Source organism: Girardinichthys multiradiatus, chromosome 22 (genome assembly GCF_021462225.1).
Source record: "Girardinichthys multiradiatus isolate DD_20200921_A chromosome 22, DD_fGirMul_XY1, whole genome shotgun sequence".
Lineage (NCBI taxonomy): Eukaryota > Metazoa > Chordata > Actinopteri > Cyprinodontiformes > Goodeidae > Girardinichthys > Girardinichthys multiradiatus.
Genome location: NC_061814.1, coordinates 9,986,588 through 10,130,766, shown reverse-complemented (window position 1 = coordinate 10,130,766; position 144,179 = coordinate 9,986,588). Strand labels below are relative to the sequence as shown.

General features: G+C 39.0%; 3 protein-coding genes across 7 annotated transcripts; 1 reads left to right on the top strand and 2 right to left on the bottom strand.

Annotated features, from left to right (window-relative positions):
* Positions 1-30,738: 30,738 nt before the first annotated feature.
* Positions 30,739-70,861, bottom strand: LOC124858993 (dual specificity protein phosphatase 19-like). 3 transcript variants are annotated; one of them, XM_047351372.1, is made up of 6 exons: positions 70,609-70,861; positions 66,074-66,311; positions 56,568-56,678; positions 53,622-53,668; positions 41,715-41,867; positions 30,739-31,126 (listed from the first exon to the last, which is right to left on the bottom strand). In XM_047351372.1, the coding sequence occupies exons 2-6, from the start codon at positions 66,300-66,302 to the stop codon at positions 30,944-30,946; spliced, it is 723 nt and encodes a 240-aa protein (XP_047207328.1). In that variant the 5' UTR covers positions 66,303-66,311; positions 70,609-70,861; the 3' UTR covers positions 30,739-30,943. The 3 variants fall into 3 exon arrangements, with proteins under 3 accessions (XP_047207328.1, XP_047207327.1, XP_047207329.1); XM_047351371.1 differs by having other exon boundaries at positions 66,074-66,307; positions 70,609-70,860; XM_047351373.1 differs by lacking the exon at positions 56,568-56,678 and having other exon boundaries at positions 66,074-66,307; positions 70,609-70,853.
* Positions 69,841-112,600, top strand: nckap1 (NCK-associated protein 1). Of its 2 annotated transcripts, XM_047351375.1 has the most exons (32): positions 69,841-70,162; positions 79,758-79,775; positions 86,664-86,774; positions 93,307-93,399; positions 93,650-93,706; positions 93,949-94,091; positions 94,374-94,464; positions 94,701-94,838; positions 95,000-95,048; positions 98,126-98,282; positions 98,455-98,511; positions 98,980-99,076; positions 100,684-100,790; positions 100,934-101,066; positions 101,152-101,233; positions 102,136-102,194; positions 102,315-102,460; positions 102,548-102,680; positions 103,124-103,243; positions 104,071-104,210; positions 104,481-104,612; positions 105,713-105,931; positions 106,152-106,282; positions 106,369-106,466; positions 107,493-107,586; positions 107,877-107,959; positions 108,063-108,143; positions 108,230-108,323; positions 108,399-108,515; positions 109,823-109,932; positions 110,568-110,657; positions 111,259-112,600. In XM_047351375.1, exons 1-32 carry the CDS (start codon positions 70,055-70,057, stop codon positions 111,373-111,375), a joined length of 3,405 nt encoding a protein of 1,134 aa, XP_047207331.1. In that variant the 5' UTR covers positions 69,841-70,054; the 3' UTR covers positions 111,376-112,600. The 2 variants fall into 2 exon arrangements, with proteins under 2 accessions (XP_047207331.1, XP_047207332.1); XM_047351376.1 differs by lacking the exon at positions 79,758-79,775.
* A 4,719-nt stretch (positions 112,601-117,319) lies between these two features.
* On the bottom strand, positions 117,320-136,569 carry LOC124858670 (protein phosphatase 1 regulatory subunit 1C-like). Of its 2 annotated transcripts, XM_047350798.1 has the most exons (6): positions 136,413-136,569; positions 134,131-134,188; positions 130,658-130,695; positions 129,162-129,216; positions 123,486-123,689; positions 120,642-120,896 (listed from the first exon to the last, which is right to left on the bottom strand). In XM_047350798.1, exons 1-6 carry the CDS (start codon positions 136,491-136,493, stop codon positions 120,841-120,843), a joined length of 492 nt encoding a protein of 163 aa, XP_047206754.1. In that variant the 5' UTR covers positions 136,494-136,569; the 3' UTR covers positions 120,642-120,840. The 2 variants fall into 2 exon arrangements, with proteins under 2 accessions (XP_047206755.1, XP_047206754.1); XM_047350799.1 differs by lacking the exons at positions 120,642-120,896; positions 123,486-123,689 and adding an exon at positions 117,320-119,273 and having other exon boundaries at positions 136,413-136,565.
* Between the last annotated feature and the right edge of the window lie 7,610 nt (positions 136,570-144,179).

Below are 144,179 nucleotides of genomic sequence, written 5' to 3'. Positions count from 1 at the left end.
ATATTCAGAGGATTCAGTGGACAGATTAGAAATTGCAGTAACTTTTACTGAAAAAAAATTTATTTTGTATTTTCTCTGCAACCCCCTAAGAATCTCTGAAAATATTCCCATTATTAGGGCTTCCATATTGCACTTTAGTGGAGATGGAATTTATGCACTGGGAGCCGGGGGTTGGGCCAGAGTAGCGGAGTCAGTCAAAGCCCCACCCACCAAATTACAACTAATCATGACTTGCTGGGAAAAGAGCTCAATTCATCACATGTTAATGCCTGAACTGTTCAAGACTGTTCTTTTTAGAAAATACCAAAGTGGAAATTACAAACTGGCAAACATTTGATACAACCATATATATATATATATATATATATATATATATATACAGGTCCTTCTCAAAATATTAGCATATTGTAATAAAGTTCATTATTTTCTATAATGTAATGATGAAAATTTAACATTCATATATTTTAGATTCATTGCACACTAACTGAAATATTTCAGGTCTTTTATTGTCTTAATATGGATGATTTTGGCATACAGCTCATGAAAACCCAAAATTCCTATCTCACAAAATTAGCATATTTCATCCGACCAATAAAAGAAGTGTTTTTAATACAAAAAACGTATAATATAAACGTATAATCATGTACAGTTATGCACTCAATACTTGGTCGGGAATCCTTTTGCAGAAATGACTGCTTCAATGCGGCGTGGCATGGAGGCAATCAGCCTGTGGCACTGCTGAGGTCTTATGGAGGCCCAGGATGCTTCGATAGCGGCCTTTAGCTCATCCAGAGTGTTGGGTCTTGAGTCTCTCAACGTTCTCTTCACAATATCCCACAAATTCTCTATGGGGTTCAGGTCAGGAGAGTTGGCAGGCCAATTGAGCACAGTGATACCATGGTCAGTAAACCATTTACCAGTGGTTTTGGCACTGTGAGCAGGTGCCAGATCGTGCTGAAAAATGAAATCTTCATCTCCATAAAGCTTTTCAGCAGATGGAAGCATGAAGTGCTCCAAAATCTCCTGATAGCTAGCTGCATTGACTCTGCCCTTGATAACACACAGTGGACCAACACCAGCAGCTGACACGGCACCCCAGACCATCACTGACTGTGGGTACTTGACACTGGACTTCTGGCATTTTGGCATTTCCTTCTCCCCAGTCTTCCTCCAGACTCTGGCACCTTGATTTCCGAATGACATGCAGAATTTGCTTTCATCCGAAAAAAGTACTTTGGACCACTGAGCAACAGTCCAGTGCTGCTTCTCTGTAGCCCAGGTCAGGCGCTTCTGCCGCTGTTTCTGGTTCAAAAGTGGCTTGACCTGGGGAATGCGGCACCTGTAGCCCATTTCCTGGACACACCTGTGCACGGTGGCTCTGGATGTTTCTACTCCAGACTCAGTCCACTGCTTCCGCAGGTCCCCCAAGGTCTGGAATCGGCCCTTCTCCACAATCTTCCTCAGGGTCCGGTCACCTCTTCCCGTTGTGCAGCATTTTCTGCTACACTTTTTCCTTCCCACAGACTTCCCACTGAGGTGCCTTGATACAGCACTCTGGGAACAGCCTATTCGTTCAGAAATTTCTTTCTGTGTCTTACCCTCTTGCTTGAGGGTGTCAATAGTGGCCTTCTGGACAGCAGTCAGGTCGGCAGTCTTACCCATGATTGGGGTTTTGAGTGATGAACCAGGCTGGGAGTTTTAAAGGCCTCAGGAATCTTTTGCAGGTGTTTAGAGTTAACTCGTTGATTCAGATGATTAGGTTCATAGCTCGTTTAGAGACCCTTTTAATGATATGCTAATTTTGTGAGATAGGAATTTTGGGTGGACAGCTCAGCCCCTCTCTTCACCCGAGTGTCCAAAACATGCGGCCGAAGGTCTGATGATACGACAACAAAGTCGATCATCGACCTCCTGCCTAGGGTGTCCTGGTGCCAAGTGCACTGATGGACACCCTTATGTTTGAACATGGTGTTTGTTATGGACAATCCGTGACTAGCGCAGAAGTCCAATAACAAAACACCACTCGGATTCAGATCGGGGAGGCCATTCCTCCCGATCACGCCTCTCCAGGTGTCACTGTCGTTCCCCACGTGGGCGTTGAAGTCCCCCAGCAGAATAATGGAGTCCCCGGGAGGGGCACTATCCAGCACCCCCGACAGGGACGCCAAGAAGGCAGGGTACTCTGCACTACCACTCGGCCCGTAGGCTGAAATGATAGTCAGAGACCTCTCCCCAACCCGAAGGCGCAGGGATACAACCCTCTCATCCACTGGGGTAAACCCCAACACGAGACGGCTGAGCTGGGGGGCAACAAGCAAACCCACACCAGCCCGCCGCCTCTCCCCGTGGGCCACTCCAGAGTAGAAGAGAGTCCAACCCCTCTCAAGGAGATGGGTTCCAGAGCCCACGCTGTGCGTGGAGGCGAGCCCGACTATTTCTAGTCGATATCTCTCGACCTCCCGCACAAGCTCAGACTCCTTCCCCCCCAGCGAGGTGACATTCCACGTCCCTAGAGCCAGCCTAAGCATCCGGGGATCGGGCCGTTGAGGTCTCCACCTTCGTCCGCCACCCAATCCTCTTTGCACCGGTCCCTCACGGTTCCCCCTGCAGGTGGTGGGCCCACTGGAGGATGGCCTCGCGTCCACTGATCATCACCTGGTGGTGAGTTGGATCCGCTGGAGGAGGAGAAAGCCGGACAGACTCGGCAGGCCCAAGCGCATAGTGAGGGTCTGCTGGGAACGCCTGGCGGAGCCCTCGGCCAGGGATGTATTCAACTCCCACCTCCGGGAGAGCTTCGACCAGATCCCGGGGGATGTTGGAGACATAGACTCAGAGTGGACCATGTTCTCTGCATCTATTGTCGATGCTGCTGCCCATAGCTGCGGCCGTAAGGTCTGCGGTGCCTGTCGTGGCGGCAATCCCAGAACCCGGTGGTGGACACTGGCAGTAAGGGATGCTGTTAAGCTGAAGAAGGAGTCCTATTGGCTGTGGTTGGCTTGTGGGACTCCTGAGGCGGCTGACGGGTACCGTGAGGCCAAGCGTGCTGCGGCCCGGGCTGTGGCAGAGGCAAAAACTCGGGCCTGGGAAGAGTTCGGTGAGGCCATGGAGAAGGACTACCGGTTGGCCTCGAAGCGATTCTGGCAAACCGTCCGACGCCTCAGGAGGGGGAAGCAGTGCTCTGCCAACACTGTTTATAGTGGGGGCGGGAGACTGCTGACCTCGACTGAGGACATTATCGGGCGGTGGAAGGAGTACTTCGAGGATCTCCTCAATCCTGCCATCACGCATTCCGTGGTGGAAACAGAGGCTGGGGACTCGGGGTTGGACTCTTTCATCACCCAGGCTGAAGTCACCGAGGTGGTTAAAAAGCTCCGCGGTGGCAAGGCTTCGGGGGTGGATGAGATCCGCCCTGAGTACCTCAAGTCTCTGGATGTTGTAGGGCTGTCATGGTTGACACGCCTCTTCAACATTGCGTGGCGGTCGGGGACAGTGCCTCTGGACTGGCAGACTGGGGTGGTGGTCCCCCTTTATAAGAAGGGGGACCGGAGGGTGTGTTCCAACTACAGGGGGATCACACTCCTCAGCCTCCCTGGTAAGGCCTACGCCAGGGTATTGGAGAGGAGAGTCCGACCGATAATCGAACCTCGGCTTCAGGAGGAACAGTGTGGTTTTCGTCCCAGCTGTGGAACACTGGACCAGCTCTATACCCTCTACAGGGTGCTCGAGGGTTCATGGGAGTTTGCCCAACCGGTTCACATGTGTTTTGTGGACCTGGAGAAGGCATTCGACTGCCCCCGCGACCCGGTCCTGGATAAGCGGAAGACGACGAACGAACGAACGAACGAATTTTGGGTTTTCATGAGCTGTATGCCAAAATCATCCATATTAAGACAATAAAAGACCTGAAATATTTCAGTTAGTGTGCAATGAATCTAAAATATATGAATGTTAAATTTTCATCATGACATTATGGAAAATAATGAACTTTATCACAATATGCTAATATTTTGAGAAGGACCTGTATATATATATATATCAAGAAGAGCAAATGTGTAAATCAGTCACTATATTCTGAATAATTTGTGTTTTATTATTTAAAAGTAATTTAGACACTATACTTTATTCTCTGATAAAATTCCTCCTTGCCTTGTTTATAGCAAAAATATTCCAGTTCTAATATTTATGAGGCTTTAAGACTTAGTTGAAAGAAACCACTGAACATTGTACTCTACAAGGCCTTTGTGATGGAGCCGTGAACGTCTATGTTCTAAAAAGGCTTCTTTTATTCATCTCTGACAGAAACAGCTCAAAATATCAGACAAATGTTTCCCTAAAAGAGAAAAAAAAGGATGTTTGTCTCATTCTTGGGCTTCCAATATTCAGTGCCTTTTAAACTACAAGAAACTTACTGATACCTAATACTTTTATTTAATCATCAATTTTTAAGTTATTTCTCTTTCATAATTCTCTGACTTCACATTCTGAAGCTCAAATTTTCTCTACAGAAAATTATTATTCTTATACCTTTCTGTGACTCAGAAGAACCACCTTTTCTCCACTCATCAATAAATTAAGGTTTCATCTATTGTATACTTTTGATAATGAGTGTATCTTAATGTGTTCTTGAGAAGAAAGGAATTTTAAAATGGTCCATTTATTTTCTCACCGCCTGTGAGAAAACTAATCAGGGAAAGCAGCAAAGAAAAATGCAGATTTGATGCAGATGCAGAGAAACATGCGAACTCATATCTTTATATTTGACCTTTGTTGGGTAAATAATGAAAGCATTGACGATTGTCACTAAAAGTTAGAATGAGTTATCTAAAAATTTTTTATCTACAATCTACAGGTACCTCCTCTGTAGGTTGAAATAGACTGAATGTGAGTAGGAAACATATGGTCCAGTAAAAGGGACAAAACTGAGACCACAGAGAAGCCACAGAGGCTTCGCCAGACTCGGCTGCTGAGCTGGCCAGTGTCAAGCTGTCACAGGTGCTGACAGATCCAGTCCCAACAGGACCTATGCTGACCAACCATTGGCCTGAAAAACTAACAGGGTTTCAAAATACATTATACACTCAGTTAAATTTTTTTTTTAAATATAATAATGATTAATAAAAATCATGATACAGTTGATATACTTAAGGAAATACAAAAGTTTTCATATGCCTACTTTTAGTTCTACTTTTGTCTTGTTATAACATCTTTTATTGGGTTTTCTTTTAATTGTATTTGACAGAGCAATGCAAAAGAATAGGCAATTCTGAAGTGGAAGGAGACCTTAAGTCAATACTTTAAGTTCACTTCTTTTCACTTTACATCATGCAATCCCCAAACCCGGTGGTGGACACCTGCAGTAACAGATGCCCTCAAACTGAAAAAGTAGTCCAATCAGGCCTGGCAGGCTTGAAGGACTTTTGGGGCAGTTGACAGGTACCACGAGGCCAACCAACGTCTGGGCAGTAGCAGAAGCAAAAACTTGAGCCTGGCATGCATCCCTCGGTAGGGGTTCCAGGCACATCCCACAGGGAGGAGGCCCAGGGGACAACCCAAGACACACTGGAGGGACATCTCTTGGCTGGTCTGCGAATGCCAAGAGCTGGAGGAGGTGTCTAGAGAAAGGGAAGTCTAAACATCTCTGCTGAGACTGCTGCCCCCGTGACCCAGTCCCGGATAAGCGGAAGACGATGGGTATGAGTACAACAGAATATATGAATTAATAAACAACATAATTAAACTTCCAGTAAAAATACTTACGTCATCTACCTCTTAAACTAAACTTGTAACATTCAACTAAACTATTAAGTAAAATGAAATGAATAAGGAAAACTAATAAGCAGTGGTTAGCACAGCTAAGCAAAAGGTTAGCTCCACTAACCCTTATTCCGCTAACCATACTATGAGCTTCGATAATGCTAAACAGATAAAACAATTAACTGCTAACCGCTAAGATGACTGTAAATTAGTCTGCATCAAACGTCTTCGTCTCCTTTCACTTAAAGACTGGCGGGACCTCCGAAAACCTGTTAATGTGAGTTTGATTCTAATGTTTTTGTTTAAGGGTGAGAAGGGTCACTTGTGGCATTCGGCCAATCTAAACTAGAGTTATAGCCCTGCGTAACAGGTGGATGCTACAGGCACATGTTCAGCACTGCATGTTTGAGGGGATAGTTGTTTTTTATTTCAAGGTATGGTATTAAAGTTTTACACAGCACAGGAAGCATTTGAGTTAATTTACAGTGCTGTGAAAAAGTGTTTGTCCTCTTCCTGATTCTTATTTTTTGCATGTTTGTCACATAGAAGTGTTTCAGATCATTGAACAAATTTAAATATTAGTTAAAGAAAACACAAGCAAACACAAAATGCCGTTTTTAGATGAAGGTTTTTATTAATAAGGGAGGGAAAAAAATCCAAACCTGCACGGCCCTGTGTGAAAAAGTGAATGGCCGCACTGTTAAAAGATAACATAATTGTGGTTTATCACACCTGATTTTACTTTCTCTAGCCACACCTGGGCCTAATTACTGCCACACCTGATCACTTAAATAGGATCTGCGATGTTCGTTGTTCGTTTAGACAACACATGCATTTTATTTTGAAGTGACACTAAGAGACCGGACGTGAGAAGACATTGTTGCGTCTGTATGACTCTACATAGTACAGTGCCGCTGTCCGTCAGACAAAAAAAGACACTAACTCAAGAACGAAGTTTGTCATTATATGCATGCAGGACCACACACAAACATAACAGGATCTGCCTGACAAAGTAAAGTTGACCAAAAGATCGTCAAAAACTAGACATCATGCCAAGATCCAATGAAATTCAGAAACAATTGAGAAAGAAAGAAATTGAAATCTGTCAGTCCGGAAAAGGTTATAAAGCTTTTATGAATAAAACTGAAACCAATAACCAATAAAACAATGCAGTGATATCACAGTTCTGTGTGAATTTGTATGTTTAAGATGCAGTCTTTTACTTGGCTAGTGAGATCAAGATGTTCCCGCAGGTGTTCTCCCCAATGCATCCTGTGGATGCTGTGGGCAAAAAGTAAGAAATGCTGCAAGCAGAGTTTAGTAGCTCTATGGCATCACGGAGATTCCAGCTGCGAAACTCCTTTTTCCTGGGAGCAGTCATGAAAATGAGTCAATGCAGTGCATTCTGGGATTTAGAGCTTATCCCAGTTTCTTTTGTTCTCTGTGTGCAGTTATGTCCTTGTTTTCTCCCATCGCTGGGTTTAGCAATTGTATTAAGCTTGATTGTCTCATTAACTCTGACCAATTTCCCTGTCTATGCTGATTACCATGAATATTACAAAATCCAGGATATGCTTTAACCATGTAATTTTAGGTGTCTTTATTTCCTAGGTGCACATATATGTTGTGGCCTTTTAATGGCACAGTAAACTGTGACTATTGTAACAGGCTATCCTTTCTAAGGTCACACCTTTTCTCCTACTGTCAAACTGTTTTCCCTCACTGCTCACTGTCACTGTAATGGGGAACAAACTCAGTAAGGCCCCTCTGTTCTGCAGTCTCCAATTCCACAGTGAAACAGTTAGTTGGAGGAGACTGTGGGTGGCTCATGGAATTTGACTGATTTTAAAATTATTCTACGATCCCTAAGGGTTTTAGTAAAAAAAGGAATGTTTTTAATACTGATGTTAGAAAAGGTGTCTGGCTTCTGAAAACAAACTGGCCTGATACCTTAAAGTTCTGTATCTTATTTTATTTTTAAATAAAACATTTATGTAAACTAGTTGTCTGAGAATATAGTATACTATTAGGAACTTATTGATCTATTTGCAGAAGTAGATTTTAGCTCTGAGCTAATTTATACTACTATTTTATAAATGAATGAGTCAGTCTCATATGTTTGTCAATCAGACATGGATTATATTCTTGATATTCTCCGTGTTATACTCAAACACCAAATGAGAGATCAAGTAAACACTGGCTCTTGACCTGGCTTATAAGAAGATGGCCATGAGCTACTAATGCAGTCAAAGTTTAAATCTATTATCAGAGTCAAACAGAAATGGAGTGCAAAAAAATAAAGTTCCCATCTAATAATTCTTTGCAGGCAGATAAGCAGGCAGGTGTTCACAAAACAATGGTTTTCCCAAAACAGTCTTGCTAGGCCAAGATGATCAATCTGTTCCTGTGGATACAGCTTGGTTAGAAGTAAAGCTAACTGTCTCTTTTTCTGACTTTCTGCCCTGATGTCTGAAACAGTTGGCCAGCCTCAAAAAGTGTTGATGCCATGTCATAGATGTCAAACAATCAGTTGCTGACACAAGGAGTAGATCATGTGTGCACATGACTCGAATTAACCTTTAGATGACAACCCTGTCCTTTAGCAAATGTAGAGCTTTTCCCATTTGGCCTCAGAAAAAAATAGCACTTTAAATGCACATTGACACATGGAAACTATAATAATAATAAAGAAATCAAAATAATTTAGGGGCCAGCTTCACAGCATTGAATAAAAGACCCAAAATAATTTAACAGCGTGACACAGTTATTATGAATAATTAAAACTACTGCTGATCTTAAAATAATTCCACTTTCTTGGTTTTCAGTTACAAAAGGCTATTTTCAAGACAAACAGATTCTCTAGCTGCAACCTTATCAGAATACCCAGGGTCAGCAGGTTTAGACTTTATCTTCAATCTGAAATACTGAAGATAATATTATGTGCTTTACCTAACGAGAAAATGACAGGTTATGATGTCACATCTTGAGGAGTCATATACACTACATCTATAGGGTGTTTATAACAGGGTGGAGCCTGGTCTTTAGAAGCTTTATAAGAGAGTAAATACGTGAAACTTTATTGCTTGAGCAATTGTTTTTACATTTGATGTGAAGTGATTGTTTATGCCCAATACAAGATTAAAAAAAACTGATACAGGGAGACAAAATATGCTAACAGAACAAAAGGAATATGAAACTATGATTAGTCAAACAGAAACACTTGGAGAAGAGGTAAGTCTTCAGGTGGGATTTTAAAACAGTCAATAGCTATCCTCCTCTTCAGAGATAGACTGTCCACAGCTCTGGACTCAGCACAGAGATCGTCCAATTCTCATGTTTTTAGTCTGCATCATTCATAAGACCTTGACCAGAAGACTGTAAGGGTCTAGAATAGAACATTTGAAGTTACTGGGTCACTGATATAAATGGGAGTCAAGTTATTTATCTCATTACAGACCAGAAGAAGCATTATATACTGAACCCTAAATTTGACTGGCAGCCAGTGGAGGTACTTGATATGAGCACGGCAAGGATCTTGTTGACAGGTTTTGGACATCAGGAATAGAGAGAGCTGCTCTGGTCCAGGCAATATGACTGTTTTCTAGATTCTGGTAAGATAAGGATGGGTGTAATTTTATATATTCAAAATGTGCTGAAAATAGCAAGACTGAAAGACAGGTTTAATTTTTCTAATTGCATTTCTTTTATCAAATATGATGGCAAAATGTTTAGCAGACTGTTTTGTATATGTACCCAAGACTACAAGGGACTGCACAATATAATTATGAATGCCCTTTAAGGGATTGTGATTTAACAGTAGATATTTAGAGCCATCCAATCACTAATCTCTGCTAAGAATTGGTTGTAGTAACATCATCAGGCTACAGAGATATGTAGAAACATGCATCATCTTTATAGCATTTATAAGGCACCCAGATGAATTTTTGTATAAAGTAGCTCAAGTTAAGCATATACTGAGAGAATAGGACATCTCTAAGTATTGACCCCTGTTGCACACCGCAGGTCAAAGCTAATAGGTAGGTCTCAGTGACACCATTTGTATAACAAATTGAGATTTGATGTGTAAGACATGAAGTAATGAACAATAAGTGAGGAGAATTTATAATTCTTCCTCATATCCTTCTTGTTAGGTTTGAAATGAACATGTTAAGAGCTCAAGTTGGAAAGAGTATCAGAAAATTTAGTAAAGCTTGGCTGGAACACAACGACATCAACTATTAAAGTCGATATCAGCCAAAAAAACATAAAAGTCTCAAATGTATGAAGCAAAGAATAAATTGCAATCAACCTTTCTATTGTTTTTCAAAGAGGATAAGTACTTTTAAACCCCACTTTTCTAAAACAAAAGAGCCTTTTGTAAAAACAGGAATTTAAAGATGATAGCATACTGCTTTAGCACTGACTAGAAGTATCTTATTGTAATTACAGAACTGATTATTTTGTTTACAAACGATATTTTTAACAGGAAATTTTGCAGCAAAGATGATGTCCAATGTGAGGGAGCCCCGTGGAAGTAAACAGGTAAAAAGGACATATTTCTCCTCAAGTACAAAAAAGACTGTTTGAAACACTTTTGCTCCAGAACTATGAAATAACTGGAACCACAGGTTTAAGGGATAGAAAAAGCCTAGTGTGAGGTAAGAGGATACAACATGCATGGTTACTTATGTTAGCTTGTGCAGGAAGTAAACAACCAGAACACTGAGGTGAACACAGCTGCTGTCGGTGAGCATAAAGTTTCAGATGCTTTCTTTTACTATTGATGTGCTCACTTTCAGTACAAGATGCTGGCTGATGCCTGAAGAACTCAATAAATCAATAACCACTCAAACAATCCTATTTAATATTTAATTTATTATTTAGTATTTAATTTCCCTTTGGGATTAATAAAGTTTTTTTTTTTTTTTTTTATCTTTACTTACAATAGTTATCTTTAGTTGTGAAGTTTTCTTGTCTGGGCCAAATTAAGCAGTGTGTGAATGCAGCTGCCTGCTGCATATCAGCATTTTAACTTGCCTTCAGTCCACCACATTCAGCATTAGCTTAAAGTGACTTTTCGAGGGGCAAACAACATGTTGTGTTGGGATGGATGAGTGGCATGACAAATCACAGAAAACGTCAGAGAAAGCACTTTTAAATTCTTCCATAGGGTAGAGGTTTGTTAGGTCTCATAGGTACTGTCAGACAACATTTCTCCTGACTTAGTCTATACTCTGTACTGGACAAATCTCCATATAATTCTTCACATTTTAAACCCAAACCCAAAAACACTTCGGTATCACTATCTTTCTATTTAGTAGACATTGAGTTATCTATTAATAAGGGTTGCACCAGTACTGATCTTAACATTGGATATCTATCCAATCCCACAGTATCTGATACCAGTTTTACAGGAACTTAATTTTCCCTGCAACAGCAGGAAAGCCGCTGGTATTAGTTTTGGCAGGCACACTCCAGCCCAGTAAGTGGCAGTAATATACCATAAAATGACAGTAAGTTGCATAAAAAGGAGAAATATGCAGATGACTTCTCAGTGATCTAGAGCAAGGGTATGAGATTCCTTACCACCGCCACATCCCTGAGATGGTGCTGGCAAAACTACCGACTACGAAACAGTTTCGGGGTTCGCACAATAGCCCAAGTCATTACAGATGTGTTTGGTGAGAGGCTTCAGACCTTGGGTTGGTCACAAAAATTTCTAATTATGCTGTGCTTAAAGGACAATGCTTAAAACATTATAAAAGCCATGAGTGATGCTAGATTCCCGAGCACACACCCTGCAGCTGGTAAAATATTGTACAATAAGAGGATCGTTCTATATAGCTAAAATACACTAAAAGTGTACTTAATTTGAAAAAATTTGGTATAGGTGAATCCCTGGTATTAATGCCCGTGTTTGGTGTTCCAAACATAAAATCATCACTATTTGGCAACTCTATACTGCGTTCCCAGTTGCTTATTTTTCTTTCAAGCTTTTTACTCACAAGTTTCTCAATTTCTGTCAAGCAAATCAATATAACTGTCATGAGCTACAAGCCTTAACCCGAGCTGAACCAAAGTTCTGAAAATGATGACATATGATCTTTAAAGTCTGTGATCTGATGGCAGGGAACTGTGAGTCGATAAATAATGTGGTCTAAATTGTGAAAACGGCTTACAGCAGCTGGATTTTCATGTAATTAAGTGAAAAAAACTGAGGCTGTTTAGAGACAAACGATGTGGTGTCAAAGACCTCTGTGATACTCTGGGTGAAAGGGATCAATAACATTTTAGCACCATTTTAAAACAAAATGTTATCTTGGGGTTCTTTATACAGAATAGGAAACAGTTCTGTATGAGTGATCACCTGGTGAAGAGTGAGACAAACAAAAATTACCTGCTTAAGTTTAAACAAATACAGGTTATTATTATAAAATCTTTCAGGTTTTTGGTTAGTTGAAATTGCCAAAAAAAATTATATTTGTTAATGCCAGAATAATAAGACAAAACTTTCATTAATTTGTCCATATTCGGAGGTTTACATACACTATGTTAACTATGCCTTCAAACAACCCAAAAGATGATGTCATGACTTTAATTCATTAATCAGCAGCATTTGGTTTAGATAGAGCAACACCTGTTAATGTATTTTTGGGCAGCAACTAAACACGCTACGTCCTTGTGTGACATCATAGAAAAACCTAAGAAACTAGCCCAATATCAGAAAGAGAATTGTGGACCTCTTCAAGTCTGGTTTAACCTTGGGTAAAAATTTCCAGCTGCCTGAAGGTGCCACGTTCATCTGTTCAAACAGCTATAAATGGTTTAAAAAGGTACAGGTTATGTGTCCAAGACATGAACGTATTTTATTGGTAAAAGAATGCAATTATGGACAGTAAAACAAGTCCAGAACTGACAGTGAAGTGGAACTAATCTCCACATCAACTTTTTTTGCAGATATACTATATAAATTGGGCCTTAAGTGCACAATATTTATGTTACTGAGCTATTTTAAAAATTTCATGTAAACTTGTTTAATTATGCAATATTTGTCCTAGAACAGTCTTAGTGTTCTAGGACACTAGCTTGGTCTACGTCACAGCCCCCATGTTCGGGTATAAAACAGTCTCACTCCAACACGCTCCCGTAGGAAGTCAGGAGTTGGAATTGCTCATTCATTGCCTCAGCAGCGCCATCTTTGGGCCTGGAGCCAGCAGCTCCAACTGGTAAGGCCCAGCCCCGGTGAGCTCCATAAGCAGAGATGAGGAGGGGAAAAATCCTCCACCTCAAAAGATCTATTTATGGCGAAACTACCAGCATCTCTCTGGTCACTCTCCATGTTTCATTATGTCAAATTATGCTAGCTTCCACTTTCCCTCGTCCTCCAGAACACACCCCTGCTTAACCCCCTTTGCTCATCCACACATTTGGCCGTGTCTCTCAGTGTCTATTGGCACGGCTCACTTTGGTGGCATTTTCTAAAAACTTTTCTGGGGACGGGGTTGTTCTTTTACATGGGGTTTAGTTCCACTTCAAAGGGCGCCCTCAGTAAGGAAGAAGCCATGGTTCAAAAGCAACAGAGTTGCTCGGGTTGGCAGAATCATGTTGTGGTAATGCTTTTGCTGCCAAAGAGACTGGTGCACCACACAAAATAGATGGCATCATCAGGAAAAAACATTATGTGGAAAATATTAAAGCATCATTTTTAAGACATCACACAGGAAGGTAAAGCTTGGGTGTAAATTGGTTTTCTGAATGAACAGTGACCCTAAGCATACTGCTTAGTTAGTGACAATCACCAATCACAAAGCCTTCATCACAGTCCATCACAAATCTGTGGGCAAAGCTGAAAAGGTGTGTATGGGCAAGGCAGGCTACCGTAGTTCTGTCGGGAGGTAAAATTCCTGCAAACTATTGATTTTGTAAAAGGCTTGTGGAAGGATAACAAAATGTTTCACCCAAATAATTCAGTTTAATGCGATTTTAAATACAAAGAAAATCTATATAAATATAAATGTAAAATATTGTCTCAATATTTTGACCTTTAGCAAATAGAAGTATTTTCGGTAATTCTAGAAACTTCTAAAACTTAGCTGAAACAGAAGAACTTTAATGCCAGAGAATATGATAAAACAGATTATTTGCCTTTTTATACAACATATGTAATTATCTGTTTTGAGCTCTAGACGTTTTGTAGTTGGTATTTCCAGAAACATATAAATTCTAGACCTTTAATCTATTTCAAAGTCTAAAACAGAACCTAAATACTGCATTTGGTATTACTTGTACTGAAAAGAAAAAAACTAATTATATAAGATGAAGCTCCACTCCAAGTTATAATGATTTGGTTTAAATGTGGGTAAAATAATCTAGCCGAGTGTTTGTTTTGTGCAAATTGGTCATGTGAAAGGGCCCCTTGGTGATGACATGCCAACGCTGCAACCCCATTAAGTAAAAACTACTCCCAGTGGTCTTCTGCTGAACAACCAGCAGCACTTCACTGCACAAACTCCCCTGCCGCAGTAAGGAAATCTGAACATTCCGTTCAAGCATTCCAGTATTTTCCTGGGAAGATGTCTGATTGTGGCTTTAACTAAACATATTACTTTGGTCCAACCACTATATCCTCATGAGAAACACGTCTTGCATGGGGAACAAAAACCCAGCTTTCTTGGAGTCCTGCTTAATTTTACTTCAACTAGAAACAAAAAACCAATCATTATTTGCATTGCTCACAAAATTACTACATTTGCATTGTCTTTTGTCCACAACTGGAAATTGACACAACCTCGGTGGCTCGCTGTCTGGTTAAGGGAGTGAAAACTGTCAAGCTTTGAGGAAATAGAAAGCACAATAAGAGGCTTATCTGATGAATTTTCCTTCTTCTTTTGCTCCCAAATTTTAAAACTGCAATAAACTATAAACCTTCTCATCTGCATGTTAGAATCATTTTGCACAAATCTAAAAGTTTGCCTCCTTTTTTAGCTTTTCCTTTCACTCTCTCTGCCAGTTTATTGTGTATTTGCATCAGTTGACATTTAAATTTTCTCTGTGTAGCACCATGTTTTAAGGTTTAATTATATCTCCATGTTTTTTCATTTCAGAAGCAAAATAATGGACAGTTTTCTGGATTTAGTTCTGCATTAGGAACAATAAAAAACATAATAATGCCTTGTTTGTTTTATCATATTCAGTACATCCCGACAGAGGAATAAAGAAAGCTATGCTTATGTAGAGCTATTAGTTTCTGCAAATGCACATTTAGATGCAGGAAGTAAAATAGCCGGACAGGAAGAAAATGTTCTTTGCAGAACAGATGTGTTTGGCCTGTAGGCATCTTTAGTCATGTCTTAGTGGTGTGAAATTAAAGCAAAAAGCATGTTTATGCTGTGCACCAAGAATGCTTGCATATAAGAGCAGGCTGGGTGCAGGCACACCCTAGATGTTCTCCCACATTCAAACTAATATTTCAGCGAATGGATCAATCTGAGATTAACAGAGTCAAATAAAGAGTCACTATGTGCTGGTTTGGGATGCAGCAGTTCCCGTATTAAGGAGGCTATTTGAGGTAGAGGGCATCACATAAGCAACACACGAGCTGTTAAATTAGAAGCATCTTGGCAACAATTGCTCCAAAGATAAAGCTTTTGCTGGCGCAGCTGTTGCCTTGCAGCAAGAAGGTCTTGGGTTCAACTCCCGGCCGGGGATTTTTCTGCATGGAGTTTGCATGTACCCTCCATGCTAGCATGGGTTCTGTCCGGGTACTCCGGCATCCTCTCACAGTCCAAAAACATGACCGTTAATTGGTCTCTCTATATAACCTTTGGGTGTGATTTAGTGTTTGAATGGTTGTTTTTCCTTTGTGTCTCTGTGGTGGACTGGCGACCTGTCCAGGGTGTATCCCACCTCTCACCCATAGACTGCTGAAGATAGGCACCAGTTCTCGCGCAAGCCTAAAATCGAAGGAGCAGGTATGGAAAATGGATGGATGGATGGATGGATGGATGGATGGATGGATGGATGGATGGATGGATGGATGGATGGATGGATGGCATTTGTCATACAAGAACTATCTTTGCTGTTTAGTTGGTTAGCTAAATCCCTTACTCTCAGCCCTGTTGGGAACTGTGTGGTGGCTGGTTGTAAGGCCTTCTACTGGTGTCATTTCGTCTTCCCTACCCCAACACTATTTCTAATGTTTACGACCAGGGCGAAAGGGCGTGGGTGTTTAGACATTAAAAATTAAGGTTTTTCATGGCCATTCTTGGTACCAAGCTTCAGTTACAAATGCATTGTCAGATATAGGGTGTACCCCTTGCTGTCCAGTGCAGGATTACACAACCTATTTCAGTGTCCTCAAGTATCCAACCCCTTATCAAACTCCTGGCAAATGGGAAATATCTGGTTGTTCTAGAGAGATGACAAACATTTTCCTTTAAAACCTATTTTCTCAGCATCCTCTGCTGACTTCTGATTGGCTGTTTTAGTCACCAGCTGTTCCTTATCCATGTAAAAGGAACAAATAAAATGGGAAGACTCAAACATTTCAAATTGAAAGGATATGAATAAAACCAGATACAATAATAAAACATGTAATGAAGTACACTAGAGATAGGCAGCAGCCCCCCTGCAACTCTGCATGGACATGCAGGTATTGACATGGTGCATTGTTTTGGACTGGTTTGCTTTAAGTATGCAAGTTAAGGCTTAATCTGACTGGTTCATGTGCAACATGGGCCCACGAGTAATCTTGAGAGCCAGAATTCTGGTAGTGTTGTACAGATTCAAATCCTTGTTTGTCTAATTTTGATTTTTACTGAGTCCTTCATTTCTAATCCTTGTCTCACCATTAAAATAAAACTATCCTTAAATTTAGAGACGGTACTTTTGTTTGTAATTGAGCAAACCTAGAACTAGTCCAGTTGCTGTACGGCCCACAGATATTCTGAAGTGTATCTTCATGCGGGGTCACATTTACAGCTACTTATCCTTAACTGACAATGTAAAACCCTATAACAACTAAACTATTCTGAACATAAACTCTTTTATCTCATTTAAATTTAAATTAGAATAATATAATGTCTCGTAACCACAGTTATATTTCTGTCAAAATGTTTAATAGTAAATTTTCAGTTAATAGTAAGTTTGTCAGTGGTGTCCAAACCTTTGGCCATGTAGGCCAAATTTTCCAGGTTTAAAGTATTTGCGGGGGCCTCTGTTTGCTTTTTATGAAGAAAAAAATGTTTATTTTTGATTTTCAGGTTTCCTTTATTTTTACCTGTTTAGCAGTAAAGCAGATTTTTTAGGAAAAAGGGCTCATGATAGATCTGACACAGAAAAAGGTTGTCAGGGGTTGATTTTTTTCTCAAAGAAAAGAATGCAGTTTTCCTCTTTTTTTTTTTTCTTTTTTATCAACTGTAATTATTTTGAGTAATTATTTCTTCAAAAAAATTGTATTTTGCTAACATTACATTTTAAGAATATTTAAAAATTTAGTAAAATTTTTAACTAGAAAAAAAGAAATTGTGTCCATCTGTATTAAATGCCAGTGCTGGAGGGCCACATTTGTGCCATTCTTGAGGTCAGAGGCCACACAAAATCATTCCAAGGGCAAATGGCCTCAGAGTCACACTTTGGACACCATGACGTAGGCTGTGATGTGTAAAACGCTTACATTTGTCACCACCTAAGAAAACCAGCCGTGTAAGAATGGAACCAGGCTGTGAGACCAGGAGACGACTGCTTGGTGCCTTGGAAAACAATCAATATATTTACTTGTGCAGAGGGATCACATTAAAATGTTTCTTCATATTCAGTTTCTATAAACAAACCATAGCCAATGTGTTTTCCATTTTACGTGTTTCTCACTGAGGCTGTGTTTGGTAGGTAATCGTGCAGAAATCCGATATGTTGGTCCTGAAATGATGCAGATGTGCAGTTGGAGGACTTTTTTGCACAATTTATTTTATAGATGATTGATTTTTGAACCAAACTGAGTGGAGAATCGCCCACAGGGACACGCTCAGTCTAAACTGTGACCAGACTGGAACTGTGTGTAAATTACAAAAATAGGAACATTTTAGCAAAAGACTTTTGAGTAAAATGATGAAAAGAAGAATTAAGTATAAATCCTAAGTGTTAAAGTTACCAGTCACTTTCCTCATTTATAACCTCACCTTCTTTTTATACCCTAATTATTTTAGATTTATTAAAAATGGAAATGACCAAAATCATTAAAGTTAATATAATCCCAGATGGGTACACTCAGATACAACAAAAGAAAATGACAACCACAAAAAAGACACAGAATGGTACAGTTATGTTTGAGCAATGACTTTAGAAATTTAGAAATTTAGATCCTGACAAACATTTGTAAACATTTCATGACTTTCAAATGTTTTTCATTTGTATATGAAGAGTAAATCTTTATGTTTTGTAAATCTTTCTGAGATGCTACATAAACTCTTAAACAGGTCCTGACTGATGATGATCTATTCTTATCTTCTTAGTGCCTGAAGTTGATCACAGAGTGTTGGTTCCTTTTTAGTATACCTGTTTTTTAGAACTGACCCAAGGTTCTTAATAAGATTAGGATCTTTGTGTATTTCCTGTCAACTCATTCCCACTTGCTGCAGATGCAGAGCAAGCTCGGCACTGGTGGCAACTAGAGTCTGTAGTATATTCCTCAGGAGGAGACATACATTGTGTTTCATTGACGCTCTGCCTCATTTTAAACGTTTCTTTGTTACAACCTAAAATCTCACCTTGATGTTTTTAATGATATGCCCATGCCATTGACAAGGATGGGCAAACCACCACGGTATGGAATAATCTACAAAACCACCTTAAACTAAAAACACTCATGTGCATAAATTATTACAAATTATATAATAAAAACTCCAATGAAGGAGCAATGCTATTTTTGTCTTGCGAGGTCACTGTGGTTGAATAACTGTCGCTTTTATTGTGTATTTTATACATGGTTTATAAAGTTTTTATTTGTATGCTTGGTGCCTTGGCATGGTCTCCCTTGTGGAAAGATCTTCTGATCTCAGTGAAACTAATAATAAAACTAAATAAAATAAAATTATGATGCTAGGTGGTGGCTCTCACTTTTCATTGGAGTAAACCATTGTTAACACACAAAGACAATGATTTCAACCCATCCGTCCTTCTCATATAGCAATCAGACTACTGATTATATGGCAACCGATAGAGAGATTCCATCTGGCCACCACTGAATGTGAGGCAGAGGAGTTACTTAAATAGTTTCTTGCCAACCATATTGGCCATAAAACACACTAAACGTCTGACATCCGTTTCTTGAACAAGTACATAGAGAAGGACAGGCTGATCCTGGAAAACAAAGATGAAACTCCCACACAGTTACATTTTCAGCATATATTAAGCAACATTACAAAGATGGGAATCTATCTTAAGTTCAAAGGGCTTCAAGTCTGATAATCTGACCTATTACACCCAGTCTTTCTGCACCAAGCCCGAAGGATTTACACTTTTGCCCATGACTGTCCATTTAGGAAAATTAATATTCTGTGTTTTAATAATAACAATTGTGCCCAACTTCTACTGCGTCTACTGTTTAGTTTATTTATTTAAAATTTCACTTCAAGATATTGAAAAAATGCCTAAATTATTAGCCATAAATACCTAATTAAATGTTATTAACACTGATGTTTCTGCAGTTGAAACTATAAACTGTTAAAAGACAATTTCTTTCTCATTGTCTAACATTAAACCATGCTAAAATGTTCCTGTTTGAGGTCAGGTAGGATTACCAATATTATTTGTATTTGCTAAACACCAAAATAACGAGAGAACTTTTAAATCTGGTGTTCGGTAGATTTGCTTTTTGGATCAAGCACTTTGTGCATCCTTCTAGGAGTTTCTCACACTAGTTCGCTGGAATTTTGGCCCATTCCTTCTGACAGAACTGGTGGAATTTAGTCAGGTTTGTAGACCACATTCCTGACACACACACCTTTCTTGCTCAGCTCACTAATTTCATATGGGATCGAAGTCAGGGCTTTGTGACAGCCACTCCAAAACATTGACTTTGTTGGGCCATCTATTTAGAAGGCCCATTTGTGTCCAAGTAACTTTTGGGTGAATGTTTTGAGATGTTGCTTCATTTTTTCCACATAATGTATTCTCATGACACCATCTATTTTTTGTAGTGCACACATTCCTCCTGCAACAATACACCCACACAACATGATGCTGCCACCCCTGTACTTCACAGTTGGTAAGGTGTCCTCAACATTGCAAACTTCAGCATTTTTTATCCAAAAGAAATGAGTATAATCATGGACAAGCACTTCAATTTTGGTTTCATCAGACCACAGAGCATGTCTCCAGTGTTGGGACCACAGCCACGGTTACAACGTGAAAGGCCAGTACAGACTTTCCTGCAACTTTCAAAATAAATTGCATTAACCTACGTCCGGCACAGCCACGAAACGGGGTAACTGCGGACTTTCTGTGACGTCACTGTCCTAATAAAAGTACAGCTCTTGCTACATCCTGCCCTTTTCCATCCGGACTCCGCTGCGAGGCTGGCCGGAGAGACAGCGCGCTAATGTCTCTTTGCTGGCAAACAGACATAACTCTTCAACTGGATCCAAGGGTGTCATGCGATCATCGATCATATGCATAAAGTTAAGTACGGATGAATTGCTGTATGTGTATCCGGTATTCATTCAAGAATGGGAATAATTAAGGTACAAGCATTGCCTGATTTTCTCTTTGAGGCCTGCAGAAGCAAACTGTGTTCCAGAGAATTCCTTGCAGAGACGCTGTCTCTACGAAGCCGAGTGGAGCGGTTTTCCCAGTCTGAAGGAAAGACACCGGCACCGCATCACCGTGGTTACAGTAACTGTGCAGTTGGTTGGCGGACAGAGCGAGCCGTCTTTCACCCACAGCTACGGAGGTTACCTGAAGCTAACCCTCTGTTCACAGAGCTTTCTTCAAACTTCGTCGTCGCCTGGACAACTTCTCCTCAATACGGTTCAAACGAGGTTAGGGTTTGGGCAGAGTGATAGAGAGATATTTAGGATGAAATGATCTAAATGTTTTTCATTTTATGAAGTTTGGTTTTGTTTGTGTTGAACTCAGCTTGGTGCTAGCAAGTTATCTGCTCAGCACATGCTCAGCTTTGTGTTGTGTGTTTCGAAAGTTAAGACTTTATTTAAAGGCTCATTTTAAACAGAAGATTGATCATAACGCGCCGTCCGTGCTTATGCATTTTAACCCTTTTGTTAATGGTACCGTATTTTCCGCACTATAAGGCGCACCGGATTATAAGGCACATAGAATAGAAGCTACTGCAGTCAAACGTTTGACTGGGGTTGCGTTATGCATCCACTAGATGGAGCTGTGCTAAAGAGAATGTCAACAAAACAGTCAGATAAGTCAGTCAGTCAAACTTTATTAATACACTACAAACCAGCGTTCTGCTAACTCCATTCACTCTCATGGTAAGGTCTCCTCTACATAGAATTCTATTGAATAGAGCCAACCGCACGTTAGGAATGCATTGGAGTCTAAGTTGAAGTTGAAATCAAACGTTAGTTAAAACGTGAAAGGGAACTTTTCCCTGATTCAGTAAACACGTAAAAGAAACAGTTTGATGCACTAAATCAAACGTTAGTACTGTTAACCTTTCCTTTTTCTGTCCCCTGACCGTAGTCTGATGACACAGTGGAGACGCTTTCTCCAGGGCCGAAGTTACTAGTTTCCTCGGGGTTAACTCCCTCACTCATACGTTGCTGAGTTGAGCATGAAGAAACAGCATCAAAACACTGAGTTGTTGACGAGATTCGGGGTTCTTTTTAATGACTTTGCAGCACGTAAAAACACAGGGCTTACAGACTCATACACCGCTGCTCCGGTCGCCGTCTCTACCCACCCCACACACACAATAATACCGACGTCACTCCTTCACTCTTGATTCTCAGCTACGGCAGCACACAGCGCCACCTCTGTCCGGAGGAGTAATGTCAACATCTTCCATACACACACACGAAACATACACCCCACACACTGAGCTTCTAATCACATATAGTTCAGGCAATTCCTGCAACAGTACATTCAAACGTTATACACACACAAGTGGTGTTGGACTAGGAGTAAGCACAGTACAGGTGTTTACCGCTATTACTTCGGCGACGCCCCTGACTACGGTAGCCGTAATGCTGCAAGCGGTGCGGCTTTGTAGTTTACCAGTCGTACTGAAACATTTTGACAGAGCGCCGTGTACAACCAGTATGGATCAACCAATTAACCAATTGATCCATATATAAGGCGCTCCGGATTACAAGGCGCACTGTCATTTTTTGAAAAAATTAAAGGTCTTTAAGTGCGCCTTATAGTACGGAAAATACGGTATTTTAAAGGTGTGTGTTTGATTCTGGTGCTAAGCTATCAGCTTCTTTTGTTAGCTTTAACTGCTAACAGCTAAGAACACGTGCTTGCTGCTAAAGAATATTTACCCAGAAAGGTTGTTAGTTTTCAATCCAGCAAATAATATTTTCCTACACATTATTTTGCTAGACTTGATAACTAAGTAACACAATTAAGCCCCATTTCTCCAGAAAGATTTGGCTCTTTTCCAAAATATTTCCTTAAATATTTTACCATTTCCTTAATATTTCTTTAAATATTATTTTAATAAATAAAGGCAGCTAATGAGACACCGTTAATGTTAGTCATCCAGAAGGTTGGTTTTATTCAGCAGATCATTCTTTAAAACATTATTTTATTAAAATAATATTTTATCTGATCTTGCATTGTGAATGGTTGTCTAAACGTTGCTGATTATTGCCTAAGTTGGTTCCAAGACTAACTTAACTTCACTTCCAGATTCTTCAAGATAATCCTTGGTTCTCAAACATAAATAACATTGCATGGTAATGTTGCATCACTCTTTTGGTCATGGTTTTCAACCATCTTTAATCGACTTGTTTATATTGTATATAGCCCATTAGTCTTCCTTATTCTTTAATTATGCTTGATAGTTTAGTTGATTGTCTGAGCATGCTATAGAGTTTGTTGATTGAAATATGTTTGACTGTGAGTTGACTTATTTTTGTTAATCAATTCTTGTATTTTAAGAAATTGTGTGAATTCATTCTCTGCAAAAAGTCTGCACATGTGTGCGCAGAGTTTTGCTGTTCAATAATGTCAGAGCTTGGCTCACTCTTTTCGATCTTGTCCTGATACCACCGCCTTACTGGGCTGGTATTCACAGGACGACCCTTAACAGACCAAAATATTATTTGATAAAATATTAAAGTATTAATATTAAATATTAAATAATACATTCAGATTCACAGTCACAACACCAGATATTAAGGTCGTTGTCCCTGTTTACATTTACATACTGTTATCTGGCTTTTTATGTCGCTCTCAGTAATGGCTTCTTCTTCTCTGAGTGGCTTCTCAGGCCATATCAGTACAGGACTTGCCTCACTGTGGATAATTACACTTTCCTACCAGCTTCAGCCAGCATCTTCACAAAGTATTTTACTTTGTTGTGGGGTTGATTTGGACATTTCATACCAAAATATGCACATCACTGGGACAGAACATGTTTTCTTCTTGATAGTGGCTGGACATTTGGATGTTGCTTATATTGCAAATAATTAGATGAACATATGAACGTGGCACCTTCAGTAATGTGAACATTCTACCCGAGGATGAAAAAGACTTATGGAGGTCTGCAATCCTCTTCCTGAAAATGTGCCTGATTTCTTTAGAATTATCTCTCATTATTCTGTTATTTAGTAAATGGAAATAACTTTGGTAATCCTAACTGAACTAAAACATGAAAGGTTTAGTCTGATTCCATCTCAAACTGTGTGAAATAATGCTATGTGTTTTTTACAAAGTGTATGCTAACGTCTGCTGTCTGCTGCATTTGTCTAAATGCACAAAGCTCAGATGCAATAGCAGCTATTCTATGTTCTATGTGATCTATTTTCTTAATTGTTTAATCATTTCTGACTTAAAAAAGCCACAATGCAACAACCCAGGGCTCACTGCTCCTCTCCTCTCCTGTCCATCAGTAAAAGCCAGCAGATAAGCATGTACCACTTCAGCAGAAATCATTCCACATCCTGCATGTAAACTACCTTTCTCTGTATTCCCAAACGGAAGCCTGCACAGACCGAGATGGCGGTTGGACCCCATGGGACCCTACAAATGGGACAGCTTTTGCCATACCGAGGGCCGTCACATCCAGACGGTAAAATGTCACAAAAATGTCAGGGGACCCTGAGTTGGCTTCAGAGCTGATAGTCCTCAGTGATACACCATTGAACAACAGCAAAGAAAAGGCCAAACTGCCCTACACTCAAATGCTGTCACGGGCAGAATGTTGGCTCTGCTGCCATTAGTTAGATACTGGTTCAATACTTGATTTGCCTGCTTTTATCTGAAGACTAATAAAAGCAGAGTTGTGTATTTATTGGAAATTTATTGGGAACAACATCACACGAGGCTCCTTAATATTCACTTCTTTACTGTGATGGGAGCTTAATCTTTGTAATCAGTCCACAGCTTTAAAGGGTTGCTAAAAAATCTATGACCTTTATAGGACCAGGCGGAATAACAACCAATTTGGTGGAACTTATCTCATCATGCAAGTGTCTGGCACATAACCAAATACCACCTCTTCTTCTGCTAAACAACAGTGCTCTGCAACTGACTCAAACTACAAAGCTGGCATGTGGAAATGAGGATGAATGCACTACTTGGTGAAACCTAGCACATTGACTGTTGTAATGAGGAAAGAACAGAATCTAAAACAGTGGAACAATAAGTCGAACCATGTTTAGCAGAAAAACTAGACTACAAGGTGTCCTAAATCCATATAACACCCAAATCCCAAACAGTACGGACTAATGAGAAATTAATTATAATTGTGTGATATTTTCTGGACAAAAATGAACAAAACAAATTTGCCATTCCCGGAAACAAAACCAATAAAACAAAACTCCCACACAATAAATTTTAGAAGTTTAGTATTGTAAAATGTAAAACCTCGTCACCATGGTGTGTATCTGCCTTGAGTGCCATGGTGTATGAAGATATGCAGCTTTAAGCAAAGAATGCTCCAGCATCAGCTTCAAATGCATTTGTCTTTGTATCATTTGACTGCAGTTTGACCTCTAGTTAAGTTAGTCTGCAACACAATTTTTGGACAGAAATTACATTTCAAAAGCTCTGAAGCATTTCACATATATCTCACGTTTGCAACTCTGCTGCTAAACGTCGGTAAGTGAAATGCAAATGTTGCAGCAAGACCCAACAAAAACAGAACTAAATCCCATGCTACACCATGCAGTCACTCTGTCTGCACCAGTGAAGATTCATCCACTTCCAGCTGATGGAAGCCAGAACTTTAATAAAAGACAAAGATATTCTAAGTTAATCCAAAAATGTAGCTCACAGTTGATTTTTTTTTTTTTTTTGTTAAGGGAAAAAGCTGTCAAACCCAACCTAGCCCAAAGTAAACATACAGGTCCTTCTCAAAATATTAGCATATTGTGATAAAGTTCATTATTTTACATAATGTCATGATGAAAATTTAACATTCATATATTTTAGATTCATTGCACACTAACTGAAATATTTCAGGTCTTTTATTGTCTTAATATGGATGATTTTGGCATACAGCTCATGAAAACCCAAAATTCCTATCTCACAAAATTAGCATATCATTAAAAGGGTCTCTAAACGAGCTATGAACCTAATCATCTGAATCAACGAGTTAACTCTAAACACCTGCAAAAGATTCCTGAGGCCTTTAAAACTCCCAGCCTGGTTCATCACTCAAAACCCCAATCATGGGTAAGACTGCCGACCTGACTGCTGTCCAGAAGGCCACTATTGACACCCTCAAGCAAGAGGGTAAGACACAGAAAGAAATTTCTGAACGAATAGGCTGTTCCCAAAGTGAGGTATCAAGGCACCTCACTGGGAAGTATGTGGGAAGGAAAAAGTGTGGCAGAAAACGCTGCACAACGAGAAGAGGTGACCGGACCCTGAGGAAGATTGTGGAGAAGGGCCGATTCCAGACCTTGGGGGACCTGCGGAAGCAGTGGACTGAGTCTGGAGTAGAAACATCCTGAGCCACCGTGCACAGGCGTGTGCAGGAAATGGGCTGCAGGTGCCGCATTCCCCCGGTCAAGCCACTTTTGAACCAAAAACAGAAGCGCCTAACCTGAGCTACAGAGAAGCAGCACTGGACTGTTGCTCAGTGGTCCAAAGTACTTTTTTCGGATGAAAGCAAATTCTGCATGTCATTCGGAAATCAAGGTGCCAGAGTCTGGAGGAAGACTGGGGAGAAGGAAATGCCAAAATGCCAGAAGTCCAGTGTCAAGTACCCACAGTCAGTGATGGTCTGGGGTGCCGTGTCAGCTGCTGGTGTTGGTCCACTGTGTTTTATCAAGGGCATGGTCAATGCAGCTAGCTATCAGGAGATTTTGGAGCACTTCATGCTTCCATCTGCTGAAAAGCTTTATGGAGATGAAGATTTCATTTTTCAGCACGACCTGGCACCTGCTCACAGTGCGGAAAACCACTGGTAAATGGTTTGCTGACCATGGTATCACTGTGCTCAATTGGCCTGCCAACTCTCCTGACCTGAACCCCATAGAGAATCTGTGGGATATTGTGAAGAGAACGTTGAGAGACTCAAGACCCAACACTCTGGATGAGCTAAAGGCCGCTATCGAAGCATCCTGGGCCTCCATAAGACCTCAGCAGTGCCACAGTCTGATTGCCTTCACGCCACGCCGCATTGAAGCAGTCATTTCTGCAAAAGGATTCCCGACCAAGTATTGAGTGTATAACTGTACATGATTATTTGAAGGTTGACGTTTTTTATATTAAAAACACTTTTCTTTTATTGGTCGGATGAAATATGCTAATTTTGTGAGATAGTAATTTTGGGTTTTCATGAGCTGTATGCCAAAATCATCCGTATTAAGACAATAAAAGACCTGAAATATTTCAGTTAGTGTGCAATGAATCTAAAATATATGAATGTTAAATTTTCATCATGACATTATGTAAAATAATGAACTTTATCACAATATGCTAATATTTTGAGAAGGACCTGTATAATTACTCCTCTCAGTAAATAGTGAATTAAATGCAATTCATTAGTCCTAGTTCAGATTTTCTAGCCACCCAAGGCCTGATTAGTGCTTAACTGTAGAATCAGGAATTTTGTTAAATAAAACATGTCTGCCAACATCAAGTAGACTAAAAGTAGACAAAAAGCAGCACATTATGCTCAGAACTGAAGACATTCAAGAACAGACTGGAGTCATTATTATCTGCAGTCTGGAAAGGGGTTACAGAGGCTTATCTAAGGAACCAATGGATTGAGTCCCATTATCTACAGATGGCGAAAACATGTAACAATGGTGAACTTTCCCAGGAGCAGTTGCTATACCAGAATTACATCTGAAGTAAAAGTAACACAGTATCACAGAAAATAAACATCATATCACAGTCAAAGGTAGCGGTGGTAGTGTGATATCTGGGGCTGCTTTATCGCTTCCAGATGTTGATGACTTCCATTGTTAATGGAAGCATGAATAATGGTCTCTAAAAGAAAATTAATAAAGGTGAATGTCTGTTCATCAGTTACTGACCTTAAGTTCAAGGTCTCATAGTTTATGCAGCAGGGCAATGATCAAAAAGTACACCGCCAAGGCTTTGGAAGGGCCTAATCAAATGCTGGGTTGAAATCCAATTGAGATGCGGTCCCTTGGCCTTAAAGAGGCCATTCATGCTGGAAAACATTCCAATGTGCCAAAATTAAAACAATTCCGCAAAGAGAAGTGAGACAGAAGTTCTCCACAGCAATGTAAAAAACTCATTGTCACTTATAGCGAATGACTGATGACAGTGGTTGTTGTCAAAGGTGGCACAGACAGTTATTAGGTTAGGGAGTATTTACCTTTTCACACCGGGCCAGGTTTGCTTGGATAGCTTTTTTACCTTAAAATGAAATAATTCTTTGGGAAACGTATATTGTATTTACTCAGGTTATCTTATTCTGATATAGTTTAATTTGTTATGTGAAACATTTAAATGTAACAAGAAAGCAAAAATCTTTGACGGGGCAAATACTTTTTTTATGGCACTGTTATTTCTAGTTAAATCAGTAAATTATTTGACAATCTGAGCGTCACTTACTGATCTCAATTAAAAAAAAAGATTGTAATGTCATGGCAAAACTAGCAAACCGCTTTCTCAAAAAACAAACATATTCTTCACCCTTTTTCGCAATCCACACAAAATAAAAAATAAACATCATAAGAAACACGAACTTGTGTGTGGAAACATAAAATGTTTCAGAAAACACAGATTCCTCGCATTTAGAAGCATCTGGGTTTGTTTAATGTAAACAAACACAGAAAGCTCAAAATCAAGACTATGCATTGAACTGTGGGTCTATGAAAACCAGGGTTTCTATTGAAATCAAAGTTTAGACACATAACCTTATCTGATATAAATTGGGCACTGTAGAATCATTTTTAATAGTGTCCAACCCATCCGCTTGATAGCCTGCAGCCACAGCCACCTTTGGTGGCACTGAAATGGAGTTTTGACGAAAATTCAGACTGAAAGACTCACGTTCACCACCTGCTCCATCGGATGACTCCTCCAAGCGTCTCCGCTCCATCCAATCATCGTCAAGTTCGCATGTCTCTTCAGCCAATCACCCTGTGACACTTCGCTTTTAAGGACCGCCAGGCATGGATCCCTCCTGCTCTTCAGCCGAGTTTGACCCTCCTCCACCCCACCTCCACCATCTTCCTTCCAATCTCCTCCCGGTCTCCTCACCTCCTCTGGCCTTCACCCCACCACCAGTCGGATCCCAGGGGGGAAGACATCTCTAATCCTAAACCTAAAATGTCCATTCAAGCTCATGATATTCTCAGCGTTCATGTCTTCCTCCGGGGTCCGAGCACCAAAGAAATAAAAATTTTCCAATAAACTTTTCTAATCACCATCTTTGTGTTTCTTATTGTGAGTCATTCAGGTTGAAATGGATCATGGCCCTTTGGATTGCAGTAGAACATAAGTCAGTCTTGAGAATATTGGTTCAAAAAACCATAAACGCAACAACCTGACATTTTGATACCGGTGAGGATTATAGTTTAGCATGAGATTAGGTCCTACTTTTCGAATGTTTGAAAAATAGCGGTGGTAAACTATCCAAGGAAGTACTTCGGTTGCGATTACGTGGCTGCAAATTACGTGGCTGCAAATTGTCCAATTAGTCAGGCCTCTACTAACGTGTTTTGCTGGTGTTGGTCTTCCTTGGCATTGTGTTAACTCATATCTTTATGCTCCAGAGCTGAAGACCTGCATCTATTGAGGTGGTCACATGTATAATGTTCATCCAGTGCATTTAATTAGCAGAACCTGTTTGTCACTTCTCTCTTACTTCCTGATGAAACTTAACAAGTGTAAATGCATCTAAGGGTACCTAAAGGCTGAGTGTATTAGTTTAACAAACACCAGATATAACAACATAACCAAACTGAATTACCACAGCCGCAAAAAAAGCTCAAAAAGACAAAAAATACAAACATTCAAAAGCCAAAGATTAAGACCGAACCCAACATTATGAAACACAAGTGGCAAAAGTCAGAATTGAACTCGTGACATCCCACTCCCACACCACATCGGGTCTTCCATTTGGGATACTGATGCATTACCAAGATTATCAAGAGACATCATCTCTCCAGGATGTATTTGGTCTGCTTCAAAACCTCTCTGGACTTCAACATGTCTAAACAAACTCTTTCTTTGCAGGCAGGCAGAAGTCTTTCTCCAGAAGGATTCTGGGATTTGGTCCCAAATAATGGTTATAAGCCTTCTCCAAGCCACAAACATAACGTAGAGCTGTTTGGGAAAACTCAACTTTTAGTCATTAAAACCCACAGCCTCAAAGCAGTCTTTGATTTGAGGTTCTATGAAATTATATAAGTAATAGTTTTCTTACCTGTAATAAAAAGATGTCACAATACCCTGAGCTTGTTGAAAACTAAATGGAGAGGTAGAAGTTAAAAGCTAGTCAGACTAAGATTGTCTATCTCAGTTAACTCTAGTAACTTAATACGATGCTATGTCAGCAGATATTAACAGTCTACAATTTTACAAGAGACCGTTGTTACTGTTGGTGTTGTGTTGTCCAGCCGAGCAACATCTGCGTTGCTGTGTGGTGTCTTCTGTATCATTCCGCCAGTTCAACTGTGACTTCTCAGTTCGCTATAATCACCAAGAAAACCTTTAGATTTTGCTCTTGACTTTTGCTGCGCAGCAGCATCAAAGAGGGTATGTTTCTGTGCTTTCCGGGTCTCATTATTGTTTGAAAGTTATCTTGGTGGACTAACGATAAGCTGATCTGTCAAAACAGCTGATGAGGATCAATACAGCATATGTCTGACTAGCGTGTTAGCTTCCACCACTCCAAGGAAGAATTTACTTTTTCATCAATTGACAGTGATGTAGCATCTTTCCACAACAGGTAAGGGAACTATTAATGATAACACCATGCACTAGTTAAACCCATAAATGTGGGTTTGATTAATACCTCAAAAACCTTGGAAAACACAATTTTTGGTTTGTCAATGGTGTGTCAATTTCTAAAGTCAGAGCTATGTTTTACAATATTTATCAAAAGTCACTTCTTCTTAGATCCCGTTTCAGCTCAGCTGTATTTTAGCATCTGACTTGTAGAATACTAAACCCTACTGTTGCATCTGTCCTTTGTCATACCTATTTAAGTCACGGTATGTTCTTATGAATTGTTGTGTTGTTCCTTTATTCTGTTTGAGATTTCCCTCAGATTTCCAGAAGTAAATAGTTCGATCTTACTGAAGCAGCAGAAGCAAGTTACTAGGTTTAATTCACAGAAAAAAATTATGTACAAGAAAGTTAGATTCACAAGACATAGTTTTTATTGTCCATATGTGGAAAAGTTCAAGGGGTATGAATACTTTTACAAGCCACTGTAGTTTATGGAGTAAAGAATTGCATTACCACAGTGTTTCTAGTGTCAACATACCATTAAATCCTTCTATTCAGAAGCATGACTATAATTTTTTAAAGGCTAGAACAGATGGAGCTGTTTTGTTGTCTTTTAAGTCTTGAAGTTCTGTAACTGCTGATAGAAGCCAGGGTTTGGTCGAATTGATGGCCTAGCCAGCTTCGTCTGCTTGTATGCATCATCAAATGAAAGGCCCTCCCTTAACATCAGGTAACCAATCACAATGGAGGAGGAGCGTGACACACCAGCATTACAGTGGACCATCACCACACCGTCCTGCAGGGAAAAAACAAAAACCAGACAAAAACTAATATTATAGCTAAAGGTGTTAGAAAAAGTATAAGAACAAATCAACTCTAATCAGAATTTGTCGAGGGAGGATCTTGGGTCGGACCAAAATGCAGACAAGAGCTCGGTAGCCGCATCATAATTTATTCCTCAAGGCAAAAAACGTAACAAAAACACTGTAGGTACTAATGGCAAGGCATAGCATAGTCAAAACATAGTATACAAAGCGAAGCATAAACAAAACATAGACGTGGTAGGGAACGGGGTAATAACAGAAGGAACCAGCACTCAACAAAGACACAAAACCAACTAATATACTGTGAGAATAACAAAGGCAGATAATCAATGGAACTGAGAACAGGTGCGACAAGGAGGCAGGGAAGCAGCAGGAACAGGTTAAACAAATACAAAGGCTGAGGATGAGTGAAAGGACTAAATAAACAACAGAAAACACAAACTAAGTAAGAGAATAAATCATAGGAGGAAATAAAGAACTAGAATAACTATGAACTAAAGTAAACAAAGAAACTAGAGGAGAACATAGAAACAACAACCTAAGAAATAAACAAAGAGCCATAAGGAGAATCTAAATTACAGAATAAACCCTCACAAGAACCCACAAAGTCCAAAATGTCACTCCATGACAGAATTGTTTTAGGTGTTTTATTTAGGTTGTTTTTAAGGGTTTGTCGTAGTTTGGGGTGGTGATGTACCAAAGTGGCATCAGGACATCGGCAGGCGCTTGGTGGAATAGATATTTAATAGGAACTTAGAAACAACTGAGATGAAAATAACTACATGAAAACAAGTGGGTGCAACTAAAAACACAAACAGGTACGGACTGAGTTCAGATATTTGATCACAAAATGGAGACCGCATTGGAGACGTAATTGCTCATACTATTATCTCACTGAAATAAAATGCAGGTACTAATGCTTGTCAATGATTACAGTGAAACATATTGAGGTTCATCGTTAATTATTTCTTCATTAAATTTTAGCTCTGCTGAATTGTCAACAGTTCAGTCCTGAAGTCCTTTATTTGCTAAGAGTTTTGGATACTACACTCAAACCATAAAGGGATAGTTTGGAATCGTTTTTGTTTTTAACTTACCTACTGTGCACAGACGTTTTGTTCAGCTGAGTTTGGCTAACGTCTACTCAAACCGAGGCCGCACATAGAAGTGCTTTTCCATGAGGGGAACTTTCCCAGGAAACAGAGTCGATTTCTGGGGCCAGTATTAATACCCTGCATTTCCACAAAATGATCTCACAAAAATTCCCTTATAGGAAAGAAGTACTTTACCGAGAAGTTTCGGATGGACTTTTGAGGAGGGAAAGTGCTTAATATTTTGAATTGGTGATGTTTTTTTTAATTTCTCGCTTCTTGTGGAGTATGTCAAGGCTTTAAGCTTATACTTTCAAGATGAACTGAATATAACGGCGTTTAAATCACTAACATCTTTTTACAAAGATGAAAGAGGGCGTAACTCCTTCAAGAAATATTTTAGGGTTATAAATAGTTTTTATGTTCTGAGGCACAAATAAAGGAAAATACAACCCCCAAGATCATTAACAGATTTTTAAAAAACAAGGTTCTGCTGCTGCTCTGCATGTATGCGAGTTTGTGTTCCTTTAGGGGAAATTTCTCAGGCATTATTTACTATACATTCGTAAACGTTATAAACTTCCTCTGACTTTGAGGTGATTATCATACAGTTTCACAGTTTAAACAATTAAATTATCACAAGGTTATGGTAAGCAATCTAGGATTTTTTCTTGATCAAAACCTTCTCTGCTCTTTTTCTGTCCTCAGAAAAGGGAGAAGACAGAACTCCGTGTTAGAAAAAAATCCCTTTGTTTAAGTTAATGTTTCCATGGAGCTTGTAGCGACTCTGCATATGTAACAAGGTGCAGTTGCTGTGAAAGAATCATTATAGCATCTCATTCTCACTCACAGCTGCTGCAATAGGAGGAGTTACCACTTAGCATCAATGGCCCTGTTTTCCACTCCACAGCGGAAACACTCACAAAACTCCAACCAGGGTAAATGAAACGTCCGGAAAAAAATGTTCCGGGTCTCAAAGTCAAAGCTTGTTTTTTGCCTTATAAAACAAATGATACAATCAACGGGTCCATCCATCTGTTGTTCCCCAAGTCATGGATAAAAACATGGATAAAATTGTGATCGCATTGTGACTGATTATTTGAAGACTTACCAATTATTGTTCTTGATTGGTTGTAAAACCTGGGTTCTGAAGCATAATTATCCAAATTGAACAGTCATATCATTGCATACATTTTATTGGTTCTTTGTTCTTTTGTTGTACATAAATCATTAATTTTCTTTATTCCTTCATTTTTCTTTGTAGTTTTAGTTGAATTTTTCTAGTCTATTAAAGAGTTTCTTAATTGAAATATGTTTAACTTGGAGTTGAATTGTTTCTGTTAATAAATTCTTATTTTTTGGAGAGAAGTTGTGAATTTATTCGAAATATGTGCAGAGTTTGTTATTCAATAATTCCAGTGCTCGGATAACTCTTTCATTTATTGTCCTAATACCACTGCCATATTGGGCTGGTATTCCAAGGACAATACTTGTCAGACCGAATGGTAATTTAATAAAATATTAAATAATATAAGCATCCTAACTGCACAACACATCCATGACACCCTTGTCTAAACCGTAGGGGATTGCTGATGCCTATCTCCAGCAGTTGTTGGGCAGGTTACAGATTCGACAGGTCACAGTCAACAGGTATACCACAAATAATTTTGCCTATGACGTCTTCTCTGAGTTTTCTACAACTACAATTCACTTTATCAGTAGTCCCAGTCTGACTGCTGTTAGCTTTTCTGGAGTATGAGATATTCACTGTTTTTCTGCAAACTTACTGATATAACACAGAGGGCAGGATCTCAAGGTCTAGTTATTGGACATTACAGCGTCTGGTCTGAGAACCTCAGGGCCTAATTTACTAAAACTCTGCATGTATGAAACACATCCAAACTTGACAGGGAGCACAAAGCTGATCTACTCACCAAGGCAAACAAGGATCACGTCTGTCAAATGAGCAAAATAGCAGGTGCAATCTATATTGCATGTTTGCCTTCATTAATATGCAGAACATATGCTGATCATCAGAATGTGAGTTTTCAAACCTGGATTCCGGGTGCAGTTTCTGCGTCTTTATTTAGTATGTTTGAAAGTCAGCTGCAAACTGGCACGCAAAAGTGTCTGCGGTTATTGTGGAGAGAAGGAAGCATAGATACAATGACAGACGAAAGACAGAGAGAACCTACTGTGCACATCTCAACACATTTTGACTGTCAGAAGTAGAAAATAGTAGAGATATCATCAATCCAGCGATGCCATTTTGGAGCTGCAGTGTCATAATTCCAGAGCACCATCTCTTCATGGGACGACACCATTAAGTCTGGATGCACTGGAGGAGGGCTTCTATATACCCCCAGAAAAGGTGGCCCAGATTAAAGTTGTCCTTTGCATTTTTGCAGCGAGACAGCAAACAATGTCTATGCAATTAACCCAAAATGAAAAACACCATGACTGAACCTAAATATTGTGGCATGTTTCTAAACAAACAAATCCCTTAAGTCCCTTAAATTTAAGTCCTTCGGGAAAAGTTGGAATGCTCGTGACATGGTTGGGGGTGTGTCTCTACCTAAAGATGATTGGTTCCAGAGACAGAGAGAAGAGCACTTTCGCCTGTAAGACGTTTGGTGCTAGTTGTTTGGGTCTACATTTTACATACATATATACATGGGATGAATGGTGGCACAGTTGGTAGCACTGTTGCCTCGCAGTAAGAAGGTCCTGGGTTCGATTCCTTTCTGCATGGAGTTTGCATGTTCTCCCCGTGCATGTGTGTGTGTGTTCTCTCCGGGTACTCTGGCTTCCTCCCACAGTCCATAAACATGACTGTTAGGTTGATTGATCTCTCTAAAATTGCCCTTATGTGTGAATGAGTGTGTGCGTGGTTGTTTGTCCTGTGTGTGTGTGTCTGTGTTGCCCTGGGATGGACTGGCGACCTGTCCAGGGTGTACCCTGCCTCCCGCCCATAGACGGCTGGAGATAGGCACCAGCTTCCCCACGACCCACTATGGAAGAAGCGGTATAGAACGTAAATGACTGACTGATGATATACATATATTAAACTAGTTTTCAAGTGTTTTTGCTGTAAATATAACACCGGTAATAAAGCTTTAAGACCCAGTCATTTAAAGGGTTTCTTGTCCTTCAACCTTCCATCATTTTTCAGCTACCAATGCTTTTTTTAACATTTTAAGTTTGGAACAGTTGTAATTAGTAAACATTCAGTTGTTTTTCTAATAAAAAGATAGTTACAGTGTGTACCAGAAACAAATTCAGCCTGAGACACAGACATATTTACCTGTCATGATTTATGAAAAACAACCTTCCATTAACTGAGTCTGTGGCAGAAAACCAGGGCCTGCTATCTCACCTGGCCAGATACAACAAATGTAAAGTGAGTAAATACATTTGTGTGTCATTTAAAAACAATTATCTCTTTTTAATAAATGCTTCTCGTGTTTCCCATGGCGACAAATTTGGAGAAATCACAGCTGGAAGCATCATTTTCCTTCTCATTGTTCCTCTGGAAACCTGTTATTTCTGCTTTTCCTAAAAAAATCTCTGAAAACAGAGCACAACATTAGACAGAGCACATCAAGCAAGTAGAGACAAAATAAAGCTGTGTGATAGTCAACATTTGCTAAATGATTAATATTAATATTGGTGTAATTATTTTTCTGCCTAGAGTAACTATAAAGGAATAGATTTTTAGAAAATCGAGCCCCATCGTTAGGAAATGTGGCAATGACCTGAGCTCTGCAGCTCAGCATATTGACACTATTGTCTCCCAACTATTCAGCCTCCCATTACAGGATGAAGTCGCCTTTTCAAATGGAAATGGAGCGGAACTGAAACTCTAAGCACGTTTTGATTTTCTGTGTCAATCAATACCCATTGAGGGACGGGAGATTTAAACTGCAACACTGGAATTGATGTGCTATAACTGCTGCCTGTGTTTTGCTTTTAAAAAAATAAACCAATCAATTATCTCCTCTGGCTAAAATAACATTAAATCTATTGAAGCATTCCAAAAACAAAAAGACAAGTTTTTTTTCTAAGTTTTACCCGTCGAGAAGTCTCCTCTGTTTTCTCATGATGTCTGTAAAGGCGTCTAGAGTCAATCCAGTTACATATCAGGCCTTGTTTTGCTTCTTTAGAAATAAATAAAGTTTCTACAGATGGAAAATTGCCTCAGCAACATAATCCATCACAGCAAACACAGAGACTTAATTTGGTTTAGTCAGAGTTTCTTGTTTTCCTGTTATTTCATTGCTCGCGTTGAGTGTTTTCATATAAGAGCTCACATCACATTATGTTGTGCTTACGGTCAATCTTCGGACACACATACACACACACACACACACACACACACACAAAATCGCATTACAAGTCTGTTTCAGGAAATACAAACATTAATATGAAACAACTAAAATACAAAAAACCTCTAAGTCTTTTAATAAGTAATCAGACTAGCAAGTTCATCTTTGTGCTGAGCTGCAGGTAAGTGTGTGTTGTAGATGTGTGTAAATGAATCGCAGATAGGCAGCAGAATAGCTGTGTGTGCATGCTGACATGTTAAATAAAGCCAACAGATATGAAAAAAGGCATTTTCAGGTTGCACCAACATCAGAGAAGGTGGATGCAGATATGTTTAAGTCGATTTCATGCACCTTTTATTTTTTCTCCCAGGAGAATACATAAAACACTGATGAGTGTGTTTGTGTGTATTACTGCTGTGGTCAGGAGCAGAGATTTATTAAGATACTTAAAGCTCCTGCTACTTTTTACATCTTGAGTGGAAATATTTCCATTTATGACTGTTAAATAAAAGTAGAAAGAAATTTTACAAATAAAAAACAACAACCCTGTGGAGCATTAACAGATGCCACTCCATTTGTAAGGTTTATGCTCTTTTGGGATGCACCTCTCAGACTTTATTTGTTAAACATCCTTGAATGTTTCAAACCTTTTCTGACTTTAAGTGAATATATTACAGTTTCACAATGTAATTGCTGTGAAATGATGCTGTCGGGGTGAAACGACGCGTGTGGCGTCACCTTGCGCTTAAATTCAGGCGCACATACCGAACATTTTGTCACACGGTATTGTTGGTACATACTTTTAATCACAATTATCAGATCAAGTGGAAAAGTAGCTTGAAACAAGGGTCTGTCTTTTGAAAATGGAAATAATTTATGTAAGGAACTGCAGCACTCATAAATATAAATGCACTCATTTTCTACAGAGAGGAGTAGATAGGTATTTCTCTGTCTTTATCAGAGGTAAAGTGTGTCGCTCTCTTATCGCCGCTGTTCACACATCTGTGGTGATGAAAACAAAGAAACTACAGCACCTACTTTTCACCTGTCATGATTGTTATTCAAGTCATTTATTAGGAATGATGATTATTAGTAAAACCAAGTGCTTTATAAATGCTGCAATTTCTGACCACGAAAAAGCAAAAACAAGTGAATAATGTGAACAGGTTTGGCAGTTTGGCACAGCAGTACCAAAGTTAACTTGAGGCGTAACCCAGGTCACCTCAACCATCTCCCTTACACAGGAGATGGTGAGTAAAGAAAACAATTCAAGTAACGTAGTTACCAACAAACTTTTCTTTGAGGGTATAACAACAAGGAAATGGACACAAAGAACGTTGGCTCATTTCATTAACAGATTTCTTATACAGATCATCGGATCGTCAGAAAGCACTGAGTCACTGACGTCACCCCAGCATACAAGGCTCAGACAGACTGTTGATGTGGAGCAACAGGCAGTGAGAGGTGAGTATCCAATTCAGATTACTCAGTTTTAAAACTGAAGGTTTGTTAGGCTTGTGAACACAAAAACAGCATTTTAATTAGATTAATTACTCTTCCTCTCAGACTTTTCTAGAGTAAGCCTTCCTTCGCTCACTCGCAAAACAGAGGCTGCGGAGTACGTTGTTGAGGTCCATGCTATCAGTCAGGTGTTTGTGAATGTGTAGCAAGAGGAGGTGATTAAACCACAGCGAACAATCCAGATGCTAGAAGTTACTCTGCCATGTTTGTGGCTCCAACTAATCTTAGCAAGAGGTCCTGACTATTTTTTTCTTCTGTAATTTTACAGATGTTCACACAACCAGAGGTCATATTTCTTCTTCTCAACTCCTCTGTCTGCATCTTCTCCATATAGCGATCATTCCTGCCATCTGTGCCCAATGCTGTTTGTGCCATCTTGAGAGGCACAAAATATTGATAGAGCCCAATTATTTGCAGCTTTAGTGAAATTACACTACATGTGTTAAATACACTTTTTTTCATCCTCTCCTCCCACAATTTGATTACTTTTCACTGAAACTTCCAGTACTGCATATTCATTGAGGCAAACATGTTAACTGGAAAGTGGGTGTTATTTTGCTCTTCTGACCTAATTGCGCATACTGGTAAATCACAAGAGAGCCGGAAGCTTCCTTGCGAAGGGAGAAAATGGCGCAGAATGCTGCATTGAATCAACCATTCCTTGGAGTTCAGGGAGTGCCGATTCCCCTCTCGAGAGAGTTTTGTTTTAATATAAGAGACATAAATTATTGCGATTATTCTTATTTATTTATTTTAGCATTTCACCTGTCATAAAGTCCTTGTAATATGTACAAAACAAATGAAGAGATATTTTAAAAGACACAAGTTCATTGTCAAAATTATAATGAGACACAATACTGACACACGTTTGGGTTCACAGCTGGGAAGTCAACAAGAATACTTTAATATCTGCAGCAGCACAAAATGCCTCCACAAAGTTGTAATGCTGACTCCAAAAAGATGCTCAGATACTCCTGTACTCTGAGCTGGTAGCTAGCTTCCACAATGCAACAGCCCCTCTCTACCTTATGGGCACATATTCATGGAGAGTTATATCTGTTCACCTTAGAGCCGGATGCAGTTCATTGCACAGGAAGTTAAACAATTGTTTAGACATCTCTGTGCATTCATGAACCCGAGAACAATAACAGCCCATCATTGGGAGGCTCAGTTAATGCCCAGACCTACACTGATAAATTTGCAAAAGGACAGCCATTTGAAATACACAGCATACATATTACAATAACAAATATATCAAACTATGAAATCATTATATGCTGGGCTTATTGTGTATATGACCACTATAGCAAGGTAGCATTAGCTAACCCAATAAATACAGGTCCTTCTCAAAAAATTAGCATATTGTGATAAAGTTCATTATTTTCTATAATGTAATGATGAAAATTTAACATTCATATATTTTAGATTCATTGCACACTAACTGAAATATTTCAGGTCTTTTAGTGTCTTAATACAGATGATTTTGGCATACAGCTCATGAAAACCCAAAATTCCTATCTCACAAAATTAGCATATTTCATCCGACCAATAAAAGAAAAGTGTTTTTAATACAAAAAATGTCAACCTTCAAATAATCATGTACAGTTATGCACTCAATACTTGGTCGGGAATCCTTTTGCAGAAATGACTGCTTCAATGCGGCGTGGCATGGAGGCAATCAGCCTGTGGCACTGCTGAGGTCTTATGGAGACCCAGGATGCTTCGATAGCGGCCTTTAGCTCATCCAGAGTGTTGGGTCTTGAGTCTCTCAACGTTCTCTTCACAATATCCCACAGATTCTCTATGGGGTTCAAGTCAGGAGAGTTGGCAGGCCAATTGAGCACAGTGATACCATGGTCAGTAAACCATTTACCAGTGGTTTTGGCACTGTGAGCAGGTGCCAGGTCGTGCTGAAAAATGAAATCTTCATCTCCATAAAGCTTTTCAGCAGATGGAAGCATGAAGTGCTCCAAAATTTCCTGATAGCTAGCTGCATTGACCCTGCCCTTGATAAAACACAGTGGACCAACACCAGCAGCTGACACGGCACCCCAGACCATCACTGACTGTGGGTACTTGACACTGGACTTCTGGCATTTTGGCATTTCCTTCTCCCCAGTCTTCCTCCAGACTCTGGCACCTTGATTTCCGAATGACATGCAGAATTTGCTTTCATCCGAAAAAAGTACTTTGGACCACTGAGCAACAGTCCAGTGCTGCTTCTCTGTAGCCCAGGACTGGGGAATGCGGCACCTGTAGCCCATTTCCTGCACACGCCTGTGCACGGTGGCTCTGGATGTTTCTACTCCAGACTCAGTCCACTGCTTCCGCAGGTTCCCCAAGGTCTGGAATCGGCCCTTCTCCACAATCTTCCTCAGGGTCCGGTCACCTCTTCTCGTTGTGCAGCGTTTTCTGCCACACTTTTTCCTTCCCACAGACTTCCCACTGAGGTGCCTTGATACAGCACTCTGGGAACAGCCTATTCGTTCAGAAATTTCTTTCTGTGTCTTACCCTCTTGCTTGAGGGTGTCAATAGTGGCCTTCTGGACAGCAGTCAGGTCGGCAGTCTTATCCATGATTGGGGTTTTGAGTGATGAACCAGGCTGGGAGTTTTAAAGGCCTCAGGAATCTTTTGCAGGTGTTTAGAGTTAACTCGTTGATTCAGATGATTAGGTTCATAGCTCGTTTAGAGACCCTTTTAATGATATGCTAATTTTGTGAGATAGGAATTTTGGGTTTTCATGAGCTGTATGCCAAAATCATCCGTATTAAGACAATAAAAGACCTGAAATATTTCAGTTAGTGTGCAATGAATCTAAAATATATGAATGTTAAATTTTCATCATGACATTATGGAAAATAATGAACTTTATCACAATATGCTAATTTTTTGAGAAGGACCTGTACATGGATGAACGAGTTATGTGTGGAAGAACTTGACTGACACTTGCATTAGCTAGCATGTAAAAGGCTAATGTGATCTTAAGTGCACAAACTGTTCTCCAGCATGAACTTACATGAACACTATCACTTCATGTACAGCATAATTATGCCATTTTACCATTTCATATTTTATCCAGTTTGTTTTCTACCAAACAAACTGGGTCAGACTTTTTACCATAATTGATGAAAACTACCCAACATCTGTCCCAACAGCATTTGAGTTCAAAAAACCTACCCCGAAAATTTTTGTATGTAAATAAAACCTGGACAGAAGGTAACTGGTAAATGTTTGCATGACCTCAACTAACTGAACTCTTCTCTTGCATCAAGAAGGTTTTAGATTCAAAATTCCAACTATGAGCCTTTCTGCATGTTCTAGGTACTCCAGCTTTCTCCCACAGTCCAAAAACATGCATGTTATGGTAACTGGTCTCTCTAAATGATGAGTGTGTGTGTGTGTGTGTGTGTGTGTGTGTGTTAAGGTAGCATGATGTCTACTGTTTTAGAGAAGCATTTTTTAATATACTGTCTGAAGAACAAAGTTTTACTAAGACTTTCTTACTGATTTAATATTACAACAGGAAGGAACATCTTTACTGGGAGGCACTGCTGTTTTTTAATCAACATCTGTCAGCTATGTGTAACATTGGAGTGTGATGTTGTGTATGTTAAAAGTGTACCTGCTCTCTAGCCTGATCTATGAAGGAGCTGCATTCCTCCAGATGTGCCGTGATGTCGGTTTCTGGCAGGTCCAGGATCTGAAACGTCTTGTAGACCATCTGATCTGGGAACAAGTTGGTGACTCCATAGGCCACATTTAGCACATGGGACACCTGGAAAAGGGACAGGAAGAGAGAGAGGAGGTGTGGGTATGTGGAGCGGTAGGGGGTAAAGATACATGAAAATCCTTGAACAAATTACCCCTGAGTACTGACTTGCTTTAAAGGCTCTTTTCTCTCTAGTCGGAGACAAAGAGGCATGCTCTCTGAGCCTTATTGATGACATGAAATAGGCTGAATGTGACAGAGAGAGGCCTGGAAAGAAAGAAGAGAGTAGACAGGGAGGGGGGAAGAAAGATGAAAAGAAAAAAGTTGTGGGTTGGCAGGAAAGGAGACAGATGGCTCCAATTCATTTTGCAGTATCTGTCTACTCTCACTTAAATTTAGCTCACCTCAGAGGGCAAAGTCTTCTCCTGTGTTACATCTTGGCATCACACTAATGTGCTTTTAGACTTCTCGTATCGTCTAACATCCTTTTCCGCATGTTATGGGATATGTTGAGCACCCCACGATGCTTACATTACTGACAGCAAATCCCATTAAAGGCCAAACTAACAATGAACTCTTCCTGCTGACAAGTAATGTGACCGAGGCACATAAATGCTTTGTTATTATCAAACCCAAACACAGTTGGTATTTTCACCACGTCACACGGTAACACCTGCACAAACATTCCACCAGATGAACAGTTATTCTGAACCTGTAAATAGTCCAATCAAATACTCTGTTTATTTAAGTTCACATCATGCAGTACCTTTTCACACTTTTGTCACATCAAAAGCACAAAATACTAAGCATTTTAAGATGATTTTGTCATGATTTGTGGGTGTTTTCGGGTTCTTCTTATTATTATTATTATTATTATTATTGATAGGTTTTGAATCATCCTTCTGTTTATTATTTTCCTGGTCATGCATCCAGGTTTTTGGATCTGGTTATGCTTTAGTTTAATGTTTTTCTAGTTATGTTTCTATTAGTTGGTATTCAAGAGTCTCTGTTCTGCTCTAGCCACATTTTGTTCTCTCCTGTCTGTTTTCAATCATCCTCATCCGGTTCACCTGCACCTAGCATTCAGTCTCCAAGTTTCACCTGGTTCTTGCTCCATATATACACATCTGTTCTGTTCATTCCTCGTGGAAACATTACAGGTCATCTGTTTATGCCAAGCCTGTTCTGTCAAGCCAGTTTTGCCAAAGTTTGTCCATGCCTGCATCTGCAACTACCTGTCTGCCTGCAAGTTTCTTTTTGGTTATAAAATCTTTTTTCAACTCACCACGCCACGTTGCTTCCTGCTTGTCTGCATTCTGAGGTCTTCCGCCATACAAGCCATGACAGATTTTATGACATGACAACACAAGTAGTGCATGGATTTGAGGTGAAAGAAAAAGATATCTGAATTTTGTATTTTTATTTTTATTTTTTCAAAAATTGAAAACCAGCAAATTTACATTTTTGATGACTAAAATGTTTTCTCATTCCTTGCAAAATAGCTGAAACTCACTCAGATTGGATGGAGAACACCAGTGAACAGTAGTTTTTAAGTCTTGCCACAGATTCTTCTTTGGATTTAGGTGTAGACTTTGTCTGGACCATTCTAACACATAGATACCCTTTGTTCTAAACTGTTCCATTGTACCTCTGGCTGCATGAACCTCTCCCACGCTCTCAAGTCTTGCAGCCTTTACCCTGTTTTCTTCCAGGATTTCTATCCATCTTCCTATCAACTCTAACTAGGTTCCCTGTCTCTGATGATAAAAAGCATTCTCAGCATTATGCTGCCACCACAATGTTTCACCGTAGGGATGACAAATAGTGTTACTTTTTCTTCTACACAGTGTTTTGCATATAGGCCAAAATGTTCAACCTCAGCCTTATCCGATTACAACACCTTCTTCAACATGTTTGCTGTGTCCTCTATGGCTTGGGACAAGTATGGCTTTTTTACAACAATGACCTTTTTATGGAGTGCACAACAACCAGCTGCCCTGTTGACAAATTTCTCCTACTTGGAGCTGCAGCTCTTCTAGAGATACCATGGGCCTTGGTCCAGGTACAGGGGTTGGACAATGAAACTGAAACACCTGGTTTTAGACCACAATAATTTATTAGTATGGTGTAGGACCTCCTTGTGCGGCCAATACAGTGTCAATTCATCTTGGGAATGACATATACAAGTCCTGCACAGTGGTCAGAGGGATTTTAAACCATTCTTCTTGCAGGATAGTAGCCAGGTCACTACGTGATACTGGTGGAGGAAAACATTTCCTGACTCGCTCCTCCAAAACACCCCAAAGTGGCTCAATAATATTTAGATCTTGTGACTGTGCAGGCCATGGGAGATGTTCAACTTCACTTTCATGTTCATCAAACCAATCTTTCACCAGTCTTGCTGTGTGTGTCGGTGCATTGTCATCCTGATACACGGCACCGCCTTCAGGATACAATGTTTGAACCATTGGATGCACATGGTCCTCAAGAATGGTTCGGTAGTCCTTGGCAGTGACGCGCCCATCTAGCACAAGTATTGGGCCAAGGGAATGCCATGATATGGCAGCCCAAACCATCACTGATCCACCCCCATGCTTCACTCTGGGCATGCAACAGTCTGGGTGGTACGCTTCTTTGGGGCTTCTCCACACCGTAACTCTCCCGGATGTGAGGAAAACAGTAAAGGTGGACTCATCAGAGAACAATACATGTTTCACATTGTCCACAGCCCAAGATTTGCGCTCCTTGCACCATTGAAACCGATGTTTGGCATTGGCATGAGTGACCAAAGGTTTGACTATAGCAGCCCGGCCGTGTATATTGACCCTGTGGAGCTCCCGACGGACAGTTCTGGTGGAAACAGGAGAGTTGAGGTGCACATTTAATTCTGCCGTGATTTGGGCAGCCGTGGTTTTATGTTTTTTGGATACAATCCGAGTTAGCACCCGAACATCCCTTTCAGACAGCTTCCTCTTGCGTCCACAGTTAATCCTGTTGGATGTGGTTCGTCCTTCTTGGTGGTATGCTGACATTACCCTGGATACCGTGGCTCTTGATACATCACAAAGACTTGCTGTCTTGGTCACAGATGCGCCAGCAAGACGTGCACCAACAATTTGTCCTCTTTTGAACTCTGGTATGTCACCCATAATATTGTGTGCATTTCAATATTTTGAGCAAAACTGTGCTCTTACCCTGCTAATTGAACCTTCACACTCTGCTCTTACTGGTGCAATGTGCAATCAATGAAGACTGGTTACCAGGCTGGTCCATTTTAGCCATGAAACCTCCCACACTAAAATGACAGGTGTTTCAGTTTCATTGTCCAACCCCTGTAGATTTGCAGTTGTGGCATCGTCTCTCCATTTTCACATGTGGACTGAACAGTCATTTGTGAAATAGAGCTTTAGTTCTATCAACTAAGCCTGCTGTAATCTCTTACAACTTTCTCCCTGACCTGTTTGTTGTGTTTGTTGGTCTTGATGATGTTGTTTGTTCCCTAACTTTCTCAACAAACCTCTGAGAACTTCAGACAACAGCTGGATGAGATTACACACAAGTAGACTCGGATCACTTATTAGGTGTGTTCTGAAGGCAGCAGATTCCTCTAGATTTTATTTAAGGATATTGGAGTAAACCAAATAAAATTTCATAGCACACCACAACTTTCTGATTTCATATGTATAAAATTGCAAAATCAATTAATTGTTTTTCTTCTATAGTCCATAATTATATGCTACTGTATCTTATCCCAATTAAATACATTTACCCTTGTGGTTGTAACATGACAAAATGAGAAAATCTTCATGTGGCATGAATGCTATTTAAAGTTACTATTTAAAAGAGTTGGCTTCAGAGCTGAGGAGCATAGAACCTAAAGACTGCCTCGCCTTATTTAGTTCTGGTTCTCAGCAGACTGACTAAACATGTCTTTGATGTTCTGAGGGGTCTAGATGGTTTCTACCTGAGCAGCTGCTCTGAGATATATTTAGGCCCATGACCATTCACTGCCGTAAAGACTGAAGCATCGATTTTAAAATCTATTCCTTTCCAAACAGACAGCCAGTGCACTGATGTAAGCACTGCTGTGATATGCTCCATTTTTCCTGGAGACTTCCAGCAATATTATATATGAGCTGAAGCTTTTTTTTTTTTTTTTTTTTTTTACTGACACTGTTACTATAATCTAACCTAACAACCTAACTGTACCAGTTAATCTGTGTCCTGTCTTGACAGGAATCCCATCACCACACCTAGGTTTCTTTCATGCTCTGTAGTTTGTAGCCTCTGTGGTCTTCATTTATCAAATGTGCACATGGCAGGAAAAGGGCTGTACTGACGTTTTCACACAAATGTCAGGTTTAATCAATTTTAACTTGAGTGTAGGATACGTTCACAGGCCATGTCTCAGATTGTGGGAAAAGGAAAAAACATTTTTACACAGCCGTGACAATCTCAGGATTTCTCAGGATAAGGGCAGGTGTAACTAAAACCGGGTTACTGTATAACCCTGTATAACTGGAGGAGCTCTGCTGCACCTGCCTAAATGTGCAGCATCATGTTGGTGTGTTCAGGTCTCTATAATAATAGAACAGCTGCATATAATCTGGTGCTCTGCAGGGCGACACACTGATAAGGATCTTAAAGCTGTTTTACAGCAGTTCACCCAACACTTTAAGATATGACTTTTAAATACTGGTCAATACTTTATAGTTTGGCATGTGTATTATTAAAATAATAAAAACCAATATTGCTAATATTTATGGCAACCTACATTTCAGCATTTGTTTGTCTCTTTTAGTGTGGCATTAATCCTCTGCTTTAATGCTGTCACTAAACAATCAAATATATGCCATTTACTGTCTTGTATTCATCTATGTTGCAAGTTGTGTGGGTGGGGCAACAGACACATGTACGTGCTAAAAACACTTGACTGTTCATACACTGGGCCAGGCCAGTGTACACGGTTTCATAAACCACACATGGAATCTGTCTTACTATCATTTCTGCACCCCAATCTACACTTGTTTTTGATAAATGCTGCCCATCAACTCAACTTCCAAAAATAATGACTTCTGTCTGCATTAAGCTGGCGAATTCACTCATTGACTCACTAATTGACATTGTGGACAAAATTACCTGGTTACTGTAAGGGACTGAGTTCATAGAGTAACACAGAAATATAAAGCTATGTGACATCAGCATATGCATCAGATATTGCATAAAATTGACCCGAGAATAAAACCTAATTTTCCAGTCTATCAGTTAGTAAAATTCCATCAACTACAATGAGCTCTGAGTTTTATTGTTTTGGAAGTTTAAAAAAATTTAATCATACTTGCTGGTCACTTTATTAAAGACTTTCACCTTTTGTAAGAAACATAATAATCAAGTTTTATTGTTTTGTGGCTTGTGTTAAAAGTAAAAATCTCTGATAATTTCTATTCTATTAATATAAATTGGATTGTGTGGTTAAGCTTTTTATTATTGTGTTATAAGGATTGTTCATGTATTGAGGACACATTCACCTCTGTGGACCTATACTTGTGATTTAAGTGATAGTCTGTTAAACATTAAAAATTAAAACATAAACAAAGAGGTAGACATCAAAGCCAAACATTAAATAGTTTGTAATTCTAGAAATCCTGCATGTTATACACAGAGCATGCAGTTATTTTAAGGTACATGCAGTATCTTTATTTAGAAAAACACTGCTCTTATCTATATTTTGCCACATACAGATAAGAAATTGTTATTTGGTTCATTTCTGCATATTTACATTTTTTTCCATGTCAATAAAAGGTGCACACTATAATGCTTTAGGTATGGTAAAGTGCAGAACAGGATTATGTCACTTCTGAGTGACATGACTTGATGTGACGTGACATTTCATGAAACAATGTCAAAAGGCAGCAGTACTATGATATTGTCCAGCTTATCTTGCACCACCTGAAGATGTAAACCAGCGGTGCTCAAGGCCAGTCCTCCAGAGCCATTATCTTGCAAACTGTAGATTCATCCTGTCTCCAACATACCTGAATCAAATAAATGGTATGTTACCAGGAATCTGCAGCGCTGAATGACTGAATGCTGAGAAAGGACTTCAGCCATTTGATTGATGGTAGCTCTCAGAGACTTGACTTGGGCACCCCTGAAGTAAACCATAGACTGTTTCACAGTAAGGCAGCCCACAAAGAAAATCTGGAAACTATATTTGAGGTTATAACAAGATATTTCAATACTAATATTGCTCAGCAGATATATATACAGAGAGAGGAATCTAGACATGTACAGGTTAGGAGGAAAAAACTACTACAGTGTCTAGAAATGGAACTTCGCTAATCTCAAATAGAGAGGTTTGCATTAACCCCTTGTAGACAACTTTTGCAACTTCTTCTAAAACTGCTTCAGGTCTTTTCAACCAAGGTGGGATATGTTTTCCGCCAATGTTGGTTGACAGATATTCCACACATACAAATGGTTGTGTTGGAAGCCCTCTAGTGGTCAGAGTTATGCCCAAATATACCCAAGGCCTAATTCATTCGTCCTAACCCCCCCTGCTCCTAGCCCAGTTGTTTGGGACCACATAGCCTGTGAGCGCTGGCAGGGACAATAATACATTGAGTCAGAGGGTGGCACCAAACAGATGAAGATGACAACCAATCAAATCAACAGGAGAGTAAACAATAAAACAACAAAGCCTGCTTTAAGGAAATAAAGTAAGTGTTGATCATTTAGAGAAAGGATACAAAATGTGCATTAATATTCTGGTGAGAAATAATGTTATTAAATATGATATTATTAAATGTTACTGCATAGCTCTGAGTGGAACATGGCTGTTCAGCTGAGCTAACGATAGCATGAATATGCAAGTATGTTGGTCGAAGTAGCTTATGGTTTTGCATACCAAATATTTAAATATATATCTACAGTATTCCCTGTACTATAATGAAATAAAATATGTCTTCTTAATTTAGCATCTCCTTCATAGCAAAACAAATGTAAAATCCTATTTTTTTTACTGCAAATAGATTCATGTAGTAAGGGTTTAAGACAATGCCAAAAAAGGAGAAGCATCAGCAATGATCTCAGACAAACTAACTGTTGATACCCATCTATGTGGCTGTTCTACAGAGAGAAATAATATTCCATCGTGAAAAACATTTGGGACAACTGCCAGTCTTTCCAACAGTGGCTTTCCCAGCAAATTCCCCCTGAGGCCAGACTGTCAGAAGAAGGTTTCCTTCCACAAATCCAACATGGCAGCATGACTTAGGTTTGCAAAGTTCCACCTGTATGAACCAGAGGATTTCTGGATCAATGTCTGTTGATCAGATAAAACCAAATCAAAGATGTCAACTGTCAAGCATGGTGGTGGAGGCATGATGATTTGGGCTTGTTTTCCATTGTAGGCAATGAGTGGGCCATAAATTCCAGTGTTTATTACAGTATTCTAGAGTTAAGTGAGGCCATCTGCTCGACAGCTGAAGCTTATCTGAAACGGGGTTAAGCAACAAAGTAATGACACCAAACAATGCAGCAAAATATCTGGAAAGAGGAAGAATTGTGGTGTTGAAATTGGAAAAACCCAGAGGGAATTATAAGACAGAAGGACAGAAACAAATGTCTGCAAAACCTAATGGAACTGAAGCAATGTTCTCAAGAAAACTGGGCCACATTCCTCCAAGATGGTGAGAGAGACTGAGAAAGTCATGCAGTAAATGACTTCTTCAAGTCAACTGCTGCCAAAGGTGATTATTCAATATTTAATATCATGAGGTGTAGTTTGTCAAGGTAACTAAAGTAATGCAGCTTATACTGCTTAATGTTTTTCATGCAGAGGATCTTTCTGATTTAAATTTCAAATAAAACCATAACAAAGTGTATCTCAAAACTTCAGCAGAGCAGATGCTGAGAGAGCATTGCCAGCTCATTATACAGAACTTGATGAATTACAGCAGACCTTGGTATTTGTAAAAGAGTTCTCTGAGTTCTCCCAAGAGCACAGAAATACACTATAATAAATAGGATTTTTGGGGGCTCTTTCTTCCTTTCTTTCTTGCTAGAGCAATTGCAAATGGCCAATCGTTGTTTTACAATCCGAACTTGCAGCAGAGACTGTGCGCCATCTTTTGATTTCCTCAGACAGAGGTGGATTTATGACAAATTGTTTCCTCTGGGATCTGGATGTTTTTCATTAAGGTTTTATACATGGACACTGTGTCATGTGAGCTATGGAAATACATTTTGAATTACAAATACCACAGTCAACAATTGTCAAATGATGATCTACATCGACGTTCCAGTAGTTTCACAGCATTTGCATTTCAGAGCACATCACAACAATTCCACAAGGAGAGAGAAAGAGAGAGAGAGATAATTGTGAATAGGAAATAAACCCAATCCAGCTGCATCTTTTGTTTATTCTGCTCTTCAGTGGTAGCTTGCCACAGCTTTAGGAATCATTGCTTTCAATGTTTCAGGCAGTAACCAGTCTTTCTCCAACATGACTGGAATCACAGACTGGAAAATAATATCAACAAATGTCCTTTTGACAGTTTTTTTCTCTCATGTTGGACTGATGGCAGACCAAATGCCACAGTGGCTAATTGTTCCACTTGTGGTACAATGAGTACATTAAGAGCAGGCCAGACCAAGCCAGTGCATGACATGGAGACCTGCACGAAGAGGGCTTCTGGGTTGCATAAACAATCTACAACACAAATCAGAGAAGAGGTGTCTAACTCAGCGGTATGGGGGGGTTAGGGATCCAAACCTGGTAAACATTTACTATTTTCTTTAGATAATAATGTAACCAAAGAATCTGAAATATATACGGAAAGTATTTGACCTCATACAGATTTCTTTTCTATATACTTTTTTGCAACATTTAAATGTTTCAAGTTATCAAACATACATACAATAATAGACATAATATATAACCAGACATATATAACCTGAGTACATACAAACAGCAGTTGTCAAATGATTATGTATTTTATTAAGGGAAATAAGTTATCCAAACCAACTTTGTCCTTTATGAAGAAGTACTGGCCCTCTAAACCTGTGTTTTGCCTTCAAGTCTTTTCCATCGCTGTGAAGGAATTCTGGCAGACTCTTCTGTGCAGAATTGTGTTAATTCAGCCAGATTGGAGGGTTTTTAAGCATGAGTGGCCTATCTAAGGCCATGCCACAGCATCTTAGCCTGGACTTTGACTAGGCCATGACAAAATTCTAATTTTGTTTTTTTGTTGTGGTTTTCTTTTTTTTTTTCTTTTTGCCATTAAGGTGCAGGAATGCTTAAGCTCATGCTGCATAACCTAGGTTTTAGTTAACAGCAGAATTATTGGCTCAGCTTCAGGTCTTCCCGGTTCTGAAGCAACAAAGCACCAACAGACCATAACACTGCCACCACTATGTTTGACTGCTGAGATTGTTTTTCTGAAATGCAGAATTAGTTTCACACTAACTCAGCCTTAGCCTACTTCATGTTGTCAGACAGGCTCTATTCATGCGATTTCTTAATTTTACAGCTCAGACAGTAATCAGGCCTGGATATGGCTAGTGAAACCACTTAGCTTTCTAACAAATGTAAATAATCACCTTTAATTCATGAAGTGACAAGGGGAGAAATATACCTTCACATAGGCCCAGGTTAGTTTGGGTAGCTCTTTCTCCTTTCTTAAATGTCGTTTTTTTTTAAATCTGTCTTTACTCCCCTGCTTTTATTTGTTTAATATTAAAATTTGTTTTATGACCAGAATTTGAATATGAAAAAAGAAAAAGAAGAAATCTTTAAGAGAGGAAATATTTTTTTCAATGCATTGAATTTTTTCTCCAAACATATCTATATTCACCAGTTTAATAAACATCAATAAAATTTGACTCTCTGTAGCTCTGATAAAAAAAAACTAAGTCAGATCTAGCCGACATCTCTGTTGCGCTGTAGGTTCATCAGTGTTTGGTACCAGGCTATAGTTGTGTGAATTCTCACAACTGAGTGAGTTTGCACATCAGCGAGACGACTCCTGTGGGATCTTCCGATAATTTTCATCACACATAAAAGTTGCTCACATGTACATGCTCTGCAAAACACAGAGAGTGAAACTGGTGCATTGTGTCAGGGACACTGGGCAGCTATCACAGAGTAAGACATCATCTGCAATGTGTCACTGCTTTGAAGTTTAATCAGATCTTTCCAAGTCAGCAACAGAGAGATTCTAAAAAGGTCAAACTTTGTTTTCTCTGCTGAAATATCTGCAAATGTCTAAACTTTGTGAGAAGAATGTTTATGTTTTTTAAATTAAACAAACAGCAAAAGATACTCCGCCTCTGACCTTTTGCAGCCTACCTCCAGAATGGCCCTTTAAGGACATTCTCCAAGTCTGACTTCAGACATCAGCAGACTAGAGACTGGTGAACCAGAGGGATCAATGCACTTGATCAGGAAGTAGAGTCTTTCCCAGTGCATTCTGGGATTTATAGTTGTAGTGGATTCCCTTCTGTATAAACAAAGGCTAGTTATAATACACGCACAAAATGATGTTGCAGGCTATGTGTTCAGCTGACCTTGAGTTTTCCATCTCTGAACTACATGGTTACAACAAATAAAGCATAGCATCATGGGAGTTTAACCTTTTTCTAACTTCCTGTGAATGTCACTTGTGCTGCAGTGCTAGCTTGTAAGTAAACAGGGAAAACAAGTACTGATTAATTTAGAATTCTGTCCTCCTCTATAAAAGCTAACATTTTGGTAGCATCCTTGCTTTTAAAACTCTTGTCTTATTCATTGAAATAAATCTGAATATGGTTTTTGTAGATAATTTGGTATCTTTAAGCCATAACCTTCAGTGTGCGCTTGAGCAGTTGAAAAAAAGCAGTCATGGATTCAAGCAGCTGGAATAAGTGGTGCTAGAGAAGGAAACTACCTTATTTTCTCCTACACGCCTCCCTTTTTCTGGGGACATCCCACTGTGCGTAGATACTAGTGCAGACCCAGAACTTGCTGGGTGAACAGTATATCTCTCTTGGCCCTGGAATGCCCTGGGATCCCCCAGAATGAGCTGGGGCGGAAAGGATGTCTGGGTTCCATCATAGACCTGTCACCTCTGTAACTCAGTGTCTCGGATGGATGGACGGACAGATGGATGGATGGAATTGACAAGAAGATTTGTGTGCAAGCAAAAAGAAGCCAAATTCAGTACTCTAAACAACTCTTCAGAAATAAAAAAGCAAAACATTTGTTGTTTGTTGATCAGCATAAAATGAGCCTAAACAAATCAAACAAGTACAGAAAAACTAAGGATTTTCTAAAAAAGAACCGTGTTCACTAAATTATCCAGACATAAAATTTCTGTTTAGTTTTTAAGCTCTATTGTGAGAATACACCTTGGTTCAGGGACAATATATGACTAGTAGGAAATGGATTTTATAAAGCAGCTGTAGGCCAACCGTCACATCTCTTGTGTATTAACAGGCAGCAGAGAAACCTACTTAAGGCAGCCAGGGTTTCATCCCAGAACATGGAAGCGAAGGTATTTGTAATCTCTCCAATTCATCATCCTGAGACTGCACAGGCAGCAATATGCTCATGCCTGGGAGCAGCCACTGCAGAGAGGAGCAGCGCAGAGACGTACTGCAATCATTTACTCCCTCTGCTGAGCTAAACTGTCACTGCATGAGTCATGAAGCTCCTCAGGCAATTCGCAGGGCTGCAGGAAGAAAGCTCGTCTGCATGGGCGGCTCTCATCTCAGGTCACGGCACATGCTATCACAGCAAAGGCAGGGTCACGCCCGCACTATTGATTCCCTTGTACTGACCTTAAATCTCTGCAGGGTGTCGATGTCGTGGGCAGCATCCTGAGAAGCTGAAACGGCAGAAACAACTCGATCAGAAGACAGACAGCTGGGCATGTCCCTTAAGATTAAGCATTTGAAAGCTGGCGAAATCTGTGTGCATTCACTTAAGAAATGCAACATTAATCTTTCTTTGTTTCTTCTTTGGGATTTTAAGCTCCATGGATAGATGGATAAAACTAAAACAAGGCTGTGGGCAAGTATAATGTTGTATTCTTACAATCTTTGACCATTTTGGATCAGTAATACAACAAAGTAGGACCATAATGAAAAAAAAGTCTTTATTTTCAGTGTGTCATGATCACAAACCAGGAGATTTTCTATTAATGCTTCTCTAAAGTCAGCAAACCCCCCTGTTAAAAGGGCAGGTTTTTGAAATGTAACAAAATAAGAACTTTATTATTGTCACATTAAAAAACAAACAAATCTACAGACAGACAGACAGACAGACAGACAGACAGACAGACAGACAGACTTCCCATCTGAACTCTTGCTAAAAAACCTTCCAAATCTTGAGTTTTCCTTTTATAAAGTCAATCTTATTTGGATTTGGGGATATGGTTGATCCCACTGTGATACTAAAGATTAAAATCCCTCTTTATTTTTAGCTTTCTAGCAGCCATTTCATGATTTTGAGTCACAACTTACAACTACTGAATCTAAAAAAACAGTTCAATTTGAAGAAGAGTAACCCCTTATCATGATGTAATGATGTAATTTTGTTTTTGCTAAACATACATTTTGGAAATGTGGCTCAAAATTTCAAGTTTGATTTCCTCTAACTGGACGTGGGATATTTTAACCAGGTCTGGGTGGTTTCTTTGGAAGAGAAATCTTCTGTCTCATAAAAATACTCCTTAGTCTGGACATATGGAGAATATAGGAGATTATTTTCACATGTAGAAAAGCTGGTGCTTGTTGGACATTCCTGCAGCTCTTTCAATACCAACCCTGACCAGTTTCTCTCTTGTCCTTTCAATATTTCTGGAGAAACTTGCAGTTCTTCTAATGTCACTGTTGTCCCATATGGTCTTCAGTTACTAATGACTGTTTTCATTGTTCCAGGGCATATAAATGATGCTGTGGAAGTTTTTGTACACTTCTCCTGACTGATACCTTTGTACAGTGAGATCCTTGTAATCTTTTGTAACTGCTCTGCATGCTATGGCTTAAGCTAAATATGAAAATGTGAAAAGGTCTGCACAGTAGGACAACTGAACTTTATTTAAGGGTAATCAGATTTAATAGAATAGATGTAAACCAAAGAAGACTGAATGCAGAAACTGAATCAAAATGTACTATAACAAAGTACAAGTTTAAGGGTGTGTATACCTATTTAGATAGGTTATTCCCAAATTGATTTAATTTGGTTTCAGTTGAATTGTACAGGATAAATGATGTATTAGTAGCGGAAGAAGTTCTAAAATGATCCATCTTGGTCTTATTTATTGCACCACAAACACCTGGCATTTTAGCAAGTGTGTATGGACTGTATAACTTTTCACTTTTAGAGAGTATTAAAAAACCAAAGTTGGAAAGCAAAAACCGCAAAGTGTCAGCAACATTATCCCTTAGTGGGAAACCTCCAGACACAAAACTCCTTCTGCAGCTGTGAGTGGGGAAGATATCAGTCAGCAGAAACCAACAATGAAATACAGTAGCTTAAAGCTTCAGGGGAAAAAGGGTTAGAAATCAAATTATTTGTATAGTTACACCAGACGTGGCTTATAGGAAACTGCTGAGATAAACATTCAGTACTATCTACAGCTGCATAGCGGCACATTTGTGATGTTTCCTGAAAAGACTGAGCAGAGGCATTGTCATGATGTTACTTGAATAACTAATGCAGCCGAGGAAGAAGGTCATAGAGTAAATGAGGAAGTAAGGTGAAATAAATGAGAGAATATTTCAGCTAAGAGCCAGGAAATTACTGACAGCTAAATAGAAAGAGCAGTTCTTTCTCCATTTGTCAAGCAGCTCTTTGTGACAACACCAGCAGTAGTCCTGAGTAGTGAAGCCAGAAGAAGATATATGGGCAGGAAACAGAGTATGATGGAAGGGGCTACTCCAGGTTCCCTGCATGGAGTCTCTGCAGCAGCTTACGTCTTCAAAGTGCATCATTTGCACTCCCTGCATAAGACTGGACACTTTGACATAATGCCAAACTCATGGTGTTGGGAAGCAAATCTAAATCCTAGTGATAGAAAGTAAGTGTGGAAATAAGCCAGCTATGTGTCACCAGTGGAGAAAGAAAAGATTTAAAATGACATATCTGTGAAAAGATGCGAGGAGGCCTTTAATTCTTCTTAACTGCAGAATACTGACAGTCGTTAATTTTTTTTTACCATTGAGTTGAGAAGATCAAAATAAATGTTTTGGCTCAATTTTAATTTCGTTAAGAATGCTGACTCTGCCTGAAACCTTTCAAATGAAAGCTGCAGTGTATAAGATTTGATCGATCTAAGGGCAGGATTCCAAGATATACTGTCATTCAAAAGAAAGAAAGTGCACCCTCTTTCAATAACTTGGCTTTTATTTATAGGCATATAATTAAAAAATGGTGTCCTTACCAGGTTCTAAATCGAAACCTAAATGTGCAAAAACATCCAACCCATTTCCCGCTGTCATTAATTATTAAACAAGATCAGGCCATGATTGGAAAGCTGTGTGTGAAAAACCAAGTACACCCCATGATTCAGCACCATGCTTTGTTCATTAATCTTGGCAGACATTTGTTTTTGTATAACCCCTAAGGTTTCACCACAGTTTCTGAAACATTAACTAAGCCATTGCAACGTCTTAAATTTCTTCATGTTCAGCCATTCTATTGTAGATTTACTGTTTGGGATCATTGTCTTTTTTAAGAAAACTAAATCAACAAAGTTTCATTTGTTGGACAAATTGACTCACATTTGACTCTAGAATACTTTGGTACACATGGTTGAATCAGCGACTGCAAGATGCCCAAATCATCCCCCCTCCACCACCGTACTTGACAGTTGATAGGAGATGTTGGTGCCACTATGACAAAACATAAAACAAAACAGAATCACATCACCAGATGTGAATAAACTGACAAACCAGATTGCAAAAGTGCAATGCTACAATTTGATATTAACATGTGAATTTAGCTCAGATTTTCATTCATTATAAATAATGACAACAAATCCAGGCCTGTTTTATCATAAGGTAGTATAAGGGATGACATTGGTCATCAACAGTGGCTTTCAAAAATCTTCATACCCCTCGAACTGTTTTCAGTTTTGTCACATTAAAACCAAGAGCTTTCAATGTGTTTTATTGGGATTTTATATGATAGACCAAACAAAGTAGTACATAATGGTGAGGTGGAAGAAATATTAAAAGTGGACTCCTTTTTTAAAATATTTTTAGGCACTAGTGGACTTCATTTCTCTATTTTTTAAAGTGAGTTTACAGGTAATGGGGTGGAGAGGAGGAAGACTTGCAGCAAATGTCAACAGGTCAAGAGTCGAACCCCTGACAGCCGCGTCGAGGACTAAGGCCTCAGCTCATGGATCACACGCTTTATTCCTGCGCCACCACCAGGCCCAAATCTTTGTACAAATAAAATTCTGCAAAGTGTGGAATCCATAAATGTCCAGTCCCTTTAATTCTGATACCCTTTAATAAAACCAAGTGCAACCAATTGCCTTCAGAGGTCACCTAACTAGTAAATAACGTCCGCCTGTGTGTCATCTAATCTCAGTATAAATCCAGCTGTTCAGTGAAGGCCTCACAGGTTTGTTGAGAACATCAGAGAAAAGGCAGCATGGAGAGCAAGGAACACTGTAGACAGGTCAGAGAGTTTAAAGCAGGTTTACCTCTAAAACATCATCTTAAGCTGTGGACATCTCAGAGGGTTCCGTTCAGTCCATCATCCGAAATTTTAAGCAAATGACAAAACTGGAACCTTAACAAGATGTTCGTTGACAGATCAGGCAAGGAGGCAAGGACCAGGCAAGAAGAGCTTTAATCTGTTAGGAATAACCTTTCTTATTATTACATATAGATGAGCTTTCACACACACCATATTGATAAAGTATAAATGCTAATGTTTTCATTTTTGTTAGGATATGGATAAGACTCATCACTGACAGAAACAGCCTGGAGGCCCATGAGAACCCCGGAGTAGCTGCAGTGATCCATTGCTTAGGTAGGAGAATCTTTCAACAGGACAGGTATTAATTGTGCACTCCACAAACTTGTGCTCTGCGGAAGAAAGGCAAGAAGGGAGCCAATGTTGAAACAAAACCTTAGGAAGAATTTACAGTTTCCCAAAAGGGGAAGAAAATGCTGTGATTACCGGTATATGAAACAAAAATTATATTTTTTTAACCAACATAAAAAAATGCTGTTTGCAGTGTTGCCTGACTGGGTGGGTTTCTGCCGAACTGGGCTTCTTTTGAGCACGTCAGGCTGAAAAAAAATGCTTTGGGATGTTTCCTAAAATTTGGGCTGCCTTTCACAACATGTGGTAGGTTTTTAGAAACTATTTATAGGAAACGTCTATCAAAATAGTCATTGGTTATTCAAGTGCCACTATATGGGTTAATGTCAACTGTAAACAGCCTTAATGGGGTTAAGAGTTCAACCAAGCTACACTGAGGTACAGCGGCCTAAAGCCCTTTGCCTTTAAGCTTCGACTTGATGTTGAGAGAAAGCTTTATGCTAAAGGGGGAATATAAAAAGAAATATACAGAAAGGAGTGGGAGGATGATCTGGAGCTGCAATTGTCGATTGCCGGTGTCCCAGAGGATGACTCAAAAGCTTGTTGCAATTATTGTAATACAGAAATCCAAGCACCAATTTCTTTATTATGGGGGGTGGGGGGGCTGGAAACAATCAGTCATATCTGTCAACCCTGGCTGTTTGGAGAAAAATTAACACAACACATTAAAATAAAACACCGTCCCTACTGTAAAACATGGTGGTGGCAGTATCATGGGGAAGGAATGCTTTTCTTCTGCAGGAACAGGAAAGGTAGTTAGATGTGATGTGAAGAAGAACAGAGCTAAATACAGGGCAATCCTGAAAGAAAGGAAAAGGCAGGCAGGAAAAGACTTGGGTGGAGGTTCAGTTTCCAGCAATACAACAACCCTTAACAAACACCCAGAGCTTTAACTGAATAGGTTAAATCAAGGGATATTCAGAATGGCCCCTTCAAAGTCTGTCAAGATCTAAATTCAATTGATAATATGTCACTACACTTGAAAAGTGATGTTCACAGACTCTCTGTACAAAGCTGGTAGAGACATACACCAAAAAACTGGCAGTTGTAACAGCAACAAAATTCGGTTCTACAAAGTATTGACTGAGATGCTCCAAATGCACATGCCTGCCACATTCTTTATGATTTTCATCTGTTGGTCTGTCAAATAAAATCCCAACAATATGCATTAAACTAAAGCTTGCAATGTGACAAAATATGAAAACGTTTAAGGGCTATGAATATTTTTGTTAAACACTGTGCGTGGTTGTCTCACAGGCTTAGACGGTAGTCTGCCATTTTAATACCAGCTGTTCTGGTGTTAAAATGGCAGACTGTGAATTAACCATAATATTAACCATGTTTCTAAAAAAAATTGTTGACCCGGTGTTTTATCTGCAATCCTTTCGAAGAGCTGGTTCTTTATTATTTCATCACAGATTGATAATTAAAGCAATGAGCAGGCGGCTTAATTACTGTCCGCTCAAAATCTACAAAATTAACATTTTTACGCCATCAGTTGTAATGACAGTATGAGTGATCTCTATGAGCCAAACAGATGTAACTTTTTTTATTAATCCCTGCTCAGGAATTCAATCTCTGATTCTTGCTGCGAGGTCAAGCCTTCGCACCAGAAGTGAACACTTCAGAGCTCGTTGGGGATTCAGTGCTGAGCTCAGGGACACTTCAGAGGAGATGGATACACGCTGACATGTGGAGACATCAACCTGTGTCCTTCAGCTTCAGGACAGGTCACATTCTCCCTGAGACGAATTCAAAATGAATGACATTGATTTATTTGTCATTAGGCATAAATTTATTTAATACAGAAACAATGACCTTTGTGGACGTCAAGACTGAAGACTAAGTGTATCATTAAATCTCAAGAGTGACCATGAGGGTCTCTAAGCATGCAAAGTGTTCTTTATAGACATGGTACTCGTGAGGTATATCAGTCGCATTAAGAAAAGTAGTTTTGTGTACATCAGTAGATGAAGGATTAGGGCTGAAAAAGCTAACAATAAATGAACAAAAGATCTTCACAGCATTAAATGGCAACGTTTCGATCCTGCTTTGATCCTCATCCAGTCAAATATTGTCAGCAGCAATGAGACACGTCCACCTATAGACGCAACAGATCAGTCCCAGGTTCAGAGATATGAAGATCAGCACTAGAGGTCTTCATCATGCAACACAGCATAACACATGACTACAAATCTATATACCGGTAGATAAAGGAACCTCAAAACTAAACAAGCCCTCAAATTAGGAACATTTGGTAAGCTTTCTATGGCTGCACGGTGGCGCAGTTGGTAGCACTATTGCCTTGCAGCAAGAAGGTCCTGGGTTCAATTCCCGGCCTGGGGTCTTTCTGCATGGAGTTTGCATGTTCTCCCTGTGCATGCGTGGGTTCTAACCGGGTACTCCGGCTTCCTCCCACAGTCCAAAGACATGCCTGTTAGGTTAATTGGTCACTCTAAATTGACCTTAGGTGTATGAGTGTGTGCATGGTTGTTTGTGTGTTGCCCTGCGATGGACTGGCGATCTGTCCAGGGTGTACCCTGCCTCTCGCCCATAGACTGCTGGAGATAGGCACCAGCTCCCCCGCAACCCACTATGGAATAAGCGGTAGAAAATGACTGACTGACTGGTAAGCTTTCATTTAAGTTTTATTATTTTAATTATCTTTTTGTTGTTACTGTATGAATTTTTACTTTTTATAAATTATAATTAAGAAAAACCATTGAAACTGGGTGCAAGTTGAACATGTGTACCCTCGCATTTACAGCAAATATTTTTCACAAAAAATATTTTTATGCTATATTCTTGATAACGACCTTTTGGGGATAGGGTCATCATGGTGAAAATATCAAATCTGTCTCTGTTCATCTCAACTTCTCTTCTTGGTGTTCTAACATGATCGATGCCAATATTTGTCAGTGAGGAAACCGGATGGTGTGTCTCCTTAAAATGTGCTGCACTTTGAGGGCTGATTTACTTGAGATTTTTATTCAACCTTTTCCCATTGTTCAGCGAGTTACACTTTTAATCACATTGAATATATTTATTTTTCTGTATATGTGTTATAAAAATAGGACGCATGAATGTTTGTTTTAAATGAATAGTGCTGATAGTACGATCACTGCACGTGAAACGTGTCTTATCCTTGAGTATCTACAGGTCCTTCTCAAAATATTAGCATATTGTGATAAAGTTCATTATTTTCCATAATGTAATGATGAAAATTTAACATTCATATATTTTAGATTCATTGCACACTAACTGAAATATTTCAGGTCTTTTATTGTCTTAATACGGATGATTGTGGCATACAGCTCATGAAAACCCAAAATTCCTATCTCACAAAATTAGCATATTTCATCCGACCAATAAAAGAAAAGTGTTTTTAATACAAAAAACGTCAACCTTCAAATAATCATGTACAGTTATGCACTCAATACTTGGTCGGGAATCCTTTTGCAGAAATGACTGCTTCAATGCGGCGTGGCATGGAGGCAATCAGCCTGTGGCACTGCTGAGGTCTTATGGAGGCCCAGGATGCTTCGATAGCGGCCTTTAGCTCATCCAGAGTGTTGGGTCTTGAGTCTCTCAACGTTCTCTTCACAATATCCCACAGATTCTCTATGGGGTTCAGGTCAGGAGAGCTGGCAGGCCAATTGAGCACAGTGATACCATGGTCAGTAAACCATTTACCAGTGGTTTTGGCACTGTGAGCAGGTGCCAGGTCGTGCTGAAAAATGAAATCTTCATCTCCATAAAGCTTTTCAGCAGATGGAAGCATGAAGTGCTCCAAAATCTCCTGATAGCTAGCTGCATTGACCCTGCCCTTGATAAAACACAGTGGACCAACACCAGCAGCTGACAAGGCACCCCAGACCATCACTGACAGTGGGTACTTGACACTGGACTTCTGGCATTTTGGCATTTCCTTCTCCCCAGTCTTCGACCACTGAGCAACAGTCCAGTGCTGCTTCTCTGTAGCCCAGGTTAGGCGCTTCTGCTGCTGTTTCTGGTTCAAAAGTGGCTTGACCTGGGGAATGCGGCACCTGTAGCCCATTTCCTGCACACGCCTGTGCACGGTGGCAATGGATGTTTCTACTCCAGACTCAGTCCACTGCTTCCGCAGGTCCCCCAAGGTCTGGAATCGGCCCTTCTCCACAATCTTCCTCAGGGTCCGGTCACCTCTTCTCGTTGTGCAGCGTTTTCTGCCACACTTTTTCCTTCCCACAGACTTCCCACTGAGGTGCCTTGATACAGTACTCTGGGAACAGCCTATTCGTTCAGAAATTTCTTTCTGTGTCTTACCCTCTTGCTTGAGGGTGTCAATAGTGGCCTTCTGGACAGCAGTCAGGTCGGCAGTCTTACCCATGATTGGGGTTTTGAGTGATGAACCAGGCTGAGTTTTAAAGGCCTCAGGAATCTTTTGCAGGTGTTTAGAGTTAACTCGTTGATTCAGATGATTAGATTCATAGCTCGTTTAGAGACCCTTTTAATGATATGCTAATTTTGTGAGATAGGAATTTTGGGTTTTCATGAGCTGTATGCCAAAATCATCCTTATTAAGACAATAAAAGACCTGAAATATTTCAGTTAGTGTGCAATGAATCTAAAATATATGAATGTTAAATTTTCATCATTACATTATGGAAAATAATGAACTTTATCACAATATGCTAATATTTTGAGAAGGACCTGTATATTTGGGCACATCTCATCGCGGTGAAAATGTTTCACCTGAGATATATCTACCAACCATGACCAGACCTGCAACAACAGATATGTATTGTTCAGGAAAAATTACTTGATGGTAATTCAGCCTCATGAACATGTTTCAAAGAAATTCTTTTCCTCCAACCACTGTACATCAACGTGTAAAAAACTAATTTTTTCTGTTTAATACAGACTTATGAAGCATCTATGGCAGACAAACCAAGGGTACTGAGGTTTCTACAATTCCTTTCTCACAAAAGAAATATGTTTTCCTTTGAATCACCCTAAAAGAGAAATGCAGTCTCATCCACTATTGTTACAAATATGAAGAGTTACTCTGATCTGGAGATTAGACTGGTTAGTTATGCATATTTAAAGAATAAGATCTGTTCAGACCAGATACCAGGCTGCTAATTAACAGCCATTCAAAACAGTTTTACAGTTTTAAAAATAACCAAATACCAATAATTTTCCAGTTTTGAGTTTTAAAGACGGGTAGTTGCTATTTCAGATGAATACCAGCACATAGAATTAAACACAATGTCATGTATTCAGGAAAATCTTTCTGCAAGTCAATCTAGAAGGGGATTCAATCTAACCCTAACTCCTCTTTTTACAACAGAATGGCTTAGAAAGAAACAATCAGAGTGTTACAATAACACTGCCAAAGTCATCCTGACTGAAATTATGTGGTGGGAACTTAAGTGAGCTGCCCATCCACATATATACATTGGCTGCAGGATATAATCATGCATTTACATTATCGTCGTTTAATATAGCCCACTAGCCAAATACAGGTCCTTCTCAAAATATTAGCATATTGTGATAAAGTTCATTATTTTCCATAATGTCATGATGAAAATTTAACATTCATATATTTTAGATTCATTGCACACTAACTGAAATATTTCAGGTCTTTCATTGTCTTAATACGGATGATTTTGGCATACAGCTCATGAAAACCCAAAATTCCTATCTCACAAAATTAGCATATCATTAAAAGGGTCTCTAAACGAGCTATGAACCTAATCATCTGAATCAACGAGTTAACTCTAAACACCTGCAAAAGATTCCTGAGGCCTTTAAAACTCCCAGCATGGTTCATCACTCAAAACCCCAATCATGGGTAAGACTGCCGACCTGACTGCTGTCCAGAAGGCCACTATTGACACCCTCAAGCAAGAGGGTAAGACACAGAAAGAAATTTCTGAACAAATAGGCTGTTCCCAGAGTGCTGTATCAAGGCACCTCAGTGGGAAGTCTGTGGGAAGGAAAAAGTGTGGCAGAAAACGCTGCACAACGAGAAGAGGTGACCGGACCCTGAGGAAGATTGTGGAGAAGGGCCGATTCCAGACCTTGGGGGACCTGCGGAAGCAGTGGACTGAGTCTGGAATAGAAACATCCAGAGCCACCGTGCACAGGCGTGTGCAGGAAATGGGCTACAGGTGCCACATTCCCCAGTCCTGGGCTACAGAGAAGCAGCACTGGACTGTTGCTCAGTGGTCCAAAGTACTTTTTTCGGATGAAAGCAAATTCTGCATGTCATTCGGAAATCAAGGTGCCAGAGTCTGGAGGAAGACTGGGGAGAAGGAAATGCCAAAATGCCAGAAGTCCAGTGTCAAGTACCCACAGTCAGTGATGGTCTGGGGTGCCGTGTCAGCTGCTGGTGTTGGTCCACTGTGTTTTATCAAGGGCAGGGTCAATGCAGCTAGCTATCAGGAGATTTTGGAGCACTTCATGCTTCCATCTGCTGAAAAGCTTTATGGAGATGAAGATTTCATTTTTCAGCACGACCTGGCACCTGCTCACAGTGCCAAAACCACTGGTAAATGGTTTACTGACCATGGTATCACTGTGCTCAATTGGCCTGCCAACTCTCCTGACCTGAACCCCATAGAGAATCTGTGGGATATTGTGAAGAGAACGTTGAGAGACTCAAGACCCAACACTCTGGATGAGCTAAAGGCCGCTATCGAAGCATCCTGGGCCTCCATAAGACCTCAGCAGTGCCACAGGCTGATTGCCTCCATGCCACGCTGCATTGAAGCAGTCATTTCTGCAACAGGATTCCCGACCACGTATTGAGTGCATAACCGTACATGATTATTTGAAGGTTGACGTTTTTTGTATTAAAAACACTTTTCTTTTATTGGTCGGATGAAATATGCTAATTTTGTGAGATAGGAATTTTGGGTTTTCATGAGCTGTATGCCAAAATCATCCGTATTAAGACAATAAAAGACCTGAAATATTTCAGTTAGTGTGCAATGAATCTAAAATATATGAATGTTAAATTTTCATCATTACATTATAGAAAATAATGAACTTTATCACAATATGCTAATTTTTTGAGAAGGACCTGTATAGCATTTGCATAAAGAGTGTTGATGCATGTGTCTTGAAATATAACAGCCTGCAAAATGTTACATCTAAGCAGTCCTGTGATTGCACACATTGATATCCATGACTGTGATTTGATATATTGTGCAGCTCTACATCAAATCTCAATGAACTGAAGCAACTTTGTGAGGGTTGGCCATATTACTGCACAATGATGTAAAGGTCTGACAGTGTCGCACAGAGGATAATAAATTAAGCCATAGATTAAACTTGTCACACACCAACTCCATCTGCTTAGTTTTTATGAAATGAATCTTTAATTTTTTTGACTTCAAGGATAAAATATGATTTTTTCTTTTGCTTTGTACGACATTCAAGTGTTCCTCCTGTCGTTTATCATTAGCACATTTCACAAATGTGGAAAAGCTGTGGAAAGAGGTAACTCTTTTTTTTCTGTTTGACTTTTCATCATTTTGCATGGGTTTTTTTTCTTCGAGAACTTTATCTGGCATTTCTGTGTTACCTTTTTAGTGTCTGTTTTGTGTTTCCATGGTCTAGTCTCTGTTATTTCTCAGTTAGATATTTTCCTGACTTTAGAAACAATAGAATAAACTACTGCCCCCAAAGCCCCAAGTTTACTGGTTCCTATGAGTCTAATCAGAATTTATTTGCAGGATGGATGGAACTAGAGACTTCTAGAGAATCTAGAGAAACAGTTTGAAAATAGACAAATATTTACAGTGTTTTGTTTTCACTTAGAATTCCTTAAAAGTATAATTACCAGGATTCTGTCCTGCGGAGGAGTTCAAATTACTCTCCTAATAATCATCTTTCCTCAAACATCATAGCAGGAACATTGTTTGGTGTAAGGAAAGTGCTGCTTTCAATTCCAAGTGGTTAATAAGATTTTAGCTATATTTGCCTTTGTTTTTACTTAAAATTATTAAAAACTCCTCCAGGAAAGCTAGCGTTATCCAAGATCACCCGCAGTAATAGAACCCGATGTTCCAGTGACAATGGGACTGTACTATCAGTCACAGAAGCTACTTGGTAGCGAAATGGAATAAAGTTTTAGTAAAAGCGTATATAAAAGCAGCTCTAATAATCTAAATGTTACCTAGCAGCAGGAAGGGTCTGACAACACCAACTTGAAGATCAAGGCTGGTATCTTCTACAAATCCCCATCCACTCTCCTCCTCCAGCTCCTCAACCTGCTCCACCTTTCCTTCTGCTCCATCACTCCTCTTTTCCAGCAACTTCTTGCCGGTCATTGTGGTCACACGGGTGGACTGCTTCTTCAGGTGGTTTTTGGAGAAGCCCTGGATTTCCTGAGCAAGCGAATGCATCACACCTGGCTCCACAAGATGAAACCAGACGAAACATCAAATTTACAAAGGAAATGTTGTGCATCTACAAAAGCAACATGGAGGTTAAACTGTCGGTGGTAGATAGACAAATAGATGTTAGAGAAGTCAAAGATTTACATACACTAACATTACCATGTTTAGGACAAGTTCAGATGATGATGTCATGGCTTTGTAAACTCCTAAATGTTTGTTTTAGCTAACTGGAGCCACACCTTTGGATTATTTTAAGGCAACCCCTTAAACACACTGGTTCTCTGTGTGACATCTTGGAAAAATCTAAAGAAATAAGCCAAGATATCAGGAAGAGAATTGTGGACCTCCACAACTCTGTTTTATCCTTAGATACAAATTCCAGATGCCTGAAAGCTCCACGTTCATCTGTTCTGATGATTATATGTAAAAACTATTCATCATCCTGTTCAGGAAGCAGACAGCTGCTGTGTCTCTCAGATGAACATGTTTGGAGTGAAATGTGTGTAACCCGAACTAAAGCAAAATACCTTATGAAGTTGCTGCTAAGAGTGTAAGTATCCACAGTGAAACTGCATCGACATGAGCTAGAAAAGCCGCTCAGAGAGGAAGAAACCATTACTGTGAAAGCAACATAAAAATCCAGAATACAGTTTCCAAACACTCAGGGACAAAGACTTAAATTTTAGGGACATGTCTTTTGATCCGATTAAAATAAAATTGAAATGGTTGGTCATTATGACCATGATTACATTTGAAGAAATAGTTACAAAGTTTGCAAGCTTGAGAACATCATCTCAACTGTGGTGTCAGCATCACGTTTATGGCCCTATTATTTCCATGATGCAGTACACACGGACAGAATTGCAGAATTTAACAAACAAAATGGAATCCCATACAAAATGCAGAACCTCGTAGAATTCGCTTATATTGGTGAGTAGGGAAAGATATAAAGTCGTTTTTTAAGTATTTTGGCCACTGCTGTCCCTTGTACCTGTGGTTAACTGGTTATGCGGGGATCTTCCTGGCTCTGCTGTCCACACAGACAGAAAAAAACTGTCAACTATGGCTTAAAGACTCACTATAACCCTGACATCCTACAGAACATTAAAAAGCCAGAACATGAGAGCTAAACACACACAAAAACTCTAAAGCTCTCTGAAGGGAGATTTTCTTTTTTAAATGTGCACTGGGTGAGATATTTTGTTTTGCACCTTGTTTTTTGTTCTTTAAAATAAAAGGTAAATACAAGAGGAATGGGTCACCGTAACTGACCTACACCAGTCAATGTTTGTTTGATTTAATGTCGGAATGTGACAAAAAGGCAAAATGTGTCGTTTTATACAGTGAAGTAAATGTCTGGTTTTTTAACGGTTAATTGATTGATTTCAAACTGTAGAAAATCTGCAAATACATAATGCTGAACTGATATTTTGGACAGCTGCCTTTGCTGGAAGTGCTGATGTTTGAATATTTTTGAATATTGATATTTTGAATGGTTCTCTTTTGAGCATGCAACTTGAAAGAATTAAAAAAATAAAACTTCAAAGTTGGATTTATTAAGGTTTTTCTCTAATCGCATGGTTAAGCTTCTACTCGCAGGGTCAAATATATTCACTACCTCCCCGCTAACATTTGCTTAAATATCCCTTGGCAAGTCACTTTTTGAACACACGTTTTGCAGTCATCAACAAGGTTCTGGCATCATTCTGCCTGCATAAGTTACCACGTTTTTTGGCACAGTTATTCAGATAAATTCAGCCTGGTTGGTTTCCTAGCACTGACCTGATCTTTAAGCAGTCAACCCATTTTCAATATGGTTTACATCAGGGCTTTAGGCTTCTGTGTTCTTTTTGTGTCTCTGCTCTGTTCTCTCAAACCCCCAGTCGGTTGTGGCAGATGGCCGCTCACACTGAGCCTGGTTCTGCTCGAGGTTTCTTCCCGTTAAAAGGGAGTTTTTCCTCTCCACTGTCGCTACATGCATGCTCAGTATGAGGGATTGCTGCAAAGTCAACGCCAGTGACTGTCCACTGTCTCTACATGCTCATCCAGGAGGAGGGAATGCTGCAAGTCACTGACTGGATGCAATCTGCTGGGTTTCCTTAGATAGAAAAACCTTTTATCCAATTTGAATAAAAAGCTAACTCCGACCGCATTGTTCAATGGTTAGAATTACTTGGAATGTATGTACCTGACTGTTGAGAAGTGCCTTGAGACAACATGTGTTGTGAATTGGCGCTATATAAATAAAACTGAATTGAATTGAATTGAATAGGGAGAGCATTCCAAAACCAGTTTTGAGGTTTGCTTCGATCAAACTAACATTAAAAGTTGTTTTAGTATGGACATGTTTATTTGGGAACTGTGGAATTGGAGCAACTAATCATGTTCAATCATCAGACTCCAACTCACAGCCTCAATGGGAAGGAAATTGGTAAGGGGTTTCAGAAGAAGCTGCCAAGGCTCAAACTTATCATAAAAAGGAATTTGTTGGTATGCCAGTGCCAATTGTCGACAGTGAAGCAAATTTTATATCACAATGAACTAAGAGGGTGTTTCTTTAAAACCGATACTTTCCAGTTCTACTAACTTTTGCAGATACGGACAAGTTAAATGTCTTAAATTTTAATTTTGATGCAATCTTGGCTTATTGTTCGGCCTAGGCTTCCTTGTTCTTCATTCTGTTGTTTTTCATGTTTTGTTAAAGACTTTGGAACCACTTAATACAGTTTTGTGCAGTGGTGGTTTTTCATATGGACAATATTACTCACCACCCAGGGTGCAACAAAAAAGGTTATCTGTCACTTGGGTTTTGAATGAGTTTTCTATTGCTCACTGTCAGGTCCAGTCCACTGGGATCTCATTGTGGTCTGAAGTGTAAACTGAAAAACAATATGGCTGTGCAATGATGCTTGTTCATTACAAAATTAATTTGTATCTGATCAGAATTCTATTTATAGCTAAACTAAATGACTATTTCAACCCTTCCTAAAGAATCTGGACTCTGATATAGTTACTAGTAAAAAAATCTAAGATACTCAGACAGATCAAAGCTTACAATTATTATTATACTGTTTTAAATGTATTAAACCTTTTTTCTCCGTTTTTCTTTTTGGAACATTTACTCTGTTCTTATAGCAATTAAATGTCCTTGTGGAACTTTTGTATGTCTTTATGGTTACCACTCGTCCTATTTATACTACATTGTTTCTTATGTACTTTAAAAATGTCGTTATAGTATTATGAACCACATTGTATGTCTAACTTTGGCCAATATTTCTATATGTGGACATTTTATATAGTGTACGTTAATCACAAACTCCAGTCTTAACGACTCGTAGTATTTTGTGCCGGCTTTTACAATATAAACTGAATTGTATTTCTGTAGTTTTTGGGCTGTGGATTAATAAGGACCATATTAAGAGAATACCTTATCCACTAGGTAATTATTAAATCGAATACCATTGAAATTTAAAAGACATAATGTGAAATCGAACATTACGATGGTCCGTGAACGCACCACAAAGCAGTCTCGTTGTAAAAAACCACAGCTCCTCATCCCTGTGACCGAAAAAAACAGGCAGGGAGACAGAGGGGTGGAGTACAGGAAGCTACTGTCCCTAAAAACTGAACATGGGCGAAATCTAAGCACTACAAAAATCACGGCTTCTCTTTTTTCTTGATTTCTCGGACCAGAAGCTGCGGATATTTCCCATTTATTTTTTTTTTCTGGATCAGGGTTGGAGATTTAAAGCCAGAAGATGTCTCGGGGAGTGATGCAGCCCAGCCAGCAGAAACTGGCAGAAAAACTCACCATCCTCAACGATAGAGGCATCGGGATGTTGACGCGTGTTTACAATATCAAAAAGGTTCGCTCACACATACACAGATGTGTCCTAATTTTAGGTAGAGACGTGTGAACAGAGTAATTAAATATACTTCACCTGTATCCCAAACTGCTGTCACTGTTAGCCCTAGCAAAATAATATAAATTGATTTGTCACTTTACAGGCAATTGTAGCTGTATAAATGTTTCGCCAATATTTTCTAATGATGTGTTTAATTTGGTAAATTAGGGTAAACTGGTATTTATGGATAGTAACATTCCTACATTTCCTTTCCCAGCATCCCTGATTGTTTGTAAAGCTAGCACAAGCCGTCGCGTTAGCTTGCGGTGAAAGTTGTCTACCCGTTTTCAGATTTAAACTGTTTTTTCGCTCAAGTTAAAATAAAATCTAAACATCTATTGTGAACATTTCTTTAACCGAAACCCATTAGAAGCCACAAATGTAAATGAAACGCGCTCTCGTCAGACCTTCAGGCCTTCGCTGGTGCTAACAGCTAGCTGGCGTCGGCTGGTAATGGCGGCGGCTCCTGGTTGTTCCAGCAGTCGGGGCGTCGTCTCTGCTCCACTGAGACCCCGACTACGTAGCACCAAAACACCGAGATACAGATGCTCCCTCTGTCCGTCTGACAGTTCTTACCTGGGAGATTGAAAATGCCTAACCTGGCTGCTTTTCTTTGGCCGAACTTGCAGCTAGCAACATTTAGCTTTCTACACTAATGAATGGAAAATGAAAACAGCGTACTGCCTATTTGCAAGGTTTTTAAACATATTTCATTGCTTAACTTTAGATTTTTATGGACTCAGTTTTTCTCAAAGGTTTTACGATAATATGAAGAAATCTCATTAGATATGGTTAAATATATTGGTTAATATGTGTACGGTGTTCGGACAATGTATGTTTTTATATTTATATTTGGCAGGTATCTATTAAGCTTCAGTTCATACAGATTATAATAATGTAATGCATCAAGACCTGAGATGCATTGATTAGGTTTGACCCACCATCCAAATGTTTTACTAACGCCTATAAACATGGATTATTAAAAGATTGCTGCAGGTTTGATGCAGTTCTTAAAATCTGACTAAAAATGAAGGAATCCTGTTTTTGGATCGAAGCTTGTCTTTAACCTTTATCTGGTTTACAGTAAATTAAAAAAAGAAAACATCAAAATACCTGCTATTGCTGCATTTTATACCACTTACCACTTTGTTGTGATACATTTATTGAATAGGAAAAAGAAAACAATTTAAGCCTTTCAGTATTTCTCCTGCTGATCTCCAGTCAGAGCCAGTCGAGGAAAAATTGGCCCATTCTGATCTCTGGCTGACTGATTCATCTTATCTTATCTGAACATGCTTAAAGCAGCTGCACAATGACCCAAATTTAAAATTCAAATTTAAAATTGCACCAGTGGCTCTTGTTCAAGCGGTTTCTTTTTACAGATTTTTAATGAAGTAGAAAAGGGTAGGAACACACATATTTTAACTTACTCCGTTTTCTACTTCATAACTTTGCTCTACTCTGTAAAAATCCTGTATTTTTTGTGACTTGTAGTCTGTTATTTCCAGTTCTTAATTGGTGTTCTCAAATAGTTAATAGTGAAAACTGTAGCAATCATCATATGATCAGAATTTAATATCATTGCACATTTATTATTGTTTGTCTAGAAGTAGTACAACCTTAAGCGTATAAAAAAACAAAGCAAGCAGCTCTTACTTGGTCAAACTTGGCCAGTATCTAGCAGGTGCCTTGTTTATGTTATCTAGTGTTAAATTAGTGTTTGCTATATCTACATGCTTGTCAAATAAAGACACAGCCTTTTTTTTCTTAAAATGTTGGAGTTCTTTGTGAAAATGTAGTTTAATAACACTCTAGATTTCAAAAACAATTGCTAAATGAAAAATAACTTACTAAAAAGCAACTGTAATTTTGCTAAATGTCTGCAGCTCCTGGACTCTGTTACAATTTGTTGCAAGACAGAAAAACCCCTTACACCTGACCAAGTTCATTGGTTTTTATCTGATTAGAACCAAAAGGTTCAAAACCGCATTAACATTTATAATTTAAAACTTATTTAAAAGGAGAAATTGCTCTAGGGCCAAGACTACAAACTTGTTGCTTGGTTGCATCATTGATTTTCAGGCATCACTGCATTGAAAGTCTCTTCCACCCTAAACAGACTGAAAGAACCAACCGTAATTAACAATCGGTTACATCAGTTGTTGAGGAAAAAATTACATGTAATGATCTTGCACTTTCAGACATCAATGGTAACATTTGCAAAACCTCCATAATCTTTGCACTGCCAAAATCAGATCCCACATCAAAAGGCCTGTGGCCACAGAGGAAGTGAGACTATGCCACTGAAACATTGTGGGCACGAAAGTTTTCAACTGTAGAAACCCTGCACCTTCTCAGTAATATTTGTGTATTATCTGTGGAGCTGCATAAAGTATCAAACCATAATATAGTCACTGCAATATCAATGTATGCAATATCCCAATTGCATCGCAGTGATTGGGTACGATATTTGGTAGGCTTTTATATTTGAAGTTGCAAGCATTCAGTCTTTGCATATCAGTAATTTATTTAGGCATTTGGATAGTCACTAACTCCCGAGATACTCTCACTTATTTGTGTTATAAGTAGCTGAGATATTTAAGTTCTCAGAGAGTGATGGGGATATTGTCATCAAGAAAAACAATGAAAATAGTCAGAAAGTGTAGGTTCTTCAGGCTTGAGCTGATGGGTCTAGGTCACTTTGCCCCTTTGTAAATTTGTGCCCCCATTTTATACATGAAAACAAACTTTTTTTTTATATCCAAGTATCTGCCCGTTGCATACCAGTTAATTACTCCTGGTAGTTACATTTGTTGTTTAATTATGGAGGTAAATAATTGAAAAAATGTTCATATCTCACAATTAAAATGTTTATACTCTCAGAAGACTATATTGCAACCTACATTAATTGTCGTGATGGGGTCCCTGTATAGACTGGACTCTTAAGAAATATAAGAGATGATCACTGAACAATCAAAATATCTCTGAATACCTTTCTGCTGATAGGTGTGATTTATTATTTATTGGAGTCGCCTAACCCCATTTCCTTAGACTACAAATGAAATTATAGAAAATTACTTTGAGGGTGCTTTTACTCGTAAGTTGTTTGGTCCAGTTTAAATAGACCAGAGTTCATTTCTTCAGATAGTCTGCTTCATTTGGGCAGGTGTTAAAAGCTCATCCGACCACGGCATGTACAAAACGAGCAGACTCTGCTCTCCATAAAATGTGCGTCTCTGTTCACCCTGTTGCAAACCAGGGAAAGCAAACGGACCAAAGGGAGAGGTGAACCGAAAAGGAGATCTAAAAACTATGAAATCATGGCTAGGTGTCTGTGTAACCACAGCAGCATCTCTTAACCCTTGTTTACATTACAACAATCCATTAAAAAAAAAAATTTCCATCAACATGATGTTTTAATTACAATCTCTGTTCACACGGCAACAGTAGAGACATGAAAATGGTGTAATTTCACCACCACACCACTAGTTGGCATATGTTCTTTGAATCTCAGCAATATGGGCAAACACTTACAGCTTACATAACGGGGGAGAAAATGAGCACTTTGTTGAAGAACCGTTATTAGTCAGCAGCACGAGTAAATTCTCTGCGACCTGCCATTGTTATTGTTTATATTTTCATCTTCTGTGGGTTTGAAACTGGTCGCCCGCCGTTATGTTGAACGTGTGTGCATCCGAAGCATTTTTCAGTCATGCTTCGGATGTGCTAGGGCTTCCCCTTAAGAAAGATTCAATCTTTCCCATCTACACGACAACAGAGACCGGGATGTTTTCACACCATAACACTCTGGAACTCATTCTGAAATTGTGCTATTTTCAGAGAAAACGTGCGAGTAAACAAACAGTAGAAACACAACAAAACTTTTATGTTTTCACCAGTTTGGGTATAAAATGTGGTCTAAACAAGGCATAAGTTTCTCACGTCTTCTTTCATTTGTTTTTCTGTTGTGCTGCTCAATGCAAAAAGCTTGCTGCCTCCTTTATGTCAAAATATTTAAATAGCCGAGGAAGATCTTAAGATCATTCTTTCTAATAAAAATTCACATTTTGGATATCTAGAATGGCATTCCTCTTAATTAAAACAAACATTGTTAATACATGAAATTGAGTTCCTAACATGAGAAATTTTCATTGTAGATATCTATACTTGAAATTAGAAATATGGGCAGTTTTTTTGGATCAAATGTTAAAACGTGCTTCTATATTCATGTGCTGCTTATTCTTGGCAGCTTCTTGTAGTGGCAGCAATTGTAATTTGACGACAGTGTCTGAAGGTGGTTTGGTCCACTTTTAAAAGTGCAGTGTGAACATGAACCAAACCAAAAGGTAAATTAGTTTTTTTGGCATTCCTCTCCGACTTGAGCAGGCCAATGTATGAAATTACAAAAAATTGCAAAAGTACAAAGGGGTGAAATTACCAGCTTCTGATCAGGTTATTTCTCAGCATGTAGTGATAAAACTGACCCATTTCAGCTAATAGAATTGGTGTGAGCAACCATCTAATACTGAAATAGCTGTGTAATTCTGGTCAAATCATTCAGTGTCTTTTTTTTAATCATAATTATTATTCGTTTGCCCATTAGACCTAACTAAACTAATAATCTCGCCCTTGTTTATAGTAAAGAAAAATAAGCAAACCAAAAACACTGCCAAAGTGGTAACTTTTTCACTCATTTTTAACCCACGGTTTGTGTGTGTGAGGAAGAGTCTGTTTGTTAGGTTTGCCTTTATGTTTGGGTATATATGAGGGAGTAAAAGAAAAAAGACCAGTTATGTCTGACAGTTTTTGGGAGTACAGAGTGGAAGTTAAACTATCTGAAAGCTCATACTGGTCTTACTTTTGGTGTTGAGTCACATTGTCACCTTAGTTCAACAGTACAGCATTGTTATTTGGACCTTTTACTGTCTTAATTTTCACAAAAAATGTCATCATCTGTAATCCTCTAGGAAAAGTAATTAAAAGCTGCCTAAAGACATGTTGTCTTTTAATATGGAGATGGTTGTAGGACAGTATGAGCAGTCAGACAACATCAAGATTAAGCTTGTGATTATTCCTCTTATTACACCCCTCCTTTCCTCTGTCCTCCCTTTCTTCCCCTTTCTCTCTGTCCAACTCATCATCTTCATATCTATCCTGACCTGACAAAAGTACTTGGAACATTATTTTTCTGTACTGATGATCATATTTTCTTTTAGCTTTTAATAAAAAGCAACATTGAATATTCACCTACATCCCAAAAGCAGAAATTAATAACTGGAATGATAATCTGTGCCCTAATGTAGTGTTGCCATAAATAGTAATTTGGATTTACGTATCTAATGATTAAAAACTTCAAACCCCATTTTAATTTGATTTGGTTTCTACATTTGGGCGAGTAATTCATGCTCACTAACAGATGTTTTAACATATGAGAACACAGCTATAGTCTTTTCCTTTTGCTTAATTTTCATCCTCACTAAGTGGAAACCATTTTTCTTATTTATTTGACTTTAATGAAACTTGGCTGAAGTTTTCTTGCTTGTTTTTGCCTGTCCTCCAGCACCGGGATCCGTTTACAGCCTATTTTGCAGCCTGTTGGTTTTTCTAACACATTTGGATATTAGATGTCACTTTTAACAAAACAAAGATGTTTAAATAATGTAAATAAACAATACAAACTAATTAAGAGCTTTTAAAAGTTTTTGTAAAATGTAAATTAAAAAAATCCAACTGCTGATGCAATACAAATTAGGCCGGCCCCACATTCATTCCCTTTTAAAGCGTCTAAAATCGACCACAGGCATCACATCAGGTACACACGATAAGAGCATCATTACTCTGCATTTTAAACAGATTTGCCTTGTTTAAACTCAGACTTCAGGTTCTGTGTGCTTCTGACTGTTGAAGTTAGAGTAAACACCATGTTGAGACCGAAAGAGCTGTCGGAGACCTTCAAAAAGAGGATTGCAGCAGCTTATGGCTCTGATAAGGGATTTAAACAAGAATGTGAAAATGTCCATTCCACTGTACAGAAAATGGTCTACAAGTAGATGACATATCGAACAATTCCTAGGTCTGACCATTCAATCAAGTTTTCTCTGGAAGCAGACCATAAGATCCATACAGAAGGATTCAAAAACCCTAAACTTCCACCTTGACAGGCCCTTGGCTACTGTAGAGACAGCAAAGCTAAACTTTTATGAGAGGTGTGCAGAGAAGAAACCTTTGGTCTTTAAGAAAAACATGAAGACCAGACTAAAGTTTACCAGAGGGAACATGGACGTACACAAACGTAGAGGTGCAGCTGTGATTTATAAAGGGGAATTTGTTTGCTGGTGTGTGTTTTCCTTGGCACACACCATTTTCAGCTTTTGGGCGTACATACATTTTAGCATAGATTCTACGCAATATTTTATAAGTTAGAACCCTGGACTCCTGAAATAATGTTCCTTGAACAAATGAGTCGAATTTTTTGGTGTTTGCCCCTTTTTCCCCACAGATAAAAAAGAAAAGATTAAACTTTGATATGTAAACATTTCTTTTAAAAGAGGAGAATATTTAATGACGTCTCTTAATTCTTTTTTCCATCACTGTGTGTGATAAGTGAATCCAACACATGATCGACCTAAATCCATGAACAGTTTAGGAATGAAGTGTTTTCTGAAATGAGCTCAACAGAGCAGGGTCCTGTTTATGTAATCTGGCCATAACGACTAAGAGCTCTGCCCACATATTGCTGCACATTACACTAAACACATCATCCCCAGTGCGAAACATGGTGGTGGAAGCATCATGCTGTGGGGATGCACAATTGTAATATCAGGAAGATTGTGATTTGAAGCAAAAGATAGTCTTCTGTAGCATTCTGGATACAGTATGGATGTAATAGAAATGCCTATTAATATTTTATAAACAACTAAGTATTTTTAACAGTTTAGTGGTTTATATAAGATTAATAATTTTAATTTATTTAACTTTGTTAAATTCAATTTCAGTTTAGCTCAATACAGTTGAACAAACATTCCTTCAGCTTCATGTTTCACTCTATTTCCTGTCTTTATAAAATCCAGAATCTTCCATTTTTGCCCTGAAACTATCATTGTTTTATCTACTGTATGATAACATTACATAAATAACTTCTGCCTAAGAAAAAAAAAATGTAAGCTGACATTTTATTTCAACCTTAATTTAAAGAACAATGTTTAAGTGTAGGAACTTCCCAGCAATCTTTATTAGTATTGTTGCATTAAAATCTTATGTTATCAATAATCAAAAGATGACAAAGATGCACAACATAGATCTTTTAGAGTCACTTTTAAATCTAACTGGTGGATGTGGAAATAATACTACAGTGATTTACATATGAAGGTTTTACAAGTAGAAATTGTGGCTTCACCCCCCAAAAAAAGGAAAAAGTGCCTTTGTTGGTTTCTCAAAGTTTTTGAGATGAGTGCTGATATTTTTCATGTTCCCTGTAGTATTAAGGATTAGTCTTGTCTGGTTGACATTTTGGGATCTTGTGCCGCGAGCTCCCACGATAATAAAACGCTACAAAATGACCTGCCAAGGTGAAGTCTTGTTTGACAAGTGCTTTCATCTGGTTTAAATAGGCATTAAGATAAAACACAACTATTTTTGAACTGTGTGACTGGATTTCGCAATCCAGTATTATGCAACTTTGAATTCTAAGGTAAAGGGCCATCTACCTATTCCATTTTTCCTGGCTTCTTTTCATAATCTGTAAAATACTTCAACTGGTCAAGCCTAAACTTAATAACTTTACACTGAAGAGAGATTCTTGAAAACAGTTTGAAATGTGTGAAACTAGAACCAAGACTATCTTTGACTGGGCTCCATAAAAATCATCTCGTCTCATTTTACGAAACCAATATCGTGTAGCGTGTTGTCCTTTTGAGCGTGTTGAACCTTGGGGGTCACAAACAAAGGGTTGCGGCTCGTGTGTGACGTCTACGTAAATGCGTCATATGCCACTGATGTGTTTAACCACTTATTTTATGCGTTATGCTCTATCTACTCTGCTGGGCTCCATTCCACTCCTCCTTTGGTCTTGTGATGCCATATTGATATTTTATATAATTGTAAATAAATTCAGGTGGTAAGGGGTTAAGGTTTGCACCTGTGTCAGTTTAAGGCTCTTATTTTGAAGTAAGAAAGGAAGTAACTCTTGAGTTGTCCTGTTTTGTTGACAGCATCACCTAATAAACACTTCTCAAAAAGCAACTCAGTTAGAAAGGCTGTAAGGAAGCCTGCCCCACCGTTAAATCTATTGGGAGCAAGAATGGTCAACACTTAACGCTGAGAAACAAGATGCAAACAAATCGTAATGACCATGGGAATACCACGACTGAATAGCCGTAAGCTGCCAACCACACTGAAGAAGCTCCATATCTGCATTAAACAAAAAGTCCTACATTGATCATTTCTGGTTAAAAACCTAAAATACTCAAACTGATCAAATCTGATCTGGATTATTCTACACTGAACAGTTTTCAAAACGCAATTACAGATTCCTGAGACCTTTGTTTTATTTGTTAAAACCAAGGACTTAAGGTCATTAGGACTTAATCCTTAATTAGGATATAAACAAGCATGAAAACTACAATATATGGATTAACCAAGAGTGGGTCATTCGCAATGGATGCAGATTGTCTTAAACAGTGATTTGTGAAATACAGAATCACCTGATAAGACAAGACCAAAAATTAAGTATTCTTAGATTTCTCCAAAATATTGCTAAAATGTAGTTTCTATAGAATCAAGCATTGTCTCTATTATTACACCCTTGAAAGTTACTGATGCTTTTCTAGATGTTGAATAGTCAAAAGCCTAGTTAACCTTTTAGCTGAATGTTTTTACTATGCAACATTAAAGTCTGCAGCTTCAGACAGATCTGAAATGAGCAGACCGAATGTATGAAATGATGTGCTTTGGGAGTATAGGCCCCAGGCAGTTTTGCTTTATTAGTCTTAAGGGAAAAGAGATTAAAACCTGTCCAGAAATCTGTAAATAATGTAACCGTGACGTGATAAATTCAAGAACATTTCCTTATCAGTTACTAAGCAACAGCCATGACGCAGACATGTTGCAGATGGTGAACACTACAGGTGCCCAACTTTGTCTTCTGAATGGGTGTAAGATGCTGCTGAATGCAGTGCCAGCCATATTATTTCAGGCTTTCCACACCCTAAACATGGATGTGATATTTTCCCCATCAGTGTGCGTAGGTGGGGATGATACACTTTCTGTTACTTCGAAGACGGCGTGCATCACTGCAAGTGTTAATGTGATAAATGTTGGCACAGCATGTCTTCTTTGTGCTGTGTTGAAAATAATTGCCAGAAGGGCTGTCCCTGTTTAAGCTCTCAGATGTATAAGAGCAGTGCTTGTCGAACTTCTGTGTGTGTTTTTATGTTTGTAAAAGTGTGTGTATGTGGACTACTAGTGATGAAGCAGTTTGTTTAGGTGGACTTTTTGTTTTGATTTTTTTTTTTCTCTTCTTCTCTCCGCTCCAATGCTTCCCCCCTCTCCTATGCAGCAAGGACAAGTTTGGAAGGTTTGCAAAATTTATCACCTTCCACTGATGAAACCCCGTCCTCTTCCCTTTCACCCTTCCTCAACTGCTTCCTCTTCCTCCCCACGTCCTCCTGGCTACCCGTACTGATCTGTTGGTCCCCTCCTTCGTACCCCACTCCTCTTCATGTTTGAATCTGTAATGTTGAGACGAAGGCCTGAGCTCCATTCATTGTCAAGTTTATCTTCCACTGATGCAGATTATTTTCTGTCACTCATTTGTTTACATATTTTATTTTAGCACTGTTCCACAGACTAAGCTGTTTGTCAATTTAAATGATGTCCAGTAATTAGACCACAATGTAAATGTCATCTAAATATTTCAACTTTAACCTCATAAATTAATTTATGTTTAGCCTGATTTTCATATGGTATGAGAATATATTAAGCTGAATGTAAAATATAAATCTATATTAAGTTAAATCTGAAAAATACTTCTAAAATCTAAAATGTATTATTCATTGCTATCTTATGTTGGTAAGGTTTTTATACTGTATATTTCACAGTCAATCAAACAATGCTACCATAACACAGGGCCATTCATACACTGCCAAGAAAAGTAGCTTGTTTGTAACAGACTGGTAAGATAGAGGTCTGGATGATTTGCTGCACGTCTAGATGTCCTTCTTTGAAATCTCTACGTTCACCATGGTGTAAAGTTGAGAGGAGATAACTTGACCCCCAAAGGTCGCTGGTTAGCTTCCCAAGCTGGCAATCCAAAGATTCCCTGAGCAGTTTTGGCTTGAAGCAACTTGAAAAACACACAGCTCCGAAGCTACTATAATTTTGTTCCATAGCATTACATCAGTTTAATGTTATACAAGGGGCAGTGAAAGATACCCCCCTCAAGCGTCATATACTGCATATGCAGTAAAGCCTATAAGTTGCTCATGAAAACAGCCAATTTTAGCGCTATATCTATTTGGTTTAGGTGGCAAAAAATCCAGACTGGGTAAACAAGTCAAAATGTCAACACAAGGAAAAGAATGACCTTACCACATAAGTGTTATTTTGGGGTCACCACAAGGAAATCATGTAAAAGGAATATTTTAGAGGCTTTTCCTTGTCTTGTTTTGTATTTTAACAAATCTTGCTTCTGTGTTTGGGTTTAAAAAAAACTTATTGTAACCTCTAAACACTCCAAGTCGGCATAATATCCAGCCTTGGTACACAAAAATGTTTCAGTTCCTTTACTTCTGAACTTATCTACAAAATGATTTGGGTCTATGCAACATCAGATAAAGAGTAAAGAAGACCCTTTCCTTACTGCAAATAGATGGGTTTGTCTTTGATGTAGGACTGCAGCTAACCTTTTTTCCCCCTATTCATTTATCAACTAATTATTCAATCAATCCATTCTAAATGATTATATTTCAAAACAAAAACATTTCATTTTTTTATATATAACAAAATGAAATGTTAACTCTTCATAATAAACCTTGAAAGCATGAAAAATGTAAATAAATGGAAACCCAAACAAAGTAGCCTAAGTATTCAAAATGTCAAACAGAAACAGGTCTTCAAAAGAAAAAAAAGGTTTATATTAAACATTTATTTAATTATTTAATAGAGATTATCTATTAAGTGGATGTGTTATATAGGATTTGGTTTGGCTGAGTTTGATTCATTTAGATCTTCATACTTTCTACACAATTAAATGTGATTAAATTAAAATTAGCAGCAGTACATGGTCGTCAAAAACAGGATGTTTAAACACTGTTTATCATCTCCTCACTTGAAGAATTTCCAAACATTAGACCATGTCAGCCTTCAAAAACATGGATTAATTTGTATTAGTACTACTTATAACTATCAGCCATGTTTGTTTTGAAAGAAGAGATGAAGTCCTAAAATCATGTCGGATAAAAATGTTGAAGTTGACGGATTATTATTGTCAACATCATCAGTTAACAAATTTAGACAGCTCTACTCTAAAGATCATTCTACCATAGGATCTAAGGTAGTTAGTTGGAAAGTCAAGCCATTTTTTTAAACTATTGCATTAATCCTTTTCCTATTGTTTTAGTAATTATTAGAACTTTGGCAGGTCCTTTTTCAGTTGCAGCAGCACAGTAAGCAATGTTTAGAACATAATCTAAAACTCTTGACTTTTACCTAATTTGATTTCAAAGAAGTTTGGCTTAGAACAAGTACAGTAATGCATCTCAAGTGGTTTCATTTCTAATCAGAAGAGACCATCCGTTCTTTAGAGCTGTTATTGTTCTTTTCTTTTCCCCGCAGTTAATCCAACCTTGTGAAAATGAGCCCTTGTGAGAAATGACAGACGAAAATGAATTCACCTTAGGGAGAAGGTGGTTTGCGGCAGCCTCATAAAACGCATCTAGTAATTAGCAGACTTAATTACTTTTTAGATGAATGAAGTCTTCCTGGCTTTCTGCTGTGTATTCTGGGGTTCCCTGGCATGTACCAGTCGGTGTATGGACCCTTTGAGAGACTCAGCTGTTAATTTATAGCTGGATTATTAAAATGATGGTGGAGGCCAGAAACAGATCTGTTTTGGTATCCAGGACCCCCCACCCCCCTTATTTCTTTTTTTCCAATCACTACTGCTTTTACTTTCCTCTCATTCCTTGTCCTTTCATTCACCACACCCCTCCTTTCATCTATTTCTCCATCCCTAACTTAAACCCAGCCAGCCAGCTTATCACTCCAGCCATCACCAGCACTAATGGATGAAGACACATCACAGGAAATAACATTTTTATAGCTTTGTCTTGTAATGCTAAATGACTAGGCATACACTCCTGGATCAAATGTTTAGTAATCAAAATACTGACCATGTGTCATTCATTTGGCTCGGGTACTAAGAAAAAATGTTTTCTGCGGGAGCTTATTGTTGATGATAAACATGCATGAGCAAAGTTTGGATAGAGCAACTCCTTATGTATCTTCTTATTTATCTATAACATGATCCACTGACATCGGCACACATTTTGTGCTTTCAGAAGACACATGAAAAGTAAAAGCTAAAGTAAAACACCACTTTTTAACCTGAGAAACTGCTCAGAAACACCTGTGGTGGTATTGGTGATCAGGCTGCTGACTGCTCCAGGTGTCCTTTGGAACAGTGGCATGAACTACTCATCTCTCAGCCTTGGGTAGTTCCTTTCCTTACAGCCAAGGTTTCAATTGTTTTATTATCTTAGAGTTAGACGTTTTTAGAATAGAGAAATTGATTATTTGGTGGGTGAGGAGAAATCTGCCCTCTCTCTCATTTACATACATATCTCACCTACATTTCCTGTGCAACAGGATCTCTAGGGAAGGTGAGAGGGCTAATTTTCTTACTTTTAGGTGCCCTTAGTAAGCAGCCATACATCAATTTGAGAAATTTACATTAGAAAAATGTCCTTTTGTCAAGGGAAGAATCAACAGTCTTGGTCTGCTGTTATGTCATCATCTATACTAGCAGTGGCTCATTTTGTGTCAGAAAACAAGAGTTTAAACGTTATTTATCGGCTGTGAGAAACAGAAAATTTAAAAGATTTAGGTTTTTTTGGTGGGGGGACTGAGTTAGCATTTACACTATAACAATGAAGAACATTTTTCTGTTCTCTAAATTCCAATTTGTGTTGTGGTGCTACTTTTAGAAATTAAATAATGTATTACCATATTACTGGCAAACCTTACTTCTAACAATTAGATAAGTTGTAAGTTTTTGATTGTATGATTGGTTGCTGTTCCTTGTAGAAATCACATTAGATTACACTATATACATGTTTGGAAAAGAGATTTTGTAACAGGTTTGGCTTGTATCCAAACCTAAGAGCAGCTACACATAAAATGCATGGTGATCATCATTAGGAAGAGTATTTCCACTGGTGGCTTTTCTGTCTCTGCTCTATTTCCAATCTTGTCTTAATTCCTATCCATGCAAGATGTGAAATAAGCATTGTCATTTTACTTTACTGTTTATTTTGAATAAAAATTCACAACTATAACATTTTCTAGGAACATGTTGGCCTCATCAGCAACAATACACTTTCTATTGTAGCTTCAGTGTATATATGCTAATGTGTGTGACAATATGTCACTAATCTGAATATTTTACATAACTTGTTTAAGGAGCTAAAGGAAGTAGGCCTACTATAATTAACACATAACAAAACCCCAATTTTTGATTCAGTGTTGTAGCTTTCATAGCGTTTCAATGTTTATCATGAGCTCCTTGAACAGTGCCTTAAACATCCAACTCTTCTCCGAGTTGGTCACATTTTAATACTATGTTCAGAAACAGAAAAAAAACAAGTCTGAATTGTAGTTTTGAATTTGGGCTAAAGCATTTCAATTCCCCAGAGTTTTTTATAGTGAAGATGCCAATGAATAGTTATAGTCAGATTTTATACTTTTGCAAAGTTTTGACCTTCCAATACCAATTTAAGCTGATTCCAGTTTCTCAGTCAATGGCGTAGGAAGACATAAAACAATAGGAAAATAATGCTCCATTATGGTATTACCATTTATTTGACACTGCAGCATGTGCAGTTATATCACCAGATAAGCCCGATTGTCACAGATTCTTTGGACATGCCTGCCGCATGAGCTCTCTATCTCCAACTTGCCATGTATACAGCACATGTGCATAACTGCTACAGAGCCAATGTTACTATTGCTCAAAAATAATAATGACTCATTATCAACATTACTTGATATAAAGCTAGGCTATCCAGATGCATCACTCACCTCAGGATGCTCAATGCCTACAACTGAAAGTGACAGTATGAGTCACTTTCTTATTAAATCATATTATAGTTATGATGTAAGTGGACTTGATGTTCCATATAATCCTTTTCATTTCCTCACACTTAGATCTACAAAACACATTTTTCATTACTCCAACATAATTGGCAAGTTGGGAAACAGTGTGACCGTACCTTTTAAGACCATGACTATTAAAAGATGTAAGAAAAGCACTCTAAACATGTTTTTAAACCTTTGTGCTGTGACTGGTTAATTATTTTTAGAGCAGAGGAACAACATATCCCTGTGTGGGAAAGTCTTGCTTGCTCTAATTGTCTTGCAGCAGACAAGTGTAAACATGGTGTAGAAATTTCCTTTTACACAGATTCCCCAGTGACAAGCCGGCTTGTCACAGGGACAACCTTCACACAGAATATTGCCGCCAGGACGACCTGGTAAAAAGGGTGAAATCTTCCGACCAACCAGTTGGTTTCTTCTTGCATCTCTAATCTCCACTCTTTCCATGGTGTCCTAGTTGTTTGTGCTACTTTAGAACCTGCAGTAGTGACTATGTTTCACTCCTGGCCTTGATTTTGGAGTCAGTACATTTTACCTTTAAAGACGACCTGAAGTGGGTTTCGGGTGTTGCAGATAAAGGCACCCATCCCTTAGGTAATGTCGCTAGCATTTTAGCTCTAAACTGCAGCACCAACAACATCCTTGTCTGCAGTGATATGCATTTTTAGTAGTTTTAAATTTAAAGGTTGTGTAATTTATTTCGATCATTTTATTTTTTGCATGGTTTTCTCATAGGTGTCCATCTGTGACCAGATCTGTTTATGTGCAGCATTTAATCAGAAAATCCCCAATCCTTTATATTATTAGAAGCTGCCTGCATCTTTGTTGTTGTTTTTTTTTTTGGGGTTTTTTTAACACCTCTTTTGCTTATTGCTAAGGTAGCTAGTGGAAACATGGATGATTTGTGGTTAGATTTTTTGTAATGTCTTGTATTGTAACTGTGACCTGATGCAATGCAAACTGAAATCCAGGCTCATTTTTGTGGCCTTGTGTTTAGCCAGTTAGTTTATTAGCTGTCAGCGCTGGTAGAGTTGTAGTTTTTATTTCTATTTTATTTTGTTTAGTCACTTAAATTTTTTTGTAGATTGTCTGAACAAATATTTTCACTCTCAAAGCTTAACCTTAATTCACTATGAAACATGCAAAGACAGAGACCTCTGTCTCAATAATGGCAGTCAAATCTGTGTATTTACACTGTTTAGTGTGCATGCATGCGCCATATCTTCCTCATCATTCAATACTACGCTACCCATAATGCATGAGTAGTGTTGCTTCCTGCCAGAGTCGAGCAGATGCTGCTACACTTCTAAAGGAATGAGCGATATGCTTCTGAAAGTACTGCTGATGTCGATACAGATGACATGAAACGCTGTAAAAAAAAAAAAAAGCACTTTAGTTTTCTTCTTACTTACTTTTCCTTCTCTGTACATTACTTTCTCACCTATTTCATTTCCGTTCTGCTTGTAAATCACAATCCGTCACATAGTTGCATTAACCACTCAGACAGACTTTGAATCAGAAATCTCCTCTCTGTGGTTCTCACCTTTTTTAAATCTTGTAGGAAATTATTTTGGATTTATTGTTTTCTCTGCCTTTAAACTAATATCTGCCTAATGGTTATAAAACTAGTACATTAATTTGAATGACTGTATAGCTGAAGCTGAAACATTTAGAAGCTGAGAACCACCGATCATTTCAGGCTCTTGCTCAGGCCTTTGCAGCTAAACCTGGTTTATCCAAACATGAAAGCCAGACTTTAAACAGGATAAATCTTCCCTCTTTACTGTGCAGGTACCCCTGTTCTGACATGTACATCCAAATAGTAAATGCACAGGTCTGAAAACATCCTTCAATATAATCAATGTTAACATATCCCTTTAAACATGCTCCTCTTTAAACTTTGGAGTTGGATAAACCAGGTCTGGCTATAAACTAAATACATTTCTGTTCAATAACTGGATCTAACATGCCTGATTACAAGGAAAGCCATGCTGAAATAAAGTGCAAACAGGCCATGTGTTTCAGTGAAAATAGGGCATGAATTTAGATTATTTTTGGTTCTCCTCACCTCTTCCTCTTTTCTCCTTCACAGGCATGTGGTGATCCAAAGGCCAAGCCCTCCTATCTTGTTGACAAGAATCTGGAGTCTGCTGTTAAATTTATCGTCAGGAAGTTTCCTGCTGTGGAAACGCGTAATAACAACGTAAGTGTTCAGGAATATGTGTCTACAGAGTGTTTTCCAGCTGTGTCTGTATGGCTTATGTCTTCAGTTGTGCAACTACAAACATTTAGCCTAATCAAGGTTAAAGTAGGTTACATCCAATGGGTGTTTTCAAATGCTTATCATGCCAGCTCTAACTAGTTATATCAGTCATCTAAACGGCCTCACAGATGGGCCCCAACAACGAGGCAGCAAAGGAAGCTGCAGGATTCCTCATGCAAGGAGTAATAGAGTTTACTGCAAACTTACTTTATTCAGATGGAAAAACATAGTTCTCTTTTCCCTGTTCTTTTAATAGAGATGTTCATTTAATAAAAGTAATCCACTGATAGTCTCAGTCCAATACGTTATTATTATCAGTGTTATGGCTATGCTTGTAAACTCATTAGCTTTAAACCACAGTTAACTACCACCATAGATTTCATTAGCATTGACTCACTTTCTGATGACGTTGAAGCAACAAGTATTTGGTCCCAGCAGATGAGTTTAGTCAGGGGCTCTGATACCTGATGTAGGTCATTTAAACTGAGGATAGGCTAGCATATTTCTTAATGCAACAAATCAGGCCGATATTCGACGTTTTCTAAAATATCATTTGATAACAAAGGATGAGCGTATGTTTGCAGTAGTGTCGCTGTTCCTTTGTGGGAAGTAAAAGTGTGAAGCACGGGAATGGGGCAGCATCGGGTTCTTTAAACAGCTATATGCAGGTCCGCGAGGACGGTCCGACTGGGTCTCCACTTTCTGTGTGCTCCTGGATTATTGGGTGTCCTTCAGGTATTTGTAGGTTAGTGTAGTTGATGTAGATGGGATGACGCATATCTTACCTGGTGAGTTCCAGTGGGGTGTTAGTATCTCGATCAGGGAATCTCTGTCCTTAAAGGATGGGTGAGGTGAAGCAGATCTGTAAACACAATCACCTGAAATGTCTCCACCACCAAATCTATAGACGCACAGAGGGAGAAAGGAGCTGCAGCTTCCCCTAGCTCATTTCAGCCTGTGGGTACAAACATGTTTCACACTCATCTTAGGTTTAAAAATAAAATGAATAGATAAAAAATGTAAAGAGGATTCAGCCATTGACTACCCCAAATGTCAACATCAGCCGCATTAAAACCCAATATCTGTCGAGCTCCAGTTTAAAAGGTCTGAGCAATGACTCAATATTTGTAACTCTTGCAAGTCTTACTGCTTGTGTGGTGAAGCTTGGATTTCTATTATAATGGACATTTATAGCATTGCATTCAACAGTGAAAGGCTCCATCTAAAGTCACTAACAGGTATGATGGTAAATGACCTTTTCCACCATAAATCTGTTTATTGGTTTTGTTAATTCTTTTCTTTTAATTTATTGAATACTATGGTGGTATTAGGCAAATAGTTGGGCTTTATTCGTGCAAACCTAACCCTGACATTGAAAGTTGTTTTTGGATCCCCTGCATTTGTATTCTGCAGATTCAGTAATTGCTCCAAAAAGCAAATCTATTAACAAAATAAATGACATTTCAATCAATCTGTTGTCTTGCAGATTACCATCAGAAACAGTTATTTGTATTTTTGCTGAGGAAATTCAGAAAAAAATCAATGGATTCCACTCTTTTCGACCCCTTAAGAGTTTAATATGTTTGAATAAGTGCAGTTTTCCACTTGAACGTGTGTGTCTTCATGTATCGAGTGAATTAAGCTCAGATTTTACTCATCCTAATTACTCTTGTCAGTTTCACATGTTAATGTGGACCTTCTGGCCCCTGCTGTTAATGTGAGCATCATTTAGCAGACAGCGTTGTTTATCTGTAAAACTCTGTGTTTGTGTGTGCAATGCTAACAGCTTTATTCAGTATAACTGTGCAACGATTGTCTCTTATGTTGTTTTTTTTCTTTGTTTCTGTGTTTGTTTGTGTTCTGCATGCTAATCTTGGCTTATTCCGGACTTGTGCTTTTTGGTAAGTTTTTTTGGAACCAAGTTTCTGTAACTTTTGGATTTTAGTTGATGTACCTAAGTTTTGTGATGTAAATTATTTGTAGCTGTGTTTGGAGCTGAGTTAAGGTGGGTTTTGCTTTGCTCTGCTTTCGCCCCGTGTTGTTGGCAGCAGTTCTTTTACTTTGTCTCCTTCATCCAGTGTGTGACTAACTGTGTGGCTGGTGAACTACCTGGTGTGTGTGATAGCTGCGTTTCTGCTGGTTGGTAACTTGACCGGTTCCTGTTTGGGTAACAAGCTGACTGCAATGAGGACTTTTACAGAGCACTTAGTGTGCTAGTGCTTTAGTTAAAGGCATACCTCACAGTGACTTACAGTAGTACCTTTGAACTTTTCCAAGTTTTATTAGACTACAAACTGCAATTGATTTTATGTGATTAGACCAGAACAAAGTTGTTCATAGTAGTGAAGTGGAAGGATAACGAGACTTGACTTTCAACATTTTAAAGCATAAATATCTAGTGTTCAGCCCCCTTAATCAATACTTTGTAGAACCACCTTTCTTTGCAATATCAGCTGCGTTTCTTTCTGGGTATGTCTCTACTAGCATTGCACATCTGAAGATTGAAATGTTTGCCTGTTCTTGCCCGCAAAAAAGCTCAAGCTGAGTCAGATTGCATGGAGAACATCTGAAGACTTCAATTTTCAAGACTGTTTCCTCTGATTCTTAATCAGATTTAGGTTTGGGCTTTGACCGTCATTCTAGCACAGGAATTTATTAGGGGTTAATGTCCTGCTGGAAGGTGAACATCTACTCCAGCTTCGAGTTATTTGCAGCTTCTAACAAGTTTTCTTCCTGGATTGCCCTGTATTTAGCTCCAGCCTCCCTGTCATGGCTGAACAAATGCACACCCACAGCATGACGCTGCTGCTGCCATGTCTCACTGTGAGGGTGATGGATTTGTGCCACACAGAATTTTGTATGTAAGCCAGTAAGCTTAATTTTGGTCTCCACTAACCAGAGCATCTTCAGTCACATGATTTCTGTGTCTCCTACTTGGCTTGCGGCAAATTCCAGATGGGGTTTTTTGTGACTTTCTTTCAGTGATAGCTTTCTTAATGCCACTTTTACATAAAATGTATGGAGTTCACAACTAATAGTTGTCAGTAGATTCTCCCACATGAGCTGTGGATCTCAGCAGTTCCTCCAGGGTTACCATAACCATAAGTTAAAGTTTGAGACATTTTTTTATAACCTAACCCTGCTTTAAACTGCTCCATGACCTGTCTGCTGTGTTTCTTGGTCTTCTTGATGCCGTTTGTTCACTAATGTTCTCTAACAAACCTCTTCATAGAACAGCTGCTTTTATGCTGAGATGATATTACACACAGGTTGCCTCTGTTTAATGAAAGGTGATTTTATATGGTTAATTAGTTGCACTAGATTTTATTTAGGGGAATGAAAGTGACGGGGGCTGAAAACAAATGCCACTCTTCCCCAATTTATATTTTAGGAGATTTTGAAAAGCCGCATCACATTCTTTCCCTTCCTAATGATGCCCTACTTTGTGTTGGTCTATCTGGTAAGGGTTTGTGGTCATAATGGGATGCAATGTGGAAAGGTTTAAGGGGTATGAATAGGTCTGCAAGACACTGTATTTGCAGTTTATTGATGTCTGAGTTTCTGGATCCTTTTGCTAGATGACTATCTTTTAATATATGCATGGATCTAAAATTTAAACATCAGTAGTAATTGTATTTTGCTCCTGTGTTTGAGGTTTAAATCCTTGTTGCAGCAGCACTGTCACACATCCTCTACCTTTTCTTTCGTGGACTTTCCTCCTGTGAAGGTTCTGCTAGCTCTCTAAGCTTCATTTCTGACCTTAGATGCTGGTTTATATTTACCTAGCATTGTTTTTTTTTTTATTGAACCTACAAAGTCCTCCTCACCAAATAAATGCTATGATCCTTTAAGCTTAAACATCTTCTGATGTTTAGGTTATGAGAATATAATGATTACCGGTCCAAGTGCTCTGATAGGCTTTGTTGTTCCAGCTCTTTCCTCTCCTGATAGCCATTATTCAGCAGCCTTTTCCTGGAGCATCCACCTTGCTTTGGTGGTCAGATATTGTTTTTGTTTCTGGGGAAATCTTTCCAGCATGAACAACTGGAGCAGTATGAGATTCTCACTGAATGACAGCCAGAAGTGATCAAAATCACTTCTATTAAGTATCGAATCTTGACTGTTTTCAAACAGATGAGCTGATCTTTTTGGAAACTGTGACAAAAATGTAGTTTCCTTCCTTCAGCCAGCTGACCAGAAGTGCACTGCAAACTGTAGGATAAGGGGTACTGCAGCATCATTCTATGCTCCAAACAGGCAGAAATAACAGGAACAGGGTCCACACAGAATATGGATAAGTATGGGAAACGACAAAAAAGCCAGGAAAAAATTGTATTTCCAGACTTTATGTCCTATCCCATTGTTGAGAAGTTGTCTTTCCTTCATTCCTTGCCCTTTTGCCTAAGCTGCTTCATTTCTTTCTCCCTCCTGCCCTAAATTTCTGGTGAACTTTGTGTATTTTATGTTTTAAACTGAACATAAAGCTCTCTGGAAGAGACTCTGGAATGCTGAATAAGGGAAAACTGGAGTTCTGACTGTGTAGATGTGTAGGAACCCTGTAAAATGTGCCTTTTTAAGAACATCTGTATGCTTGAATACAGCTAGCAGCCTCGTGCCTCGGGATTCTTGTTGTTGTCCTAAGCTGAACAAGCTTCAGATTCAACTCAGTTTATTTATCAAGCACCAATTGACAACAAATGTCATCTCAAATAACTTTACAAGACAAACAGGAAATATATAATCAGATCATTCCAATCATAAAATAAGATTTTATCATTTATTGTCATTTAGATTAATATAAAATATAAGTTTCTCCACGGCTTCTAGCAGGAAAAGGCCATTCAAATAAATCCTAAAATTTACACTGCTAAAAATAGTTAAGTATCCCCAAAACATACACACATGTTAGCGTTTCATTGTTAAAAACAGCTAAAGGAACAAAAAATATGGCAACAGCTGAAACATAGATGAGTGTTGTGGCCATTTATGTTGAATTTTTATACATCACAAGTTCTATCTTTGTTGTTAGGTGGTTAGAATATACTTCAGATTGTTTGGAATCATTATGATTACGTGGGTAACTTTTAAACCCTCCCATTCATTTAGGAGATTAATAACACACTGGTGGGGCGTGGTGAAGGTCCTTTTGTTTGTCAAATGTCTGGTGTGTCGACGGGAGATTTATGGCAATGATTTTTGACCGGAGTGTCGTTCTTATGATCATAATTAGTGGGGTGAGAGCTGTTTTAAGCCTATATTCTTACTGGCCTGACTGATCACCTGATTTAATTTATGCCAGTATTTAATAGAAACTTTATCATATCAAGATGTTATATTAAAGATGAGAACATCTCATAAATGACCTATAACCCATGGTCAACGTGTGTTTAGTGGCATTAAAGCTTCTCAATTTTCTTAAGAGACAATCATTATCTTGACTTTCTATAGGTGTAATCTGCCTGGAACTAAAAGGAAAGTATGTTGTCCACTATACTTGGATATATAAATTGAGTAACCTGCTGCACTTCCTGATTTTTTCTAAATATTGACCTGAATAGCAACAGAGCCTGTTGTACCATCTTCCAGCATCCCTCCCAGAACTTTACAGCTGCGTGCATTCATTCCCCTTATACCCTACAACCCCAGTTCTAATGAAGTTGGGACATCATATAAAACATAAATAAAAACTAAATACGATGACTTGCAAATCCTGTTTAACCTATATGCAATTAAATGCACTACAGAGACCAGATATTTAATGTTCAAACTGATAACTGTTTTTTAGCATCTATTCACTCATTTTGAATTTGATGCTTTCAACAAGGAAACGACATGTATAAAATAAATACTTTAAGGACATTTTTACAGTTTATACAAGAGATGCTTTAAAGATGAGCATCAGATTCAAAAATCCTAAAACCTTCGTCAAACTGTTCCTGATGTTTGAAATGAGATACCAGTGAAACTGTTGGGTGAACGTAGGTTTTTCCAGCTGTATGGACCATAATATAACAAAGCACTGACCCCTCCCCCACATGTTGCTGCAGACTGCTTGTCAGCTGGCTAAAAGAATGCTTCCACTCTCTACTCTACTTTTTTTGCTTGCAACAAAACCAAATTTAGCTTTTTGGAAACATTTTTGGTTGCAAATAAACGCAGTCTGTCAACAAGTGATAGAACCCTGTTGTACTCTTAAAGGTTAGTATTAATTTAGCAGCACTAAGAGTAAGTGTTGTTTCTCACTAAAATAAAGCAGTGGATCATATTTTCCATTTTTGTGGAAATAACATGAAGGCATGGTTCTTTTTTACTAAAGGTTTTGGTACTGTGAGAGTCTCATATGCCTAGCCTTGAGCTGACAAACTGCCAGAGTAAAGATGCTCACGTGGAAAGATGGTTTTCCCAGCAAACAAAGCAGCCAGAAATCTTCAAACAATGTTGGAAATTCATGTTCTCTCTCTTGTTTTGACAGCAACAGCTTGCTCAGCTGCAGAAGGAGAAGTCTGAGATTCTGAAGAACCTGGCTCTCTATTATTTTACCTTTGTGGACGTCATGGAATTCAAGGTAAGGAAATCACCCTGTCTCCACCAAAAGCTGCAGCTCAACTTACACAAACATTTGTAAGGAAAATGTATTTTTGGTAACAGTTAAGGGGCTAAAACAAGCTTTCCAACAGCAGAGGATTATTGCTAAGAATCAACATTAAACAAATAGTTAACATACAACTTTTGTGCTCAGTATATATCAGCTAATATCAAAGAAACAATAAAAGTTTCTAGATTTTAACCCATGTGTTTTTACTGCATGTCAACAGGACCATGTGTGCGAGCTACTGAACACAGTTGACGCCTGCCAAGTCTTCTTTGACATTGTAAGCGGAGATTTTTTTTCTGTAGGACGGTCGTTCCCCACATCTGGAAGCTTTTGTCAAAATAAGAACATTTTTCTGCTTACTTTGCAAAAACATGAATTTACACAGAAACCCCTGCTCCCGTTATCTCAAAAAGATTTTTCTCCTCATCTTTTTTCTGACAATATGCCTTTTAAACTATTATAACCACATGTGTTTTTATTAACGATTTCTTTCTAATGCTTTCTGTTTTTGTTTCTCAGACTGTGAACTTTGACCTGACAAAGAACTACCTGGACCTGGTGGTGACATACACTACTCTGATGATAATCCTCTCCCGCATAGAAGAGAGGAAGGCCATTATAGGACTGTACAACTATGCCCATGAGATGACCCATGGAGCCAGGTGACTGGCACAGTTGTATCCACTCCTGAATCAGCATAAAGTCCATATTTAAGGGAGTTTTAAATTATGATTTATTAAATAATCTATTTTTAACTTTGTTTTTCTTTTAGATTTATTTTGTATCTCTCATTTATTGTTTCATAGATTAATTTAGATTTTTAGTTTTAATCGTTCCGTTTTATCAGGTATGATATTCCATACCATCCAGTTTTAATAAACACAAACAGAGGTCAAACCGAGGTCATTGTCTCTGCGGTAACCCAGGATGTTTGTGCGTTTCAGTGACAGGGAATACCCCAGGCTGGGTCAGATGATCGTCGACTACGAGAACCCTTTGAAGAAGATGATGGAGGAGTTTGTCCCACATGGAAAGGTACCAAATCTGCTCCTATACTATATGATATTATAACCAATAATATATCGGGGGGGGGGGGAATTTTTATTTTCATTGCTGGTCAAATGAGCGGTGCATCACTAGTTTTCCTGAATTTGTCTTATGATTTCAAAATGCGAATTCACTGTGTGTAATAATAGTTATTCAGGCTGCTGTTTTTGTTTTAATATGCTACATTTGGCAAGATTCCATTTCTTTTTTCTGTTTCCTCGCAGTCCCTGTCGGACGCGTTGATCAGCCTGCAGATGGTTTATCCGAGGAGGAATCTGTCTGCCGACCAGTGGAGGAACGCCCAGCTACTTTCTCTAATCTCTGCTCCCTCCACTATGCTCAACCCAGCTCAGTCAGACACTGTTAGTACTTAAACAGTTCAAGATTTGTTTATCAGAACATATTTTCTTCACAGTTTTAAGAGTAAATGACCCATATTTCTTGTTTTTGGTCATACCATCAATTGTTTCTGCAAAGATCTCAACACAAAAGCTTTTTGTCTTTGCTTTATCTCTGTCTTCAGATGCCTTGTGAATACTTGTCATTGGACACAATGGAGAAGTGGATTGTGTGTAAGTACTACAGAGCCTTTACGTAGGCCTCTGCCAGAGCACTAACTATATCTTCCAGTAGTTATATTTTCACACATTGAATGATTAAAATAAAATCTTTATCTAAGCTTTACTAAACACTAAAATATCAATGTCAGGCCAGTAGGTGGCAATATGTTGACTTTTTTTCCAAATAGAGTTGCACTGGGTAATAGAATCAGAAAGTTTTCTGACTGATTTAATCTATTTTTGAAAAAGCGCTGTGAAGTTGTACTACAGCGGGGAGAACAAGTACTTGATACACTGCTGATTTTGCAGGTTTTCCCACTTGCAAAGCATGCAGAAGTTTTTTATTTTATCATAGGTACTCTTCAACTGTGAGTGACAATATCTAAAACAAAAATCCAGAAAATCACATTTTGATTTTGTTTTTGTAAGTAATTAATTTGCATTTTATTGCTTAAGTATTTAGTCACCTGACAACCAGTAAGAATCCAGAGGCCTGTTAGTTCTTCTTTAAGAAGCCCTCCTGTTCTCCACTCATTACCTGTATTAACTGCACCTGTTTGAACTCGTTATCTGTATAAAAGACACCTGTCCACACACTCAATCAAACAAACTCCAACCTCTCCACAACGGCCAAGACCAGAGAGCTCTGTGTGGACTTCAGAGATAAAATAGTAGAGCTGCACAAGGCTGGGATGGACTACAAGAAAATAGCCAAGCAGCTTGGCGAGAAGGAAACAGCTGCTAGAGAAATTATAAGAAAATGGAAAAAGTTCAAGATGACGGTCCATTTCCCTCAGTCTGGAGCTCCATGCAAGATCTCACCTCGCGGGGCATCAATAATCATGAGGAAGGTGAGGGATCAGCCCAGAACTACGTGGCAGAACCTAGTCAATGATCTAAAGAGAGCTGGGAACCACAGTCTCTAAGACCATTAGTAACACAGAACAGCACTATGGATTAAAATCCTGCATGCCCCCCTGCTCAAGCCAGTGCATGTCCAGGCCCGTCTTAAGTTTTCCAGTAACCATCTGGATGATCCAGAGGAGGAATAGGAGAAGGTCATGTGGTCTGATGAGACAAAAATAGAGCTTTGCTGTCTAACCTCCACTCGCCGTGTTTGGAGGAAGAAGAAATCTGAGTACAACGCCAAGAACAACATCCCTACAGTGAAGCATGGAGGTGGAAACATCATTCTTTGGGGATGTTTTTCTGCAAAGAGGACAGGACGACTGCACCGTGATAAGGGGAGGATGGATGGGGCTGTGTATCGGGAGATCTTAGCCAACAACCTCCTTCCCTCAGTAAGGGCACTGAAGATCGTGGCTGGTTCTTCCAACATGACAACGACCCAAAGCACACGAAAATCTTTTTTTCAAGGAGCTGAAAGTCCATATTGCCCAGTGACAGCCCTGAAACCTGAAGGATCTGGAGAAGATCTGTATGGAGGAGTGGTCCAAAACCCCTGCTGCAGTGTGTGCAAACCTCATCAAGAACTATCAAGAATTTCTCTCAAACCCCCAGTCGGTTGTGGCAGATGGCCGCTGACACTGAGCCTGGTTCTGCTGGAGGTTTCTTCCTGTTAAAAGGGAGTTTTTCCTCTCCACGTTCGCTACATGCATGCTCAGTATGAGGGATTGCTGCAAAGTCAACGCCAGTGACTGTCCACTGTCTCTACATGCTCATCCAGGAGGAGTGAATGCTGCAAGTCACTGACTGGATGCAATCTGCTGGGTTTCCTTAGATAGAAAAACTTTTTAACCAATTTGAATAAATAACTGAATCTGGCTGCACTGTTCAATGGTTACGATTAATTGGAATGTATGTACCTGACTCTTGTGAAGTGCCTTGAGACGACGTGTGTTGTGAATTGTCGCTATATAAATAAACTGAATTGAATTGAATTGAAACTGAATTGAACTACAGGGAGCGTCTGATATCTGGAATTGCAAACAAAGGTTTCTGTACCAGATATTCAGTTTTGGTTTTCTGATGTGTCAAATACTTATGTCATGTAATAAAATCAAATGAATTACTTAAAAATCACACAATGTGATTTTCTGGATTTCTGTTTTAGATTCAGTCACTCACAGTTGAAGAGTAGCTATAAAAGTTGAAGACTTGAAAACCTGCAAAATCGGTAGTGTATCAAATAGTTGTTCTCCCCACTGTAACAACAAAATTTGACAAATGAAAATGAACTGTTTTCAGTATCAGAATAAAGTGAAAGGAGGCACGAAGGGTGGAAGAAGCTACTTAATAAAAATCCATATTTTCTACAGACATGTTAGCTGTTCTTTCAGGATGCTACAACCAAGTGCTTGACCTCAGTGGGTGCTAGTCTTTTGTTCTCTTCTAATTTCGTACTTTTGCAGTTTTTTTCTAGTCATACTTGAATTTTCAGATACGCGTGACCTCAGTTTCATTAAATTAAAGGAGCAATTAACCCCGATCCAACTTTTTTTTAGATATAAGAACAGCTAGATATATTTCAGCGGATCTGTTTTATTTTATCTTTTTGAGCTTTCAGTTTCTGTCTGTTATGGAACATACTGGATCTGAAAATGTTTCCCTTTCGGGAGTTATGGAAAGCGTCTGCATTTTTTAGAGAATATACACAGAGGCTGCGGTTTAGTAACAATGCTAACTGTGCTTATCGTGGTACTTGCTAATATAAGAAGGTAAAGGCAGTTTAAATGGTAACTCTGTCATCATTCTGTCCTTGCATTAAATTGGTAAAACCCTGCTTTACAGTGAATGTTCTTTTAACACACACAATGTGACCTCCTATAGCATCAACTCAGAGAAAAACGTTTGGTACTTTAGGTTCTTAAAGACAAACAGAAATGGGCTGCTCAAAGCAAATCAGTGACAAATCTCTGATCAGTCAAACTTTTTTTGGCAGTGGCTGCTGCAAATGGAAAAGGCTAATCAAAAGATGTTTGACCACTAATGGTGTTTGTCTCACTAAAAAGGCTGTTTGATTTAGGAGGAGAGGTCCAAACGCACTAAAGTAGGGCAGCAAACTGAAGTGGCACCCAGCCCTGCCTGAAGTGACCCTGATGTGACCTTCCTCTCTGTTCTTCCTGCAGTCGGTTTCATTCTGTGCCACGCTGCGCTGAACAGCGACGCCGCGGCGCTGTCGCTGTGGAAGTTGGCTCTGCAGAGCTCCACCTGTCTCTGTCTGTTCAGGGACGAAGTCTTCCACATCCACAAGGCTGCAGAAGACCTGTTTGTTAACATCAGAGGGTAGGAGCTCTGCAACATGTGCACACTGAGACTGTTTAACTGCGCTATCCAAAACTCATTCAGGGATTTTTCTTACTTTCTTGTATCTAATGAATATTTAGAAGTTTCAGACTCTCGGAGAGACAATGGGAAGAGTCTGAAGGTTTTAATTCTTTCTTTTGCTTTTTGTCAGGTATAACAAACGCATCAATGACATCAGAGAGTGCAAAGAACAGGCGCTGTCCCACGCGTAAGTGTAACTATAATCCTGTTAGCGTTCCTTTCATCATATCTTAACTGAAACTTTAAACACACTAAATCTTACATTTTAGTTTTATTTTCCCTCCCACTGTCTACATTTTCTGTATTATTAATTTATAGTCTTGTTCTCTTTGTGGCTTTGTTTTTTTTTTTTACCTGTCATTTCAGCTACTCTTCCTCCATCCTGAGTCTTCTTCAGGGATTCTCACTCTGAAATGTCACCTTCCTTACCCCATTTTATCCTCTCTTCTTTGTCTCATCTCAGCTTTTATCCTTATTACTTATGCCATGTTTCCCTTTCATCTCGACTCTCATTGTTCTGCCGTCGCTCATCCTCTGCTTACTTTTTCTCGTCTTCGGGATTGTCCCGAAAGTGTCAAAATATCATTTTAATCACGCCTCATGTGTTCAGTGCGCCGCTCTGACAGCCTCCTTCTGTCTGTGTGTCTGTTTGCAGAGGTTCCATGCACAGAGAGAGACGCAAGTTCCTCCGATCAGCTTTGAAGGAGTTGGCGACTGTTTTAGCCGACCAGCCTGGACTTCTAGGCCCAAAGGTAACAAAAGAGATACCCTAAATGCACCTAAGATTGGTTCCTTTTGTTTTAACACATTCTGAACTGAGGCAGGTAAATGTGCATCACTATAAACAAAGTCAGTTTATAGCCAAAAAAATGTTTTTATTTCTTCGAGGATGTAGGTATTTTTACCAAAGCTGTGAATGGGATTTTTGGCACCAAATGCATCTTATAGAGCTCTTTGTAACCCAAAACCCTTTAAGTGGTTAGCTCTCATCTGTCAATGATAGCTAAAATATAAAAACGCATTTGGATTGATAAGTTTATATCCTTAGCCTTATAACTACAAGGAAGGCCAGCGGCCACAGATTGCAGCACATGCAACTTCCTTTTTCCACCAAGCTGGGGCTAGTGCATGCTTGAATTGTTTTTTAATTAATCTTTTTTAAATGTTTTGTGTTTTTACAAATTGGAAACTCCTACTTTTCTAAGCTTCTGGTGCCAACCAGAGATCAGCTGATTGGGATCATGAGGCGTTCATAAGCTGAAACGTTACCTGAATCAGTTATTTTAAAAAACCACCTAAGAACCAGCTTCAGCTCTAGTTTAGCACTGGAAGCAGTTTGGTGGAAAACCTTATTTCTATGACAGCTGTTCTGTGCCAAACCTGTTCTGGTGCTAGACCTGGTACCTAACTGATTCTACTCCCCAAATGGCCTATTTTTTTACCCAGCCAGGGAGCGACGAGGCATTATTCTTCCACAAACTGTCCGGTCCTCCTTTAGTCCTCGTCCTGAGGGACAATGTAGCTACACACCTCACTTTATTTGTCATTTTATCCCTGCAAACTATTTTCATATGACCGATGTTTTTATGATTACTGTTTCAAACAAGTCAGTTGAAATGCACTCTACAATAACAACCAGGAGAAATGCTGCATATAGGAGTTACACACACCTCCTCAAGCAGGATAAACACCAGCTGACAAAAAGAGACCCCAGAGTGTTTAAAAATGTAGCCCCCAATTGTGTTTTTATATTTACCCGATTCACAATGACTGTATGAGATCTGGAGAAGAGGCGGTGAGCTTATTTACTGTTTTTCATTTTTTCATTTCACCTTTATTTGTAGAGGTAAATCTCAATGGGTCTCATTTTCTAGAGCGACCTGTAAAAATGTTGAAGCTTTGTGTTTTTTTTTATCCTCAGTGAAGCAGATTGAAGCGAAGCCAGAAGTTTTAAACATTATTATATTAAAACACTTATTTATTCATTTGTTTGTTTGTTTATTTGATGCCAGTTGTGTTCAACAAAGTTGGCAAAACTGATTGGAGTCTGTTAAGATATGCACTTTGACCTCTAAGTGCTTCATTATGTTAGAATAAAAGCCTAGTTGTGATTTTCCTCAAGTAAAAAGTACGATGATATTTTTACCATATTGAGACTTTTAAAGAAATTTAAAAAGGAAAGCAGTTCTGTGAAAAAGTCATGCTTCAGATCTCTTGGAACACTCCATCTGTCTTTAACCATAAAATGTGATTCACTCAGTGTTGCGTTCTGCTTAGTATAATTTGTCTTGCGCCTCTTCTCGTGGGTTCATATTCGCATTCAACCTCCCTCAGCATCTCTCGGGTTTTGGTTCTCTAGGCATTATTTGTGTTCATGGCGTTGTCATTCGCCCGAGACGAAATCATCTGGCTGCTAAGACACGCAGAAAACATCCAGAAGAAAAGCACCGATGATTTCATAGACAAGTAAGCATGAACACGCAGCTGAATGACCATACATGCAGACACCCAGATACTCCTGGTGATACCTTCACCGAGCTGCTTGCTTCACTGCTGGGTTTCTGCTTGTTTCTTATTACCAGGCTGATGTTTTTACGTGTATATTGCAGGCACATTGCTGAGTTGATCTTCTACATGGAGGAGCTCAGAGCTCATGTCAGGAAATATGGCCCTGTGATGCAGCGATACTACGTCCAGTATCTGTCTGGGTTTGATGCTGTCGTCCTGAATGAGATGGTGCAGGTCCGAATTAAATGTTTTAAAAACTGTGCTTTTCTAATAAACATCTATTCTTTCTTCAGTTTTGTGTCTGGGTTTTATCAAACAGAACCTGTCAGTGTGTCCAGAGGATGAATCCATAATCATGTCTTCATTTGTCAACACCATGACCTCTCTGAGTGTCAAACAAGGTAAGCCTGAAGTATGGCTGAAGTATAGAGTAAAGCAAACACAAGGTAGTCTTGCAGAACGTTGCAGAACAGTGATGATGTTTTGTTGGAACACCAGGTGGAAGATTAAAGTTAAACACAATGGCCACCAAAAAGGAAAGTGGACGGTGAAGTCACCTGCTTGAATATGTGCTTATTAGGCTCATATTTGACACGCCACTAGCACTAAGGATGAACAATATACACGTTATCATGATTGCAGTATAAGTGACAATACAAGCGTTTTACTAATTCATTGCTATCTTTTTTAGGCAGTAGAGTAGAATATACAGCATAGCTATGACTGTATGACCTTTTAATATCGTAAAATCCCCACAAGCACAAAACACTGCTCTTAAAAATATGACATATTCATTATCGAACAGGCTTCTCTAGAATACATCTCATTAAGTAGCGCAGTTGTATCACTCAAATAATTGCATTTAATCATATTTTCACATTCTCTCTAAATACATTGATATTTATTGATGCTGCCAGGGAACCAACAGTGTAAAAAAGTATAAAAAACCAACCATACTTTTAGTTTTTGAGGTTTACAAAGATAATCAATTAGAGCTTCTTGTTATTACAATAAATCACAACGATAAACTATGAACATGTATCATATTTTACACTCCTGGGGGTCTAAATGTACTACAGTTATGTTGTCGTCAAAGCATTATTCTGTCCACACTGTCACATTTTCTCACAAGTTGTACTTGACTTGGAATCTGTCTGTATGTTTGAATTGGCTTTTTTCTCTACTGTAAAATGCCTTGAGACGACCTGTGTTGTGATTTGGTGCTATATAAAGAAACTAAAACAAGTCACTTCCAGGGATGATGGTTTTATTGTTGAGTGAATAACTGCTTGGTGCCTTTCAGTGGAAGATGGAGATGTGTTTGACTTCAGGGGGATGAGACTGGACTGGTTCAGACTGCAGGTAAAAGCACCTGAGAAAGGGTTCTTATGTTTTGTGAAAATGATCCAGAAAAACAAATGGAAACAAATTGCTTTTGTTGAACTGTGTCCCACTTTGGTTTGTTTGCTGTTTTTCCCCCAGGCTTACACCAGTGTTTCTAAAGCTAGTCTGGGTATAGCTGACCACAAGGAGCTAGGCAAAATGATGAACACCATCATCTTCCACACGAAGATGGTGGATTCCCTGGTGGAGATGCTGGTGGAGACGTCGGACTTGTCCATTTTCTGGTGAGACACAAAATCTGCAACTAATTGCTTTTGATCATTAAAAATATTCTCATTTTAATAACCATCTGCCTTTTTTTATGTGTGCAGTTTCTACAGCCGTGCATTTGAAAAAATGTTCCAGCAGTGCTTGGAGCTTCCCTCCCAAAGCCGACACTCCGTCTGCTTCCCTCTGCTCTGCGCACACTTCATGTCCTGCACACATGAGCTCTGTCCTGAAGAGGTGAGAGAGTTCTGGAGCTGCATTCCAGCTCATTAAGGAATAATACTGTGGGGGATGAAGGATGCATTTTAAACACCCAGAATCTCCAGTGTGTGTTTTATAATTGATTAGAACATGAAGATGTATAGATAGCGGCACAGGGTTAAAGATGAGGTACAGAGTGAGAATTTGATGCAAAGATCCAGACCTCTGAGTTACTTGAGAGGGTGAATGATGGCAAGTAACACTTTTCAGATTTTATTTGTAAAACTGTTTGAAAACCGCGTATCATTTTCCTTCCACCTGAGAATTATGAACTACTTTGTTTTTCTGCCACGTAAAATTGAAATAAAATTGAAGTTTGTTTTTGTAATGAGAAAAAATAACCCATCTAAAATACTTACCTTAATGGGCAGAATGGTACAATTACTGCTTTTATGTAAGAATTTGTCTTCTCTTTACAGCGCCACCACATAGGCGATCGGAGCCTGTCGTTGTGCAACATGTTCCTGGACGAGATGGCCAAACAGGCCAGAAACCTGATCACCGACATCTGCACTGAGCAGTGTACGCTCAGCGACCAGGTGGGAACACTCATTGGGAAAATGGTTTGAATCGCATTCTTCCCCAGAGAGTGATAAGATCAGGATGTCGACCACAAATGTAGCATCTAATATTTGAACCTGCAAGGTGTAAGTTTATCAGTTTATAGATTAAAACAGGAAGTTTTTGCTCTTGGTACAGTTTAGTGGTTCTATAATCAGGACACACGAAGTTGATTAGTAAACCTTGATTGACTCATCTGCACAAAAGCGCTTTTACAGATACACAAATTAAACAGTTTTACTATATTAAATGACAACCAAGTCAACATTTGCAGCAAAAGTCATAGGTTCAAGTTCTTTAAGTGTTTGTGTTTTCAGGTATTTCTTTCTATTAATACCACATATTCAGTATTGAATGTTAGCCTTAAATCATGATGACTTACAGGTTGGAGGTTTTTTTTGATCGCTCATTCCACCTCACATCACAAAGACCAGGTTCCCCTTTTATATTGAAGTTTGCTCTGGACTATTTGCAACCTTTTTCTGCTTCAGTAATAAAACTGCATTGTTTAATATTCCCTGTTTGACCGGAGTCTGTAAGCAGCATGATGGAGCCTACATCTGGGTACGTCGACTGTAAAGTGGAGGAGTGCAGTTCCCGACATTTTAAAGCAAGGATTGTCTGAATTTCTAACATCTGTCAGCTTTTACCTCTTACGTTTTTTACCAACTACCAACAAATCCATCCAATATTCACCCCATTTGGACTTCCAACTTGGAAGCAGATGGTGCATTAATGTTTAAGCAGCAACATTTTAAACATAGCATCGATGATATAATGTCTGTTTTTCCGTTTGCTTCTTCAGCTGCTGCCGAAACACTGCGCCAAAACCATCAGCCAGGCTGTGAACAAGAAGAGCAAGAAGGCAACAGGAAAGAAGGGGGAGCCGGAGAGGGAAAAACCTGGAATGGAAAGCATGAGGAAGAACCGGCTAATGGTCACCAAGTCAGTACCAGAAGCACCTGGATAAAAAGTTTTATTTGGTCAGAGCTAGGGTCCATCTACAGGGTTGTCTTGCTTTTTATGTCATGTACAATCCAGTCGTTGTATTCAGCCAATAAGCAGTTAGTATTAGCGATAATGTAATCAGTAATCATGGATTGTTTTAGTCTACATCTTCTCATTTGAAACATCCATCTTTATAATCTTCAGGTAAACGGCTGGTCACATTGTCAGAAACCATTATGACTTCCTGCTGTTCTTTATGTTTCCCAGTCTGGACAAGCTCCACACAGCTCTGTCAGAGCTCTGCTTCTCCATCAACTACGTCCCCAACCTGGTGGTGTGGGAGCACACGTTCACACCGAGAGAGTACCTGACCTCGCACCTGGAGATCCGATTTACCAAGTAAAATAAAAACACAAACACAGCAGAGCGGAAGACGCTTCTTACTTTTGTCCACTTCAGATTTACTGAAGCGACCCTGTAGCCTGTGAGTCTAGAGACAGTCAAGAAAAGCTACATTTTGAAATATTTAATTACAACCTCAGATAAATTCAAACTGAGCCTAAATGCTGATATCAATCCACAACATTTTGTTAGTCTGGGACATCGTAAACACAACGCTAAGATGGAAAAATGACGTAAGAGAAGCAGTTGTTTTTGCCCATAAATCTGGGGCAGCTTATATTTTCAAACAATAAAAATAAAGTTCAACATTCTGCATAGAGTTATTAGTACTAGGAGTGCATGTTCTAGAAAGTTCAGAGATCAGACGGGAACAACTGAGAAAAGTCAGCTTGTTAAATGCAAAATTTAATTACAGCACTGTTAGGAGAAATAGTTTAATTATGGCTTGGAGTAAGCGTCCTCTCTTCAAAACACCATGGCAACGCGACTTTAGTTTGCAAAACTTCATTTGAATGAACTGCAACACTTGTGGAAAAATGCAGGTTGGTCAGATGAAACCAAATCGATGCTTGGTCTCACTGCACAGCTCCATGTTTGGACAAACCAACCTCACATCTAATGTGAAGCAAAGCAGTGGTGGAGTGATGATGTGGGATTGTTTTTAATCTCAGCTTCCACCACAATATGAAAGAATAATTACACTTCATCCGCTGGTTTAAATGTTGTTAAACAGATACAATGTAAATTAGGATGATTAAAAAGCTAATTTAACAGGTGCACTTGTAAGGACCAGAAGATCTATGTTTTTATATTTTCAAGAATATCAAGTGGAAAATGCTGCAGTTTCTTTCAGATGATGTTCAATACTACAGACAATTCAGTAAATAGTAAAAACAGGATTTTCAGATTAAAGCCAGATTAATCTATTTAAATATATAGTTAGTTTGAAAGAAAAAGAGAACAGAATAAAAGCTGCAATAAAGAGTCATGACACCAAAACCAGAAAAGAGCTATATTATTTCCACTCAACTGGAAACCATTTTCCCTTGTTTTCGCCAGACCGGTGACCTCTGTCTAACCCTCCACTCTGTCTCCAGGTCTATAGTTGGGATGACCATGTACAACCAGGCCACTCAGGAGATCGCCAAGCCCAGCGAGCTGCTGACCAGCGTCCGAGCTTATATGACGGTGTTGCAGTCCATAGAGAACTACGTCACCATCGACATCACCCGAGTTTTTAACAACGTCCTCCTGCAGCAAACACAGCACCTGGACAGCCACGGAGAGCCCACCATCACCAGTTTATACACAAACTGGTGCGTTAGATTATATATGTGCCATCTTTAAATACTGTAAGGCCGTTCCTGTCATCAGAATTTAAGTTCCACCTTAATCTGGATTGAAATCTTTAAGGAAAAACAGGGTTGTTGTAGTAAATCCATTTCCCTACTGTTTCTTCAGATAATAGTATACCTACAGTGATGTTATTATTCTGCTTGGTGAAGTGAGGACAGAACCCCTTCTGTGTCTGTGCAGGTACTTGGAAACATTGCTGCGTCAGGTCAGCAACGGACACATTGCCTACTTCCCCGCCATGAAGGCCTTCGTCAACCTACCTACTGAGAACGAGTTGACTTTCAACGCCGAGGAATACTCTGACATCTCCGGTTCGCTCGCAGTGACGCTCTCGTTGATTTTGTATTTTGCTTATGTGGAGGCAAACATTGGAACAAGCTTGTATGTTTTTTCTCAGAGATGCGTTCCCTTTCTGAGTTGTTGGGGCCGTACGGGATGAAGTTTCTCAGCGAGAGTCTGATGTGGCACATCTCATCGCAAGTTGCTGAGCTAAAGGTAATGAAAACAAACACAGAAACCTTCTTATACACACATGCATGCTGAGTAACTTGTCAAACAAGCTACTTTTTAAGATTGGGTTACCTTTGTTTCAGTCATTCAGGAACTTTAAACCTGCTTTGTGTTTCTGGATGTTAAAGCTGAAAGCTGTACGGTATACCATGACAGATGAACTGATTGAACTGTAGGCGGTTAACTTCACCTTAGGTAGAAGCCATGCCTCCCTTCCTCATAACGAATAATGATCTGTGAATTAGGAATCTGCTGGTCCAGATTTTCTGTCACTGATTATGGTCCAAGTCATTTAAGAACATGCACCGTGCCACTTATCTTCTTAACTTTGTGACTTAAGATTAGTAAATAACACTACATTTCATCAGTAGTAACTCACTGGCCAATGACCTTCCAGATGCTGCAATATTAGCTCTTCTTGACAGCAACAGCTAGTTTGTTCCAACAGGAGTTTCTGCAGGACAGCCTTGTTTTGAAACAAACAGTCTTGATACATACAGCAACGATCGGCAGTAAACTCACATCTTGCTCCTGCTACAATGATTCCACGCAGAGCAGTTTGCTATGTTGCAATGTGGAGATATGAGTCTCGTTAAACGCTTTTAAGCAGTGTTTTAATGGGGGTTTTTTTCTTTGGGGTTTTTGCAAACAGACCCCTAATGTTGAGAAAGCATATCCAGCTACTGAAAAATACAGTTTCCATCACAACTTTATTAACTGATAAGGTTGCATCTAACTCCATTTGCTGTCTTGGCAATGAGATGTTTGAATGCTAAATATTTAATTAGCTAATATTTATTACAGTCCAAGTAGTTCCTGTGATATTTATATCACTTATTGTGATATTCTGATAGTGATTTATTTGTGCAGCCTGATTGTTTCCAACATCTGGGATTTAAAAACTGATCGTATAAAAATGCCTTCTCTGGGCTCTGAGCCTTTACTTGGAGCGGTAACTTTTCAACCCTTTAGAAAATGTTCTGATTCTGTCTCTGCTTGTCTTGTTTGTAGAAACTGGTGGTGGAAAACATGGAGGTGTTGACCCAGATGAGGACAAGCTTTGACAAACCGGACCACATGGCTGCACTCTTTAAGAAACTCACCTGTAAGCACCGACATGTGCACATATTTAGCCTGCAAGCAGTTCTCAGTGACCACTGTTTGTTTTTACACACATTTTATATTCACTGTAGACTCCATGCTGTGTTGGTTTGCTGCTGAAGGCTTCACACTGTTCTGTCATCCTGATTCTTATCAGGATAAGTCCTCCCATGTCTTGTTTCTACTCTTGTCAGGGACTTGTTTCTGGGTTTTTACCTTGGATTTGTTTGCAATGAGACACATAATTATATAATAATTGCGTATTGAGTTTTGATTTTTTTTGTGCATCTGTAGCTGTGGACAGTGTTCTAAAGAGGATGACCATCATTGGCGTCATTTTATCCTTCCGTTCTCTCGCTCAAGAAGCTTTGAGAGATGTAAGACACACACACACACACAGAGCCACAGCAGTGATGTGAGAGAGATAAATATGATTCTCGCCATCTCATCGTTCCTGGATCTTTCCTGTCCTCCTTGTAGGTGTTGTCGTGCCACATTCCTTTCCTGGTCAGTTCAGTGGAGGATTTCAAGGACCACATCCCCCGAGAGACCGACATGAAGGTCGACCACATTCTCACACAGATGAAGTAACTGCATCACCTCTTCCTCTTATTGTGTTGATGAGAGTGAATATTTCCTTTTTCCAGGTGGCCATGAATGTCTATGAGCTGTCCTCAGCAGCCGGTTTGCCCTGTGAGATCGACCCGGCCCTGGTGGTGGCGCTGTCCTCCCAGAAGAGCGGTTAGTCAGAAAGAAACTCGGCATGTCAGCCACAAGCGCAGTCTGTTTCTAAGAACATCATTTGGTTGTGTGCAGAGAACATCAGTCCAGAGGAGGAGTACAAGATCGCCTGCCTGCTGATGGTGTTTGTGGCCGTTTCCTTGCCAACGCTCGCCAGCAACGTCATGTCCCAGTACAGCCCCGCCATTGAGGGTAAGCCACTGAGCTGTTGGGTTGCTTGTTGGCCAAATGTTTTGTTTCACAAAGGTTGTAGCTTTAGTTTTGTTGCTCCAACTGTTTTAGATTATTGTGCAGAGTGATCAGATGCATAGAAGATTAACTGAGTATGCAGTTAATAACAGCAGTATCTCTGTTAGTGGCTTCATCTAGGAGAGAAAACGCATATAAACATATAAAAAGCCCTGAAGCAGTAGAACAACAAAGCACAGATAGGTCGTTCCAGCAGTAGCTCCTTTCATGGCTGTGCTTAGGAAAGAGACCATTTTAAACCCTGATGGCGACGAATGTTTTGTTCTCCAGTAAACCATAGAGCTATAACAAAAATGTGAAAATATTGTAGTCCAAGCATATTTGTGTCACTGTGTGATATAAGTAAAGTCATGCCTGATGTCATGCTTTCTAAGTTTAAAAGAATGAAGAATTTTCAAAGGCAGAATTTCAAAATTTCTTTCAAACTGTTTTATTTTTGCATACTACTAAAAGGCTTCATATTTCTAATTACAATATTTTTCGACTGTAAATGTTTTTCTCTCCATCTTTACCTGTGATCATTTTTTAAATGCTAATAATAAGAAGCCTTATAGTTTATAGCTGCATCGTTTACTGTGTCCTTGGTATTTGACTGTTTAAATGCAAATATGGATCATCATCTTTTGAATATGTCATTTCTATATTAGCTTTGATTTTCAGTCCTGTTTATCCAGTTTGATAGATTAAATCTTGTGTATTCTAATAAAAGGATCAATCAAGTTAAAGTCAACTGAACATCTTCCCTAGTAGAGTCCCTCAGTTGTAGTTAAATGAGGCTTTTGATAAGCTATCAAAGACATTTGTCACTCGGAGGATGAATTATGAAGACTCTTCCTCCTAACAACCTTGAAATGAAAGGCTGCACTGTTAATAAGGGGCTTATAAAGAGGGTAATAAGTTATCAGAGGCTCCACTCTGGTTAGTATGCAGACTGCGTCTTGGCCAACAATTGGTTTTACTGACGCTATTTCTTTGTACATGGCCTCATTACTGCCACGTTAGCCGTTCTGAGTTCACAATTTCACCTTCACGCTTCAAACGTTTTTCTTTTTCATTTAACTACTGTTATCTCCATTAAACATGGAACTGAAATCTATATTTTTCACTCTGCTCAGTCTGTTCCACATGCATAATGAAGTATTTCTCAGGTCCCAAAGTCTGGAGCTGTTTTGATGGATTTCAACATAAAAAAAAAAAAGGAAAACAAAAGTTCTCGGTCTTTAACAGTTTGTATTTGCTGCCCCCTACAGGCCACTGTAACAACATCCACTGCCTGGCCAAAGCCATCAACCAGATCGCTGCGGCTCTCTTCACCATCCACAAGGGAAGCATAGAGGACCGCCTGAAGGAGTTCCTGGCTGTAAGACAGAGAAATTATTAGATTTTACTTTTAATGGGATTCCTTTTTAAGAGGGTTTTCTTTTTTCTAAATTTTTGTTGCCATGGTATCTGCGCAGAATATCACATTTCTATCTTTTAGGCAGGAAAACGTGTTTAAAAATAGGAACAGTGTTTTTTCCTTGGTTTTATAAACCAACTGGGCAGTTTAAGTTTACATTCCTACAATGTTTAGCAGAATGACTTAGTTTATACAAATGGTAAATCTGTTAAAGCATTGAAAAACTAGCATGTTCTCATTAGGTCCGTCACCTTTCCCCAGACACCCTTCTGTTCCTGTCTCGTTGCCTCTTGCATCTCTTCTCTATGCTTGGATGTTTCTGATTTGCTGTCAGATTTTGGCAGACCTTTGCTTGTGGAACATGTTTTGTGAAACTCCTGAACATTTTTTGATGATCCGTAATTGACTTGCCTCCATTCTGTCACCACATCTCATCCAATTCTCATGTGGACCAGAGCAGAAACATGTTTTTAATGCAAGCAGCCATGAGATGAGACAAAATCCTTCTAATCTGAAAGATATCGCGTTAATTAGCACTATTTGGCTAACCAAGTCACACCTCTCTGTAACTGTTGTTTTTCTGTGCATATCTGTAGCTGGCCTCATCCAGCCTCCTGAAGATCGGCCAAGAAACGGACAAAATGACCACACGAAACAGAGAGTCTGTTTACCTGCTGCTGGACATGGTGAGAGGACAGGAGACGTGACGGATCCAGTCAGACGTTGTAGACATACATTCATCTGGGGCATTTAATACATTATTTCTAACTATTCTTTTACTTTGTGAAATGATTATACAACATAGAACTTCAGTACATTTTTTTCAAAGCAAGAATTGTGCACTTTTGAGGTAAATGGAGGATTTTTTTCTAATTGAGACAATCAAGGTTAAACATACAGCCTCATTAAATGTGGTGCTAAAGGTTCTTAAGCTCACAAGGCCAAGGTTAATCAGGAACAATCCCAGAACCACTAAGCTTTACCCATTCTGTGGAACATTTAACCAAATTTTAGTGGGCCGGTATGAGTCTGTTTACTGTGGAGTCTGTGTAGATTAAAGTGAATCCAAAATAAATTCAAACCTGTGCAACCCTTTCATGTTTTATAAACTCATTGAGGGCTTTAAATAAATCATTAAAAATCTAAAACGAACATAACATCCATGCCTCTACTGAGTATCTCTAAACATTTTGCTTTGATACTCAAACTTCACCAACTGAAATGTCCAGCCTTGTCTCTTTTCTCAGTCGTCTGAGTTTGATGTTTCTTTATTTCTTTGTGCTTCAGATTGTGCAGGAGTCTCCCTTCCTGACCATGGACCTGCTGGAGTCCTGCTTCCCCTACGTGCTGCTGCGGAACGCCTACCACGCCGTCTACAAACAGAGCATCAGCACGAGCGCTTAGACGCTGGCGCCGATATGTACATACAAACACAACACACTAATTCACAGCTGAATTCTCTGACAAACCAACCCTATTGACATGTAAACAAATAGGTTAATACAGAAGGCGCTAATTACTTTAACCAAAAGAGACACCCACACACATCTGGATGAACTGGGGGATCAGTGTCTTTATTTCTATCGTTGTTTTCCATGATGTTGCCAGGGACCATGACCACTGCAACACCTAATATACGATGTTTTAATGAACAAAAATATAAAGATATAGTATATATATAAAGCTGACACTAAACTATTCCTTTTTTTCTTATTTTAATAGACGTTTTGAGATTTTTATTGTCCAGCTGAAACTTCTCGGGTGATTTGGACGCTTACTTTTGGGAATGCAATGATTCTGATGTGCTGTGGGGTTCTTTTAACGTTTTGTTATTGAGGACAGCAGGTTGAGGATTCCTGTGTTGATGCTGAAAGACATGTTACTTGGAGGTTTCCACAAACTGTATGTATACACACTGACAGACATCCCGAGCTGATACCTGCTACTCGCCTAACGATCTTTCTACATTTGTCGCATAAAAACTCACATTTGTATAACCTGATGATGCTTTTTTTTTCTAGGTAGTTGTAACATGTGGGTAAAGATATGTTAACTGTATTCTACTTTGATGTGAACTGAACCTGTCTGTTTTTAATGTTTCTGTTTTGTTATTTTTATGATGACGACAATGATGACCATTTGCCAAATGTGTTGACACTAAAAACCTGTGTATCAGGGCTTGGAAGTGGTGAAGTGTTTGATTATTAATGGTGTGCAATGCCATTTTCAAGTGTGACTGCGTGGCAGCTTTGTTAACCGGAACAAAACAAAAACATTTTCTGGGGAAACAAGCGACTGGAGCGGTTGCAGACATTCCCTCAGCTCGTCCTTCTTCTGCCCGTTTATGACCTTTTTAAAGGAGGCCTTTATGAAAGCAGATGTGGTGTTTCCCTCATGCCATTTGAACACTCTTGTAGCTGAAAGGCATTTAAAGCAGCCGATGTCGAAAGCTGACCATCCACACTCCAATGTTTTTTTTTTTATATGTTGTGCTTAACTTTATTAACAGGAAAGAAACTTAACCAGTTCCTCTGCTGAAAAGCTACTCGATTGTTTTCCATCTCTGACCTGTGAAACTACAAAAACCTGGAGCTGCAATAAACAAAATAAATATATATATGTAAAAACGCCTGGTGATGCTTTCACTGAATTCTTTTTTAATGCGGTGGATAAAACATCCACCACTAAATAATGTTTACAGTTTGGTATTTAGAACCTTAGGGGACAAAGAAAAAATGTCTGTAACATTTGATTTGTCTGAAATGTTCTTGTGTTTCTCAGTCAAACCACGTTCACAAATGACCACAAATCACACTGCCTCATTAATGCACACTTTCTGCCAAAGGTATTCATACCCCTTGCACGTTTTCACATCCTGTTGTTTCAGCCACCAAGTAAAAGGATGTATAGATTTAAGTAGCTTTGAAAAAATAAAAAGTGTTCATTTGTATCCAACTCCCTTGAGTCAATACTTTGTAGAACTAACTTTCACTGTCAGTCATTTAGGGTACGGCTATCAGTTTGCACTCAGAGTGTGCAGATTTATTTTTGAGTCTTTTCACAGATTCCCATTTAGATTAGGTCTTGGACTTTAACTGGGCCATTCTAACACATGAATGTGCTTTGATCTGAATCATTCCACTGCAGCTCTGGCTCCGACCCCAGTCTGAAATCTTCTGTAGCCTCCAACAGGTTTTCTCCCAGGATTGCCGTGTATTTGGCTCCATCCATCTCCCCGTCAATTTTCATCAGCTTTCCTTTCCCAGCTAATTAAAAACCCCACAGCATAATACTGCCACTACATTTTACCAAAAGGATGGTGTATTTGAGGGAGATGTGGTGTTAGTTTTAGTCACAGCATTTTTTACTATGTCTCCTACATGGCTTGTGGCTAATTTTAAATGAGACCTCTTAATTGCTAACTTTAAAAAATGGCCTTTTTGCTGCTTTCATCAACGCCAAATATTGAAATTTTAGAACTAATAGCCTTTCTGTCGACAGATTTTCCCAACTTAATTATGGGTCTCTGCTGCTCCACCAGAGTTATTTACCATGGGCCTCTTGGCTGCTTCTGAATAAAGCTGTCAGTGTATGCGGACATTCATGTCTTGCTGTTGCACCATACTTTCCCATTTTCAGATGATGGATTGAACAGAACTCGGAGATATTTAAAGCTTGGTATGTGGTTTTAAAGCCCAACTCTGCTTGGACCTCTCCACAACTTTCTCCCTGCGTTGTCGTCTGTGTTCCTGGGTCCTAATGATGTTGATTGTTTAATGTTTTCTAGATGGATAGATATGGTTTATTCTTTCTCCTAAATGTGACAGTCTGCTTTGACAGGGAATCAATTAAACATGCATTAAGAATTCAATGAGAAAAGTAAGAACTATTCATACAATAAAGAACCAAATAAATGCTTCGTGGCCATGATTCCTTGTCTAGAAGAGTTATTGCAGTGGGAATAAGGGATTTTTTAATACATGTTTTTAATGGCAAGAGGAAGCTTGTAGAAGTGGTTCATGGTCTGCTGGAGTCTGGCTGTCCTGACTGTGGAAGGATTGTGCAACCCAAACTGAGCTTAAGACTGAACCCGTAATTTTGACTGTCTGATTGATGATGCAGGAACCTTTCAATTTGTTTAATTGTAATGAAATTTCACTAGGAGATATTAACCAGCCTCTCAGGCCTTCACAGAAAAGCTGTGTTGATACTGAGACTCACTTGCACATAGGTGGACTTTACCATTATAGTAACTTCTGAAGGAAGTTGGTTGCACTAGATATTAGTGTTAGTCACAGCAATGTGACGAGTGGAACACATAATCGTATGATTCTAGTTAACACAAATGTAAACCAAACACAAAAATCAGAAAACCATACAAATTCATCTCAAAAAGTTAGAATATAGGGAAAAAGTTTAGATATATTTTTTGTCTCATTTCAGAAAGTAAAACTTGTATAACATATAGATTCATTACAGACTGAAATATTTCAAGCCTTTATTTATTAACAAATGTCAGGCTTCTGAAAAGTATGTTCATTTCTATGCATCCAATACTTGATTGAAGCTCCTTTTGCATGAATTACTGCATCAATGCAGCGTGGCATGGAGGTGATCAGCCTGTGGTTCTGCTAATGGAATCTTAGGTTGCTTTGATAGTGGCCTTTGTGTCATCTCATTGTTGTTTCTGGTGTCTCTCATCTTGACAATACACCAAAGATTTTCTCTGGGGCTAGGTAGGTCAGGGGAGTTTGCTGGCCAGTGAAGAACAGAAACATCATGGTCAATGAAGGCAGCTTTTGGTGCCTTTGGCAGTGTGAGCCAGTAACAAATCTTGCTGGAAAATGAAATCAGCATCTCCATACAGCTTGTCAGCAGAAGGAAACATGACGTGCTCTAAAATTTAATGGGTACATGACTGCATCGACTGTGGACTTCAGAAAACCCAGTGGACCAACACCAGCAGATGACATGGCACCCACCAATCATCACTGTAGAAACTTCACACTGGACTTCAAGCAACATGGATTATGTGCTTCTCCACTCTTCCTCCACACTCTGGAACTGGCTCTTGATGCTCTGACTCTAGCCTCGCTCGACTCCTCGTCAAGCTCCCCCAAATTCTTGAATGAATGTTTCCTGAAAATCATTGTAAGGCTGTAGTTAGCCCTGTTGCTGGTGCACTTTTTCCTACCACACTTTTTCCTTCCACTCAACTTTCTATAAATATGCTTGGATACAGCCCTCTGTGAACAACCAGCTTTTTTATCAATGTCCTTTTGTTGCTTAGAAACCCACCATCACAAGATTAAATGAGGCCTGTCGCCCTGACATCTGTAGTCATGAAATCCTTTCAGCGACTGGTGTTGAAGGACCTGAAGGACATCACAGGCCCCCTGCCGGACTCCCTACAATTTGCCTACCTGGCAAACAGGTCAGCTGATGATGCAGTCAACTTGGGACTACATTTTATCGTGCAACACCTGGACCGCCCAGGGATGTACGCCAGAATCCTGTTTGTAGACTTCGGCTCCACTTGCTGCACCATGAGTCCAGACATCCTTAACCAGAAGCTCACCCAGCTTAAAGTCTCGGCCTCAGTGGATCACCAGCTTCCTGAAGGACCAGCAGCAGCAGGTGAGGCTGGGAAGCATCTTCTCCCACACAAGAGCCATCAGCACCGGCGCCCCCACAGGGGTGTGTTCTCTCCCCACTCCTCTTCTCCCTCTACACAAATGACTGCCCCTCAGCGGACTTGTCCATGAACCTACTGAAGTTTGCAGATGACATCGCTGTTATTGGACTGATCCAGGACAGGAGGAGGATCAGCTGGTACGTTGATGTCAGAACCACCAGGTCAGAACCACCTGGAACTTAACCCACTCAAGACTGTGGAGATGATGGTGGTGGAGAACACCACCCACTCATCATGCTCAACAACACTGTGTCTGCTGTGGACCACTTTAGGTTCCTAGGAACCACCATTTCTTGAAACCTGAGGTTTGGCTCATCCACAAAACAGGACAGGTCCAGACTGCAGCGAACAATCAGGTCTGCAGGGAGAATAATCAGGGCTGACCTTCCCTCCATCCAGGACTTATACAGGTCTAGGGTCAGAAAAAGGATGGCTAAAATCTCTGCAGACCCCACACACCCTGCACATAAACTGTTTAGAGTTTTACCTTCAGGTTGGCGCTACAGAGACAGTTTCTTCCCCCAGGCTGATTCTCTGGTGAACACTTGAGTCAATTCCAGAACACCACCATACATACTCGGACTGATCTCACATTATATTCCATTGTAAAGTCAATTGTGTATATATGTACATTTAAAAAGATATTCTTTATTATATACATTATATACATTTATTATATACATAGAGCAAAGTGTACTGGAGTCAAATTCCTTGTTTGTCTGTACATACTTGGCAATAAAGCTGATTCTGATTGTGATTACCCTCCTTGTGGAGGGTGTCAATGACTGACATCTGTCTAGTCCTCTTGATAGTGTTAGCCTACTCACCAAGACTGAGACCATTTGATTTTCACAATGTAACTTAAATCTGTAAGAAAAATTCAACTTGGTTTCAGACTTGATTAATGAGTATTTTACACCATTCTTTCATGCAAGCAAGGGTCTCTGATAGATGTAATGACGTGTAGAGTAGAGGTAAGTAGCAACAAATCTTTGTCTAGTAATTAATAACAGTTCGTCATCCAGGAGGAATCTTGATTTGGATGCAGTTTGATACGAATGGAGACCAGGAGTGTGTATGTAAATAAATTGCAAATGGCTGGCAGGCCTACAATTGGCACCAGAGAGCATTTGTGAAGTGTTAAAGGCAGCTGTCCAACCTTTACCTCTGAAACATGAAGTGAAGGTGACCAGATAGAGAATAGCTCGTAGATCCATTACAAGCCCTTTTATGGAGTTTGATCGACTTCGCATTTTGGGTTTTCACCCAGCCGGTGGTCCTATCTTGCAGTTACTTTAGATGGATCAATTTGTCTAGGTGGCCCTCTTGCACTGAAACTGCACATTAACACCAGCCGGGACCTCATGCAAAGCCACGATGTAACCTCTGTCAACCTCCCTGAAGTGCTGCTAATACAGTCTAATTAATCTCAGGCATCCTCTGTCTGCTGACCTTCACTCACTGATCTTGATAAACATTCTGGGGACTGTCTGCTAACACTGTCGCACCCAATCATGCCTTCTCGTATCCATTATTGAACTGAATTTGTACCAAATGAGGGTGAAATCTGAACATGCCCTCTGGATACTTAACTATATTCATTCAGCATTAAGACATACAGTTAGGCCCAAAATTATTCACACCCCTGGCAGATTTAGATTCCATAATTATTTTTATTCATCTCTCAAAACGTAAAAACAATGTCAAAGCAATATCCGTTTTAAATGTGCAAATCATTTTTATGGCACTCTTTATTTGACTCATAGGAACCTGCCCTTATTATCAATAGATTCATTTCAGTAAGTTCACAAATGGTCACTTTCAATGGATATACTTTAAGACCTATTATTTTAACCCGACTATTATAAAGAAATCCAAAAAGACGAGTGTTTTTATTTTATTTGTTTGACTGAGCCCTACAGTAGCCAGCAGGGGGCAGCCTATCCAAAATGAAATTAGAAGGGGGAACATTGTATGTTTCGAATATTCAGAAAAAACGGTAAAAATAGTAATCAGGATTTATTGTAAACATTTAGTTTGTTGTGACGTAACATAAATTGTGCTATTGTGCTACATCTGTTAAAATGTAACTGATTAATGTAAAATTTGCACATCTTGAATCCCCGATAATAAAATAAATATTTAAAAGAAAAGAATGAAACTTTTTTGATCAAAAAGAAGATGGTAACATACATAGACTACACCAAGGGTGTCCAAAGTGTGGTCCGAGGGGCATTTGCAGCCTTTGGAATGATTTTACATGGCCCCTGATCCTAGTTCAAGAGTCGTACAAATTTGCCAGCACAGGCGGTTGGTGAAATTATTTTATTTTTTTAGGGTAATATTTTCACTCAATAAAAATCTTAAAATGGAAATGTTAGGTTCAACATAAACTATGAGTCTTTTATGAATCATGTTTTCTTTCATTCCAGTTTCATATTAGGTAGGAACGCGAAGATCAGCGACTTTTACTCGATATCAGACTTTGGCACATCCATTCATTTAATTTTACTAAATACAGCAAGGGTTTTCGAAGAGTGACCCATATCCCATTCTTGATTTATCTTTATTTTTTTTTATGGATGAACACTCAATTACAGATCCATAAAGGTCTGACTACTTTCTTAATTTTATTTAAAATATTGCTTGTATAGTTATTGTTGAGGTAAAGATACAAAATAAAAATATATTTTGCATTTTTCATTTTTGAAATTAAAAATCAATTTTCTGTACTTTTATCTTGGTGATTTTGGCCCACTGTGGCAAAACGTTTTGACACCACTGCACTACACTGTCAAAAGTCACTTGTGCTGTGCTGTTAATTTTGTACGACTGCTTTAATTTGATTCTTTAACTACTAATTACACTATTATTACCTCAAGCTAGTGTGTGAGCATTATTAGCTAAAGCTAGAGGTGGGGGAAAAACATTAATTTAGCTACACGTAGCTTAGTAAATGTAGTTAGCTAATATTGCTATTCTTTAGCAAATAGCAGCTAACTTGTAAACAAACTATTAAAATGCACATTTTATGTCTTAAGCATTTATTTATTTATTCTTCATTGATTTGTTTGAATAAGCTTGAAATAAAAAAAAACATCTTCGCTTTTTGCTAACTGCTTTGAGAACATCTGGTGGCCTGTTTGTCATTTAGATTCTGCATTTAAAAAGAAACATTTAACAACAAAGAAAGGAAAACGGTAAAAAGAGAAATACACCATTTTGTATGTTAGAACCAGGTAATTGATACAGAAGTAAGGATGGAGCAGTAGGTGTGTAAACTGCCAGCTGGTGTAGAGACCATGACAGTAAGATGGTTCCAGAAAACCTCAGCAGGTATTAGTGTTGAACACCATTCTTCACCTGCTCAGATCAAAAGAAAAACCTTTTTCTTTTGTAAAACTATGTGAACTCTCCCTCTGATATGTTTCCTGTCATGCTAATACTATGTTTGATCGACTTCTGCGTCCATCTTGATGTTTCCACACATCAAAATAGATTGGCTGCCTCTTCTGTGCTGATGTGTCTCTGGTGCTGGTGTGGATCAGTCATCCCTAATGGCTGCTTTCTTCCTCTTCTTCTTCAGGTACAGCCCTTTCCAGTTTACCTATGTAAAAACATGCACAGTCAACATGACTAAACAGTCAGCATGACTACAATTTTACTCCTTTCAGTTCAGCCTAGGCGGTGTTCTGTGCTGATCATTAAAAGCGTAAAAAGGTACATCTCAGTAAACTGGAATATGATCAAAAAGTTTATGTATTTCAGCAATTTAATTTAAAAAATAAAACTCATACATTATTTATACAACTAAAGAAAAGAAAAGAAACCATTTGTGAAATTTAAACTAGAATTCAGCAAATGAGCTGAATTTTTATATAAAAATACAACAGGGCTATGTTAAATTAACAGTCAGTCTGATTAAACAACAGCCACCAAAAAGGCCAGGAGTCAAATTTATCTTTCAGTATAATGATCTAACTTCAGACACATTTCATCTAAAGATCATGTGAAAATCACCATGAGTTACTAATAGTGTCAAAGTGTAAATGTATCATTATACATTTACCCATATCTACAGATTAGAAAAACAAGTAACAAACCAAGCTAACAGCAAAGACTAGCAATAAAATCTTCTGTTTGGAATAAAACAGTAAATGTATGAGATCATAAAGGAACGGTCAGCAGGCCTATTCTCCCACTCCTGGATGTAGATCCAGTAAGGAGGAAACACAAATAGAAGATGACATGTTGGATCCTCTATCAACCCATGAATGACAAATTTCAACTAAACTTCATCAAACAAGAGATGCCTTTTACACAAGGCCTCAGAAAGTCCCCACAAGTACAAATAAGGAGCTCTATTAACTTAAATTCTTTATAGTCCCACAAGTACAAATCAAGTCTACAATTATTTGCTTGTTCTCTAGGAATGGAGATCAAAATGTAAATGACAATGCCAAAAAATAATATATTTATGGACATACAGATGACACAAAGTAAAAACAACAAATATTAACAACAGTATGTACCTGCCATAGAACATTTTTACAGTCCTTTGAATGAAAGATTAATCACAAACATTCAGTGGTTTGTGGATTTAAGAAAACGCAGGATGCTTTTCCTCCATCTCCTCTAGTAAATATAATTTATTTTCTTGCAGTACATCCTGTCTGCAGTGGATTCGTACACAGACTGTCCTTTAGAAAAACACTGAAGTTATGTCAGCTGCTAATACAGCCACATGTAGACTGGGTCACTCAGATGGTACCTATCCTTAATGGTTAAATCTAATGGTTCTTCCAGTGGTTTGTTTCACCCCCCTCAGTTTTATATAGATTATTTCAAGGACTAACAGTGGAACATTAGAATATCTATGTTTCATCCAAACAGTTGTCTTTGTATTATTCTAAAAATGGAGGACCGTAATCTGCCTTACTATTTCAAAAGACAAAAAACACTCAGACATTCATTGTTTGCCCTTAATATATATTTATTCACAGCCACATTTTAAAAATTCAGACTGACCTAATTGAACAAAAAACAGTCTAAGTAGTATTCAGGTGTTACATCTTAGCAGAGCAAAGCGTTATTGGAATAAGTGGAAAAGCAGACAGGAGAACAGTCGATTAATGAGACACAAAAGGACAGAAGTGATGTTAGACGAGAAGCAGCTATCGGGAGATGGAGTCAGGGCTGGGTGCTTCCTTACTTTTGGTGCTGGACAAATCTGAGAAAGTGGGCGGAGGAGAGGAAAACGTGCAAAGCCACAAGAGAAGGGAAGCCGGAAGGGAGAGACAGAGTTAGTATCAGTAGTAGGTTTTTACCCGGACAAATATGACCGCTATGATACAAAATACAGACTGGGCACGTGTCTCTGGTGCTGGTATATATCATACATATATACATGGTATATAGATATCTGAATATCATATGTTCATATGCAGTAAAATTAGCTTTTATGGCCTCTGGAAAAAAGCTCTAAAACTATTTGAGATGTTTTTGTCAAAAATCTGATCTTTAAAAACACTTTATCCTTTTTTAGTTCATTGCTGGCATATTGGTGTATCAAAGCTCTATGTGCTGAAAATAACAGCCTTCTGGTAAATTTTAACTTCACATTGGAAAGGAACCAATGAAACCATAAGTTATAATTTAAGTCCATGTTAATAAAAGAAAACAAGAATAATTTTACAATTTGGATGAATAAAACTGAGTAAACAGAAAAACTCCAATCATGATAACACTAGCTGAAGAAAAAACTGAATATTTTAAAATTGAAATGGAGTAAAATAGAATAAAACATATTCAAATTTGGTAAAGATTTACTATTTATACATACAGGGGTTGAACAAAGAAACTGAAACACTTGTCATTTTAGTGTGGGAGGTTTCATGGCTAAATTGGACCAGCCTGGTAGCCAGTCTTCATTGATTGCACATTGCACCAGTGAGAGCAGAGTGTGAAGGTTCAATTAGCAGGGTAAGAGCACAGTTTTGCTCAACATATTGAAATGCACACAACATTATGGGTAACATACCAGAGTTCAAAAGAGGACAAATTGTTGGTGCATGTCTTGCTGGCGCATCCGTGACCAAGAGAGCAAGTCTTTGTGATGTATCAAGAGCCACGGTATCCAGGGTAATGTCAGCATACCACCAAGAAGGACGAACCACATCCAACAGGATTAACTGTGGACGCAAGAGGAAGCTGTCTGAAAGGGATGTTCGGGTGCTAACCTGGATTGTATCCAAAAAACATAAAACCACAGCTGCCCAAATCACGGCAGAATTAAATGTGCACCTCAACTCTCCTGTTTCCACCAGAACTGTCCGTCGGGAGCTCCACAGGGTCAATATACACGCTGCTATAGCCAAACCTTTGGTCACTCATGCCAATGCCAAACGTCGGTTTCAATGGTGCAAGGAGCGCAAATCTTGGGCTGTGGACAATGTGAAACATGTATTGTTCTCTGATGAGTCCACCTTTACTGTTTTCCCCACATCCGGGAGAGTTACGGAGTGGAGAAGCCCCAAAGAAGCGTACCACCCAGACTGTTGCATGCCCAGATTGAAGCATGGGGGTGGATCAGTGATGGTTTGGGCTGCCATATCATGGCATTCCCTTGGCTTGTGCTAGATGGGCGCGTCACTGCCAAGGACTACCGAACCATTCTTGAGGACCATGTGCATCCAATGGTTCAAACATTGTATCCTGAAGGCGGTGCCGTGTATCAGGATGACAATGCACCAATACACACAGCAAGACTGGTGAAAGATTGGTTTGATGAACATGAAAGTGAAGTTGAACATCTCCCATGGCCTGCACAGTCACCAGATCTAAATATTATTGAGCCACTTTGGGGTGTTTTGGAGGAGTGAGTCAGGAAACGTTTTCCTCCACCAGTATCACGTAGTGACCTGGCCACTATCCTGCAAGAAGAATGACTTAAAATCCCTCTGACCACTGTACAGGACTTGTATATGTCATTCCCAAGATGAATTGACGCTGTATTGGCCGCAAAAGGAGGCCCTACACCATACTAATAAATTACTGTGGTCTAAAACCAGGTGTTAGTTTCATTGTCCAACCCCTGTATATACCCTTGCTTATTCGTGGGGCTATATATACATTCTCTGTAATAGCTCTACTTTTTTTTTTTTTCAAGATGTGATCCATGGGACTGAGTAGAGGAAATTTTCAAATACGAAAAAAGGGACAAGCATACAAGAAATATTTACACAGACTACAATCAGTAAATACATGCTTTCCCAGGATGAGGAATTGCTGTAAAGTCTGTGACTCAATTGACTGGACTTCTTGCAAATAGAGCATTAAATGATCAACAGCATTTGACTGTACTTTTTATAAGGAATGAATGAGGCTGTATGATGAGATTAGATTGAAATGCATTACATTTATCTGAATTGAATTTTAACACAGTTGGATTTTATATAACTAAACAAATATAAACTGACAAGAACTGCACAATTCTAGATTTTATTTTGTAGTTTTTTTATAAAAATGTTTTGATTAAAATTTACCTTACATTTTTTTTAAATGATGCATTAGAATTTAACTTTGTTAATTAGCTGGTTTGGTGATTAACAACTTATTTGTCATATAACAGTTTGAATTCAAATTTGCACCTCCTGTAGAAACATTACTTGTTTTCATTTTTGCTAAAAGCCAACTTTTCTGAGTATGTCTTAAATACATCATGCATGCTTAATTATCCTTATCAAACCAACATATTCTTCTAAAACGTTACAATATAAAAAAGGATTTTCCTGCTTTGACCTAAAAAAAAATTGTTTACCCCCTGAGCTGTTGCTCTCTGCCACGCCTGTCTCCTGATTGGCTAACAGCAAACATGCCTCATTCCCATTGGCTTCCTCTGGCTGATTGCGATTGACCCACGTGTAACCAATGGCACAGTGTTGCGCTGTGATTGGGCTCAGCTGGCTGTCTGTCTCACAGAACCCCGCCCCCAGAAGATGTTGCTCCACCCCCAACTGAAGGTCTGAAGAGAGAATAGCACCTCTAGTGGACAGACATTTGAACTACAGGTACATTGCTGCAAAGTGGAAACAGTCTATTTGAGAAAACTAGTTATAAAACAAATTGCGTAGAAATATAATAATAAATATAATGATAATTAGACATTCTAACTAAAATAAGCAAGAATAAAGGAATAAACAAAAAAGTCCTGTAGTCCAGCTGTAGATTTGTTTTGCATTTTTCCTCTTTGTTTAGAGCATAAATATTACACTCAGGGTAACATTCCAGAAGCGTACGTCTCTCTTGTGGATATTTAGTATGTTTAGTTTAGAACATAGCTGGTTTGGCGTTGCTCCTAATCTCTCCTTCATTTCTGTTTGGTGCTTTCAAAGTTCTGCGCTATGAGCCAATCTTCTATCCAACAATATCTAAGTCCTGTGTGTTTGGTGCATTGGCAGTTACTCAAGAGGCTTTTAGCAAATTCACATGCCCACACTAACCGAGCCGGGATCGATTAAGAAAAAGCTTTTATGCTGCATCTCTTCCCAGAATCAAGTCATCGCTCTCTATGTGTATTCATGTGTTGCACATCACCCTTCCTCTTGTTGTCTTATTCCAAACATGCAGCTTTTTCTACATGCTGTTATCCATACTCCTAGTCAAATGTATAATGCAAAACATGAAGCTTTTTTTTAACCTCCTTTAAACTGTGTTGCAGGAAATGTTTCTGCTTTCCACTTTGCTGTGAGAACCTCTGAAATGATTTGATAAATTATTTAGGGTTGAATTCCATCATACAGGTGCACTTTGCATTGTTTTGTTGCCATAAGATGAGCTGAAGTTCTACGAAATGTGACAACATTTATGTTCTTATTGCATGAATTTAGAGCCACTAATTCCATTAGGATCGAGTAGTTACACTGCCTGGTACATTTAGCTATATTATAACCACAAACTTTAATGTTTCTTTTTTTTCTTTTAGCGGGGTTATGTAATAGACCCAACATAAAGTAGTGCATGATTGTGATATAAAGAAAATTATACATGATATTCAGGAATTCTCTGTTGAACCTCTTTTTGATGCAGTTAGAGCTATTAGTTATTAGCTATTTTTGGGGGAAATGCTTCAGAACGTTTGGGCATCTGCCCAATAATCCTGTGCATTTCTATTCAGCCCTTTTTACTCTGATACGCTAAAATAAAATCCAATGTCAGCAATTACCTAGAGAAGTCAGTGTAATTTATTCTCAGTATTAATCCAGCTTTTTCTGGCCTCTGAGGTTTGTTAGAGAACATTAGAGAACAACCAACAGTTGAAGACCAAGGAGCACAGCAGACAGGTCAGGGAGAAAGATGTGGAGAAGTTTAAAGCAGGCTTAGGTTCTAAAACAATATCCCAAGCTTTGAACATCTCATGGAGCACTGTTCAGTCCATCACCTGAAAATGGGAAGAGTATGATAAATATGCAAAGCAGAGTGACAAAAAGAAAGCCATAGGTGGAAAAAGCCATTAGAAGCATTATTTGCAGTTGTTGGGAACACAGCAAACATGTGGAGGAACGGTGCTTTGGTTAGATGGGAACAAACTTTAACTTCTAGGCCTACGTCACTATGTGTTCATCGCCATGAATACACCATCGCTACAATGAAACGTGGTGGTGGCAGCATGATGCTGTGGGAATGACTGTCTTCAGCAGGGAGATGGAATCTGGCCAGTGACTGGGGTTGGAGGTTCACCTTTCAGTAGGAAAACAACCCTAAATATTCAGAACTACAACAGAATGGGCTTTATTTGTCAAGTTCAAAGTACTTGTGGGCCACAAGAATTAGATTTTTTTAATTTAAAAAACATTGTGATGTTTTTTTTTGTTACGTGCTTAACATTTGTGCAAAAGGGGATCTACAGATCACTGTAGATCTGAACTGTTAAAGGGGTTTTGCATATTTGCATTATTACAAGAAAGGCTATGACAAATTTCTCAGCAACTACAATAGGATCTGGGCCACCCTTTCTTTGAGAAACTTTTATAATCTAGTTTAATAAATGGTTGTGTCTGCTTTTCCTTAAAGGTTGCTGGATATTTGTTGTCCAATTTACTATGAAATTAAAACAATGACAAAAACTGTGGTTGGTATAAGATGAATACTGTCTGGTTTACCAAATACTTCTAAGAGACTTAAATTTGTAAGTAAAAATCTCACCCTAATGTTTTGTAAGTGTTTGTCTACAGGTCCTTCTCAAAATATTAGCATATTGTGATAAAGTTCATTATTTTCCATAATGTCATGATGAAAATTTAACATTCATATATTTTAGATTCATTGCACACTAACTGAAATATTTCAGGTCTTTTATTGTCTTAATACAGATGATTTTGGCATACAGCTCATGAAAACCCAAAATTCCTATCTCACAAAATTAGCATATTTCATCCGACCAATAAAAGAAAAGTGTTTTTAATACAAAAAACATCAACCTTCAAATAATCATGTACAGTTATGCACTCAATACTTGGTCGGGAATCCTTTTGCAGAAATGACTGCTTCAATGCGGCGTGGCATGGAGGCAATCAGCCTGTGGCACTGCTGAGGTCTTATGGAGGCCCAGGATGCTTCGATAGCGGCCTTTAGCTCATCCAGAGTGTTGGGTCTTGAGTCTATCAATGTTCTCTTCACAATATCGCACAGATTCTCTATGGGGTTCAGGTCAGGAGAGTTGGCAGGCCAATCGAGCACAGTGATACCATGGTCAGTAAACCATTTACCAGTGGTTTTGGCACTGTGAGCAGGTGCCAGGTCGTGCTGAAAAATGAAATCTTCATCTCCATAAAGCTTTTCAGCAGATGGAAGCATGAAGTGCTCCAAAATCTCCTGATAGATAGCTGCATTGACCCTGCCCTTGATAAAACACAGTGGACCAACACCAGCAGCTGACACGGCACCCCAGATCATCACTGACTGTGGGTACTTGACACTGGACTTCTAGCATTTTGGCATTTCCTTCTCCCCAGTCTTCCTCCAGACTCTGGCACCTTGATTTCCGAATGACATGCAGAATTTGCTTTCATCCGAAAAAAGTACTTTGGACCACTGAGCAACAGTCCAGTACTGCTTCTCTGTAGCCCAGGTCAGGCGCTTCTGCCGCTGTTTCTGGTTCAAAAGTGGCTTGACCTGGGGAATGCGGCACCTGTAGCCCATTTCCTGCACACGCCTGTGCACGGTGGCTCTGGATGTTTCTACTCCAGACTCAGGTCCCCCAAGGTCTGGAATCGGCCCTTCTCCACAATCTTCCTCAGGGTCCGGTCACCTCTTCTCGTTGTGCAGCGTTTTCTGCCACACTTTTTCCTTCCCACAGACTTCCCACTGAGGTGCCTTGATACAGCACTCTGGGAACAGCCTATTCGTTCAGAAATTTCTTTCTGTGTCTCTCCCTCTTGCTTGAGGGTGTCAATAGTGGCCTTCTGGACAGCAGTCAGGTCGGCAGTCTTGCCCATGATTGGAGTTTTGAGTGATGAACCAGGCTGGGAGTTTTAAAGGCCTCAGGAATCTTTTGCAGGTGTTTAGAGTTAACTCGTTGATTCAGATGATTAGGTTCATAGCTCGTTTAGAGACCCTTTTAATGATATGCTAATTTTGTGAGATAGGAATTTTGGGTTTTCATGAGCTGTATGCCAAAATCATCCGTATTAAGACAATAAAAGACCTGAAATATTTCAGTTAGTGTGCAATGAATCTAAAATATATGAATGTTAAATTTTCATCATTACATTATGGAAAATAATGAACTTTATCACAATATGCTAATATTTTAAGAAGGACCTGTATACTTTGGACAACCCTGAATTAGATCAATGCATATTTATATGTTAGAATGGCCCAGTCAAAGTCTCGCCTCAATCCAACTGGGGGTCCGTGACAAAACAAAAAAACTGATGTTCACTGATGCGCTCCACCCAATCTCTCTGAGCTATTTTTTAAAGAATAGTGGGAAAATGTGTCTAGTTCTAGACTTGCAAAGCTGGACGTGCAAAGCTTGCAGTTGTGGGAGAAGTGGTTCTATAAAAATCCTGACTGGGTGGCTGAATAAAAAATCCAAGCCACAATGATTTTTTATTTTATCATTTTTCTTCAACTTCACAGTTATGCACTACTTTGTGTTGATCTTTTACATAAAAATTTGCAGTTGTAATATGACAAAATGTAGAAAATTTCAAGAGGTATGAATACTTTTCCAAAGAGCTGTAGTTTCAAAAACACCAGTGTGTCATAGGTCAAACGTAGAAAACATATAAACTATGGTGCAGAGAAATAATAGCTGCTATGGTTTATGCTGTTGGAATGAAGAAAATAATATAAAGTAATATTTTTACATAATCTGTAGGCTTTAGTGTTTGACCTACGTCTTAACATGATGATAAAGCTAATAACTTGTCTGATTATGGACCTAACTTCCTCCCCAGCATCACACCACCAGCTGGTTTCCACTGACACAAACAAGACCAGAGGCTAAAAAAAGAAAATAAAAGGCTCAGATCCAGCCTGAGAAAACAGAAACTATGAAAACAGCTGAAAAAAAATGGCATGTCAAACAAAACAAACACAAAGGAAAACACAAGCAAACCTAAAAGGAAGTAAATCATGTGTGCACAGCTGTAACACAACCATCAGACATTATCTGCCAAATCTGCAGGGAAACACTGGTAAACTATCAGCAGGTACATGGATTTTCAAAAGGCAGCCATGAATACAGTAGGTTAAAACTTGTGATATATTTATCTATTTTAGAATATCAAACCTTTTAAGTACTTAATCCCTTGTGTTTAAGAATTATGACACAAGTGGACTTTATGTTTGAAAAAAGATGATCTTCTAGGGAAGCTGATTATGAAAAATCAATTTTTCTTTTGTTCAAAAATACCAAATTCTTTCTAGTTATTATTTCAATTTTATTTGAGCATAAAACAATGTTACATTTAGAAGAAACCATTCTCCTGTCTAAAGGCCCTCTAGCCTAAGGCTAACTCGCAGGCCCAGTCCCTGGTTAGACTTTCAGAAGTTAACCCTTAAAACATAGAATACAAAGAAACCAATTTAAAACTAACAGTAAAATAAGACTTCGGTACAGTCAAGAAGTTGACCTGTAAAACTAAAATTACAAAGACATTTATTTAAAATAGTAAAATAAGACGTCAACAAAGAAAGAAAAACAGTGTAGATGCTGAGCAGTGTTAGCTGTTTCAGTATTCACATATTTGTCTCTGAGCCATTTTTCACATTAGTTATATCCTCAATGCATTGTCTTTACCATCCTTACAATGTTCTTATATTTTAATCCTGCCAATACTGCAAGCAGCAAAAAACCTCCATTTAGTTTTTTTTAAGTGCTAAAAATTATTTCCATGCTCTTTTTATGCACAAATCAGCCTTGATCATTTTTACAGAAATGTTGAGCACTTTGCTAACTGATGTGAAGTCAGAAAAAAAAACCGTTTACCTTTCATTGATGGAGGGGCGTACGTGCTCTGCTTCCTCTGAGCGGCGTCTGTAGCCTGCAAAACAAAACCCATAAATTACTGATAAAGGTCCTGAAACATTCACTACTGGTTGGATTCTTGTTAGTTAAAATGTGAAAACTAATAGTGACTGTGAGCTAATATAAATATACAATTACAAAACAGTTTAGGGGAAACCTACCCCTGCAATTATTTATTTTCAAACGCTGTTACTAGACTTAAGCCATTTTAAAAACTATTAGTTTTCCAGCTTAATTGTTGATGCTTTATGATTGTAGGAATATGATTAAACGTTTTTAACTGGAATGTGGGACTTGGCCATGATAGTAAAAGTATTTGAAAACTGGACATCTACTTAAATTATTTAAAAAATATGAACCTTTGCTTTGAAGTTTCAATAATAAGCTAACTTCCTGGAACCATCAAAAGCATTTATTCAGAAAGAAATTCTGATTATGACTTTTTGATGCCAGACATGGATAACCTAAATAAATAGGAAATGGCAATTTTAGATAACAGTTTTTTGGATGAAGATGAATAAGCTCTCCAAACTAACTTGTGTGAAAACATAATAACCACCTTGTCAAATATTGAATTAACTGTGATTAGGCACATTTCTGGGGTTTATTCACTGACCAGATTAGCTCTGATTACTGCACGACCTGTAGAATCAAGACCCACACGAAGTAGGCTAAAAGATCTAAAAACATCATACCCCGGTCTAAAGAAATATAAGAACAGATTAGAAGCATCTATTGACATCTGTCAGTGTGGAAAGGATAAGAGTCATTTCTAAAGCTTCCAGAACAGATGGCTGGACATGCTCCTTGAGGATTTTCTGGTACAAAGCACCATTCATGATTCCGTCAAGTTGTGGAGGTCCTGAAGCAGCAAAGCAGGTCCAGATCATCACTCTACCACCACTATGTTTGACAGCTTAACTATGTTGTTTTTCTGAATTACTGAGTAAGTTTTATGGCAGACGTAACAGGACACACACCTTCCAAAAAGTTCCTCTTGTGTCCCATCAGTCCACAGAATATCTTCCCAAAGGATTTGGGGATCATCAGGATGTTTAAATAAGAGACGGGGCTTCATGTTAGATTTGGTCAGCAGTTGTTTTCACCCTGGATCTCTGCTTTAGATGTTCTGGGTTAGATGTTGACCTCCTGGATTAGTTGTTAATGCGAGTAATTTTGCTGGGCCGTCCACACCTGGGAAGATTCCATTCCTTTCTATGTTTTCTCCCTTTGTGGTTAATGACTCTCAGTGTGGGTTGCTGGAGTCCCAAAGCTTTAGAAATGGATTTGTAACCTTTTCCAGATGGATAGACTGTATATGAATGAGTTTGTTTTCCATCTGTTCTTTTATTCAGTAAGATTGAGCCATAGATAGATTTATCTTTTCACATTTGAGTCAGCTTTTAAATGTCAAATATCATCTCACTGAATGTGTCGATAGAAGCATTTTTCCAAACCTGTGGCTCTCCGCTGGCGTTTTGTTGATCTCCAACATCTGCAGGAGAGATGAGACAGGAGCAGTGAGTGCTTCATATTCAAACGAATCAATAACAGATTCCTTTCCTTTACACTGAGCTGCTGTTGTGCTTAAGTGAAACCTTTCTGTGTTAATGGTGGATTTTTTTTTCTGTTCAACTGCTCTGCTCCTTGTTTCTTCAGACCAGATGGTTTGTGTCACTTTGCCTGTTTTTTTTCCTCCAGTTTAGGATTTACTCTTTTGGAAAGCACCCCCTTTAAACACAGTTGTTTAATGAAGTTTTCATAAAAACTAGAGCAGTAGTCCTTGTACATGGTGAGACATAAAACACTTCAAATATAAATGATAGTGCAGGTTGAAATATGAGCTGCTTTTGTAAAATCCCTGGAGTTCTGCATCCCACAGCTATCTTAAGGTTTGTTTCAAAGTCCAAACAGTTGAATTGTGCTTTTGTGTGTTTTGCTGTCATTTTGTTTTTCTTTTGAATGCATTGTTAAAAATGATCCTGCCTTTTACAATGGTTCCCGTTTCATTTTTCCAGTTTTGTTCATTTTAGTTTTCTGACTTATAGGTCAGATCTCTGAAATCAATTTGTAGTCTTTTTTTATTCTAGTTTGTTACCTGACTGGCCTGACAAAGGCAAAATCAATCATCTGTTGCAGCTGAAATTCACTAATAATCACAATCAGCAGCAGGTAACACACTTGACTAAGACTTAGCAGTTATTCATCTAGAAGAGGAGGGATACTTTTTGCCAACTTAAAATCCCTTCTTCCCGCTCCAGTACCAAAGCAGTGTCAGTTTGATCTCCTGCTAAGCCAGGCTGTCACAGAATCTTTGGACATCTTGTAAAATTCTGTGGCATGAGAGGGTTGCAACTCTGACATGTTTTAGATATACTGCACATAGACGCCACTGCTACAATTTGAATAAAGTCCTAAAATATTGCAGCAATGACCCAATAATGTTAGTAAATCTCATGCTGCACCAATAAAGATTCACTCATCTCAGCATCCTGAACGCTTGCAGTGGCTCCAACTGCAGGTAAGACTGACCTAGTTTCTAATTTATAAAGCTAAAAAATTCACAGAACTGTGAATTCTACTCAATATACAGCAAAATGGACACAGTTAAAACCAGATATTTACATGTGCTTTATAAAAAGATTTTTTCTCACTATCTAATGTTAAATCAGAATAAAATGTTTCTGTTTTTGGAGGGACCAGATTACCTAAATTATTTCTATTTACTGAATACCAGTATAACGAGAGAGAGACTTTTTTTATTACTTACTTTCCAAACTCAGACGTTTACATACGTTGACATTACAACGCCTTTAAACAATTTGGAAATGTTCCAACGCTGATATCATAACTTTGTAAGGTTCTGATTGATTTTGGTTAATATTTTACTTAAATGAAGGCACACCTGTGGATGTATAGGCAACATCTCAAAGACACCGCATCCTTGTTTACTATTTTCTCCTGTAAAATATGACTTCCCATAATCCCCAGAACATGCATGAGTCCTTGTGAAGATGCTAGCTGAAACTGGTAAAAAGGTTTCATCATCCGCTGTGAAACAAGCCCTGTACAGACATGGGCCGAAAGGCCACTCAGGAAGAAAACGGTCATTAGTCCAAAAACAACATCAAAAGCCAGATAGCAAACACACATAGGGACATGTTCTGTAGTCTGATAAAACTAAGTTTTACTTAGGTCATATTGACCATTTCTACATTTGAAGGCCAAGAAAGGGAAGTTTGCGAGGCTGAAAACACCATCCTAGCTGAGAAGTACAAGGGTGGCAGTATCATTGTAGGGGTGTTTTGGTGCAAGAGGGACTGGTGCACGTCATGAAAAAGATGACATCATAAGGAAAGAACATCATGTGGTGATATTAAAGCAACACCCAGGATTTTAGCCAGGAAGTTGAAGTTTGGAAGCAAATACCTAAAAGGATGATCACCCTAAGCATTCCAAACAAATTAGGTGTGTTTAGGACAACAAAGTCAATGTGTTGGAGTGGCCATCATAAAACCCTGATCTCAGTCCCATAGAATATTTGTGACCAGAGCATAAAAGGTGTGTGCAAACAAGGTGGCCCGTGATCCTGATACAGTTACTCCAGTTGTGTCAGGAGGAATGGGCCAAAGTTACATCAAACTATTCATCGTGGAAGTGAAAACTACTGAACTTTAAAGGCAGTTATTCCAAACACAAAGGAAATGGATAAAAAGAAACATTTAAAAAAGGTTAATTCTGTCATTTATGGAAGAGAAATAACTTAGGTTCTTCTGACTGACCTGAAAATATAGAGTTTAGTCTGATTAAATGTAAAACCTTGAGAATAAAAATGTTCCGCATCTTTTTAAAAAGTGTATCCATATATCCATTTCTTTAGAGAAAAGTTGCAAATTACATAATTAGCACATTTGTGGGGCATCTATTTGACCTTTTCTATTTGTACACTTTTTTCAAATATTTCTTAGTGGAACTGATTGTGAGTCAAAAAGAACAAAATTGCCTTTTGTGAATATCTAAAAGCAACAGTGTATTTCAATGGATACTTTTTTACACACTTTTAGGGTTTTTGTCAGATTCCCAAAGGAATTGAAATATAATTATTGTCAGATTTGGCATAAATTTATCAAACACATCAAATTTAGTCTATATCTTTCCTGCTCGGTGTTAGAAAATGAAAAGATAGAAATAAAACACATTTGAAAAAACACCAAAATGAATCCAGATGCTTTCCAACAGCAGTAAAATGTTTTTTTTGTTTTTTAGCAAAATTATATTAAAGTAACAGCTGCAGAAGTCTTGACCTTGTTTTTTTCCAGACTGGGAACATGAAACTGCTTCTTGCTTTTCCAGCTGCCAGCGGGAAGAGAACTGGAGGAACAACTCTACCCAGGTGTTTAAAACCCTGATCATTGCAATAACAAGGAGAAAAAGCACTTGGGTCATACGCACTGCAAGCAAGCACGGATACACAACCAACCAACAGACAGACTCACAGACATAAGGGCTTTCTATCTTTTTCTATTTTAAGAGAAAACCTTCTTAAATGCCGTGTTATTTTTTGGTTATCCTTCTGTGGTGTATGGTTACCCAGCGCAAGTACCCTCAGTTTGAGTTTGTTGTTGACATTCTTATTGTAAAACTGACAAACTGGCTGCTCAGAGGGCTGCAGAACTGGACACAGGAGTGCTGGAACCTGTCTCTGAGAGAAATCAGGCAGATAATTTAATCAATCAGTTCCTCTGTGGAGGGATTTACAAGAGCTGAGAGCAACACACAAACACCCACTCGTTCTGCATCCATCAGTCCAGCCTGGACACTCGGATCACTTTACAAAAAGTAATCTAATAAAGCTTCCATTATTGCAGTTGCGGCTCTGCTTTCCTCCCATCTCCCTGCCTCCCACGGTCTGCTTTCTGCATGTTCTCACCTGTCCCAGGTTGTCTGTAGATCTGCAGGGTGGCTGGGGTCGGTCTTCTGCGACGGATCTGAGGTAAAATAAAGGTAGTAAAATGAATCACAGGTTGAGATGGAAAAAGTGTTCTCGCGGATCCTTTTTAGTTAGTGAATATACAGATGAAGACAAATTTATTAGTTAAAAAATGTATTTTTTTGCATCAACAAAATCTCACAGTGAACATTTAGAAACTCAAACCTTTAAGGTTCAGTGAATGTATTCAGTGGAGAAAATCCAATGTTAAGAAAATAATTGTTTTTAACCAAACTGCCAGTGGCCCTGTTGTCTTTTGCTTTGACCATTCATCTTTGAAAAATCTCTGTAGATCATCCAAAGACCTGGATGATTATTTTTCCTCCTCTCTTCTTTTCAGCTCAGCCCACAGATTTTCTATAGGATTTAGATCTGGGGGCTGAGATGGCCACAGAGGGAGGTCGGTTCTGTGTCCAGCTGATTATTTGTGTTCTTTTGGCCAGGTGTTGTACATCATATCCTTAGCCCTTTCAGTTCTCTGGTAGAGTCTACCAGGTTTAGATTTTTAAATTTCAAAGAGTTCATGCTGCTATGCACTCTATCCATGGTCCCAAGACCTTTGGAGAAGAAACAGACCCACAGCATCACTAAGCCCCCACCATACTTAACAGTGGGCATCAGGTGCTTCTGTCATCACACCCAAGCAGTCGGCATGTAGATGTCATCTAACTGTTCTTCAGCATCACCCCTTGCTACAGTTTTCAAACAGTGAGCTTTGAAGACTTCCTGCTTTCCCTTCCATTGCGTTCATTGTATGTGGTGCCCAGGTAAAAAAAGGGTCACTGTGTTGTGCCATATTTACACCCCAGGAAGACAGTATGTCATGGATTACTAATTAAAAGTTTCTAGAAAGTAAACTATGAATAAAAAATATTTCAATTAGATTTTTAAGGGGAATTTTATGAGTTACAGCAATTGTGCCACTGCTGACTTTGTAAAAACAAACATAAAACAAAAATCTAAAATTTCTTAACATGTTTTTATTTTAGGATTTTTTACTCATCTTTTCCAGAGGTGCCAAAAAATGTGTCCAATATCTGTATATTAGCATACTTAACATGCTTGGTCAGAAATGAGCTTTTTAAATGGAGACTGTTGGCACATATCAAGTCTGCTGACTGAAGACCTTCTCTAGTTGAAAATGTTCAGGTTTTGTTGTCTAAGATGTTGCAATTTTATAGTTATCTAAAGAATCATATATAAAAAGCTGCTTTTTGTTTGTTTAAAACTGTAGGAGCTTTTACCCTCATCTGAGGGCTTCAAAGGTCTGATGGAGACCTTCTAAAAGCCACAATCCTCCAGCATGAACCTCTCCATCCGATTCTATTCTATACATTTTTGATTTGTTTAAAACTGCCTCGTCTACACTAGAATATCAATATCAATGATATTTGACTCACCTCGCACTGCTGGTCTGTAAATGTTCATTATTACCATAAAGATGAAACAAAATGGCAGTACATAAAGCTTTAAATAACTTGAGGAAATGTTGAGGGTAACCTCCAAAGCAACCAGAGCGGGGACTCTAAACTTTGACTTGTTATGAGCAGCTTCCGTAGGCATCCGCCCTCCATTGACCAGACGCCTCGTAAAGACAGCAGCCAAGCAGAGGCCAGCAGTTTAAACTCCCTGACACATGTTGAATTAGAGCTTTATGAAATAGCAGCTTCTCTTCCTTCCTTCTGGAGTCTCCATTCAGATCCAAATTAAAGGAACGTTATACAAAGATCTGCCTTTTCTGTTCCTCCGAGATTTTTACACTTAAGAGATTTCCTGTTTGTTCAGGAGAGAGGTGAACTATCTGCGATCAAGTAAATATGACATCAATCGTGTAGCATAACCTTTCTGTGTTTCCAATTAAGGAAAATGAGGGAGACTGTTTGAGTTGGAAGAAAGTTGCAGAATAAATCAGTATCGACCTGATTATAATTAGTAAAGTTTTTGGTGGAAATATTTAAATCCTCTACAAATGGGTATAAACACACACCAGCTTGCGAAGCATATAAACAAATCTACAAAGCCCCCTACACACACACTCAGATGCACAAATAGGCTTGTTAGTTGTCATAAAACTGATATTTTCCACACGTGCTGCTCTGCACCCACATAGAAAATTCCAGGCAAGACTCACTATAAAGAAGCCTCATTCAGCCCTTTACATCCATGGACCTCCTCTTACCCCCTGAAACATCTGAAACTCTGAAACATGCAGATAAACTCACATGTTCGGCGGCCTGAGGGTCAATTTGTCCCTGCAGCGGAGGCACAGCAAACTGGATCTTCTTTGGACTGCTGGGCTCCATTATCACTGACTGAGAGATTGAAAGAAAGACGGACAGAGAGAGAGAAAGTGTGGTTGTGTGAAGGAGGGAGGGAGGGAGGAAAGCGGAGAGGGATGGAGGGAGTGGTCTTCTCTCTGCCGATGGGGTCCATTATCACTAATTGACAGACTTAGAGAGATGGGAACAGCTGCCAAGGCATTGCAGCATTTTCCAAACCACCATCTGATACAATGTGAAATTGTGTTGTTCCTACTCCTGTTGTCTTGTGATATTCTTCAGTGCACATGTTTACATCTTAGAACTACTTTTTGTCCTCAGTCAAGGCTGCAGCCCTTAATCAGTTATGACTATGGCATTGATTTTCTGATTAGAGGGATCATGTGACAGAAGAAGACAACAACAAACCTCCATCATGGAACATTTGAAACAAAACTATTATTAGCTGAGCAATATATTGATTAGACCTGAAGGAGGTGCTAGAGAAGATATCATGTCGTTTTCACAGCAAGACTGAATAGTATTAGAAATCAGTTCACTTCAGATAATCATGTTAAGTATGCGCCTGTAGTCATCAGTCATCTTAAGCATTATAAAAATAGCAAGATGGTCTAATTAAAATCAATTCACACACTGTCCAAATCAATCCAAGTTTTTTCACTATACTCCAGAGGATTGCAAGTCATGCTTACATAGTTTGATTCAATCCAGTTGCTACTGATGGATGGGGTCACAAACGTGTGTACTACTGGTCCCAAGCCTGGATAAATGGGGGACAGCTGCATCCTCTGGATGTGGTGACTTCACGGCTACTCACCTCTTCCACACATTCAGACTCTATTCTCTTCAATGATCGTAAAACAATTTCCTTGACCGGCCTTTCAGATTAGCCAAACAAGCTCTTATTCTACGTTGATGGTGTCTTGTGATTTTAAAAGAATGTTTTTATGACCTCAAAGTGAAATGCTCAAAAAATATGTTCTAATACAGTACAGACCAAAAGTTTGGACACACCTTATCATTCAAAGAGTTGTCTTTTTTTTCATGACTATGAATATTGTAGCTTCAAACTGAAGGCATCAAAACTCTGAATTAACACATGTGGAATTATACAGGTCCCTCTCAAAATATTAGCATATTGTGATAAAGTTCATTATTTTCCATAATGTAATGATGAAAATTTAACATTCATATATTTTAGATTCATTGCACACTAACTGAAATATTTCAGGTCTTTTATTGTCTTAATATGGATGATTGTGGCATACAGCTCATGAAAACCCAAAATTCCTATCTCACAAAATTAGCATATTTCATCCGACCAATAAAAGAAAAGTGTTTTTAATACAAAAAACGTCAACCTTCAAAGAATCATGTACAGTTATGCACTCAATACTTGGTCGGGAACCCAGGATGCTTCGATAGCGGCCTTTAGCTCATCTAGAGTGTTGGGTCTTGAGTCTCTCAACGTTCTCTTCACAATATCCCACAGATTCTCTATGGGGTTCAGGTCAGGAGAGTTGGCAGGCCAATTGAGCACAGTGATACCATGGTCAGTAAACCATTTACCAGTGGTTTTGGCACTGTGAGCAGGTGCCAGGTCGTGCTGAAAAATGAAATCTTCATCTCCATAAAGCTTTTCAGCAGATGGAAGCATGAAGTGCTCCAAAATCTCCTGATAGCTAGCTGCATTGACCCTGCCCTTGATAAAACACAGTGGACCAACACCAGCACCCCAGACCATCACTGACTGTGGGTACTTGACACTGGACTTCTGGCATTTTGGCATTTCCTTCTCCCCAGTCTTCCTCCAGACTCTGGCACCTTGATTTCCGAATGACATGCAGAATTTGCTTTCATCCGAAAAAAGTACTTTGGACCACTGAGCAACAGTCCAGTGCTGCTTCTCTGTAGCCCAGGACTGGGGAATGCGGCACCTGTAGTCCATTTCCTGCACACGCCTGTGCACAGTGGCTCTGGATGTTTCTACTCCAGACTCAGTCCACTGGTTCCGCAGGTCCCCCAAGGTCTGGAATCGGCCCTTCTCCACAATCTTCCTCAGGGTCCGGTCACCTCTTCTCGTTGTGCAGCGTTTTCTGCCACACTTTTTACTTCCCACAGACTTCCCACTGAGGTGCCTTGATACAGCACTCTGGGAACAGCCTATTCGTTCAGAAATGTCTTTCTGTGTCTTACCCTCTTGCTTGAGGGTGTCAATAGTGGCCTTCTGGACAGCAGTCAGGTCGGCAGTCTTATCCATGATTGGGGTTTTGAGTGATGAACCAGGCTGGGAGTTTTAAAGGCCTCAGGAATCTTTTGCAGGTGTTTAGAGTTAACTCGTTGATTCAGATGATTAGGTTCATAGCTCGTTTAGAGACCCTTTTAATGATATGCTAATTTTGTGAGATAGGAATTTTGGGTTTTCATGAGCTGTATGCCAAAATCATCCGTATTAAGACAATAAAAGACCTGAAATATTTCAGTTAGTGTGCAATGAATCTAAAATATATGAATGTTAAGTTTTCATCATGACATTATGGAAAATAATGAACTTTATCACAATATGCTAATTTTTTGAGAAGGACCTGTATACTGAACACAAAAGTGTGAAACAACTGAAAATATGTCTTATATTCTAGGTTCTTCAAAGTAGCCACCTTTTGCTTTGATTACTGCTCCGCACACTCTTGGCATTCTGTTGATGAGCTTCAAGAAGTAGTCACCTGAAATGGTTTTCACTTCACAGGTGTGCCCTGTCAGGTTTAATAAGTGGGATTTCAAGCCTTATAATAACCATCTTTATTGGTCATTGCACATGTACATTACAACGAAATTTGTCCTCTGCATTTAACCCATCCCTTATAGGGAGCAGTGGGCTGCCATTGTGCGGCGCCCTGGTGCTAAAGGTCTTGCTCAGGGACCCAGAGTGGCAATCTGTGGGATACAAACCTGGCCTCTTGTGCATCCTCTGGAACGCAAACCTCCTGTTCTAACCACTAGGCCACCACTCCCCATATAAATGGGGTTGGGACCATCAGTTGTGTTGTGCAGGAGGTGGATACTGTACACAGCTGATAGTCCCACTGAATAGACTGTTAGAATTTGTATTATGGCAAGAAAAAAGCAGCTAAGTACAGAAAAATGAGTGGCCATCCTTACTTAAGAAATGAAGGTCAGTCAGTCCGAACAATTGGGAAACTTTGAAAGTGTTCCCAAGTGCAGTCACAAAAACCATCAAGCGCTACAAAGAAACTGGCTCACATAAGGACTGCCCCAGGAAAGGAAGACCAAGAGTCACCTCTGCTGCGGACGATAAGTTCATCCGAGTCACCAGCCTCAGAAATCGCAGGTTAACAGCAGCTCAGATTAGAGAACAGGTCAATGCCACACAGAGTAGCAGCAGACACATCTCTAGAACAACTGTTAAGAGGAGACTGTGTGAATCAGGCCTTCATGGTAAAATAGCTGCTAGGAAACCACTGCTGAGGACAGGCAACAAGCAGAAGAGACTTGTTTGGGCTAAAGAACACAAGGAATGGACATTAGACCAGTGGAAATCTGTGCTTTGGTCTGATGAGTCCAAGTTTGAGATCTTTGGTTCCAACCACCGTGTCTTTGTGCGGTGCAGAAGAGGTGAACGGATGGACTCTACATGCCTGGTTCCCACCGTGAAGCATGGAGGAGGAGGTGTGATGTTGTGGGGGTGCTTTGCTGGTGACACTGTTGGGGATTTATTCAAAATTGAAGGCATACTGAACCAGCATGGCTACCACAGCATCTTGCAGCGGCATGCTATTCCATCCGGTTTGCGTTTAGTTGGACCATCATTTATTTTTCAACAGGACAATGACCCCAAACACACCTCCAGGATATATAAGGGCTATTTGACCAAGAAGGAGAGTGATGGAGTGCTGCGCCAGATGACCTGGCCTCCACAGTCACCGGACCTGAACCCAATCGAGATGGTTTGGGGTGAGCTGGACCGCAGAGTGAAGGCAAAAGGGCCAACAAGTGCTAAGCATCTGTGGGAACTCCTTCAAGACTGTTGGAAAACCATTTCAGGTGACTACCTCTTGAAGCTCATCAACAGAATGCCAAGAGTGTACGGAGCAGTAATCAAAGCAAAAGGTGGCTACTTTGAAGAACCTAGAATATAAGACATATTTTCAGTTGTTTCACACTTTTTTGTTCAGTATATAATTCCACATGTGTTAATTCATAGTTTTGATGCCTTCAGTGTGAAGCTACAATATTCATAGTCATGAAACTAAAGAAAACTCTTTGAATGAGAAGGTGTGTCACAACTTTTGGTCTGTACTGTACGTGTGAAAGTATCTCATATAATTGGTTTTTACTTGACTAATTTAGGAATTTTGGAAAATCTGTTTAAGATAATCCATGATTTGTTGGCTTTAATTAGCAACATGTGTGTTAAACATATGAAACGTAAGCCTGTCTTTTTACTCAGTGGAATGAATACATGTTGAAAATATAGAAGCAGCTCCAGCAGAAGATAAGAATACAATGATATTTGTGCACATTTCATTCTGGATCTCAGTAGTGGAAGGAATGTGGTTAGAAAAATAAAAGAGTCTAATTTTCTGATTTAGTGAGACTGGTTGTCTAAAACCCACATATAATTGGCTGATCGGGTGTCTCCTACTGGGAAGCTCCCAGCTGCCAAGAACTCAACTGGATCTGCGGGATCAGAAGGAAAAAGGATAAAGTTCCAACAAAGTTTTGTTATGTTTTCCCTCTGATGTGCTCAACATCAGTCAGGGACTTTGTTTAACAGGATTCTTTTTCTATTCCTATCCAGTTCTACCCCAAAGTAATCCAAATTGAGAAACCATTCCTACCTCTCACAACTTGAGCCGCTACCTCTCTGCGGCAGAATGACCTTCAGGTTAAAAAACAATTGTTGTGCTGAGGTTCAGGAAACGGGGCAGTACGAACCACAAACCAAATACGCGTCCGGTGCGCTCAGATATTTAAATCACTTACGGTACATTAATTACAGCGTGTCCGGCCCAGGACACGCTGGAGGGACTATGTCTCTCGGCTGGCCTGGGAACGCTTTGGGCTCCCCACGGAGGAGCTGAAGGAGGTGTCTGGGGCGAGGGGCGTCTGGGTGTCTCTACTGAGTCTGTTGCCCCCGCGACCCAGTCCTGAATGAAGTGGAAGACGGCGACAACAATAATTACATGTAATTTATTTATTAGAAATCATACTAAGGTTTATTATCTAATGATGTAATTAAGTAAAAAGAAGCTCAAGCAAAGTAAAACTAACAGAATTCTTTATTATCTAAGCTGATTAAGTGCTTAAATTTCAATTTGAGGAAATTTTAAAAGGAAGTCCTTAATGTCTAATCTTGAGTTATGATTTCTAGCAGGGTTTGGAAGAAATGAAAAATAACAGAGGAGAACAGCATTCAATGTTTCCATGACACCTGGCCACATCATTGTCTCAGCACTAGAAAACCACTTCATCAAAATTATCAGAACACCTTACTGTGGTCCGGAACGTCTTGTGTCAAGTCTCAGTGGGCCGGATTGGTCTCTTGATCTGTTGGTCTCACCATTCCATTTCTCAGCTCAGCTGTCAGGTGAATCACAGCACAAAGGTCAGCTGCCTCATTTGGCCCAAGTTGTGGGATGTTTAGATGATTTCCCACTTTAGATGGTGCTGAGCACGAGACGGTGTGGAAGACAAGCAAAACTGTTCGCAGTAACTTTGCACCAAAATTAAACAAAGGTAACAAAAACCTAGAATGCACAAAAGCATTTAACAAACCAGATATGAAGGACATGTCACAAGCTAATCAACCAAGCCCTCTGGGGAATGTAGCAACATCACATTTCACAGTGAATAAAGAAAGTGTAATCTGTTACTTTTACCCTATTCTTTAAACTCAGAGAGAAAGTAAGCAATCATTGATTTAGATAAAACTACCTGTTGACTGGAGCTATTTGCACAACCCTCTTAGTCACTGAAAGGAGGGTTTACATTTCAGTGTTTAACACATTAACCACTACTTAAGGAACTATAAGCTACTTTTAATGCTTCTCAATATGGCTGAGAGGTGGGGTACACCCTGAACAGGTTGCCTGTTTATCACAGGGCAACACAGGCAGGACAGAAAACCGTACACACACACGCTAGTACCTGAGAACATTTTAGAGGCCCCAATTGACCTAACAGTTATAGTTCAGACTATAGGAGGAAGCCGGAGTACCCGGAAAGAACCCACGCATGCGTGGGGAGAGCTTTCACACTCAATGCAGGAAGACCCTAGGGCCTTCTTGCTGCAAGGCAACCACGTCACCATGCAGCCCCTTTCTGATTAAGGAATAATAATTATTTAACATAATTAGACTATAATTGAATCTTTTAGTCAGCAAAAATGTCTTTCAGCGTCTTCTTAGTAATTAAACCTCCTGAAAAATACGTTTCATTTCTCCGCTCTCACCTCCGACTCTTAGCTGTTGATTTACATCTTCGGTTCCCGACTCAACAACTGGCATTGGTTGGTCCACCATGACATGAAAGTGCATTTGCATGTTTGTTGGCACTCGTAGTGGAAACACTAACTTCTCAGCAGAGACATCTGGAGAAGCTTTATAGTTACTGTAGGTGGAACAAACTGCACTCAGATCACACAAAGAGCCTCTTGTTGTTTTCACCCTGCTGGAAACAGTCCATCTCTCCTCAGTCAAGGTGAGGTAGAAAAGACTGCTGTGTTGTCTGCATGAAACATGCTCCTTTGTTTTCCACTCATATCGGCCGGCCTACTCAGCATGGGTATGACGTCACACTCTGGCAAATATGATTTTGATGCAACTGTATACTAATAGCATGAGAGGCATAAAAGGAAAATGAAAGAAATGAGACCCTCTCACAGCCTTTTCTTTTTCTGGAACAGTTAGAGAAAAAACTGTTCCACAACCTTTGAAGGAGAAAGACAATATGAAACCACACTGAGTTCTTCTCATCATAACGTGATTAAAGGATGAAAACAATTATCTGGGTACTGAAGTAATTCCTCCAGGATGTTACAGAAAAGTGTCTTTTCTCTGCTGCAGCTTTAACAGCTGCTGCTGGTGTAGCTTCTGCCTGCAACTCCTCCAACAATCCAGCAGTTGTATAGCTCATACACAAGATTAAAACATATGTGTACATTTCTTCATACACAACATGCTCCATCATGCTGCATTCACTGTATCTATGAAATTATTGCATGAAACTAATGTTGCTGGAGAGGTTCTTTATAACAAACCAGGTATTCTCTAGTTTAAAATAAAACACGGCAGACAAAAAGGTTAACATTTAGCCAAACATTTTTCTTTATTTACTGTTTTAAAAGTTTGAAAGCCTTTATCATGTTTAATCCTTTGAAGATGACTTTCCTCCAGGTTTTGAGTTCTTACTAAACAAGTGCATCATAAAATGTTATTTTAAATAAAAGCTACACCAAAAACTGGCTAAAATTAAATTGTACTATAAGTACAATAAGTACTGAAAGTACAAAGAAATGTGCTCCCAATTATCCTGCGTTAAGAGTAGAGGCAGCGATTTTCTAAAGTTCTGACTAGCAATGCTTCTCTATAATAGCGATATATAAGAAAATATGTTTTGACTTCCTTGATAAACTGAAATGTAACTACCCTAACAATAAAAATGTTATGTAATCAAACAAAGATTTCTCGA

Bases quoted from the DNA above. Each gene is read 5' to 3' on its own strand.
- LOC124858993 (XM_047351372.1), bottom strand. From the start codon at position 66,302: ATGCATTCGCTTGCTCAGGAAATCCAGGGCTTCTCCAAAAACCACCTG. The intron at 41,868-53,621 runs GTCAGTACAAGG...TCCCTTTTCCAG, and splicing joins ACACCCTGCAGAGATTTAAG to GTGTCCCATGTGCTAAATGT. The intron at 31,127-41,714 runs GTACACTTTTAA...TTTTCCCTGCAG, and splicing joins TAGATCAGGCTAGAGAGCAG to GACGGTGTGGTGATGGTCCA.
- nckap1 (XM_047351375.1), top strand. From the start codon at position 70,055: ATGTCTCGGGGAGTGATGCAGCCCAGCCAGCAGAAACTGGCAGAAAAA. The intron at 95,049-98,125 runs GTAAGTACTACA...TTCTTCCTGCAG, and splicing joins AATGGAGAAGTGGATTGTGT to TCGGTTTCATTCTGTGCCAC. The intron at 102,195-102,314 runs GTAAAAGCACCT...TTTTTCCCCCAG, and splicing joins TGGACTGGTTCAGACTGCAG to GCTTACACCAGTGTTTCTAA.
- LOC124858670 (XM_047350798.1), bottom strand. From the start codon at position 136,493: ATGGAGCCCAGCAGTCCAAAGAAGATCCAGTTTGCTGTGCCTCCGCTG. The intron at 130,696-134,130 runs GTGAGAACATGC...TCTCTCCTGCAG, and splicing joins CTACAGACAACCTGGGACAG to ATGTTGGAGATCAACAAAAC. The intron at 120,897-123,485 runs GTAAACAATTTT...CCACTTTCTCAG, and splicing joins AGAGAGCAACAGCTCAGGGG to ATTTGTCCAGCACCAAAAGT.